The sequence below is a fragment of the Arvicola amphibius genome, chromosome 1 (assembly GCF_903992535.2).
Source record: "Arvicola amphibius chromosome 1, mArvAmp1.2, whole genome shotgun sequence".
NCBI classification, from domain to species: Eukaryota; Metazoa; Chordata; class Mammalia; order Rodentia; family Cricetidae; genus Arvicola; species Arvicola amphibius.
The window spans coordinates 125,422,792-125,526,856 of record NC_052047.1 but is presented as its reverse complement, the minus strand read 5'-3'; the positions used below and the strand labels follow the sequence as shown (position 1 = coordinate 125,526,856).

The 104,065-nt window shown below is 45.4% G+C and overlaps 1 protein-coding gene across 7 annotated transcripts; it reads left to right on the top strand.

Annotated features, from left to right (window-relative positions):
* Nucleotides 1-6,354: 6,354 nt before the first annotated feature.
* Nucleotides 6,355-99,206, top strand: Arhgap17 (Rho GTPase activating protein 17). 7 transcript variants are annotated; one of them, XR_005284646.1, is made up of 22 exons: nt 6,355-6,498; nt 49,279-49,318; nt 53,221-53,325; nt 56,847-56,920; nt 58,530-58,641; nt 58,859-58,935; nt 60,891-61,002; nt 63,531-63,599; nt 63,756-63,837; nt 69,063-69,190; nt 71,399-71,510; nt 72,178-72,259; nt 74,294-74,374; nt 76,726-76,839; nt 80,862-80,953; nt 82,121-82,277; nt 83,784-84,017; nt 86,613-86,782; nt 91,531-92,004; nt 93,061-93,108; nt 94,977-95,025; nt 98,405-98,542. XR_005284646.1 is itself a non-coding variant. In XM_038322438.1 (21 exons), exons 1-20 carry the CDS (start codon nt 6,446-6,448, stop codon nt 94,982-94,984), a joined length of 2,376 nt encoding a protein of 791 aa, XP_038178366.1. In that variant the 5' UTR covers nt 6,355-6,445; the 3' UTR covers nt 94,985-95,025; nt 98,405-98,542. The 7 variants fall into 7 exon arrangements, 6 of the variants coding, with proteins under 6 accessions (XP_038178366.1, XP_038178358.1, XP_038178338.1 ...); XM_038322438.1 differs by lacking the exon at nt 93,061-93,108; XM_038322430.1 differs by lacking the exon at nt 94,977-95,025 and having other exon boundaries at nt 98,405-98,511.
* Nucleotides 99,207-104,065: the final 4,859 nt, after the last annotated feature.

The following is a 104,065-nucleotide window of genomic DNA, read 5'->3' as shown; positions in this document are numbered from 1 at the left end:
CAGAACATTCATGCAGCCAGAGGAAAACAAACATGCAGTTGCCACCTTCATCATACACCCGACAGTTCCTAACCAAGGGGATAAGAGAACATTTTTTCTGCCCAGAGGCTGGTTAACAACAGCATCCAGATACCCTAAAACCTCCCCAGATTGTTCAGATTCCACAACAGAACAAAACAGGACAATGATTGGCCTGAGTTTCAGATGCACATTGGTCATCAATACTTGTTTTTATTTTGTTTTCAATTAGGAAATTTTTATTTTGTTTAGTTTCTCTATGTAACAGTCCTGGCTGTCCTAGAACTCACTTTGTAGAACAGGCTGGCCTCGAATTCACAGAGATCTGACTGACTTTGCCTCCCGAGTGCTGAGATTAAAGGCCTGTGTCACCAACGCCTGGCTTTCAGTTCGGGAATTTGTTGATGGTCACAGACTGGGCTCCTGCCTAGGGACTATCACGTCTACTTTGGACTTGCTCCCACTTGGGGGGCTATCCCAGGTTAGTGACCATTGATTTGTGGCAGCCATGGTCTCAGGCTCCCTACACTCCTATGTCTTGGAGCTTCCTCCTGATGCCCAGACCTGAGTCTGGGTCTCCCAGGAGTCTTGCTGGGCCCTCCAAAATTGTGGCGTTTGAACCACCATGGACAGACTCTAACAGATAAAACTTCTTTCAATTTAAAAAACAAAAAGACAAGCTTATTTTAATAGCAACTTTGCAACAACAGTCTCCTTTGACAATCTGATAGCTGCTACAAAGGTGAGGACAGGGCTGGAGTTTTTAAAGGCACTGTGGGGGATTTTCTGACCATGAGGCATTATATACTTTTGTTTTGTTTTATTTATTTTTTTTTTCTGAGCAAGCAGTGGTCAAATGAGATTACAGAAGCAGAATGAGCATCTGGTTAGTATTTTAGGATAACAATTATACAATAAGGGGGATGGGGAACACTTTGTGAAATGAGCCAGGTGATTCTGAGATCAGCATCCTCTTTAGATTGCTGTTAAGACTCAACTGCTGACAGGGTTGACCTTAGGGTCATGGTCCAGACATCTGGTGGTTAATAATCCTTGGGTTAAGAATAAGGTCCTGTTGACTCCTAGGTTTTTCTTTTATAGATAGTAACAGTTTAAAATTCAATTTGAAACGGAGGTAGTTTTTAATCATTAGAGTATAATTTGCTTTCATCTTTAACAAGTGGTAAAAGTGTTTTAAAATATACTCTTTATGATATACATATGATAAGCAAACTCTTAATTTGCATACCTACTTTATACACTGGAGGTGGCATAAAAACTCCTCAGGTGAGGTTTGCAAGCAGAATAAGTTCTAGGAGTCCTGCTCTAAAGGTTCCTCATGTCTCTCTAAGCTCACAGGCCACCCAGTGCTGAGCCCTGGCCTAGGTGTGAGCACACGAGCTAATGAAGAACTTTCACCTTTAAATCTCCCAGCAGGCAATTAGTCAAGTCACCTAACTCAAGCTGATTTAGGAGCCTTATTTTGTTTCTGGTTGTTGCTCATGAGCCACACATTCTCTTCATTTGCAAGTAGAGTTTCCAACTTGATCAATGGAATGATTGTTCTTTTCTTCCTTTTACATTAGTTTCTATATCCAGATATTGGACTTTTTGTCTTTGAAAAGCATCAAAATCTGTTTGAATCCGTCTTTTTCCTGCAGTCAATTTTTAATCTTTCTACTGTGTTTTAAAAATTACATTTTTTTGTTTGTTTGAGACGGGGTCTCATGTAGCCCAGACTGGTCTCCAACTCTGTATATAGCAAAAAATAACTTTGGAGTCCCAACCCTTCTCTTTCTGCCTTCCAATTGCTGAATTACAGGCATGTATCGCCATAGCCAATGTGCACAGCGCCAAGGACCGAACCCAGAGCCCCATGTGAGCTAGACAAGCATTCTACCAGCTGACTACATTCCCGGCTGTGCTTCTTGAATCTTCTCTGAAAACAGCTGGCTATAGGAGAGACAGTTATTCACATGCTGGCTTTTAAACTAACCCCTGCCCTTCTCTTCAAAGATTGGCGCAGGCATCTTACACTGCTTTTTATATTCGGTAATGTTTACCGACGTTTGCTTCCTCCTTGCGCGACTCTTTCTAACATTTGATTGGCACACCATGGCTTGTAGTTCCATGACAGCATCTAGCACTTTAGGGTTAGGCACAGGGTCACTCCACTTTGTCGTTCCCTGAGGTGTTGTTCCACTTTTTGCAGGTAGTTGTTTCAGTTGTGAATGCAAGGCATTTGTTTTTCTCCTATGCTTTGCTATAACTTTTGTTTCCTTAGGAGTATTTATTGAATTCCTCTGTAAGCTCCGAGCCTCTCTTAGGCTTTTCAGATGTCCCCTCTTTTCCACTGCATCGTTTTGCTCTATAGTGTAAGTCTGTACTGTCAAAGGTCTCTATTTAAACTTTGTTTCTTTTGCACAGAGATGAGTTCTTCCTATGTCAAACCCTATGTGTAATTTTCTATAGGGCATAATAGTTTATTTAAGACTTGAACTGTGTCTTCAAGTTCTTCAGTTTTGGGGTTTGGCTCTTCTTTTGTTTGTAGGTAGATCAGTAAAAATTTTTAGGTGTGCGTGCATGAGTGTGTGTGTGTGTGTGTGTGTGTGTGTGTGTGTGTGCGCGCATGCGCCACAGTATGCACTTGAAGGTCAGAGAACAACTTGCTGCAGTCAGTTCTCTGCTTCTACCATGTTGGTTTCAGGGATAGAATTCAGTTTGTGAGGTTTGACAGCAAGCATCTTTTTAAAAAATATTTATTTATTTATTATATATATAATATTCTGTCTGTGTGTATGTCTGCAGGCCAGAAGAGGGCACCAGACCTCCTTACAGATGGTTATGAGCCACCATGTGGTTGTCAGGAATTGAACTCAGGACCTTTGGAAGAGCAGGCAATGCTCTTAATCACTGAGCCATCTCTCCAGCCCCGACAGCAAGCATATTTACTTGATGAGTTATCCATCCTGCCCTAGACCAATGTTTAGCAGTCTGAGGTTTAAAGATCAGTGACTTCAATTTCTGAACCACTTGGTTGAAAGATGATCTCTACCTCTTCTGTCTTTGGTTCACAGTCACTGAGGTTTCTAGATGCCTGTGATTGATGATTAAATTTGGTCATTGACAATACCCTGGCTTCTGTTCTGTTTATGTTCATTTGTTGTCTTGTTATTTTGGTAGGCTCCATTTTTCACCTAATCGCTTTCCCTTCTATTCTAGGAGTCTGACCAACATACCTTAAAGGTTAGCTTCAGACTCATGTCTTAAAACTTCATCTGTCGTGCCAGGCACATGCTTTTAATCCTAGCACGTAGGAGGCAGAGGCAGAACCTCTGGGTTCAAGGCCAGCCTGGTTACATAGTGAGTTCCAGGACAGCCTGGGCTATATAGAGAAACTGTCTTGAAAAATCAAAACCAAATGAACAAACAAACACAAGAAAAAAGCAACTTCATCCGTCAATGTTATGACCAAACTGACATTAAAAACCATGTCATCCACTTGTAAAGCTAATGCATGATAGGTATCACAATGTTGTGGGATATTTTGATCGCACGCCTGAGACTGACAATAAAGTTTACTTTGAATCAGAGGGTGGAGCTTGCTACTAGTCCAGCAAAATTAGCCATAGAGGTTTTGGAGGACTGAGGACATATAGAGAGACACAGCAAGTAGTAGGGAAGGGTTTAGAAAGATTCTCAGTCCTTTTGGATTGAGGAAGGGGAGAGGAGGTCACTGGTAGTTTCTCTGCCATTTCTCTGATCAATCAGGTTTTTACCCCATATCTGAATCTTGAGGTTTTTTTTTTTAAAAAAAAATACTTATTTATTTGTTATGTATGCAATATTCTATCTGTGTGTATGCCTGCAGGCCAGAAGAGGGCACCAGACCTTCTTACAGATGGTTGTGAGCCACCATATGGTTGCTGGGAATTGAACTCAGGACCTTTGGAAGAGCAGGCAATGCTCTTAACCTCTGAGCCATCTCTCCAGCCCGTGTTTTTGTCTTTTAAAGAAAGAATAAAGCAACCGTTCACCACACCTGGAAGAAGGCTGTCCAGAGGTCCCTGATATAATGAGAGCATCTGTTTTTTATTGTTGTTTTACTTTGCAGCCAGGCTGACCTGGAATTTGTGATCTTCCCGTCTCAGCTTCCTGAGTAGCTGCGATTTCAGGCCTGTGTCACCAAAGTCTAGTTTTGTGGTAGCATCTGAACGTAGTGACTCAATGGCTGACTCACGTTTGGCAAATGATCTAGAAGCCCCACCGGGTCTTGCTTTAATAAGTCTTGTTGGGTAGGGTGGCACAAGCCTGTAATTCTAGCATTTGGCAGGTGGAGGCAAGAGGTTCGAAATTTTAAGGCCATCCTCAGCTGCATGAGACTCCTTCTCAAGAAGCAAAACCTTATTTCAACTCTTTCTGTTGTAACTAATGTTGATGACTTGCAGTTTGTTACCTGACTCAAGGCTCCATGCTGGAGTTGTGATCGCTTCCTTCCTTCCTTCCTTCCTTCCTTCCTTCCTTCCTTCCTTCCTTCCTTCCTTCCTTTTTTTCGAGACAGGGTTTCTCTGTGTAACAGTTCTAGCTGTCCTAGAACTCACTCTGTAGACCAGGCTGGCCTCGAACTTACTGAGATCCACCTGTCTCTGCCTCCCAAGTGCTGGGATTAATGGCATGTGCCACAATCGCCTGGCCTTTGCTACAGATGTTTAAAGTTCTTGATCTCCCCCTTTATTAGAGTTACTTTGCTCTCCATTGTGAGCAAATGCTGGACAAGATACAATCTGAGGGTGGAAAGGTTTAGTCTGGCTTCCAGTTGGAAGGATGTCGGCCATGATGAGGAAGGAATAGGAGTATGATTCTGCTTGTAGGCCACTCACCCCCATGGTCAGAGACAGCAGAAGGCATTGACATTCTCGGTTCAGCTAGCTTTCTCCTTTCCAGGCAGCTTGAGGCCACAGATCATGGAACGCTGTGGCCCACATTTTGAGTGGATTTTCCCATCTCAATTAACCTTATGTAGATAATTCTTCACAGACATGGGCAGATATTTGTTTCTAAGGTGATTCTAGATCCTGCTGACATTTTAAAACATCACAAAGCTTGTGAAGGAAGCCATAGCCCACTGGATGCAGGAAATATTGTCTACACGGAGCAAGGGCAGCAGAGCAAGGAGAACAAGGCTGTAGGTCATAAAATGCACCTGGTTCAGTTGGAGCAAATGATCTTGCCTCACTTTGCCTGTGGGGCTATGGTCATTTAAGGCAGTAGGGACTCAGTGACTTGTGAGTGCAGAGCGAAGGCCAGTCTCCTTTGGCTGTGGTCCTAAGTGTGTATACTCTATGGCTGGCCCTTATCTGAATGATCTTACTCTTTTAGCCTTTCCCGTGGACCAGTGAGCAACTCCTGAAAAGAGTCGCAGGACTCCATGACACACTCTCTCCCGATACTTTGCCCTTTGAGCAGTACAGAGGACAAGGGGTGCTGGTGTTGAGGGCCTGGAGCTCCTCGCAGGGCTTCTTTCGCTCCGTTTGATATAGCTCGGCTCGCTCCTGCTCTGCTAGGATATACCCTGGTCTGATCCACCGCTCTAGGTTCTACTCAGCTCAGCTTAACTTCACTTAGTTCGGTTCTGCTCTCCCTCTCTTGACTCGACCACACTCAATTAGGAACACACCTTCTATTCGGCTTGGCTTGGCCCAGCTCCTCTCTTTCTAGGCTGGCTCGGCTCGCGGGTCCGGCTGGGCAAGGCTCCAGCTCTCTGTGTTCCGCCTTGAGCGACCAGGCCCGGATCTACTGGGCTCACCCGAGTTCTAGCTGACCCCTCTAGAGTAAGTACCCAAGCTAGGCTCCGCTTGGCTTTTAACGCTGGGCCCTAGCTAAGAATGGCCAGCATACAGGGTCCCCCGCGGGTCTAGGCTCCGCCCTTCTTGGTTGAGCCAAGCTCGTCTATCCCCGATTGGCTCAACTTCACCCCACTCCGCTCGACGATTAGTTCAGCTCCACCCCTAAGTTCGCCTAGCTTCCCTAGATCTTGCTCCGCCAGACTTCTCTGGTTTCAGCCGGGTTCTGACCGGCACAGCTCGACTCCTCCTCTGATTTCGGACCTGTTCGGCTTGGCCCCACCCATCTCCTCTGGGCCTCACGGGTCCCCGCCCTGATTGGCTTAGCTCCACCCATCTCGGACCAGTTCGCACCTGCTCGACTCCACCCCTCTAGTTTCGGCCTTGTTCGGCTCGGCTCGGCTCCACTCGGTCGGTCGAACAGAAGGGGCGGGCGGCCGAGCTGGAAGTGACGCGGCGAGGGCGGGGCCGAACTGTAGGCTCCGTCGCCGCCTCCCGGGCCGGGAAGCGATGTAGGAACCGCCAGACAGTCCCTAGCTCTCCCCGGCCAGAGCCCCGCGGCCTGCCGCCGTAGCGCCGCCGCCATGAAGAAGCAATTCAACCGCATGAAGCAGCTGGCCAACCAGACTGTCGGCAGGCGAGTGCGCGGGGCGCGCCGGCGGGGGGCGCGCGGGGGGCGGGCCGGTCCTGCGCGCGAGAAGCCGGGGAACGGGGAGAACCGGGCGCGGCCCGGCCTGGGCCAACCGGGCGGGGGTCTGCGCCAAGCTGCGGCTTGGGCGCTGCCCATTGTCCTGCCCAGAGAAACATCGCCCTCGGGGGACCCCCGCGAGCCTTTACTCCCGTGTCCCCGCCAGCCCGAGCTCGCCGCCTACCGTGAAAACTCCGCAAACTTGTGTTCCTAACGCAGTGCCAGGCGCGCAGCTTTGGGGGCGGCGTTCCCAGGCTCTCCCCGCCGACCGGCTGTTGCAGCCTTCCTCCTCCCACAAGAGCTTGCTGGTCACAGGGACCTGAAGGGATGTTAGACCAGTGAAGTTCAGTCTCCCTGTGAAGGAGTCGAGAAGTGCGATCTCAAAATCCAGACTATTGGGAACTTGTTGCTAGTTCTTGACGTTCAGAAGTTTGGAAAGGCAAAAGGATGTCTTTTCTCATCTTGGATGTGGAAACAGATATTTTGTGTTTCTTTGATACTTGCAGGAGTGCTTGACAGGAAACACTGATTTTTTTTTTTTTTTTTTTAATGAAAGAATACAGGAGGGACTAAACATGGGTGGCTGTAGAACAGGAACGATGTGTGCGGTTTTTAGAGCTTCAGGAGGCTGTTGTCGTGTGCTGTGCTATCTGCAACAAATATTTCAAGGTCTTGCAGGGCGGACAGCCGTGCTGAACCAATTTGCTGTTTATTCTGCACGGAGATAGATGAATTTTTTCGTCGCTCTCGCTCTTTCCCTCCTCCCCTGACAGTTAAGGGGAGTTTGGTTTGGTTGAAGCACGTGAGAGACACTTCTTTTTTTATGTGTAGGAAAATACTTTTACTTCCTCTTGAGTTTTCTAAATTTGCTTTTTAGAATGTTTCGTTTCCCTCAACTTTCTGCTAAGTTTTGTTACGAAGTTTCAAAAAAAAAAAAAAATCCCCGTCTTGTAATTTTGGTATGCATTATCTTTTATCCAGAATCAGCTCCTGCCCCTTAAACCCACACATGTCTATTTTTCTGTTGCTTGTAGAATTAAAGAAAGAGGAAGATCAAGGCAAATAATCCTAATGGCTCAAACAAAAACATTATATAAAAAATAATAATTTATGTTTTGTACCCCTTTCTCAGCAGTACCATGGCAGAATCAAAACTTAGTGAATACCAAGATATATTTTTGTTAGATTGTTTTTATTTATTAATTAATTAATTTATTAGGTTTTGTATTGTGTGCGACAAGGGGTAACTGCTGTTTCTATGTAAAGTTCTGAGAGCTTTCTGTCTTTAAAGCTATTTAGAGTTCTGTGGACTCCTGCTTCCCCTTAGCCTCCCTTCCTACTTTTACATTCCAGCCGTGCCTACCCACTTTCAGTTTCCCTGAGAGCCCTTTAAGCATTATCCTCTTCCTGGACATCCCGGAAGCCGTTTTCCCCACATCTAGCTGATAGACATCTCTTACTGATTCTTCAGGTCTCTCGGCGCTGATAGTCTCTGTGCCCTGTGAAGATCCGTGATGCCCCAGATGGGCACCGTCATGATACTGTGCACTACCTGCTTTTCTATAATCAAACTGCGGCCTTACCTGCTTGCGTCGCCTGTTGGACTGAGCACCCTGAGTGTCTTTCCTGTGTGTCTTTGATTCCCAAGACTTGTGACCCTTATCCCATGACAGATGGCCTGTCAAAATGGTTAATTCCAGGAGTCTGGCTCTTGACTACATTGCCTGGTGCTATGGGATTAAGTATGGGAAAATGTGAACAGGATAGAGTGGTGGTGATTCATACTGGGACAGTATTTCTGGCCCTGACCTTTGACTCTGTTTAAAAATCTTTATTGCCAGATGCCAGTGGAAGCTGCGGCTGTTGCCGAGCTGTAAGGGTGTGGCAGCTGTGAGACTCAACGTCGGAACATCTGTTTTTACTGGGGAGAAAACCTGTTGCTCTCTTGCTGTCGATTTCCTAGGCCGATCTCTCTCTCTCTCTCTCTCTCTCTCTCTCTCTCTCTCTCTCTCTCTCTCTCTCTCTCTCTCTCTCTCTCTCTCTCTCTGTGTGTGTGTGTGTGTGTTCCTGTTTAACCCTATGGGGTAGAAAAAAATGGGAGGACAGAGCTGAGAATTATTATTGAATGGAGCCAGATGGTTGATAGGCACCGGAAGCAGACATGGGTGTAATTTAGTTAAAAGATCAATGCTTCTCTAGCACAGATTTCTCCCAGCTGTGATCTGTATAGAGAAGGAATTTATATATGTGAATGCCCACTGTTAGTTTGTAGAGTTCTAGGTGGCACCTTGCAGTGCGTTATTCCTGTAGGATGGAATACTTGTAACTCCACCATGAAGTTTCATGGGACCAGCAGGTGGAGGATTAGTAATGCCTAGAAAGAATGAGCTGTCATGATGCAATTTGTGTACAGAGGATGGATGAGTCTATTGGCGATGTGAGCAAGGCTTATGATGTGGGTGTCCTAAAGAAGAGGAATGGGGAGGGTTGTTTTTACCCACCTGCTCTTTGGTGAGTCAGATATTCAGTGGACACTGAGACCTTACTGCACACCTTCATGCAACAGTAAAGAATCAGATAAATACAGGATTTCTGCCCTGGAGCTGCTCAGTAGATCTGTGGAGGAGATAGGCAAGCCCCACATAATTGTAAACATAAGATAAGCACTTTCAGGGGAGGGCAAGTACACAGAGGAGAACCTGTCTGCCGCTGGATGGAGGAAGCCACAAAAGCTGCACACAGAAGATGTGCAGGGCCTTTTGTCTCCTTCTACCTTCCAGTACTTCTCTCAGATTTTCTTGTAATGATTAGGTCTCTTCTGGTGATGAGAAAACACAATTCAAGGTGCCTGAGCAGGAAGGAAATCATTGACTTGTGAGCCAGAGTCTAGACAGCGCAGCTTTTGTTGAGACAGTCTCACTGCCTAGCCAGGAGTCCCAGTCCTCCTGCCCCAGCCACACCAGTGTTGGATTTGGTAGCATCCAGGAAGGCTTACTCTTTAGATAGGCTGGGTTCACAGACTTCCATTATCCTCAGCACAAGTCTCAGAGGAAAAGAATACTTTGTGACTGTGACCAAAGCCCCGGGATTGGCTCTCTTTCTGGGTCACATGCCTTTCCTGGGAAATGGAATGGATTTAACCCCACCCAAACAGAGTGTAGGAGTGCTGATTCCCCAAGGTAAACTGGGGTGCTGTTACAAGCAGAAGGAGAACGGGCAGACCCTGATTAGGCAAGCAAGAAAAACCCCACAGGGCTTTTTCAGTCTTGGGTGGAAATGGAGAGGCATTCTCTCTGGAAAACTCTTAGCTTCAGCTAATCTCGTGGAGGCGGATGGTGGCGGCGGGGGGAGAACGCTGTCTAGAGCCGAGGAGGCTGTCCCGGAGGATGAGAAGTATAAAGTGAGGAGATGCATGTGTCAAGAGAGGAACTGGAGGGATGTAGCTAGGAGTACGTCCCTGGCAGAGTCTGCCCCACGTCTCCGAGTGCTCTCATTGCTAAGTCAAGGTTACAAACCCAGGCGTCTCAAGGGCCTGAAAGGCAAATTCTGATTATGGGGACTCTGGGAATGTGGGTCCCAACTTCTGGAGTTCTCAGGAAGATGCTGGAAATGTAGACTTTGGTGACCATTAGATGGCATTTAACTCAAGTTAAACAAGCACTGTGACACGACACGACACAAAACTGAGATCAGTGGCTCCGTGCTGGCAGCTGCTTATCTCAGAGACCTGGGAGCTACCACTTCTTGGTTCCTTCTTTACCCGATACCATGGCATCGTTGGTCCTCTGACTTTGTTGGGGAGCTCGTTTTCTTTTAGTAATTATTTCAGCTTTCTACAGCGTGTTTTTTACCAAGGGCTGTGCCCCGCCACCTGGCCTGGTTCTCACCCACAGCGCCTACCATTTATATTTTATGAAGGAGGACAAATGACTTGCTGGGTTGGCACCGCAACTAAGTGACCCATGCAGAACATGGTGTTGGGCTTCTGCCCCTGCAGCCCGTGTCCTTCTGACCACAGAACTCAGGCTGCCCTTTCACCGGGAAGGGTGTTATGTTTATGAACAGACATCTTAAACATCTTTTATGATCGTTGAGCCAATGCCCTTCTCATAAGGAGCTTCCCTGAATTCTTCCAGCAGCCCTGGAGTGATGTTGTTCATTCTTGATTTAACAATAAAGAAACCAGAGATCAAAGAGGTCATGAAGCTGGTCTATGACAGAGTTGCGGCTCCAAACTGGATTTGTAATGTTAAAGCGGACATGCGTGGTGCTTCATTCATCTTCAGAGCTGCCTCTATCAGATCTGGGAAGCTGTGCGCGATGCTGCTGTAACTCAGTGGCTCTCGACCTGAGGCTGTGTTTCCTCAGGGGACCCTGGGCCTAGCTGGAGGCTTTTAGAGGCTTTGCTGAGGGCAAGAGCTCTGCCACTGAGCCATATTTCAGCCTTCTTGATTGTTATGACTTGGGTAGGTGGGGCCAGTGTTGCTGCTGGCATCTTTTGCTGGCATCTGGTGGGTTGAGGCCACAATTCCTGAACAGTACCAACAGCAAGGAATTGTACAGTACCAGCTGCATTGGTGCAGAGGTTTAGAAACCTGATTTAGTCCTCTTCAGTGTTCTGGGTAGATGAGTGGTCGCAGCCCAAGGTGGCAGACTATCAGCTTGAGGGTCATAGATGCATTCTGTTCACTTTATTCAGTGCTTATTTAAATTGTTAACTTTAAAGATTTAGTGCTTTTCCTCTGAAAAATATGGATCTCATGCTTCTTCTAGAAGAATCTTGGAAATTCTGTCAGTATCAAATATCCCTGTCTAGTACAGGTCCTGGAGCAAGCTGCAGCTTTCACATTGGGGTGGGCATCTACTCCCTGTGTGTGCAGCCCGTAGCTGGTGGGCTTTACCTCTTTATAGTCCTTGCCGACCTCTTCCTCATCATTGAGATCTAAGGAGCCTCTCCAGGAGCAGAGGCAGCTGTCTGTTACAGCAGCCTGAATCACTTTAGCCAGAAGACATTGCTACCTGCAGATCTCACAGTGGTCCCCGGCACCGGGTTGATAAAACTTCTCTGCGAGGCAGCACTTCCTGTGCGTGTCTCTCTCACACCAGCTGTTTGCTTTGCCTGCCATAGCATCTGCTCCTCACTAATTAACGGCTTCTTTCCTCTCCTTGGGTTTCACTTTACCTCTCCCCCAGAGATCTCTGAACAGGGTACCCAAGGAAAGCTAGGTACCAAGCCCAGTGGCTTCCACCCAGCCTCCGATACAGCAGGAGTGGGGAAAAGATCCACATCTGGGTATCTTCTTTGTTGGATCATCTGAGGTCGCCTTGGGTGGGTTGCAGGTTGAGGAATTCTAGAATACTAAACAGCCTATTTACAGGTGTATGACAATCCATCTCCCTCTGGGGAGTCAGGGGAGTTAAAAACAGCCACAGAAGGATGTGGTCACCTAGCATCAGCTTTATTTATGACGACAACATGGGACTCATGAATCACCGCATGACAGAAGTTCCTGGTGCTGGGCACCACCCTGCATGGTTTGCAGTTGTAATGGAGGGTGCACCATGCCGACTATGGAATACTTTGTATGTATCATTCTGTTTCTAAATGTAGGTGGATACTATGGTAACCAAGTAAAAATCCACTGAAACAAATTATTTCATTCCATCTACTTGGCATCTGATTTCCTGAAGGCCTAAGGACCCATGGTTCCAGATGTGAAACCCTTGAGGCCTTTGTTTTTGTTTAGACAAAAGGGTCTTGCTCTATAGGCCAGCGTGGCTTTGAACTCCTGATTGTCCTACCTCAGCCTCCTAAGTGCTGTGATGACAGGCATGCCTTCTTGTCACCTTCAGACAAGTTTCAGAATTCAGAACTTTTCAGGCCCTGGAGTAATGTGCATATATGCTGGTATTATAGATAACCAACCACCAGCTGAGTCTTGAGTAACAGCTTCAAACCCATCCTGTTTCTGTAGCAAAACGTGTACATATAATTACTCCAAATGACATAGAAAAATGTAGTTGCCCATGGAAGCTTCTTGTCATCACAGGTCAAGTTTATAGTCAGTGGATTTCAAGTATGCCTGATAAATTTCAAATTTATCAAAGGATTGTGGCTCTACTCTAGTTATAGTAATGTACCTATATGAATGACTGGAAGTCTTTCATTTCAAATAGTGCTTTCCTTACTTCAAGAGATCAGGAACTACAATTAATAGTGTATGAGCAGGGATTACAAACTCAAGTGCCTTGGCAGATAAAGAAATGGAGTGGGAGGTGTGTTTGAGAACAGGGAATGGTGGGGGCTATTGAACACTTATCAATTTAAAGAGGGGGTTACTTTTTACCTTCAGCCAATTGTTGCCTCGGTAAACGTACATACATCTCCCTTTTTAAAAGAGAGGGACAGACATTTATTTTGTAAGTGTGAGTGCCCGTGCATATATATATGTGCACCACATATATGCAGGAGCCTTCAGAGGTCAGAGAAGGCACCAGATCCCCTGGAACTGGAGTTACAAATGGCTGTGAGCTACCATGTGGGTACTGAAAACTAAACCCAGGTCCTCTGCAAGAACAGCAGGTGGTTTTACCTATCCTGAGCTGTCTCTCCAGCCCCCTCACATCTCCCATTTTCAATGATGCACCAGAATGCTGATTTTTCTGTAAAGTTTTATGATACCTAAGTGTCAGCAACTGAAAAGAAAAAAACTCTATCCATGTGAAGCCAAAGAAGACATATCTGCAAACTTTATCTGGCTTTGGACTGTCTGCTTTGACCTCTAGCTTAGAGACTGATACTTGTGGCATGAAAAGTTGTCTGGTGGTAGTAGTTAGGTACTTCTTAAGATGTAGATGGATAATTTGTTAGTCATATTTTTTTACATATATGTTACTTTTATATGAAATACCTTCTAAGAAGAAGAAAACAAAAAATGTTGGTAGGTATTTTATTTTAGAACTGTCTTATTGTCTAGCCAGTTGGATAGTTTCCTTTTAATCTACCAGTTGGACTTAAAGTTATTTACCTTAGAGAAGGTAATGAAAGACTACCTTAAAAAGAGAAACCCTTGGAGCTGGAGAGAGGGCTCGGACCTTAAGAGTACTTGCTGCTCTTCCAGAGGACTGGGTTCCTAGCACCAAAAGGTCTGCTCACAGCTGTCTGTAACTCTGGTCCACGGGATTCAGTATCCCCTTCTGGCCTGGGCACTGCATACACCTGCTGTACATATATACATAATACATACATACATACTACATGTAGGCAAAGCACTCATAAACATAATAAATCTTTAAAAATGAGAAGCCTTAAAAAAAAGAATGAGTTAAGAAAGGTTGTGTTATGCTATTTCTCCATTTCCAAAAGCATGATGGTTCTAGCAAACACTGCACACTCCTTGTATATTTGTCACTGGGTACCTTTAGTATTGGTCTAGGATGCTCAGGTTTCATAACATGCTATAGTGTTTGCATATAGCCATTGCTATTGTTCTGTGTATTTTAAATCATCTCTGGATTACTTAGTATAATTAATGCATTATAAATACTATATAAATGTTATGCTGTATATTTTAGGGAAGAATGGTAAAGGAAAAATCTGTTGAGGACGAAAGTAATTTTCCCCGAAGTATTTCATGCCCAGGTTGGTTGAATCCATACATGGGAATACAGAGGAAAGCCAATTATAGTGGCACCAGGAAGCACTGTTGGTCGCTTCGCCTCCCAAACCATTCCCTGGGTGACCTCAGTCCCATAACTCTCACTTCTTGGTTGATGGTTTGCAGTTTTTTGTTTGTTTGTTTGTTTGTTATTCAGGACAGGGTTTCTCTGTAGCTTTGGAGCCTGTCCTGGAACTAGCTCTTGTAGACCAGGCTGCCTTTGAACTCACAGAGATCCGCCTGCCTCTGCCTCCCAAGGGCTGGGATTAAAGGTGTGTGCCACCACCACCTGACTGATGGTTTGTAGTTTTAAGGTCTGGTCCTGGCTTCACTCCACTCCCAGGTGATACTGCCATCTTCGTCTTGAACATCTGGTTAAATGTGCTGCAGAAATTGAACTCATCATGATCTTCATCTTAAATTTTCATTTTCTTAACTTTCCTACACGATGGATCACCAGACTTGCCTACAGGCTGAATCTAATCCATCCTGTTTTGTCAAAGGAGGCTTTTTGCAACAAGCACAGTCATACACTACAATAGTAGGGTTGAGTCATTAGAATGGTGACCTGGTTGGCCCATAGAACCCAGAGAGTTTACAGTGAGTTTGCTGGGCTGGGCATGCAGCTCACCAGTGAGTGCTTCTGTGGCATATGTGAAGCCCAGAGTTCTGTCCCCATTGACCATAAAACAGAACAAAAAATTTTCTTCCTTCCGCAAGGACACAAATGCCATCACAGCCCCCAGCCGTTCTGCAAGTCCTGTTTCTCTCCTACATTTTACATCCTGCTGTCACTGTCATGAGCTTCCTATTCTTTTTTTTTTTTTTTTTTTTTTTTTTGTGGTTTTAGTTTTTTGAAACAGGGTTTCTCTTTGTAGCCCTGGCTGGCCTGGAACTGGCTCTGTAGACCAGGCTGGACTTGAACTTTGCCTGCCTCTGCCTCCCAAGTGCTGGTATCAAAGTTATTACATACCCCCCCACCCCCCGCGCCACCCCTCAGCTTCCTATTCTGATCCTTTCACGTGGTTTCTGTTCTTCATGGACATCCTTCCCGTCACCTTAGTCAGCTCTCATTTTTCTCCTGAACTGAAGATTGTCTTCCAACTAGTTTTGCTGCTGAAGGGAGTGCAGCAGTAAATTGTGTGGAGCAACGTGCTCTGGACTAGTTTGCAGCTAAGACAAATTCCAGAAGATAGAACAGATCTGTGGAAAGCTTCTGTGTCAGACGAGGAACTGTGTTGAGTGGGTAGCTCCGAATTGCTGCACGTGAAAGGAGAGCATGTTTGCTGTGGAAACAGTGTCCGATCTCTTTCAGTTAGTGGGAAAGGCTGGGAATTCTGGGCCACACCCTTTCAGTGATTCCTGGTTTGGGTTTCCCTATTACTGGATATTGACTGCTGAAGAAGTTTCTCTTTTCTACTCCCTTCCCACAGTTTTTCTTTTTAGCGTCTGCCTTATCAGAGATGCTTTGTCTAGCCATCCGTTTGGTTTCTCCTTTAATATTTCATCAGCTTTTCTTCTCGAGTTTCTCCTCTGTCATACAAGTCAGTCAAAGAGTGCTTCATAAATGCTTTAAATCATAAGTCACAGGACAAGTCAAGAGGGACTCAGGTGAACACAAATATTTATATCAACGCATGTTGAGAGATGCAGGGAGGGTCTTCCAGCTACCTGTCACTTGGCAGTGTAAACATTTAGAAGTCCACCAGCTTGGATTTCACATGGTCATTGGATACTTGCAGATGTATGGGCTGGAGTGGCTGATTGAAACCAAACCTAGCCATACCTGGGGGAATACACTGGAGTATTTCACTCGCTGCATAAGGGGGTCTAGGATTGAGGATGTTGGGCATAGCACAGGGATCTCTGACATGTGGCTGGAGGGGCACGTGTTCAGTTAGGGTCTCTCTGGACACAGAAGCCTGGGCATCATGGTGACAGACTCATGGAGATAGTAGGTGACAACAGAATTGCAACAGGTCAGACATAAACTTAGGGGACCTGGCCCTGAATATTCTGTCCTTTAACGTCTTCTGCTTATAAACCAGAAAGACAGCTGTGTCTGCTTCTTAGCACTTGTTTTATGGTCGCTTGGGTAGAGAATGGCAGTTGGCGTGCACTGACAGTCAGTGTAGAGTGTAGCTTCCTTCTTGAAGCTTTCAGAAACATTAGAATTGCTGAGTCCTTAAAAAAAAAAAAAAAAAAAAACCTGCTATTAACTGATTACGTCTTTCCTCCCAAGAGAAATTTGGTTGCTCATTGAAATTCTGTTGTGTTGTTATTATATTTATTGTAGTGCACTTTTAATTTTCTGTACTTGTTTCTTTTTTAAAAAAGATCTTTGATAATTTCATACATGTATATAATGGATTTCACTTAGCACCCAGCCCCTACTTTCATAGCTTTTGTATGTGACCCACTGAACTTAATCATGATTGCTTGCATGAGCAAGAAAGAATGATAACCCCCTCCACTAACAGCCATTGACTGCCCGCAGTGCTTCATGGTGAATAGGGCCTCACATGTCATGCATGATGGTGATTGCCCAGCTTTCAGCAGGTTTATACCTCTCTTCAGACAATGGTAAGACCCTCACTGTGTTCGTAGCTTGTGACTTTTTGTAGCCTGTCATTAATTTCCTTTTCCAATTTGAAGAGATCATGGTTTGCAGACTAGTGCAATCAGATTTGGGGGCCCTTTTGTGTTGCAGCTAAGAAAGTAAAGATGAGCCGGGCAGTGGTGGTGCACTCCTTTAATCCCAGCACTTGGGAGGCAGAGGCAGGCGGATCTCTGTGAGTTCGAGACCAGCCTGGTCTACAAGAGCTAGCTCCAGGACAGGCTCTAAAGCTGCAGAGAAACCCTGTCTCGAAAAACCAAAAAAAAAAAAAAAAAAAAAGAAAAAGAAAAGAAAAAGAAAGAAAGAAAGTGAAGATGATGCTTTTGGGCTTGAAGTCTGGGAGCAGGTATGGCTAGGAAACTGGCACTAGGCTGACAGGTGAGGACAAGCAGACCTAAGGCGACAGCACCTCAGACTGACGGGGAAACAGTGCTACAGTGTTAAAGCTGCAGAGCAAGGACAGGGAGAGGTGAGGACAGCGAGGCACAGCTGCTCCTTGCTGACACAGGCTACTGGGTGACTCTTCACCTGTGTGTTGTGTGTCTAGTACTCCTCTTTCTTATGTGTTCTTTGGGTCTTCTGCTGGCCCTCCTTGTTCCCACTGCTTCGGGATCAGCAGGTGTGTGAGCTCCAGTCCCGCTCTGTCTCAGAGACTGGTGGTCATAATCTGCTGTACTGATAGTTCCGCACTGTCTCAGGGACTGGTGGTCATAATCTGCTGTACTGATTTTTAATCGGGATTTTAGCCAGTCCTTTTCATATGATCATTTTCAGTTTTGTGTCTTTTCTAGCTTCTAGGGAATTTAAAATTCTGATTGTTTGGAGATTCATTCATTAAAATATTAATTGGGCTAGGTGTGGTAGTGGTACATGCCAGAATCCCAGGACGCAGGACGCAGAAACAGGAGAATGGTGACTTCCTGGCAGCCTGAGCTAGTGACAACTTGTCTGAAAAATAAAATAAATAAACCAATAGTAGTATTTATTGGGTACCTACTTTGTGTGAAGCCCTAAGTTGTTGTTGGTGGTCAAAGACTAGACCCTAATTTATTTTGATACCAAAATAAATTAATTTATTTACCAGAAATGTGTGGTTTAGTAATCTGGGCTGAAAGCCTCAGGAAGACTTGGTAAAGGCAGAAGATCTACCTGGGGTCATAGGGAGACTGGGCATGGCACTCTTTTCATGTATACAGACTTTTATGTGCTTTCCAGATGTTTTATTTTTTCATTCTCTCTCTCTCTCTCTCTCTCTCTCTCTCTCTCTCTCTCTCTCTCTCTCTGTGTGTGTGTGTGTGTGTGTGTGTGTTTGTTGAGACTGGGCTTCTCTGTGTAATCACCCAGGCTGTCCTGGAACTCGCTCTGTAGGCCTCAAATTCACAGAGACCCACCTGCCTCTGCCTCCTGCATGCTGGAATTAAAGGCATGTGCCACCATCTCCACTGCCAGGTATTTTCTTGAGGATCTAACTACTTTTATTGGTTAACGTAGGTGATATTAATGTGCTATGTGTATTTGACTGTTAGAACTGATAATTTTATTGTGTCTTTGGTTTACTAGTATATATGTCATCTGTGCTTTCTATTTTCTTCTGTTCTTTTCATTCTTCCTCCATCTTTTCCTGTCTTCTCTCCTCTCCTCCTTTTGGGAACAGAGTTGCTGCTCCTGTCCCTGTGTGATCCTATTGCCTTATCCTTCAGAGTAGTTGAGGCCGTAGAACATACCATTGTGGACTGGCTTTTTCCTATTATTTCTTTGGATGGTTTCTTTTCTATCCTTTACTTAATTGTTCAGGCTCCAAGATATGTGTTGCTGTATCTTTATTTGTATTGTTGTTGTGTGGAAGGTCTTTGAGTCTATTCCTACCTGGCTTTGCAGAAAGAAGCATAAGGAGTACTTCAATCCTGTCTTACTTAGGGATTCTATTGCTGCAGTGAAACACCATGACCAAAGCAAGTTGGGGAGGAAAGGGTTTATTTGGCTTAGACTTCCATGTTGTAGTCCGTCATTGACAGAAGCCAGAACAGGAACTCAAAACAGGGCAGGATCTTGGAGGCAGGAGCTGATGTAGAGGCCACGGAGGGGAGCTGCTTACTGGCTTGCTCCTCATGGTTTGCTCAGTCTACTTTCTTATAGACTCCAGAATCCTGGTGTGGCACCACTCACAATTGGTTGGGCCCTCTCCCATCAGTCACTAATAAAGAAAATGCCTCAGACTTGCCTGCAGACCAATCTTTTTTTTAAAATTATTTTTTAAAAGAAGATGTACTTATTATATGTACAATGTTCTGCCTGCATGTATGCCTGCACAACAGAAGAGCACACCAGATCTCATTAGAGATGGTTGTGAGCCACCATGTTCTTGCTGGGAACCGAACTCAAGACCTCTGGAAGAGCAGCCAGTGCTCTTTTTTTTTTTTTTTTTTGAGACAGGGTTTCTCTAGCTTTGGAGCCTGTTCTGGAACTAGCTCTTGTAGACCATGCTGGCCTCAAACTCACAGAGATCCGCCTGCCTCTACCTTCTGAGAGCTGGGATTAAAGGCATACGCTACCACCGCCCTATAGCCCAATCTTATAGAGGCATTTTTTAGATGATGTTCCCTCCTCTCAGATGACTAGCTTGTACCAAGTTGACATAAAACTCTCCAGCACCAATCCTACTGAAATGCAAGTGTTATAATCTGAGTTACTTGTGAAGTCTGTAAGCATCGTTCCCCTAAGACACAGCGTGCAGTGTGTCTCCCTATTTGAGTCCAACTGTAAGGCTGGCAGGTGAGTATTTTTGCTGAAGAAAGCAAACGTGTTCCTTAATGATACTTTCAGAGCCAGTTGGGGAAGGGGAAGCCCAACATGTTGACCAGTCAGATCATACTGGACTGTGGTATTCTTTTTTTAAAAAAATATTTATTTATTATGTATAATATGTTCTGTCTGTGTGTATGCCTGAAGGTCAGAAGAGGGCACCAGACCTCATTACAAATGGTTGTGAGCCACCATGTGGTTGCTGGGAATTGAACTCAGGACCTTTGGAAGAGCAGGCAATCCTCTTAACCACTGAGCCATCTCTCCAGCCCTGGACTGTGGTATTCTTATGGGTAAATCTGAGAATGAACATAGCAGATATTGCTTCTCAAATGTTGCCTGCATTTGGAGGGGCTCAGATGAACTGAAGAAAAGGGCCAATATAGTCTAGTGCTGAGGCAGGTGAAAGTGGGGTTTGTAAACTAGGAGAGAGAGCATCCTTTATGAGGGTGACTGGATCTCTGCCCTCAGAAGAGTGGAAATGGTAGTGTGCCCTGGGAAGGAGGCCCCAGCTGGGCTGACAGGTTTGCTTCTCACTTTTTGACATTTTTGGTTTTTGGACTTACTCTCTCACGTCCCAGGTGATCTCTCTCGTCCAGCTCTTTCCAGGAACTATTCCTTGATGGAGACTTGGAATATGTGTTTCTAATAAGAAGGTAGAGGCTGACTCTGTATTCCATTTACTTGTGTGTGGGGGGGGGGGGTCGGAGTGGGAGGCAGTGTCTCACTGTATAGCCCAGGCTGGACTGGGATTGACACATAGCCCAGGCTGGCCTAGCCCAGAACTCCTGGCAGCCCTTCTGCTTCAGCCTTCCAAATGTTTGGATGGCAGCCATACACCACTGTAGTCAGCTGTGAACTGTGCATTTCTTCTCATAGTCGCATGGGCCGAGTCCATTTTACATGGGCCCACTTGTTCTGTCTGTCTGGCAGGATGCTGAGTTTTTACTAGTCTGACTATGCAGAAAACCAGTGAACTTCAGACAAGGAACTGGAAGATGAGCAATGGTAAAACACTTGCAATGGATTATTGGTGGTAGTGTGTCAGTGTTGCTTTTAAAGAAGTAGTTAGCAAGTCACAAGGCAATAGACTTAATTGTAGGCTCTGACTGCTAGGGCATCCTTTAATAGAGGCCTTGCTGAAGATTTTAGGTAGAGGTTGTAACAGTTCTCAGGTCCGAACTCCTTCCACTCTCCAAGAGGAGCTGTCTGTAATTTCACAGGCTCCAGAAGTATCAAGGCCGTGGACAAGAGCTTTAAGGCAAGCTACCCCCCACCTTCCAGTCTGGCAGCTCAGCAAACCCAGCAGTTCTCGAAGAAGCTCAGCCAGAGCTCGTGTTGTGGCCGTTCTCTGGAGAGATGCCATAGCAGCGTTCACTTCCATGTGGGTCTCTGCTCTTTCACTAGTTCCTAGAACACTTGCTCGCATGTTAGACGTGAGCTCCCCCCCCCAAGCAAAAGTGTTCCCTCTGGGAGGAGAATTCCTAGTCATCAAGTCATTTCCCGTCGGCTTTCTTCAGGCGAGCTGCCTGAGGTGCTTTAAAGATCTGGCTGTGGTGTGCAGTGAGCGTGCTGAACTTGAGCCGAGGACATGAGGTGCCCCCATGCCGATCTTCAGCCTGCCAGCACATCCTCTCTCTCCCTCCTTCCCTTAGCCCTCTTCACCTCGCCTTCCCCCTTTTCTTCCCTTCCACTCTCTCTTTCCCTGCCCTGCCCCTCTCTTCCTCTCACCTTGGCCTGGTCTCTTCTGCTGTGCTTCAGGGGCTCCTGACGTCACGGTGGAATGAGCCCTGGTGTTTAAGACATGCGTTTGTGATAAAGCGGTATCACAAGACAGTGAGGAAATGGCATGAGACAACGGGTTAGCATTGGTTGGGGACCAGTCAGGTTAGATTTCACCTCACCATTGTATGCCAAAGTAAACCCCAAATGGATCAAGAGTTTTACACAGTGCCTGGGTGTTGCAAGGAGAGCAGGCCCTTGTTCTGTCCTGGCCGCCCAGCTAGCTTACACCGGAAATAACCACACAGAAACTGTATTCATTAAATCACTGCTTGGCCCATTAGCTCTAGTTTCTTATTGGCTAATTCTTACATCTTAATTTAACGCATTTCTATTAATCTGTGTATCGCCACGTGACTGTGGCTTACTGGCAAGATTCTAACCAGTGTCGGTCTCAGGCAGGAGATCCATGGCGTCTCTCACTCTGCCCTTCTTCCCAGCATTCAGTTCTGTCTTCTCCATGCCTACCTAAGTTCTCCCCTATCAAAAGGCCAAGTCAGTTTCTTTATTCAACCAATGAAAGCAACACATAAACAGAAGGACCTCCTACACCACCTGGGAGCAGTTCAGTGTTTGAGAACCTGCCTAACATGCTTGAAGCTCTTAGTTCAATGCCCAGTTTAAGAGAAAAACATCATTAAAAAATTAATAGCAATAAATGCAGTTTATCATAGGAAGTAAAGTACTTTGTGATTTGGTATAAAAGTGCAGAGAAAGAACAATAGATAATTGCATATTTAAGCAATTAAATTTTGGGTAGAGCACTTCTAGGTGCTCAAGGCCTTAGGTTTGGTTCTTAGCACAACAAAATAAGTCACTTTGTCTGTTGTGGTATCATAATGCTCTGTTGAATGCTATTTGGCAAAAACAGTAGCCATAATTGATGGCTAATATCCTAATGTATAAAGCTTTCAATTTAAAAAACACTAGCCCAGTGAGCCAATAAACAGAACGTTCATAGCTGCGTACAGATAACTAAGAGTGGAGGAAATTCTCTTTTTTTCTCTCTTCTTTTTGTTGTTTGTGTCGTTGAGATGGGGCTTTGCTCGGGGTGGCCCGAAGCATGACTAATCTAGGCTGACCTCAAATTCACAGTGCTGTGTCCTCCTGTCTCCTGAGTGCTGGGATTAAAGGCGTGGCCACCATGCCTGCTGTGACTTTTCAGAAATTCAAAGCTTCGAGACTCAGTTTTTCGCCTGTAAAATTGGCCAAGTTCAAGATAACGGTATGCTGCTGTCACCAGAGGGCAAGAGCCTGTGCCATACACTGTTGGTGGGAATGTCAGTGTAATTTACACCACTTCTAGAAGCTCCCCTCTGATCCTTTGTCTGCTCTGATCACAATCTGTCCCTTCTTGGAGTCCCCTTGCGAGGCAGTTCCCTCTGAGCTTCTTGTATGTCCTTAGTCAGTTGTGCCCTTTCCCTTTGAACTCCACTGTCAAAACTCCATGCAGCTGGCCTTTCTCCTCACCTCTTCTGCAAAGTGTTTGCCTTTGGCTTCTCTCTTGTATCTGGGATGTGGGTTGTAGTCCAGAAAGGCAGTCTAATTGTGCAGGTTGGTGCCGACAACCCACCTCCAGCTCCACTGGGCTGTGGTGCCGCCTTCCCATCCTTGCCTCCTTTCCAGTCCGTTTTCCCGAGTGCCTTTGGCAGACTTTCACTTTTCTCACTGCTGCTCCACCCTACCCCAGACACACCCACTCCCCCTGGATTGCCTTCCCAATTTCCAGAGAAAACTGGAGATACTACTATCAGCCTTAGGGTCGAGTTGACCAGACTCTGTTCTTGTCATTTAGCAGGTATGTCTTCATCCTCCCGCCTCCTGAGGTCCTGACTCCCTTCCTCTTCTGCCCTTTCTTCTACAGAACTCTGTCTGCTCAGTTGATAACAGTTTCCCTCCCTTCTTGTCAGTGCCCATCTTGTCATCTGGTACCCATTTGGCTTATTTCTGTATCCACAAGACCCAGCAAATACTATCTTAACGAATGAGTCCCAAACCAATTGACCTCGAGCTCACAGAGATCTACCTGCCCACCACCTGGCTTTTTTATTTGTTTTTATTGTATATGTATGGGTGTTTTGCCTGCATGTTTGTCTTTGTACTACATGTGTGTCTGTTGCTGACGGAGGCCAGAAGAGAGCATCAGATCTCCTAGAAATGGAGTTACAGATGGTTGTGAGCTGCCCTATGGATATTGGGAACTGAACCCAGGTCCTCTGGAATATCAGTCAGTGCTCTTAACTTCTGAGCCATCTCTCCAGCCCCCAAATGAAATCTTTAAGTCAGTTTTTGTAGAAACTAGAGTTTTGTAGAAAAGGAGTGATAGCAATACTAATTTTGGATAAATACAGGAAAAAGTAATTGGAAATGGGTTTTGTGGGGGTTGGAGTGCTTCTCCTCTTCCTGTGCACTGTCCATTCCTCTCAGCCTCACACCCACATGCCTTCTTGTCCTCAACTCTCCTGCCGACTGTCACTCAACCTTGCTTTCTAAACAACTCTCTCCTGGCACCTTCCCTTCCTTCTGCAGGGAGTCTCTCTGTTCCCTGCTGTGGATCTTCCTGGTATGCCTGAGGCTCTGTCACAGCAAACTCCTGAAATACACAGTTACTCCCAGTGCCCACAGGGTGCTGCACCTCTGGCCCAGGTGCCTCTGAACCCCCTGGACGTGCCTGCTGGCCTGCCATCTGCAGGTCCCCGGAACTCAGCGTTTCCAGAGCTGATCTTACCCCACCCCATCAGATCTTTCAGATACTTCCTTAGAATGAAGACTGCTTTTTTTCCAGCAGGCATTCAGTAGATGCTGTTGGTGGTTGTGGGAGGCTTCTGCTTCCCACTTTCGGAAGCCTGCTCATGGCCATTGGGACAGTTCCTGCTCAATCCGTGGTTGTACCAGTTTCCTGTTCCCTCTGCAGGATGGCTGACTATTTGTATGGGCCCCTCCTTCTCACCCGAGTCCCATCTTCTTACGGCCTTCGGTATTTTCTTCTTTGCCTCTGTTTTAGTCATGGTTACTATTACTGTGATGAAAAACCATGACCAAAGCAGCCTGGAGAGGAAACAATTTATTCAGCTTCTGCTTCCACATCATAGTTCATTATCAAAGGAAGTCGGGACAGGAACTCAACAGGGCAGAGACCTGGAGGCAGAGGCCATGGAGGGGTGTTACTTACTGGCTTGTTTAGTGCTCTTACAGAACCCAGGACCACCAGCCTAGGGGTGGCTCCACCCACATAGACTAGACCCTCCCACCCCAATCACTAATTAAGAAAATGCCCTACAGGCTTGCATGCAGCCTGATAGATTTGTTTTGTTTTGGAGACCAGGTCTTGCTGTGTAACTCTGGCTGTCCTGGAACTCACAGATATCCGCTTGCCTCTGACTCCCAGGTACTGGGATTAAAGGCGTGCACAACTATTCCCAGCTCTGTAGTCTGATCCTTTGGAGACATTTTCTCAGTTGAGGTTCCCTCCTCTCAGATGACCCTAGCTTTTATCAAGTTGACATAAAACTCTTCAACAAAGCCTCCAATATGTGATCCCCATCACATCTTTCACACAACTGCCTGGAGGAACTTTCTGGAAAAACAGCTATAATGATGATAGCTAATACTTACTAGATTTTTGCTAGGTATCAGTACTGTTCCAAATATTAGTCATGTACCAACTTGTTTTAGACTCAACAAGTCCTGGGAAATGACTGCTGTTACTCTTTTTAGTGGTAAGACAGGAGCAGAGGTCACAGACCTGGCCCAGAGTTTGGAGCCATAGCTACTTTATGTTGCAACAAAAACAGTTTGTTATATGCTTTCTAGGACATAGGCACTTTGACTATGTATTAATTTGAATCTTTCAATTCTATAAGATATTCTTCCTAGCTTCATTTTGTAATAAGCACAGGCGCAGAGATACCAAGTAATTTGCTCATGGTTGCTCAGGTCTTAGGTGGTGGTTGAACTTGGCTGCAGGCTTATTGGACATATTCCCCAACCGTAAAGAGCCAGTACATTTCTAGGGGGCCAGGGGAGCTTCCAGATACACTTATGGGGATGTTTTAGGTTCCATCTTCAGAGTTCTGAAGGAGATGTAAGAGTGCGACGGCTGGTGGGAAGGAAAGCTCCTGCTTAGCGTGACCAAGGACCAGAGCTACACCAGAGCATTTGAAGATGTCCTCATGATTGCCAGAGAAAACTAGTATCCCCTTTGTACAGCATCCAGATAACTCATGCAGGAACGCTACATTTTCCCAGTAATCCTGGAGGTCAAGCACTCTGTCTCCTGCCCCCCACCCCCCTCATTAATTGACTTCACAGATTGATTTTGTTTTGAGACAGGGTCTCTCTATGTAGCCCTGGCTGGCCTGGAACTCACTATGTAGACCATGCTGGCCTCAAACTCATAGAAATCCACCTGCCTCTGTCTCCCAAGAGTTGGGATTAAAGGCGTGTAGTATATCACCACACCCAGCTATAAATTTATTTTTGACAAAGTTTTAGGCAAGTGATGACCACAATAGCACGCTGCTGCTGTACAGTACATTGGTGTGTTGTCTATCAGTACATCTCAAACCCAGTGAGGAAGGAACCTAGAACATTGGTGAACATGTGGTTTCAACCTTCCTCATGCTGCGACCCTTTAACAGTTCCTCATGTTGTAGTGACCCCCCCCCTACCATGGAATTATTTTATTGCTACTTCATAACTGTAATTGTGCTACTGTTATGGATTGTGATATAAATGTCTGTGTTTTCTGGTGATTTTGGGCAACTACTGAGCTGTTTAACTATGGAAGGCGTTGTGGCCCACTGGTTGAGAACCATTACATTAGTTTAAGATGATTGACTGAACCTCTTTATTTTTTTTCTCCCCTGTTAAAATCCATTAAATGTCAGACTTTTTTTTTTTAAGTTCTAGGGGAAAAATAGGTAGTGGAAGCTATTTAGCAAGTCCCAGGTGTTCCTATTAAGAAGTGGGTCACTGGGCAGGGAAATCAAGTACAGTTTGTTCACTCATTCTTTGTCCAGATCCGTACAGTAGGACATTAGACATACTTCAAAAATGCCATTGTACCCAGCCTTTAACAAAAAGTGGGCAACTAAACAGAATGCAAAATAACAACTAACCCACTCTTACCTGCTCAGAAGAGGAAATCGAGTGTGGACCGAAAGTAAAGCGAGTGATTTATATCCTTTCGTTTCCCAGGATCCAGGGCTCTCCCCAACAGCCAGGCTGCTACAGTTACCTCGACACACAGACACACCTCCTCTCTGAATATGGTCTGCTGAGGGCAGTTTTGGCCCCCTTTCCTCCCAGGGATGTTTGGGAATATCTGCAAGCATTCTTTCTGTAACAACTGTGGGGGAAGGAGAGAATAGAACACATTGTCACTCATTTCTCTGTGGGTAGAGGCCAGGATGCTATGAAGTATTTCACAGTGCTCAGGTCAGCCCCCACAGGAAGGAATTACCTAGATCAAAATGTCAGCAGTGTCAGGTTTGAGAAATACTAAAATTCTAAAGAGCCTACCTGGTTAGCAGCCCAAGCTTCTCTATCTCCCAAGACCTCAGAGACCAGAGGAGTTCAAGTCTTGAGAGTTGAAACTCGGTAATCTTTTAAAAGCCATACTGTGCTGAAACTCTTCTGGAAAGTAGATAAGGTCTTTAAACTGATTATTGCTTGACTATCTGCTTGCAAAGTGGGCCTGAAAGTACGATAGCGAGAGTGCCGGCCTGAGCAGGAGTTCGCTTTAGACTGCCCTTCCTTCCCTCCCACGCTGAGCTTTCTGTCCGGGTGGGCGTCTGCACGCAGCCTCTGCAGCCAGGCTGTGCTTTACGAGCTCTTTGCCGTCCTTTCCCGCCCACAGCAGTCCTGTCAGTTCGCTCTTCCTAGCCCCTCCCTTCATCTGCCTTTCCCTCCCCACTCCAGGGGTGCACAGGGGCTCCTGGAGATGGCCTTTTGGCCTTTGTCTCTTTACATACAGCATTTTTCTCCAGGTCCCCAGGATGCTATTCTGTTGTCCCTTGGTCTTGGTGTTTCTGCAAATCAGCCATCATTCCTTTTCTGTTCCCTGTATGTTCTTCCTCTTTCTGTTCCCTGTATGTCCTTCCCCCTTCTGTCTGCTTTGAAGATTTACACAACAGTTTTTATAATACTGACATTTTTTTCTTTTTATTTATTCAACTTGGGGGTTTCTGGTCTTGTAACATGAGGTCCTGCTTGTTGGTGTTTCTGTCCTGCCCGGTTCCCACAGTCGTTGGGTCCCAAGGAAAATCACGCAGATGTCTACATAAGTTATAAACTGATTGACCCATTAGCTCAGGCTTTTTATTAACTCATAACTTATATTAGCCCGTCATTCTAGTATATGTTAGCCACATGGCTCAGTACCTTTTTCAGTGGGGCAGGTCACATCTTGCTTCTTTCATGTCTGGACAGGACTGAGGAGGAATGGGCTTCCTTCTTCCCAGAATTCTCCTGTTCTCCTTGACCCACTTCTACTTCTTGTTTGGTTGTCCCGCCTATACTTCCTGCCTGGCTACTGGCCAATCAGTGTTTATTTAAAAACATAATTGACAGAATATAGACAATTGTCCTGCACCATGGTCTTGTTGAATCTTTAGGTTAATGTCCTTTGTTGTTTTTTTTAAAAAAACTGTCCACTCATGTCTTATGGCTGTATTTGGGTGGGTGGGGGTGTCAGAAGAGGTATCAGGGGTCCTCTGTCACTCTCTACCTATCCATTTGAAGCAGGGTCTCTCCCTGAACTTGGCCTTGTGCTTCCTTTGCTAGGTGGAAGTCATCAAGCCCCAGCAATCCTCCTTTGCTCCCCCTCAGAGTTAGGGTTACAATTCTAGATGGGATACCTAGCTTATGTGGGTTCTGGCCCCTGAACCCCACTCCTCATGGGTGTGCAGCAGATGTTCTAGCTGCTGTGTCATCTCTCCAGCCTTCCCTAGTTTATTTTAGAACATCCTCAGATGTCGACTCTACAGATGCTTCTTCTGTCTCTGCGCCCTCATTTCCCTACCTAGAACTCATGACGTAAGCAATAGACTTGATTTTGCCTTGTAGATCCTGGACACTTTGTTCTAATTTTTTCTCCCTGTGTTTTTGACAGAAGAATTCCTGTACATTTCCAGATTGCTCATCTGTTCATGTGTTTTGTTCACCTTTTTACTAACCCCTTTCATATGTCTATCATATATTTTTTTAAAGTTCCTGTATGATAATTTCAGCCCATACCTTTGCTGTCTCTGAGTCCAGTTCTGTTGACTGTCACACTGCCTTCTGGGTTGGTCCCCCTCCCATAGTTGTTTGTGACCATATTCTAGCTGCGTATGGAAAGTAAGAATGGCATGCCCCTTCTAGGCGGTAATGTCTTAATTTAGCTTGCAGTGTTTGGGTTTTGCTTTGTTGTTGCTTTGCATAGTCTCCTTTGGGCAGTCTTGTTGCTCTGCTGTCTTCCCCAGAGCTTAGCAGGCCTGTGTCCATGCACTGAGAGCTCAGCCTACCCCCCCCCCTTGCAGGAGAGGATGGCTGCCTGCCCCTCACTTTAAGGTCCAGAGCCCCACAGTGTTCTCTCAGGTTTCCGACTGTTCTGCAGCAGGCTGTGCATCCTTTACCTCATTTGACCTTATGAACTGATGATGTATGTTAATGCCACCAGTTTCCCAGAGGTCTGTTGCAGCTACCCCTGTACAGGACAAGACCAGGATAATAGATTAGCAGCCCCATGCCCTTCAGCTTAGGTACTGTCAGTCTGCTTGTCCTAGCCATTGTTCACGTTTCCAACTCTCCCGTTAGATTAGACCTCGGGAGTCACTTCTTTCAGAAAACCTTTTTGATATCCGGGATCGGTGTTCAGGTTCCTCCTGTTTTCTAATTTTCTCTGCAAGTGGTTTTGATTTTTTATTTTTATTAACAGAGAATTGAACCTAGAGCCTGTGTATGCTAGGCAAGTACTCTGCCACTGTGCGACACCCACTGTTCTGCAGGTAAATTAACTTGTCTGTACCTGGGTGTCTCATCTGTGAACTGGGTATACTAATAGTGTTCCTTTCAAGGCTGTCCTGAGGCATAAAAGGTGAATCTATGAGATGGTTAAGATCATCGCTGCAGATGGCATCCAGTTTCAGAGCCCATTCGTGATACCTGGGCAAGTTACCTCTCTGTGCCTCAGTTTCCTTACCGATAGAGTGGGAGTAATAATACTTACATCACAGAGTTATTTTGAGATTATTTCCTACAGAGCAACTCAGTCACATGGAGCCCACAATAATGAGTCCAGTGAGTGTCCAGGGTGCCACGAGCTTCCCTGTTGGAGTGCTCATTGCCTAGAAGAAACTGCTCATTTTCCTCGACAGTCTCGCTCTGTTAGGACAGGGCCGTATCTCTTACTCATGATGGATCATGGAGGGGAACTGAACAAATGCTTATTCAATGACTGAATCACGAGAGGGTTGTGGTGAGTGTGCTCGATAGCAGCTGGGGTTGGATTCAGCACTGCTGCACAGCCCCACCCAGCTTCCATTAAGTTATTCCGTGGATCCTTCTGAGAAAAAATAAACAAACAAATACATGTTTGAAATGAGTTTTCTATTTTGAATGTCTACAACATTTCTCATCCTCCAAGTGCTCCCTGAACTTTTGAAAAATCAAGTCAAGATTTATAGTATTCCACACCCAGAATTTCCCTGTCCTCCCTCCAGAGCAGTCTCACCCGGATTTTCCAAGTGAACAGATTTTCCTTTCATTTTGTGAGCATGCCCAACTTGGAACCTTCTGGGCTACCTCTGTGACTGTGGTCTTTGTAGAAACCCAGATGAGCTCAGTTATTCAGGTTCCCAGTGCCGCTCACATCTGGAAGATCTACGTAGAGATGGTCCTGCATTTTCAAAACAGGTTTGGATATTCTCTTTTTGGCTATTTAATTGTAGCCTCTTCTAGGCTGTGTGAGAATGATCATGCACATAGAATAAAATGAGGACCAGAAGGTGAAGGCATGTATTTTCAGATCATATGCTTAGTTCGTGGTTGCCAGCAGGATCTGTCATGAAAATAGAAGAGGAACCCAACTTTGTGTGACACCGAAGTCCCTTTTTTTTTCTGAGGCTCAGGCTGGTCACACGGTGTGATTCTAGCCATGTCTGCCTCAGAAAGTAAGGATTGGGCTATAAATGTTCTTATCATTTTATTAGTGTACTGAGTGTTCTCATAAAAGATGATAATGTACAAATGTCGCATGTTAAGTTATTAAACTTTTCTGTGGTGCTGGGGTAGATATGAGGACCTTGTATGTGCTAACCACATGTTCTACCATCCTGAGACCTTCCAGAATGTTAATGTTGGCAGTCTAGTTTTAAGTTTCTCTTAATAGAAATTCTAGGTTTGGGTGGGGTGTGTGGCTTTATGATGAGATAGAGAGTCTCATATCTCAGGTTGGCCTTGAACTTCTGATGTTCCCACCTATTCCTCCCACATCGTGTGATTACTAGCCTGCACCAACTCACCTGGTTTATGTAGTGCGTATAACAGTGGTTCTCAAACTTCCTAATGCTGCAACCCTTTCATATAGTTCCTCATGTTCTGCTGACCTGCAACCATAAAATTAGTTTCATTGCTACTTCGTAACTATAGGTTTGCTACTGTTATATATAATAATGTAGATATCTGTGTTTTCTGATGGTCTTAGGCAACCCTTGTGAAAGGATTGTTTGACACCCTCCCCCCAAGGGTTTGTGACCCACACGATGACAACTTCTGGCTTAGACCCTCAAGTCCAGTGCTTTATGTGTATTAGGCAAGAACTCTGCCTGCTGAATTACACCCTTCGCCCAGGAATCCCAGTTCCCTAGTCTTTAGTCTATAGGTCCCATCCCGTCGCCCCTCCCCTTCTTTCTAAGGGTTTCTCTGGTGTGTAGTTTGCACCAGTGGTTTTGCTGTGCTAACTGGGCTGTTGAAATAAGTAGCTGCTTAGCTGTGCTCTTGAGTCTGCGATAGCTGCCGAGGCCTGAGTCAGCCTCTACCTCTGTTCTGTACACCACAGTCAGATCCCTTAGGGCTCCGCCCTGCTGAGTCTGACCCTTCCACGCCTTTCCCTAGCCCCATCTGAAGTCTGCATGAATTGCTTCGGAAGCCTGTCCTGGCCACACAGACCATTACTCTCCTGTGAATGAGGTTGTTCGTTGACATTTCTGTCTTTCTCTTGAACTTCTCAAGGGTGGGGACTGACTCACTTCAGTCGCTTTTTTCCCCCTCTTCAGTTCTTGACCTTTAGTGTATTCCATAAATACTGTGTGAATGAATGGCGATCTAAAATCTGAATGCTTTAGGGCAAGTTCATTCTGGGCCCTGTGCTTCCTGGAAGAAGCTGGCTCTGGCCCTGTGAATGCTCACCTGGGAACTGCTTCCTCCAGCCAGTGTTGCTCAGCAGCTTAAAATGTTGAGCCTTTAATGGAGGTTAGCACTGCCCCTCGAATCCTGTCTCTCCATGTCCTATTTCTTGTGTACCAGTGGTTCTCTGAAGGCTTCCATTCCACCGGTGTCATCATCACCACCATCCCTTTTTCTCCTTGAAAGCCGTTCTGCCCCGCCCTCTGTTAGAGTTGTCTTTTGTTACTGTGAGATGTTTGCACAGTACCTTCTTCCTGGGAGAAACTAGACTGGCTTGGTAACCTTTGAGTAACACGTGGTTTTTGTCTAAAGGGTGTTCAGATTTGTTGTACTTTTCTGTAGCTGACAATCCCATGATAAGACCAAGAATCATTGTAAATGAGATAAGTAATCAGAAAGATGGTTTTGGGGCTGGAGAGATAGCTCAGTGGTTAAGAGCACTGGCTGCTTTTCCAGAGGTCCCAAGATCAATTCCCAGCACTCACTTGGTGGCTCACAGTCATCCTTAACTTCAGTTCCAGGGGATCCAGTTCCTGTAACAGTTCTGCAGGCACCAGGCACACCCGTTGTTCACATATGTAATACATGCAGTCAAAATACCCACACACATAAAATACATGCATACAAAATAAAAGAGAAAGACAGTGTTTCTAAGTAACCAGTATGAAGGTATTTTATTTCTATCTTGGAGTCATGATGACTACCATTTTAACAGTGGAATGGACACTCACACAAAGTCAGGAGTATTTGAATCCACAGACCTAGTTCCTAGTTCCTGTCACATTCTAAATTCCTCTCCTTCCCTGAAATGAAACTCAGACTCTGGCATAGCCAGATTCTTATTGCTGAGTGACTTCCAGGAAGAAAAGAAGGCAAGAGTAGATCCAGCCGTGAGTCACACACTTGAGATGTCCTCCAGGCAGCTCTGAGCTGGGAAGAGTATGCTCTCCCCCAGTGTATGGGAGGCTTTTGGCTGGCTGTACCTGCAGCTGCTCACTGCTGGGTCCCACTGCTCTGTCCTCCTGACTCTGCCCTCCCCTGAGACTTCTGCTACAGTGTCTCCCTGTGCCAGCTGTGCTTGCAGACCAACACAGAGCTTTCTCTTTAAAGGAAAGGAGCGGAGGTGGAGGGCTGTAGAGAAGACACCTGACATTCACCTCTGGCCTCCACATGTGCTCAGAGTGCTGCACACAAGTGCATGTGTGTACATGTGTACATGTTTTCATGCCATAAACATTTAAAAGAGAAGGCAGGTAAGATCTGCTGCTAATTCCCAGTGGCTCTGTGTTGCATCCAGGCATGGGGATATTGAGCCACGGTTCCCTTAAGGACAGGTTCACACCTCAGAAGTGTAATGTGAGTTCATCTTTGTGGAATCATTATGGAGTATACTTCACATCTAGATATACCTGCTGTGTACCTGGGCTGTGTGGTGTGGCCTGTTCTTTTGTTACACGACATATAATATGAGATTAAATCAGTCCTAAGAGAACATGATCAGAGCAAGAGAATCAGTAAGCTTGAGGTATAGGAGGCTGCTGCCATAGTAAATGAAGAAGTACATTCTTTCCGTTTTTCTTTTTTTCCCCCTAGGGCAGGGTCTCTGTATTATGTAGCCCTGGCTATTGTAGAACTCACTCTATAGGCCAGACTGGCTTCAAACTCAGATCCACCTGCCTCTGCCTGAGTGCCAGGATTAAAGATTTGTACTACCATGTCTGGCTTCAGAAGTACTTTCTAAAATAACAATGAAAACGTAGGTGTGATGATTAGTTTTAATTATCAACTTGGCATAAGCTAGGGTCACCTAGGAAAAGACTCTCAATGAGGGATTGTGTGCATTGGGTTGACTGTGTGCCTGCCTATAGAGTGTTGTCTTAATTGGCGTGGGAAGACCCCACCCAGCGAGACCGCTCTGGGATACCTGGCTGTGTAAGAATGGAGAAGAGCCGAGTGCAGGCAAGCAAGTGAGCATGTGCATCCATTTCTTTCTGCTCTTGACTGTGTGTGTCATGTGATTAGCTGCCATGGATTCTCCTCAGTGATGGAGTTGTACACTGATATAAGCGTCTATCCTCCTCCCCTTGAGTTGCTTTTTGTCTGGGTATTTTACCACAGGTACAGCAGTGAAACTAGAACAGCAATAAATACATAAAGTGGTAGTCATCCTCCTTTATCAAGTGCTGTGCCCTGTCTTCCTGTGGTGGACACAAAGGTGTGTTGGCAGCAGCATCTCTACAGATCTGTGGGAAATGCTTCCACAGTGCTCTGTTCCTCTGTGATGGAGCTTTTAGTTGCGTCTTCTGGGACTGCTTCCCTATGCATGAGGTTGGTCCATCAGCGATGGTGGTGCCGTTAGAAGGCACACGGTTGCTATGGATCATAACAATTACTTGTTACACATGTCCAACTCAGTGAGTTCTAGCAAATTTCTCATCACCCTGAGTGTGATCCCTCAAGCCCCGTAGAGTGAAACGTGGTTACCATTCCTCCTAGCCAACCGCTCCTCCGCTTTACTGCCCTGTCATTGGCCTCTTCTGGCCATTTTCAGAGTGCCAGCAGTGGTAGCACCTCAGGTTAGGAGCTACTGGTTTTTCTCTTGATTTTTCATCACTATTCTCTGGGTCTGGAGTGGCTCACTAGAAACAGTAGGCTCCTCCTAGGGCTACCATTTACATCAGCTGTGTGCTAAAACTTTGTGAGCTGAGTTGGGAACTCTGTGGTCATCTATAACTTGATTTCTGTGGAAACTCACTTTCCAAAGTCAAGATACCAGCACCAAGTTAGCTTAGGGTGACTGCTGAACACGTAACTTGTGGTCTTTTGGCTGTGTGCGTGTGCACGCACAGCTGTGTTTGTGTCTGTGTGTAGACCCTAGAGCTCTCGCATCTCTTCTATACTAGGCAGTTGCTCAGCCACTGAGCCTCAGACTGCTGGAGACTTTGTGTGTGGTTCTCAGCTCCTTTGGGCCTCTTGTTGCCTTACGTAGCAATAAATAGGTCCCCTTTCTGTAACTTCTCCCATAGGCCATGGTACTCCGTGCTCTGTCTGCCTTGCAGTGTTTTGTGTGTTTCTTCCGTTTCTGACCTGCTAGAAGAAAAGTTGCAATCTGAAACTCCCTTCCAGGCCCAGGCAGGTGACACAAACCGCTGATGAAGCGGGCTAGGGAATGAGGCACTTGGGGAGTCCGCTAGGAGTCTCTTCTCCCAAGACAAAGGCAGAAGATTCCTTGAACCTTGTCGTAGGCAGTATGTTTTGGTGAAGCTTTGAGACTTAGGCCACGTGGTTAGAATAGGGCTGGCAAATAGATTCCATTTCATGTGCCAGAGGTGAAAAGGCCAGCAAGCAAACAGAAAGCTGCGGACACGCTCACATATGTGAGAGAACGATAAGATGTCACTGTTGGGCTTAGTCATTGGCTGAGATTCAAGTAATAGTCTGAAAAGATTAAGATCGATAAGGCTTTGTGTCTTTTAAAGTAAAAATAAATAGTTGTAGCTCCATTGTAGAGAAACTAAACAAACCCTATGCTTCGGCATTCAGAGTATAGAAATGTTAGCTCTCTTTGCCTGTGCCGTCTTTTACATACTTACTTTATGATCTTTCCCAGAAGAAGCACCTTTCCCCTTACATGTCATGCATGGGAGCTCCGTGCCCCCATGTGACCCTTTAGAGTTCTGTGAACTCAGGACTTTGAAACTACTTAGTGGAATGTGTAACAAATTGTTTGATGTATAAAGTATGAGAGGGGCTTTTATTTTTTAAAATCCAGTTAAGTAGATTGCAGATTCCTTTTTAGTGCTCAAGAAGACAGCAGAGCTTTCTTACCTGAAAGAAAATGGTAAGAACTTACCCAGCGCCTGCAGCTCTCTGGGATTTGGAATCAGGAGATGATAATGTTGCAAAACTTGAATTTCTAGGGATTGAAATCTACTTTTCTTTCTCCTCCTCCTCCTCCTCTTCCTCCTCCTCCTCCTCCCCCCCCTCCTCCCCCTCCTCCTCCTCCTCCTCTCCTCCCCCTCCTCCTCCTTTCCCCCCTCCTCCTCCTTCTCCTCCTCCTTCCACCCTCCTCCTCCTCCTCCTTCTTTTTGAGATAAGGTTTCTCCACGTAATAGCCCTAGCTGTCGTGGAACTAGCTCAAGTAGACCAGGCTGGACTCAAATTTGCAGAGAAACACCTGCCCTGCCTCTGCCTCCTGAGTGCTGGGAGGTTTGTGCCACCCCAGCCAGCTTGCAATGCACTTCTTATCTGTGAGGCTAGCCTCTGTGATTCACTGTCGATCGTGTGTGCTATGTGCAGCTGTGTAGAACACTGCGATTCCCTGGTCAGCTGTAGCTTCCCTTGTTCTTCACAGATACATTTATCCATTTCTGGGTAACTAGAATTAAAATCAGTTTATTAAAATTATTTCAACATTTCTGGCAGTGCTGGTACACACCTTTAATCCCAGCACTGAGGAGGTGGATCTTTGTAAGTTCAAGGTCAGCCTGGTCTACAAGAGCTAGTTCCAGGATAGGCTCCAAAGCTAGGGAGAAACCCTGTCTCAAAAACCCAATAAACAAACAAACAAACAAATAAATAAATTTAACAGTCAGTGGTAGTTTCTTGTCATTACTTATCAAAATGGATGTGTGGATAGGACAGTGATCTTACATATGAATATATAAGCCAAAGACAGCTGTGTGATCTCAGAGGCAATGAGATGGCATTGGTGTTTGGTATCAGTATTGGTACCCCATATTGGTATACTCGCTTACCTCTGTTAGCACATCAGGGTTGAAAATAGGAGCCTCTACTCTGAAAGAACCAATTTTGCGAAGTCTTGACAGTCAAATTCACCCATGTGTTATCTGTGGTTACTTTTGGCAGAGTTGAGCAACCAAAGCACAGTGTGGTCTGCAAGCCTGGAATATTTCTCTCTTGGTCTTTCCAGAAGAAAATTAGCTGAGCCCTTCTTTGTGTAGAGAGCTGTGCTTTTTTCAGTTGTGTCCTGAAGTTTGTTAGTGAACAGAGAGAAACGAGTGTACTGTCTCTGTGCCTAAAGGATCGGGGTGGGTATGAGGACAGACGTACCTCCTCATTCCATTTGTCACCACTGTATCCAACCCTGAGTTGTGTCTGCTTTGGGGCTGTGTTAGAATTTCAGCCACCACTGTGCACAGTAGTTAGTAGGCACATCTTGAATAAAATGCAGAGTATTGAGAAAGAAAATATAACTGAGACTAGCCCCATATACCAGTCCACAGAGTGATGCTAAGTAGCTAGCTTTCAGGGTCTTGGCAAGCCCGGTCAGAGTTGCTGGTATGGACCAGGTTGGCATGCACTCTCCGTAAATGCCCTGATAGTGGGTACCTGGAGCTCTGATGACACACTATCTCTGCTGCCAGGCCTCGCAGTGCTCCAGTAGACTTTATTTGTAGACTGTTTATTTATCCTAGCTTCATTTCTGTTGCAGTAATAAAACACCCTGACCAGAAGCAGCTTGATGGAGGAAAGGGTTTATATTGTTTGTAATTCCAGGTTCTGGTCCATCCTTGAGCAGAAGGCAAGCTGTGAGCTTAAGCAGAAGAACGTATTACATCCACAGTCAAGAGCAGAGGGGAGCAGCTGCCCCCATATTGTCTGCTTATTGCTGCTGCTTTTGCTGTAGGCGTGCTTTTCCCCCTTACCTTGTTCAGGATCCCCTGCCTAGGGAATGGTGCTCCCCACAATGGGCTGGTCTTTTTTTAATCAGTCAACAATGAAAACAATCACCCACAGACATGCCCACAAGCCAGCCTGATCTAGAGAATTCCTCAACGGAGGCTTTCTTCTAAGAGGATTGCAAGTAGTTGCAAGCCGTCACACACACACACACACACACACACACACACACACACACACACACACAATCACGCATGCTAACATTTGAACTGCAAGTGCTAGCAGACATTATTCCTCCTTTTTTAATTATTGAAAAATACCACTCAGCTTCTCTGACTGGCTTTGGCATGCAGATGTAGCTCGTTGAACCCTGTAATAAACAAACCACTATCTAAGGCTTGAGGATGAGGTACACTGGGTTTGAATTTGATTCTTTGACGCTAATGCTGTGGCCATAGGCAAGTTACTTCCAGAGCCTCACTTTGTTCATCGGAAATGGAGCAAGAACTGAGTGAGAGATCAGAGGTGGGGCAGTATATCCGGGCCTATGATACACCCAGCAAGCTTAGCTGTAATGTCTCAGCCACCAGTAGGGCTCTTAGAGGTGTCCTGCAGCCCTTGTAGGACCCTTTTGTGATACAGAGGTTGACACTCTGGACCTGTCTTAAATCACAGTCAAGTAGACTCCACAGAAAGGTGGAGGGCTTGGGAAACACTGCCTTACTTTCATTCAGTGATGATCTGTGTGTCTAAACAGATAGCACATGTAGGCATTTATGTGCTAGCTCATGAAAACAATGAGGTAGGGCTGAGGGTTCTGACCCATGAGAATGCTTCTCAGGTGTATCTGCCTGTTGGGACCTGTGTGGATGGGTGTCATAGATGCATGATTCCATATTTGTGTGAACGTGTCATTGAAATCAGATTCTTCAGCCCTGGCACTGTCCATATGTAGGATCTGGGATGGGCAAAAGGATGCTGTCTCTGCAGGTGTCAACACCGTAATCTCCAGAACCTGTGCATGTGTGGCTTTTGTAAGGGCAGAAGAGAGCCAAGACTGTATGTCTATGAGGAAGGGGCAATTACACTGGGTTTTCAGGTGGACCCGTTGTCATCATGAGGGTCTGTAACCATGGAAGAAGGAGGAGGTCACTGACAGTTCTGTGTAGGAGGCTGGGCTGGGAAGAAGAGCACTGAGTGCACATTGCATGTTGCTGGCATGAGCAGTCCAGGAAAGGGCCAAGGAATGTGGGTGGCTTCCAGGAGCTGGAAAGGGAAGGAAGTGGATTCTCCTCTGAGTGTCCAGAAAAGAGCCTGGCAGTGCTGACATCTGGATTTCTGCCCAGTGAGAGAGACCTGCTTTGAACTTTTGACCTCCAGAATTGCAAGATAATACATGTGTATTGTTTGAGCCACTCAGTTTGCAGCAGTCTGTTCCAGCAGCAGTGGAAAACTAAGGCAAATGCAAGCTGGTGAGTCTGCCCTGGTCCTCTGCTCTGGTTAGGAGACAGCAGCGTACTGGGATGATCGACTCATCTTTCACTCTGCAGACACCAGTTGCATCCTCCCTGCACCAGCTCAAACTAGATGTGCTCAGGGTGTTAGGTGGTAAGGGGACAACTACTTCTAGTTGGGTATCACTAGCTTAAATTTAGAGCAACACAGGGAAGCATAGATATACTTTTAATACAGTCAGGGCTGGCATTAAACTTGCTATTAGCTGAGGATGACTTTGAACTCCTGACCTCCAGCCTCCCCATTGTGAGCACTGAATTCAAGCCTACACTGCCCTGCTTGTTTCTTTCTTCCTAATTTTTAAATAAATTTACTTTGAGAAACAGTGTTCTAGTTGGGTTTTACTGGGGATGCAGTCCTCTACTCCATGTCTCCTCCTGTGTTCCAGTTGAATTCTGTACTCAGTGCATGGGAGGAGTGCTGGCTGCTCTCAGACACTGGTATGCTACAGTCTGGTCAGCAGTGCTCAGTGGTTGGAAGCTCACAGGTTACTTCGATGTGTGGACTTGGGGGTCTTTAAGAAGCCCGTGGTTCCCATGACAGATGTTCTAGGCTAGTGTTCTTGGCATTGCAGGAGGCAAGATGGCAGTTTATAACAGTAGTATTTGGTGTGTGGGTGTCACCATGACAGTAGCTTTGCCAGACATGAATGAGTCCATGGTTGCATGTGAGTATTGTCAAGCCAACTAGAAGTGTTTTATGCATGACTCTGGGAATTTTCTGGTTTTGTAAGTTGAACGCTTCAGTTTGGAAATAGTCATGTTTTCTCCTTGCCTAGAAAGTGGGCTGAATACAACTTACTGTTGGCCATAGCGGGAGGGCTGAGTTCCCAGACCTCGTCCCGGGACAGGGAAGCATGTGAAGGCACACACAACCCTGTTCTGAGGCCTCAAGAATTCCAGGAGAAATCTTAGGGCTTTAGAAATACTCCGAAAAAAATCCTGCCTGGGGAGAGTGTTTAGGGTGGGGTAGTAGTGGCTCAGCAGATCAGAGCTCTTGATGAACAACATGACCTTAGTTTGAATCCCCAACACCTACATTAAAGTCTGTAATTCCTGCAAGGGGACACAGAGACCGAGAGATTCCTGGATCTTAATTGCCACCCAAAACTGTGACCTCCAGGTTTAGTAAGAGACCCTGTCTGAAGAGAGTGATAGAAGACACCTAATGTCCTTTTCTGGCCTCCTTATACACACATTTGCACACATGCCTATAGCACACACACAAATTAAAAAAAAAAAGAAAAAGTACTCTGTGTGGAGTAAGCCGTGTGTGAATGCCTTGTGAGATGGCAGAGTGGCCTGCATAGGAAAAAACAAGCCCCAGAGTAGCATGGCGAGTGGGAAGTTCCTTCCTGAGTGTTATTGTTTCCAGTTACAGACAGGAAACTTTGGAGTGTGTTTTCAAGCACAGAACATTGGACACAAAGAGGCTCTCACTGTACAGAGTTGAAGTTAGTAGCAAGATGTGAGACTCAGCAAACATCTTGTACTATTGGCTTGTTTTGTAAAATTGTTTTCTTTATTCTCACCTTTAGATGTCTTAGTTCAATCCATTGTTCCCAATCTTTGTTCTAATAAGTTAAAAACAATGACAACCAGTCAGAATTAACACATTTCACATTTACCTTGTGAGAAAGCACTACAGTTAGTAAATATAATACATCTTAGGAAATCCTGCAGATTTTATAGCTAGTTTACTCCTTCCTGAGTGTACATTTTGGCCGATATTCTGAATGATTGCTAGCCTTTGCCCAGGTAAGAGTTTTACATCTCTGGTAAAGATAAATGCCTTCAAGCTGTTACTAAAAGCAGAACGGGGACTGCTAAGAATAGGAAGGGACCATCAAGGAAAGTCAGATGTGGTGTCTCACACCAGTGCTGAGGAGGTGGAGACCGCTGAGCAGCCTGGCAGAATTGGAGAGCTCTGGTCCAAAAAAGAACACGGAGGGCAAAGAAGACACCAGACCTCTACCTCTGCGCCATCCCCCATCTGGGTGAGGTTACAGTTTATTGATGAATTGTTTGCGTAATTTCAAAGCCCCGGGCCTGATCGTCAATGAGAGAGAGAAAGAGAGAGAGAGAGAGAGAGAGAGAGAGAGAGAGAGAGAGAGAGAGAGAGAGAGAGAGAGAGAGAGAGAGGAGCGCACTATGTAATTGTAAGAGAGAAAGGCTTGTCATCAAAAAGTAAAGGGTTCTTGAGAGTCTCTAGCTAGTAAGGAATTATAGCCATTTATTATCACAGCTATTTATATCTGTGTTTATAAACAAACTGCTATTCTCTGATTAGAGAACTATTGTAGACCACTCTTACTTCTGCTCTTCATCCTTCTAATACATGGTATAATTTTTGGCTATATTACTATTTGATCTTTAAGTTATTAGAGCTAATTGTTTGCAGCTCAGTGTAGTAATGTATTGTGACTGTCTTCCTAATGGGTCTTTCATTTTTAGCTTTTTTTAAGTTATTACTTGCTTTGTGTTTGTTTGCTTAATTTTATTTTGTTATTATATCACTGCTTATAAATTCATAAATCTTAAAAACCTAGATCTCTAAAATCTAATAAAGGTCAGTATGGTGTAGGAGGTCCTTCTGTTTATGTGTTGTTTTCCCTTGGTTGAATAAAGAAACTGCCTTGGCCTTTTGATAGGGAAGAACTTAGGAAGGCGGAGTAGACAGAACTGAATGCTGGAAAGAAGGGCAGAGTGGCAGAAGCCATGGATTTCTTGCCTGAGATGGATGTTGGTTAGAATCTTGCCAGTAAGCCACAGTCACGTGGTGATACACATTAATGGAGATAGGTTAACTAATGTGTAAGAGTTAGCCAATAAGAAGTTAGAGCTAATGGGCCAGGCAGTGTTTAAATGAATACAGTTTCTGTGTGATTATTTTGGGTGTAAACTAATGGGGTGTCCGGGACAAAACAAAAGGGCCCGCTCCCTGCAACATCAGTATGATAGTATACCTGCATAGTCCCAATGCTTAGGAGGTAGAGGCAGGACAACCAGAAGTTCAAGATCATACTTAACTGCATAATGAGGCCAGCCTGGGCTACATAGATTCTGTCTCCCCTCACCCCAAATCCAAGCAACCAGAAATTTTCAAAGCAATAATTTGACTTGTTTGTGGTGGTTGTATTATATTTGTTTTTCTGTTTTTGTATCTTCAGTACAAGGGTTTGAACCTAGGGCCTTGCACATGCCAGGCTTTATTTCTGAGCTGTACCCAGCCCTTATAGTTGATTTCAAGTCTACCCATAGGAGGTCACTGAACAAGGAATTGAAGAAAACCACATACAGTTAGTTAGTTCTCCTGGACCAGCTAAACCATCCTTCTAAGCTGCTTTTAGTGCCCACAGTGGGGTTATAGAGCATGCTTCCCTCTGCTTGTTATGTGTTAGGTGTTTTGTGAGATGACAGATTGGCTCTTCTCACTTTCATGCTCTTATTTAGAGTTGTGAGAATGCTTAGAGCCTTGGGACTAAGTGGCTTCAGGGTAGAGGTAGGTTCAGACTGGCGCTTACAGGTCCTGATGAGAGAGGAACAAGGAAAAAGTCCAGGATGATCTTTTACCAGAGGAGATGAGGCTGTAGGTAAGAGATGTGGAGGGATCTGGGTACTTCACATACTAGGGGGTCTCATGCCAGGTGCACTCCTTGAGACTGACCCCAGGCCTCGTTTTAAAGTACATGTTTGATCTCCCAGTCAGTGGGGCCCTGTTGCGCTTCCATGGCTGGTGTGATTACCAGTGTTGGCACTTCAGCAATGTCCAAGCCTCTCAAGCTGAGGCTAAGAGTTTTGGCTGTGGAACTCCTTCATGAAGATCAGAGCTCTACTTCTATTCATTGGGGCTTTGGCTCTCTCTCCAGCTTCTGCTCCTCTGGTGTAGGGAGACATCTGAATCAAGGCAGAGTTCTGGTGACCTGCAGAATCTGATAAGTGAGCCACTCCTCTAGGTATCTCTAGGTTACCCGGAACACTGTATCATACCTGATGCTAGAATCTTCTGTAGCCATGCCCATTGTGATACATGCCACTGTTCCAAGCGGAGGCCGGAGAGGCATTGATGCTTCTCTCCCTTGCTCACACGTGGGCCTGCTCTGAGCTGTGTTTTCAGGTCATTCTAATGATCTCCCCCACTTTCTGGACACAGCTTTTCCTTTTATATTGGGTCAAGGCTAAGATTATGTAGCCCAACATTCTGCCATAGTTTGTTAAAAAGTCTGCAAGGTGTGTGGTGCATGCTTTAGTCCCAGCATTTGGGAGGCAGAGGCAGGCAGAACTCTAAATTAGAGGCCAGCCTGGTGTACATAGTGACTTCTAAGCCAGTGTTACATAGTGATATCCAGTTTTGAAAGACAGGAGGGAGGGCCTCAGAATTCTAGTTCATTCAGGCCTCTTCTAAACTCCCCTAACTATTCAGAATTTTATTTTTCCTTGAAACTCTTCTTGTTTATTTTTACTGGAAATTTGGAAGGTATTGCAAACAGTTTCTCAAATCACTAGTTGAACCACAATTCCAAAAATAATACTTTTGACTCTAGTAATTTCAGGTTTTATATGTCAGTGAACAGCCCTGTGGATTGCAGAGAAGCATCCTCTGCTGGGACAAAACACTTGCCACTTGAGGAAAGGGTGGCTGGTGAGGTGGCTCTGTGGCTGAAGAGCCTGCCATGAGACTGTGAGGACCAGACTTCAGGTCCCCAGCCATCAGGGAAAAAAGCTAGTGAGTGAGGTAGCTGATGTGGCATCCTCAGGACAAGATTGCTTGCTGGATTAGCTGGATCCTTATGCTCTGGGTTCAAGTGGGAGACACTATTTAAAAGGTAGAGAACAGTTGAGGTGGGCACCAGGCATCAACTTCTGGCTTTTACATGAGTACCTACACACATGCATGTGCACCTGTGCACACGTGCTTCCACACACTTGGGAATAGCACGCACACACACACACACACACACACACACACACACACACATCTGTGTCAACAAAGGTAAGAAAGGTTTATTTTGGCTCATGGCTTCATAGTTTCAGCTCATGTTTGCTTGGCTCTCTCTGTTGCTTTGGGCCTATGATGGCACAGAATATTATGGGAATACAAGCAATATCTGACCACTGCATGGTATAAAAAAAAATGAGAGAGACAGGAAAAGGGCTGAGATCCCTACATCTTACCCAAGGGCATGCCCAGTGTCCTAAATTCTCCAGCTAGGCCCTATCTCCTAAAGAGTCATCCTCCTAATAATGGCAGCTAGCCTTTAGCAACTGGTTCTCTGGGCAGTTTTCTTCAGCTTTGGACTCCAACAACCTAAACATCCTTCTTCTGATAGCTGGCCACACCCCATTCTCTGTGAAGTTCAGTCCATCTAGTAGTTGCTCTGGGCACTGATGATGGAAGATACAAAATAATCCCACACTAATTCAGAATTACGTATAATAAAGGGTTATTTATTTAGGGGAGACTTACAGATCACTGTCCTAGATAATAGTCCTCTGCACAAACAGGGAACAGGAACAGAATCTGGCAGCTGGAAGTGAGAGCCAGAAGCAAGAGAGTTGCACACACTTCACAGCTGCCTTTATAGTATATGAAGCCATGCCCATATTGGCTGAAGGAGCAAAGGAGCTCCCACAGCACCTCCCCCTTTTGTTTAAATAAGAGAATTCCAAACCCAGTACAAAACTAGGTACACTAGGAACAGATATCAAGTATAAAGTTAGAATTACAACCAGCATAAACAATATTAAGCAAGGAACGTATGCTAAATGCTTTAATAAACATTCTATTCTAAGGAGTCTAAATCTTGTATTGGAAATGTCTTGGCTAGATCATAAGAGGATGGTAACTATGACTATCTAATCTTCAACCCCACTGAAGACATGAGAAGGGAGATAATATTACTTGAGTAGGCAGAAAGTGCAATCAAGCAGCTTCCAAAAGCAGAGACAACTGGCTGCCTGAGCAATAACCCAAAGTCTGATTTACAATGTTAAAGCAACCAACTTTGGCTAACCATTTTCAGAGGCAGGGAATTTTTCAAAACTGTGTTACCCTGTCTTGGCAAGATTTGACAACCTTTTTCTTGTTTCCTGCTTGTCCATTCCGGACATCGTGTAGTTTGTCAGTGATCGAGGAATGGGCAGTTTCTTGTCCAAAGGCCAGTTGTGCCAAGAAGACAAACTCCAAGTGGAGTGTCTTTGGTGCTCAACACTCTCTTGGGAATAGGTTGGTGTTGACAGGAGCAATTGTGTCTCACGGCAACAGAATTTAATATTTAAATGCCACATTCTACGGATCTTTGAAGTGGTTGAATGTTACCTATCTATGCAGAATACAATCTCTGTGTATCTAAAGAACCTAATTAGTCTGATTAAAAGTTTTACAAACATAAATGACTATTGACCTATAATACTTAATACCTGTATAACTTAAAGATTAAGGATTCATATCAGAATATTAAACAGTCTTTAAACAATTGTGCAGTAAGGAGGACAATGACATCAAAATGTAAACAATGTATAAATACTTTGATCAGAGGTAGAAATATATAATACAATATGATAAAAATATCCTAAATTGTGTCAATATACAAAATGTCTTAAACAGAGGTAGAAAGTGCATACAATATGACAAAATAACTTTGCATAGATGTACAAATATTGTAAACAGAAATAACAAACTATACCAGTGTAAATTGCCCATTTATAATAGCTCACAAGTATTCACTCTGTTACTCACTATTATTATCATCATCATCATTATTATTATTAGTGTGAATAAGTTTTACACTAAATTGCCTATTATCCCATTCAATCTTCTCTTTTTTTTTTTTTTTTTTTTAGTTTTTCAAGACAGGGTTTCTCTGCAGCTTTTTTAGAGCCTGTCCTGGACCTAGCACTTGTAGACCAGGCTGGCCTCGAACTCACAGAGATCCGCCTGCCTCTGCCTCCCGAGTGCTGGGATTAAAGGCGTGCGCCACCACCGCCCGGCTTTCTCTTTTTTTTTTTTTGAGATCTCTAGGCCTACATAATTTCCTCACCCCTAACCTTATGCAAGTAATAATCAACCCCTAAATGGTGTCTCTAACTGTGAAGACAAACTTTGTTGGGAGAGGGAATGTCGCTTTCTAGAATTACTTCCTACTATTATGGGAGCAATGTTTTTTTTTTTTTTTATGGGATCCTGTAAAAGTTAAATGATGATTAAGTTTCAAGATTGCTGTTTTGTATAATTACAAATGGTCTCTGAGTAGTCAGTAGGTTCTGTTTGTTTGTTTGTTTGTTTGTTTGTTGTGAAGTTCTTATTTGGAGTTCTGGCCAGAACGTTGTAAGAAGTTCTTATTTCCATAGCTGGTACCCAAAAACCGGTCTCATAGTAGCGCTATCAGCATCATGACGTCATATCAACTGTGTGGAATCATTGTTGTGGAGCCCCATCTTCTTCCTGGAAGCTTCAGAGATTACTGCAGGAAAATCTACTGTTCATTGTGGAAAACTTATTCTTATAGACATATATTCAACGAAAGATACAATATAAACAAAATGGGCATGGAGACAAGTAAAATATTTCCTTAAAAATGTATCTTCTTTCTGTCTCATACCAGATGGCTCCTCACATGAGACAGAAATTCTGAATTTTTCTTTTAACAACATGGTTGGATTTAGAGAAGGATAACCATTGTCCAACTCCAAAACCAACTCTTAATTTTAAGTAGACATGTATACGTGTCCACATAATCAAATTTTACCATGTAGATAATACAACATTATAAGGCAGATTTCTTTTTGCTTGTTGATATCTTTTTATCTTTAGGCATCTAGGTGTCCAACGTCTCTGCACTCGAATATTTTCCTGCAAAGACAAGAACAGAACCCTGCCCCAATCATGATGAGATTTTCTTACCACCTGTATGATTGTCACCTCTGTGGATAAAGCCGTCATTTCTTTTTCTTAAGAGGTTTCTCTTTTTTAAACTGAATCTTTATCAATTTTGATGGTATCCATAGCTTCTCTTCTCCTGTGGAAACAAGAGCAAAACATAGCACATCTCCTGGTTTCCATTGTGAGGTCAGCACATCCTTGAAATACACTGGCTGATTTAATTCAGAAGTTTTTTTTCTATTATTCAATGTCTCTGCTGCTGTTGTTCCTTTTTCATTAGCATTAAAAAAATTTAAGGTTAATAAAGCATTATGCAATCTATTTCTGGGGGTATTTTCCATCCCTTTCTATTTGTTTAACATATGTTTTATAGTTTGATTTGATCTTTCTATAACTGCCTGACCTGTAGGGTTGTTTGGTATACTTGTAATATGCTTTATATTATAATAAACAAAATCTAGTTCATTTTCTTAGACACATATATTGGACCATTGTCTGTCTTTATGCAGGAATACCCATGATGGCATGGCCATAACTTCTAATAAATGCGTGATTACTGAATCAGCCTTTTCCGAGCTCAAGACAGTTGCTCATTGAAAACCTGAATAAAATATATGGTATACATATTTTAATTTTCTAAATTCTGTAAAATGGAACACACCCATCTGCCAGATCTCATTCCTTTAAGTACCCTTTGGGTTACTCCCTGCAGGTAGTGGGGTTGGTTATAGAAAGAGCAAGTAGGACATCTCTTTATAATCTCCTTAGCTTGTTGTCATGTAATAGAAAACTCTTTCTTTAAACCTCTGCTATTGACATGATGTTTCTTATGAAATTCTGAGGCCTTCAGCACACTTCTAGTCAATAATCAATCAATTTCTGCATTACCTTGTACTAGAGGACCTGGCAAGCCCATATGGGATCAGATTTGTGTTGTGTGTATAGGACAGAGCCTATTCATGATTATATCTTGAACCTGTATGAACAGTGAAGTCAATTTTGTATCATCTGGTATAAATTCAGCAGTTTTAATATGCAAGACAACACTTTTGCATTTTGTGAATCAGTAACTATATCGAGAGGTTCTTTAAAATCCCTTAGTACCATGAGAATAGCATGTAATTCTGCCTTTTGGACAGAATTTTCCACCTTACTTAATTTTTCTGATTTTTAACCTGCCTTTCCTGATTTATTTGCAGCTGTATAAAATGTCTGGGCTCCAGTTATTGGTGCATTACGTACAATTCGGGGAAGAATCCAAGTAGTTCTCTTTGTAAGGTTAATTCTATCACTTTTGAGATATTGCTATTAATTTCTCCCAAAAAAATTAGCACAAGCTCTTTGCCAAGGTTCATTGTCTTTCAATAATTTTTTAATTTCATCAGCGGTAAAAGGAACTATAGTCTCTGCTGGGTCTATACCTGCTAGTTGACGAAGTCTCAATTTTTCTTTTATAATTAATTCAGAGACTTTCTCCACATAAGTTTTTAATTTTTTCCTTGGTGTATGTGGTAAACAGATTCTAAGATAATATCTTCACTCTGCATTAAAATTCCTGTAGGGGAAATTCTGGAAGGCAGTATGACTAGAATACAATTAAGATTTAGATTCACTCTATTTATATTTGCCTCCTGTAATTTTTCTTCAACTATCATTAATTCTTTTTCTGTTTTCAGCTGTTAATTCTCTGGGACTATTTAAGTCTTTGTCACCATCTAAGGTTTTGTTTAAATGAACTATTAGGTCAGGTGCTATCCCAACAGCTAGTCTAGACTGGAAATATCTCCTAACAATCTTTGAAAGCCATTAAGAGTCCATAATCGGTCTCTCCTAATTTGTGCCTTTTGTGTTCTAATTTTCTGTAAGCCTATTTTGTAACCTAGGTAATTGACAGAAGGAGCTCCCACAGCAGAGCCCTGCAAAGACAGTGCTGGGGAGGAACTTCCTTCCCCCCCGACATTAAAGAAAGGAGGATCATTTGCCACTGTGGTGTGTGAGGTCCACGCTTTAGAGATTCAGGACAGACTTCTCTCAGTGGGGCTGGCATGAAAACTTAGATTGATCATTTTAGTGCCTGAAGTTGAACCTTCAGAAGACAGTTCTCAAAGGAGATGGTTCTCAAAGCATGGCCTGTGTAGGCCTTTTATAATGCAGGATCGTACTCTGGACACACAGACTCAGTCTTGAATGCTGTGTGACCAACCCTGGAGAAAGGTTGTGAGTGAGACTCCCCACAGCAGGTCGAGGGCACTGCCCCACACCATGGCCTTCTGTTAGGATGCTGCTCGGTATGTTCATTTGTTTTCCTTTGGTTTTGCTTAAGTTGCCCTGTGATGTGAGTTTCCTCCTGCCTGTTTGGTTGGAAATCCCCAGTTACCCATTTTTAAGTTTCACAGGTTACTTTTCCTGCGCTTCTAATTCTGAATTTCATTTTTCCCATAGAGCTGAGAAAACAGAAGTCCTGAGTGAAGATCTGCTACAGGTAACAAAATACATTTTTTTCCTGACTGGATCACATCCCAGGTCAGTTGCATGCATGCATGTTGGGTGAGCGCTCTAGCTCAGAGCCACACCACTAGCTATTTTCGTTTATGAGACAAGGTCTCACTGCTTTGCCCAGGCTGGCCTCAAACTTACTCTGTAGCCCTTCCAGGCCTTGAACTGTCTGTCGGCCCTTCTACCGTAGCCTCCCATGAGGTCTACACCTCCAGGCCTGTCAAAATAAAGTTGTCTTAAAACAGTCTCTTTAAAGACATGAAATGAAAACAAATAGTAAGTCTAGGGCTGGCAGTGTGACTCTGGTAAAGCTCTTCCCTAGCATGCACAAGCCCTGGGTTCAAACCTAACAGAGGAGATAGTTAGAAGGGAGGACTTGGGGACTGGGGGTGACATAGACAAGGTGAGACTTGGCACTTGTGAGGCCTTTCACTTCCTCTTTCCTAGGTGGAACAGAATAACTGAATTAGCGTGGGGTTGAGTGGGGACAGAGAAGCGTGAGATGGGATGGTGAGAGGAGGGGATCTGAAACCCTCTGTCATCTTGGGAGTTCCTGCTCCTAAGCTCCAGGTTTGGGGATGGGACGGGGCCCGGTCAGTCCCCAGACACAGTGGCCTGACCACAAGCCCTGGGCAGGCTGGCACTCTGATCCCCTGCTGTGATGTTGTCCCTCATGGGACAGGTCCTGCCCACTGCTAGAGGCTCCATTGGCTCTAACCTAGAGCTCTAACCTACAGAGACTCTCCTGCTCCTGCTGCTTCTCCCCATCTCTGGGCTGCCCTGGTCTCAGGACTTAGGCTTGTATTGTTATGGCTAGATGTAGCATAACCAGCTGGAGGTCTGGGACACATTGTGTCATCAGCTCAGTCCTTCCTTCATTTTCCTGCCAGGATACTTTGGCCAGGGCCACTCTAGTCCATCTGTCAATATGTTTCCCTGTCTTTGGTCTGGAGAAGACACTGGGGCCTTTCTATGCTTCATCTCTGCTCGCATTGCCACCCATTACAGAAGGCTCAGGGAGAGTGAGCCTTGGCTGCATGGAGTCTTTGTTAAGCTGCTTGTCCTGCCTGCTTGCTTTGTGGTTCCTTAATTTACACAGCAGTCTGTCTACTCAAATGAGTCTCTGGCCCCAGCAGACTGTCATCCCTTCCTCAGTCAGAAAAGAGCTTCATCACAGCCTGCCAGACATTTCAAATTGTGTCAGCAGCCTGCAGGTATAATATAGTCATTTCGGTTTCCATGGACAGATTAATTCTAGATGTTCTCGTACAAAACAATGCAGCATTTGAAGTTAGCTTGTACGACATCCTGTAGATAGCATTCTTATTTATTTATTTATTTATTCATTTATAGTAAGCAGTGCTCTGCTACTGAGTCTCATGCCAGCCTCGTCTGCACTTTAAGTCCCCCTCTTGGTTACTCAGCGCCTTGAATGATACTAGTGCCGTGTGTAGAGTTCTTGTGCCGTGTTGTTTAGAGAACGGCAGTGAGAAGTGCACACATGGTCTTATGAAAACATTTTTGCTTTGAATGTTTTCTGGTCTGTAGTTGGCTAACTATAAGGATGTTAAACCATGGATGTGGAGGTCCGCTTGATTTGGGTTTTGGTGCTGGGGATTAGACCTAAAGCAGGCCAAGCCTATGTTCTCCCTCCAGTTTTTTTTTTTTTAAAATATTTATTTATTATGTATACAATATTCTGTGTGTATGCCTGCAGGCCAGAAGAGGGCAGCAGACCCCATTACAGATGGTTGTGAGCCACCATGTGGTTGCTGGGAATTGAACTCAGGACCTTTGGAAGAGCAGGCAATGCTCCTAACCTCTGAGCCATCTCTCCAGCCCCTCCCTCCAGTTTTTAAAGGCAGGGAGATTCTAGGTTCAAGGCCAGCCTCTGCCGTGTGTGTGTGTGTGTGTGTGTGTGTGTGTGTGTGTAGTGAGACCTTGTGTCAGAAAACAACACAAAAGATTTGTTAGAGAGTTACATTCTTGACATTTCTTAGTTCGGGGCACATATTTTAAATTCATTTTCTGACTTCCTAAAGTATTGTTTGTGTCAGCCAAGTCTTAGCTAGGTTTTCATGCCATCCGGCCCCAGTAATACACATTATCTCTTTTAATCCTTGAAGTTCTGAGATCAGAGAGCCAAGGCCTAATGGCGCTCAGAGGTAGCTGTTCATTGTTGTCTGTGGGGTGTGAAAGCTTTGCTCCCTCTGGACCACCCTGGTTTGGTAACACAAACTGTTCTTTGTTGTAAGTGCTACAGATGTTTTTCCTTTTTCTTTTCTGCTGTTTTTAACTTGAAGGGGGAAAAGTGGTTCCCAGTGCTAACTCCACTACCAGGTCTGCCTCCAGCTGGCCCTGTGGTCTAGGTTTGAGTTAGTCCCCCAGTGCCTCAGTTTCCACCAATCTCATCTCCGCCCCATGGGCTTACTGGGAGGACCAGTGAGAGAATGAACCAAATGGTGGGAAGTCCTGACACTGGAGCCTGAGAGAGGGGTTTGGTTTTGCTTTTTCTCTATTCCAGGCTACCAGGTATGTATTGCCAGCCTGCCTCTGAGGTAACACTGCCTTCTTCCCCCATCTCTCTCTGTCGGAGCTGCCTTTTGTTTTAGTAGCATGGTGTTGCCCCAGGAGGCTGTGGATCCCAGCAGGCAGAGACTGGACTGTATTCCCTGTTGCTTTTCTAAGACCAGGCACAGGAGGGTACTAGGTACTTGTCTACCATAGTCAAAAGTGGAGACCTTTCTGATCCTGTGGCAGCCACTGGACCAGGCACCTGGGGGAACCAGTGAACAAAACAGACAGGGTTCCTGTCCTCATGGAGCTGACGTGTGGTCAAAAGTGCCAGGATTTCAGTTATTTCATTTGCTCTTGTGGCAAATGGAGACTGCTAGTTGTCAGGTGCTCTGACCTGTGGCCACTTAGCGTGGGGAGGTGCTGTGGCACATGCTCCTGAGTGTCAGCTTGTCTGCAGGTCACAGCCCTGAAAGAGAGCATCTAGTGCCTGGTACTTGTGAGAAACAGCCACAGAGCAACTAGGGCTCAAATGTATTCTGCTTGAATTTGCTGATTTCTTGTTAGACTAGAAAGCGCCCCTGAGGGTTGCTCTGTCTCTTCATGAGTCATCAGAACACACATTTTTGGCATTCCTTCCTGTAACAAGCAGTCCTCTTTGCCATAAACAGCTATATCCCAGCAGTCTTATTTTGGGAGACTATTCAAGATGTGTGGGTCCCTGGGTCAGTATTTCTTACTGCTGGGTGTCCATTCTACTGTGGGGAGTCTTTAAAACAGAAACCAAAACCTACATGAAACCTAGTATGAAGGTTTTTGATACTGGTCTTGTTTCAGTTGTGCTGCATGGATTGTGGGTCTGCTGCTCCATGGGAAGACCCCATTGCCCGTGCTTCTGGTGTCCCTATTGACTTTCCCCATGTGACCCTAGATAGGGGTTTGAATGGACCGGAGCTTTCATGGTGTTCTAGCCAGTAAACTGACCGCCACTCTTGGCCTCATAGACATAGTCATGATTGTCTTCTTAACTGGAACAGGTTCAGCTTTGGAGGGTTCTAGAGCATTTCAATATAAGGAAGACAGCTCTTGCTTTCCTGGAGATATTGGCATCTTGAGGAGGGGAATGTTCCTTGCATCTGATAAGTAGAGACCAGAGATGCTGCTGAACACACCACAGTATACAGGACAGCCTCGTGAAACCCAGGACTTTCAAGTGTCAGCAGTAAGAACTGTGGTGTGAGTGAATAGGGGCTGTCTGTCAACACCCAAGAGCTGTGAAGTTTCACTGCAGTTTGCTTTTCCTACCTCTGTGCACACACCACACGTGGAAGAAGCTGGATTTTTCCTTAAGACCTTTTGTCTCTGCTTTGACAGATTGAGCGGCGCCTGGACACTGTGCGGTCAATGTGCCACCATTCGCATAAGCGTTTGCTAGCGTGCTTCCAGGGTCAGCACGGCACCGATGCCGAGAGGAGACATGTGAGTAGTAGATGCATCTTGGAGCCACATTAAAATGACAGTTGAGTGGTGCACCAGGAAGCTAGTGTGTCTGTTGCTTTGTTAGTCAGCAGACATCACAGAAGGAAGAGCTAGTCTGGAAACATCTGTGTCACCCTCCTTTTGTTTCCCACAGTTACTTACAGGGCATCTGACCATAAGGTTTTCCCAGCCTTGCACAATAGTTAGGATTCTGCAATTATGTAAATGGAGTGGACATTTGCATACACCTCTGGGTCCAGGAATGCTTGCTTTGGTCTGCCTCTCAGAGACAGACCGAGTCATTGCTTCTGTTCCCACTGCTCCTCTTCTAGCTTGGCTTCTGCTCCGCTGACCTTCCATCCTTGTCTCCGCCCTCCTGTAGCTGCCTTGCTAGTCAGCCCTGTGACTCTCGTTGTGGATATCTTTAAAATTCCTCAATCCTGCCTCATCCCTACCTGCTCCTTAAGGTGAGACCTGGTTATCCTGAACACCTTGAACTGAACTGTGCGGGCTGTCGTCCTGGTTCCCTTCTGAGCCACATTTCCTGCCTCCAGTTTTCACCCTTTCTAGTCAGGCTTCAGTCTGGTTATCAGAGTCAGCAAGGTGGGAAGATACTGAATACTCTGTGCTGCTGGCAGCGTACCTGGACACAAGGAGGGGTCCGAAAAACGAGTGGGACTTCTCGAGGGGCTCTGCTGGTTACCATTGCCTAGAATACAGTCAGACTCTTTGGCATGCCTTAAGCTCTTTGTATTCTAATTCCATTTTGCAGCTTCTTTGTCCCTTGCTTCCTTCATTCCCACTGCAGTCCAGCCACATAACACCAGCAACCCCTAAATATAGCACTGTCCTTTACACAGTCATGTCCTATTTGTTTCCGCTGTCTTCCCAACCGCCACACCTGGTCATTAAAAGCAAACAATTTTTATCAAATACCTAGTGTGTTTGAGTGCTAGAGATAAAACTGAACGAATGTGCTCATGGCCCAGCTGGGTGATGGATGCCACCACTGAGTAATTGTGAAACAACATAGTGAATAAAACGTGCATAGGATGCTATGGGAGGGCTGAGGACAGATAGCAAAGGAAGTAGTCAGTGCCTGGGCTGTAGAGAGGAGACTTACTGATAGCAGTGGGAACATGTCAGCAAGAGGAGCAAGGGCTTCATGCTAATGTCTGATGCCTTAGTTTTTTGTTTTTATATACAGCTTTAAGCAATTGTGCCAAGTGAAAGGCTCTGAGGAGAGTCAAGAGGGGTTGCCATGACAGTGATGAGGAAATAGGAGTCCTCAGGAGAGCACACGCTATGGCGAGGGACTCCACGAAACAGAGAGCTCCCAAGGGCATAGCAATGCTCCACCACATGGGAGGAGACAGAGGGTGGGAAGAGAGATGGAGAGCAGCTCTCAACTCTGTGAGCCCGGGCGGACATAGCAGAACTCATGAAGTGAGCCTTTAAGAGCGCTCAGCTGGCCTCTCTGTGTAGCTGCCATACACATCATCAACGGAGAGCTATTCAGTTCCTCCCCGATGACGGGAGAGCTGTTCACCCCTGGAAGCTGAGCCTTCTCTGTGGAGTTTCATTAGTAAGATGACTCGTTCAGCAGCATTTCCTTATGTGTTTCAGGAAACAGGATCATGGCTGTAGAGTCAGGAATCATGAATGGCACTTCTAAAATAGGTTCTTTATGATTTTTTTTTTCCCTCCTGGAGTTCTAGAATTGCATGAAGTCTGTCTCTTTTGATTACTATGTTTATCTTACATTTCATCTCTTTTTGAAAGGAGCTCACCCAAACCATGAATTATCCTTAGTCCTGCTCAGATCTTTCTGTTCTGAGAGCATGGCAGCTAGTGGTGGTCTCCTTATGGTTGCTGGGAATCAAACCCAGGTCATCTGGAAGAGCAGCAAGTGCTTTTAACTGCTGAGACATCTCTCCAGCCATGTGGATAAACCTGAATTCAGAACGTGCAAAAGAACATAAGTGAAGTTTGTCCCACCCCCTCCCTCCTCCAGAGCACCACTATTGGTACTTTCGTGGATGGCTGTCTAGAAGGACTCCCAAATGGCACAAGCCAGTGCATGCAGGCAACAGGCAATGTCTGGCCTCATGTCCTCTTCACTGGGAAGGCAGAGTGAGGTGGCTTTGCAGAATGCAAGCGCCATGTTGCTAGAAGCAGCCTCTGTTACTTTCCAGGCCTCTTCTCCGTGTGCTCTGAGATAATACCAGCTAGACTGGGGCTGTGTTGCTGATCAGTAGTGAGGTCTGCACTTCCGCCCTCTGGGAGGCACCAGGCTAGCCATTTCACCTCTGGGTCTGATTTCCCTGGTCAGATGATCCTGTTGCTGATAAATAATAGATCTCTGATAGGAAAATGATTGGCTTTGTGCTTAGAAACACCACAAAAATTGTTCAGCTATTTTTAGATATTTAAAGCTGAATTTTAGGATTATAGCCAAATCAAGACCCAGATTAAGAATGTTCTAGCTTAAGTTTTGAAGTTGAACATTTTATTGCATTTACTTGTGATGATATTTAGAGAGCAAGTTCTGTTCATAGAACACAATCTGAAACCCTGAAACTCTGCTACCTAGCTGATAGAGTGCTGGCTGGCCTGGCATGCATGAAACCCTGATTCAGTCCCCAGCACCAGACTGGGTGTGGCAGTTCTTACCTGTAATTCCAGCACTCTGGGATGTTGAGACAGAGGTATCAGAAGTTCAGAGTCATCCTTGGCTACTTAGTGAGTTCAAGGCCAGCTCAGGATACAGGAGACCCTGTTAACAAACAAGGGTCGGCAAGATGGCTCAGCTGGTAGAGGTGCTTGCCGTCACGCTAGGTGACTTGAGTTCGGTTCCAGAGGCCCACAGGGAGGAAGGAGAGAACTGACTCCACAAATTGTCCTCCGACTTCCACATTGGCATCCGTGCAGGTATACCGTCCCCCACACCACAAATGAATTATTTTTAATGATTTTTATTTTTAATTAAATTAAAATCTAAAATCCAAAATGTTTTGAAATCAAAACCTTTATGAGTACAGATTTTGGACCATTTCACATTTTAGATTTTCATGTTCAGGATATTCAATCAGTAAAGGCAGTGCACCTATTCCAAAGTCTAAAAATCTAAAACACTTGTGGTCCCAAGATTTCAGATAAGTAATACTTATCTGCACCTCTATGCACCTGATTAATTAGTAATGATAACAGCAGCAGCAACAGTAGCAGCTGCTGAGCGCCAGGTGAGCACACCCCTTATGCTCGCCACTCCCCATGTACTGGACACACACCACGTGCTGGCCATTCCCCATGTGGGAGGCACACTCCGTGTGCTGAACACACCCTGTGTGCCAGGACACCTGAGTTAATTTTGTCCAAGGACAGCCGCAGGCTGAGCTACAGGGACAACTCTTTCCTTCTGCAGATTTCCTGGAGGGCAGGGGCACCCAGAGTGACCTGAAGCAGACCAATGAGAATGGCTGTGAACAGCAGATAAAACCCACCTTATCTTTGCCTTCCAGAAAAAGCTTCCTCTGACGGCGCTCGCCCAGAACTTGCAGGAGGCTTCAGCCCAGCTAGAAGAGTCTCTTCTGGGGTAAGAGTGGTGCTCTGGAGAGCCCTTGCCCCAGAGTCTGGGGGAAGTGCACAGCTGCTGTGTCTGGCAGCCACCATAGGAATTGGGAGCACAGCAGTGGGGTCTCGTCCATCAGGGAAGCAGCACCCAGGGCTGGGGTGCTGGGGATGTCTTTCTCTATTAGGAGCTTGGATGGAATTGGGTAGAAAAGGAACCATGCACATGGAGTCAGGATGTGTTCCCCATGTTTATGCATGAACTTGTACACTTGCCCACGCCAGTGTAGGCTCTGAGTTAGTATTGACAAGCCCTTCTCGGTCCTTCAGAGTCACTGACTTTAAGTATGGCCATCAAAACACAGAAGGTGGTGGTTTCAAAAGAATGCATTTCCTGAATTATGTAGCTTATGTGGTAGTTGTTTTATCTTCAAAATGTTATGTCTAGTTTATTTTCTTTTTAACATATATTTATTTTTAATTGACACATATATAATTGTATACTTATGGTCTATGGTGGTATGATATATAATGATTTTATCTGGGTAATTGGAATGCTTATCACCACACATGTGTGCTCACGTACTTTGTGTATGTGTATGTTTAGAAAATTTTAAGATTTTTCTTCAAGATTTTTTAAATTAAAACCAGTGCATATCTCCGTCTTTGCTTCCTTGTGCTGATGTCATTTTCCTCACAGCAGTGATGCTGTGTACAAGCCCAGTCTGAATTCTCTCCAAGTATTAGTTCACTTAGCCTTCAAAACAACCTAGGAAGTAGGCAGTACTAATGCTTCCATTTTACAGATGAGAGATGCTGGCAGGAGAAAGGGCAGGGAGACGGCCTGAGACCACACAGCTGCAGAGTACAACGCCTGCATTCAAACTCTTCAGCTTGGCTGTGATACCACAGCCACCTCTCACCACACCACACCCTTTCTGTAGCCAAAAGAGCTCCGCTGGAGGGGCATGGTGCAGAAGACAGGCAGGAGGGAGGCATGAGCCAATGGAGTTATATATTTGCACATGTATTTGGGGTTATATCAGCTGTGTATTTAAGGAAAACAAAAAGGAAGCATGATGTTTGAGTAGCACCATGTTCTTGGCCCATTTAGTCAGCCACTTCTTCTGCAGTTGAGAACCTTGTTTTAGTGTGGTGCTGGGGATAAACCCACATCTATTCTTGGTAAACAGGAGACCCAGTTTTGGTGTTAACTCTAGAGGAAACATTGCTAAAGCCAGATGCAATAACAGACACACGTGGTGAGTGACCTTTTGCACATGTTAAAATTTTTCAGGGTGTTTTGAGAACACTGTTTTCACCTGACCTGACGTGAGAACCTGATTCTTTGAGCTGTGACTGCACTGTTCACACATTATCTCCCTATGAATTAAGTATGTGCCAGAGACAGTGCTTCCCTCCTCCCTTCAGCCCTCTGTTCTCAGGTCAGAACTGCATCAGTGAGCCACCCTTCAGTCTCAGTATTTTAGGTGATAGCCCACGTGCATACATTGTAATAGCTGCATTGGGTAGTGCCCTGCTATGTTCCTGTCATAGAGCAGAATGCAGTCACATGACCACTTGGTACCTGTTTAATGAGTGCATGGTTGTTGTTTGTTGTCTTGTCCCTAAAGGAAGATGCTGGAGACCTGTGGTGATGCTGAGAACCAGCTGGCTCTTGAGCTCTCCCAGCACGAAGTCTTTGTTGAGAAAGAGATAGTGGACCCTCTCTACGGCATAGCAGAGGTGGGTTCTTATGCTGCCCGGCCTGATAGGGATCAGATGGTAAATGCTTATTGTGGGCCTAGAATTTAAATCAGCAGCAGCTTTAATGTAGAACTCTTTGGGGAAATAAGGGAAGTTTGTGTCTTTGAAAAAAAAATCCATTGTAAATAAGTTTTTCTCTTTGAAGAATTCATCTAAAATCCCCAGGTGTATCTGTATGATCTGTTCTTCCTTCCAGGTGGAGATTCCCAACATCCAAAAGCAAAGGAAGCAGCTGGCTAGACTGGTGTTGGACTGGGATTCAGTCCGAGCGAGGTAAGGTGACGCTGTGAGATCAGTGCTGACGCAGCAGAATTCTGTCCTGTGATCAGCATTCAAGCCTGCAGAGTCAGTGGCCAGGACACAACCTGTGCGCACCTCCCTCCAAGTGTGAAAGTGGGGATAGTGTTAGAACATTCTAAACTAAGGCTCTTAATAGGAAAAGGGTTGGCGGCTGACACTCCAAGATCACAACTCTCAAGACATTGGAGATGAGAGATAATAGATCTGTGATCCGGACAGCTTACAAGGTCTTAAACCTCCATGATCAAGAAGGGAAGGACTCACGCACGGAACACTGTGAGTTCCTTGTGGCTCTGTACAGGGTTGAAGGCATCTCTGCCGGCAGTGCCTCGGGAGTAAGTAGCTGGCTGGAAGGGCCAGGATGGGGTTGATACAAGCACCCTCTGTTTCTGTGCAGAGGATTGTTTCACAGACAGACTGAGACCAGCACATGCTGGCTATATGATTTACTCCATGCCCTAGAGATAGCAGATGGCAGGACTAGTACTCTGATGGAGAGTTCTCCTGTGGCCTTGTCATGTATACATGTGTGTCTAGAACCCTGCAAGACAGCGAGATCAGGAGTATGCCCCCCTACAGATGTTTTTACTCAGGAGAAAGAATGTCTGTTGCTTAGTTAATTGCGATTGTGTGTGCCCTTCACTGTGCTTGGCTAAGCAAAACATAAGAGGTTTGTCTGTCAGGCCATCAACATCTCAAGCACATGTGCCCTAGGATATCCAACACAATTGATTCTCATGTCCATAGTCATACTTAGTTAACTGAAGTGGGTATCAGAGAAACTGCAGTGGATGAGTATTCCTTGTTTGCCTTTACTTGTTCCTGTGGCTCTGCTTACATGCTCTGCAAGCAGTTGTGCCTATCCCCTCCTTTTTTTTTTTTTTTTAAGTCTGGGACGTACTCTCACGTAGCTCTAGCTGTCCTGGAGCTCACTATGTATATCAGGCTGGCCATGAACTCAACATAGATCGGCCTGCCTCTGCTTCTGGGAGTGCTTGGGTTAAAGTATGTGCCACCATGCCTGGCATCTTGTCCCTTACTTTATTCCCTGTCTTAGTTCTGCAAGATAGACAGTATTTATCAGCTCCACCTAACAGACGAGACAACCTAGGCAGAGATTAGATGCCAGGTTACACAGCTACATGAGCTGGAACTGCTCTGCAAACAAGATGCCACACTCCAAATTCTGTGCTTTTCTCAAGCCCATCACTGACTGTTTTGCTTCTGTAGACATGAGAAGCTTTCTGTGCCTCATACTGGGGACAGGGAGTAGGTACAATATGGCATTCGCAGGACAGGGCAGCAGAATGGGAAACTTATAAAGTTGCTAGCGTAGGTTTTCATGCTGTGTGTGCATCCTATTGATGTTTAAATATTCAAGAAGACCAGACATATCTATATTCAGAGGGTCAAAGCATATTTGAAAACCAGAAATAATGTTACATACCCATTATTTGCATCTGCCCCTCTGCTATTCCTATGTGTATCTGAAATGCTTTCATAGCTACAGGCTTGATGTTCTAGCTTTTGCTGCTAAGAACAATCACAGGTCTCACATGGTCACAAGGTGCATCATACGGAGTCCTCAAGAGTAGGGACTTGTTCTTAGTATATAGGGAACATTCCAGATCAAACCAGAAGAGGGTGCTTCATGGCAAGGACTCAGTGATTGGGCCCTGCAGAAAAGAGGGGCCACAGATTGTGTTCCAGCAGCGGTGCTGTGAGACATAGGATATTCTTGGTTATGCCACCCCCAGCACCACAGGAGTCCTGCCTATGGAGAAGCCAGTGCCTGGTTTTGCCTGCTTCTGTTCTGGAGGCCACACCTAGGAAAGAAGAAGGCCTGCTGGAGTCTGCTTCCAGTACAGGGGAGTCAGCTAGGGAAAATTGCACTGCTTCTTCTCAATCTGGCTCTTCCTGTTTTGCAGGTGGAACCAAGCACACAAGTCTTCAGGAACCAACTTTCAGGGGCTTCCATCCAAAATAGACACCCTAAAGGAAGAGATGGATGAAGCTGGGAACAAAGTTGAACAGTGCAAGGTATGGGAGTCCCTTATCGGGGGAGACCTTCAGCCGCCTGATGTTTTCTGTAAATCATAGGCAAAAAGTCATGTCATAAATTCTTCAGTGTTCACCTAGTTCATATCAGAATACTATGAATGAAACCGTACCTCACAGAGTTGCACCACAATTTTTATGTTTATAAAGGATCATATTTAGCTTAGTAGGTAGAGTGCTGGCTTGGTATGCACAGAGCTCTGGGTTCAGTCCCAGAACCATACATACTGGGAGTAGTGGAGTAGTGATTCTAACACTTGAGAGGTAGAGGCAAGGGATCGGAAGCTCAGGGTTGTCTTTGGCTTCAAGCTTGAGACCAGCATAGGCTACTACATAAGACTCTAACTCAGGGAGAAAGAAACAAAAAAGAATACTAAAAAAATTCATATTCCAGCGAGACTGCTACGAGTGTGATATGTTTAGAGGGGCACGTGTCCAAACCAGTAGAGAAAGGCATTATCTCCGGGGTTCTGGGAAATGGGGGAGTGTCTCATAGGCATTGTTCTTTCTTAAACTCAGCCCAGCCCACAGACACTGCTCTGTTCTCTCCGTGTGCTGATGAGTGAACTTACTGTAATCGTCCCTCTGTTGGGATATAATTCTTTAGAAATACTGTCTTTGAGCAAACTGGGCATGGTGGCACACGCCTTTGATTCCGTCACACTGGAGGCAGAGGCAGGTGGATCTCTGAGTTTGAAGCCAGCCTGGTCTACATAGTGAGTTTCAGGACAGCTAAGCTACATAGTGAGGCCCTGTTTCAAAAAAGAAAAGATATGCTGTTGTTATGCGTGATGAGTATGTAGTTCCTCCTTAACTCACCAGGCTCCACGCTTAGCAATTTTCTGACCCTTGAGCCTACACAACTGCCACATTCCAGCGTGTTGGGCAGCAGAGGTTGTCCCCAGCTTTAGTTTCTGTTTAGCATTTGACTGTTCATTATTTTTCTTTCCTTTCCTTTCTGGTTAGGAGCAAGGCAAGGTCTCAGGAAATCTACTTTCTTGCTTTCTCATTTATTCTAAAGGGATATTTGTTGTTCTTAGTGTGCATTTCTGAATAAGAGAATCCTCATATAACTTTGTGCACCTTGTGGTAAAAGTAGAAGATAGTACATTAAAAAGCTCACTCAAGCTGGCATGCACAGGCCTTTAATCCCAGCACTTGGGAGGCAGAGGTAGGAGGATCTCTGTGCATTTGAGACCAGCCTCAAACTGGTCCACAAGAGTTAGTTCCAGGACAGCTAGGGCTGTTACACAGAGAAACCGTGTCTCGAAAACCAAAACAAAACAAAGCTCACTCAAGCTCTATGTATCGTTTTCTAATATTTGAGTTTCCTATATACATGTAGACCGTCTATAGACACATGTTTGAAACATTAGAAATGTATATTCAAATGCTAAATCTGTCTTTTATAGTTCTGTCCTGATGGTATAAGCCTGTAATCTGAGCTACTTGAGAGGCTAAGACAAAAGGATTAGAAGTTCAGGGCCAGCCTGGGCTTCAGAAAGTACTCAGGGTTAACTAGGGCTTCTGTGACACTGTCTAAAAATAAAAGGCAGAAATCGGGCTCAGTGATAGAGAACTTACCTAGAATGTACAAGGCCTGAGATTCAGTCCAGTGCTGTAAGGTAATTAAAAATAATAGCAATTTTCACATAACGATTATTTACATTAGTTCACATATTAAAAAGTGTCGCTACAGAGTGAAGATTTGCTTCCATTTCTCCTTCTCTTTGCCTGCAGCTGCTGCTGACAGAAAACTACTGCTTCTAGCACCCTGGGTTTTTCCATACACATTTTTATATTTATATAACAATAGAAGTATGACCTTTTCCCTCCTTTTTGTTACCCAGAGCCCAAATGGCAATAAATGCCAAATTATAGTCAATACTTTGATTTTCTAGACGGTGTACAGGCAAATATCTAGGTTTGTACAGTCTCGGACCCAAACCCCAAACATGGTACCACCCACTTTTAGGGTGGGTCTTCCTACTCCAACCTGATTAACAATCCTTCCGAGGCATTCCTTCAAGGGTGGGAAGTGGGTGGTGCTTGGACGCCTGTCCCTTAAAGGTTTCTGGATCCTGTCATGTTGACAATTAGCACTAACCCTTACATTCTGATTTTCTTCCATCCCAATCAAAAAAATTTTCTGTTCTTTTCTCTTTCTGTTTTGGTGTTTGTGTGGTGATAGGTGGGTGGGTTTGGAGAAGTCTCCTTGCCTTCCATTCTCTCTGAGGCAGGCTCTGGTCACCACTGTGTACCCAAGCTAGTTGGCCCACAAGCTTCCAGAGACTGTCCTGTGGGCACCATCTTACTGCAGGAGTAGCCGACTCCGAGTTGCGTACATAGTGCCAGCTGTACTCAGGTCCCCACCCATGGGAGGCAGGTGCAGCAACTCGGTCAGTAGACATTTCACCTGGGGCTGCTCACGTCCCCTTGATGTAAGAAATCCAGAGGGCGTTGTCGTGTGCCCGTTTCTTTACTGATGTTAGTGACACATCTCTACCCAGGATCAACTGGCAGCAGATATGTACAACTTCATGGCCAAAGAAGGGGAGTACGGCAGATTCTTTGTAACGGTAAGTACCTTCCTTCCACCGAACGTTAACACGTTATAAAAATCGAATGATTTAAGGGTTATGGAAAGAGTTGATTTTCAGTTTTGCTCAACCATTGTGTCTGTGTCCATCCAATGCTAACGTTACTTTTGTTTTTGAATGTGGGTCTGTTCTCAGTTATTAGAAGCCCAAGCAGATTACCATAGAAAAGCATTAGCAGTCTTAGAAAAGGCCCTTCCCGAAATGCGCGCCCATCAAGGTAATGTAACCTGCGTGTCCGCTGATGCCTCCTCTCGCCCCCACCTCTGTTCTTCTTCACCCTGCCTCTGCATGCCTTTCCTTGAAATGAGCCTCTGCCTAGCATTTCCCAGCGTAATTTCATTCTTGCTGCATTCTCTAATTTCTTCCAAACCCTAATTAACACACTAACGGAGCATTGCACTTTCCAACACCTTCCATTGAAGATAAGCAGCCTCTCTGCTACTTGAACAGGTTTGCAAACCTCTGCCATCTAATTATCCTTTCCCAGCGGTTATCTGTTCCATAGGGAGCATCCATCCCTTTTAGAAAATGTAGTCCAGATTTTTCAAGGAAGAATTTGACAAGCCAGCCCTTAATGCCACATCAGTCACTGTAATCAAATCACAAGGCCATGGCTGCCTCTTTCTAACCTTCAGTAGAAAGATTCTTTCTTCTATTTCTTGCTCTCTTACCAGCTCTGATATTTTGTCTGCTCTGCTGAAGCATGTAACTGTTTTGTCTAGCAGTGTGTTGAACTCTCCCCTGGTATGTAGTTTTAAGTTGGGTATGTAAAGCCTCCCCCCAATCTCAGTTCTTGCTGTTTATTTCTCACTGATTTACCTTAGAATAGTTATCAGCAGATGTGGGCAGTTGTTGAGGCAGAAATTATTCTGTTATCTTTGGGTTTCTGTATTTGTCTCTTGGTGTCCATGAGGGAATTGGTTCTCTAGAACAAAAGTCTCAGACTTCCAAGTCCCTTATGTAAAGCAGCATAGTGTTTACAAACACCCTCCACACACACCCTGTATTTTTCAATTTCCAGATGACTTACAATGTCTATTATGATAATGCAGGGCTACATAAAAATAGCATTGTTTGAGAAATAATGACAAGAAAACGAAAGTCCCTACATACTTGGTTCAGATCAGCCTTTTCCAGTGTCTTTTTCTTTCTTTCTTTTCTCTCTTTTTCCCTTGTAGTACTAGGATAGAACCAACGGTCATACACATACGAGGCGAGTGCCCTGTGCCCACAGTCTTTCCAGAGGCTTTTGGTCTGAAGTTGTTGACTTTGTTAGTTCACAGTTACAGAGAGCTGACTCTTGTTTTGTTTGGTACATAGAGCTGACATTTGGACTGTACATCCAAATGGCCTGTGGAGCCATTGAGCTGGTACTGCAAGGGTATCTGGCCAGGTGCTGAGGTGGGCAAATGTGTGGTGTTCACAAATGTGTGGGCGGCTGGTCCCCTAGAGAATGCCATGTGTTCACCTAAGTTTCAGGAAGCCCTGATGAGTTACTCTGTGGATGCTTTACACTGTGGAGTCAGAGCTCCTCTAGCCTGACTGCGGGCATAGGGTCTGGAGCAGTGCCGTGTGCGGTGCAGTGTGTCTCAGTGCCTGGCCATTCTTTTCAGGACAGAGTGTTGAGAGCATTGTTTGTAAGATGTCCACTGCTGGATGGGCCCTGCATGGGACAAGATGTAGGTGTCATTCTGGCCTTTGAATGGTGAAAACTCAGTGGGGAAGAGTTGAATATTAACATAAGCAAGAAGGCTGGATTTCTTAGTCATCCCTGTTCAGTGTTCTTCCTCAGAGAAATAATACAGAAAGTCAGGGGAGCGAAGGGGAGCTCAGGACAGAAGAGCTTGGAAGGCTGGACTGTGACAGGCATCGCTGTAAAGAGACGTGCTGTCTTTCCCGGGTCACTCGCTCGCCTCTGCCTGCCTTTGTACCTACCTTTCTTTTCTTCAGTGGCCTTCTCTCAGAAAGACTCAGCATATCTTTAGGAGAAAAAAAAATCATGCAGTGGGAACTTTCTGTCCCCAAACCCGGAGAACTCCGATATCCACCTTGCTGTTCACCTTCCTACTCATAAACCTTTGCAGTTTGGTTTCTGTGCCCACTCTACCATTAAAAGAAATTACAGTTCCCCAAGGAGCAGCAACCTTTCCCCCAAATCTTGGTGTTTGACACAGCCCAGGTGAGCACTGAGGACATCCTTCTGGTCTCACTCTTCCTTCCCGGTTAGGATTCCATGTGCCTTTGATTCTGTACCACCCAGCAGTCAGCCTTTTCTGAGTCCATTCCCATTCTTTTGCTCTTCCTCTCCTCCCTCATCCGGTTTCTCTTTCTAGACATTTTGCATCTTGACAGCCCCCTCCCGCCCCACTGCACCGTAAGCATCAGTTAGTTCCCTTGGATCTGTGCTCCTTTGCCTTTGACCGTAGACAGCACCCAAGACCTCCTGCTCAGCTGTTTTTCCCTCCTTGTCTTCTCTTACTGCCCTTTTTCACACTCTGCAACTGTGAAACCTGAGAGCCATCACTCTGTCCCCTTGCCTACCTATGACTGGGTTCTGGGTAGTTGGCACCGAGCTCCACCTTCCTTCTGTCCCACCAGCCCCCTGCACTTTCATTTCCTTGTCCCTTAGTGCTGTTCCCAGCCAGCTCCCTTGCGTGTGCTTGTCTGCTTCTTGATGCCCATCAGTCCCTGCCTCACTCACGTCCTTTGAGGAGCCTTCTCTAACCACTGCAGCCAGCACTGAGTACTTTGTCTCTGAATTGCTGTCACATTGATGGTCTACACCAGAAGTCGCAAACAGCTATAGCTCATTCCAATTTATTTAAAAAATTAGTTGCCACCATTGAAAGACCAGACACTTTTTGAAGTCCTGGCCTCAGGCTTCTCGTTAACATTTCAAAGATCTCAGAACAGCATGCTTTCCACTGTGGAGACCTCCATCCAGCTCTCAGAGTGGCTGCAGCCACAGCCTCTCCAGCCTGGCCCACAGACAACTGCGTTTGCGACCCTCGTCTATACCATTGATCGCCTCGTCTTAGCATTATGTCCTGTCTGTTTAATGTCTGTTACATGTTTATGTGTCTGTCTTATGTGTCCTTCATAGTCCAGTTGCTCTTACTGTGAAAGTGTGTGTTGGGGGGGGGGGGGCCATAAGAATTTTGTGTGCCTGCTGCAGTACTTGACACATAGTAGGCCTGTTGTTTGAAGGCCAACTCTTGAACTGGAACTTGCCTTTGGAATTGTGTCTAGGTCAGAAGTTCTCATTTGTTCCCTCTGCTGTTGACACTCCACAGTGGGTGGTGAGCCATCCTCTGCTAGTGTTGACTACAGCATTCTAAGAGAGGACCGAGTGTGGCCATCTCTCAGTGATACGGAGGTCGCAGTTCTTGTCTTCTCAACGGAGAGTGAGTGGACAGACAGGAAAAGCTTAAGCAGAAGTTTATGTGGCAGGACAGGCACTCCAAAGAGAGATTGCAGTGGGCCGCCGCAAAGGCAGGAGGCAGCACAGTGGGCCTTGTGTCATTGGTTTTAAAGTTTTTATAAATATTTATGAGGTAGGTGTATATTTATGGGAAAAGATGGCCCTTTCTCATCCCAAATCATGGTGGATTGGATCTCCCTTTTATGGTTCTTTTTCTGATGCTCTGGACAAGTTCACCGAGGGGCAGAGATGCAGAGCCTTTGTAGGTGCACGTGTATGGGGAAGTAGTGTTCTGTGTAGCAGTCATGAGCCTTGAGCAGCTTCGAGGACATTCACTCCAGGGCATTCTGACTGACGGGAGACACAGCCACCAAAATGCTGCTGCAGTTCTCTTGGTTGCCTCCTACCTAACTCCCTTTTGAGATTGTTCAAGGTTTGTGATTGAACTCATGACTCTTAGTTAAGACATTTTGCTCTTTTAAAAGTTGAGATTTTTAGTTTGAGGGCCGGGACCATAATTTTACAATAGACTACAGAGACAGGAAGCAGGACTTAGGCAAGGCGTTGGGCTCCTTCCTCCCAGCTTATGTCTTCTGTTTGACATTAGTGTCTAGGGTTGGACATGTTGTAGGGGTGATGATAGGTATCATATGCAAAACTTCCAAGTGCCTCTCATGTATCCACTAAGAAAATGTTCTCATGACCATTTTGAGCATGGTTGACCACCAATGCTTTAAGTAAAAGGGACAGAGTAGTCTAGATAAGATCTAGACTTCTAGACAACTGTCATAGATCTCTGTCTTGTGACTGGTCCAGACACTTTTATCTGTTAGAAAAGTCCCCGGGACAGGGCTAGCACATGGCCAAAGGTGAGAAGCTGAGAGTGGCGTATACTTGGCCTGTGTTTTCATTCGCTGTCTTCTGTCTCCACCCCTTTTTCTCATCTTTCCTCACTTCCTCTTGCTGTCATTTTAAACTTCCAATCATTTCTTAGGCCTGTGCATCTGTGGTGTTTTGTTTTCTCCCTTCCTCTCTGTATAGGTGGAAGGAGCCCATCCCACGCGTGGAGGGGAGGGAAATGTCCCTGGACAGCCCTGTGTAGATCCAGCCCTCCAGTAGCAGGGTGGTGATGGAAGGGCCATCCATCAGAGGCTGGGCTGGGGAGAATGTACGTTCTTCCTTAGCTGCACAGGCTCATGTGCTGGTTTCTTCTTTGTTTCTGTGTGCTTTCCAGGCAGCGCTAGGCCTCTGCAGTGCCCACAGGAAGGCCAGGCCAAACAAGCACCTCATATTCTGATTTAGCATGTCCATGTTCCAAATTCTTCTATGACTGCTTCATCGTGCATGTTTCTGCTGAGCTGCCTCAGATCTGTAGTGCATGAAATAGGGCCTGTGACCCAAAAGTCATAAAACACTGATGCCACCACCATCAGCACAGCCTTTAGCCCAAGCTGCTTGGGAACCACGTACATCAAAGTTTTTCTCCTCAGAGGTTTCTAAACTAGACACAGGTTAGCAGACAGTATTGCATACCACAGTGTGTTTTCTACTTTGCCTCCCCCTTGACCTTTTTTGGTCTTGATAACAAACAAAAGCTCCTGTTTGGAATGCCAAGGATTGGCCTTTCACATGACGGAGTCTCTTGTCTTCTACCCATGAGGCCAGTCCTGCTTTGCATGTCAGTAAAGACAGTGTGCCCAGATGTAGCCTGTATTTTAATGCAAGGCCTTAAAGTATTGGCTCCACAAGTATTGACTGTATGTGGTACAGGTTCAAGGCCACCATCAGTATCTCCCCTGGGCAAGTCGTGCCATAGGGTGTGGTAGGAGCCTCTGTCCCCCAGTGATTGTCCTGGCCTGACACATGGGCTGTGCTCACTTACACTTACAAATGTCTAGGTGTTTCTCCTTTCCCCAAGCCCCAGCCACCAGTCTACAAAGGAGCCCTTTGGTACTATGGAAAGAAAATTCTCAGGGATTCATGAGGTGGTCAGAGGTCTTACCAGCTCTTTTCTGCTCTAGATAAGTGGGCAGAGAAGCCAGCCTTCGGTACACCCCTGGAGGAACACCTGAAGAGGAGTGGTCGTGAGATTGCTCTCCCTATTGAGGCCTGCGTCATGTTGTTGCTGGAGACTGGCATGAAAGAGGAGGTGAGAGGCACCCCAGATTCCACCTGCCAAATCATTTGACCCTTCTTCTGTCCACATCACTACCCCCCACCCCATGTACTTTATACTACAGCCAGTGTGGAGGTATAGACCAATTGGCTTTCAAACCTCTCTCCCCATGATCCCTATTTTTCAATGATTCATGCACCTTAATTTAATAAAGTGCGGCCTCACAGAACAGTGCACTCGTTCTGCTTGCAGTGCACTGCGACCTTTTGCCGTCCTGTCTCCTTTCAATCTCTGTTTATGGTTTGGGACAATGCTTTGGTGGCTGAGAACATCCATGACCTTTTGTTCACGACAGTCTTGCATTTTGTGTGCTGTGCAAAGGGTATACATATGTATTGCATTTTATGTGATCCATACCAAAAATACCTGCATGAACCAAGCAGGACAGCTCTTATTTCTCCCTGTACATAGAGGTAAACATGTAAGGAGTTCATGCCAGGGCAGAGCTAGATTCAAAATGTAAGATTCTTTGTCCTTTAAAGAATCTTTTGTAGCTGGGTGATGCTGGTACTTGCATTTAATTCCAGCATTTGGGAGGCAGAGGCAGCTGGATCTCTGACTTTGAGGCCAGCCTGGTCTACAGAGAGTCCCAGAACAGTCAAGGCTACACAGAGAAACCTGTCAGGGAAAAAAAAAAAAAAAAAAGATTTGTTTGTTGAAGTCTCACATGCAGAAGAACAGAGGCTCTATAGGTGAACTACTGTGAGTTTTCACAGATAAAACTTTGGTATTTAGTCCAACCCAAATTAAGAACATCCTGGAAGCTCTCATGTTGGCTTCTGGTATCTAACTTCAACTTTCAAAAGCCTCAGTCCATGCTTCTCAACTGGGCCTGCTTTTGTTCTCCAGCGACTCTTCTGATTGTCCTTGACACCCCCCACCACTTCCTTCTTGTTCCCAGTGAAGAATCTCTGGGTGTATGAAGTGTTGAGAAACCTGACAACTTACTGCTTAAGCACAAGCTTCCTAAATCCTGGTCCACTGTTCTTTATATACCTGCCTCTCTTGGTTTGTTCTCTATGTGTTCGTCCGTCCATCCTTCCTTCCGTCTGTCCTTCCTTCCGTCTGTCCTTCCTTCCTTCCTTCCTTCCTTCCTTCCTTCCTTCCTTCCTTCCTTCCTTTCTCCTTCCTTTCTCTTCCTTTCCTTTAAGTCACATTGAGGTTAGTGAAAGTGGCATGCAGTCTGGTCTGTTTTTACTGAGATGTCATTTTTGTAAAAATAACTAAATTTGTAAGATATAGTACTCAGTAGTCAATGCTGTGAGATATAAAAGCTTTTCCATAGATCGAGAACTATCATTAAGAAGGTCTGTGTACTGGTGAAGATCTTTTCCCATTCTGTAGGTTGCCGTTTTGTCTTGTTGACTATGTCCTTTGCTTTACAGAAGCTCCCACTTATTGTTTTTCTCAGTGTTTGTGCTACTGGGGTTCTATTTAGGAAGTGGTCTCCTGTGCCAGTGCACAAACTTGAAATTTGCAGGCAAATGGATGGATCTAGAAAACATCATATTGAGTGAGGTAACCCAGACTCAGAAAGACAATTATCATATGTACTCACTTGTAAGTGGTCTTTAAACATAAAGCAAAGGGCTGGAGAGATGACTCAGTGGTTAAGAGCATTGCCTGCTCTTCCAAAGGTCCTGAGTTCAATTCCCAGCAACCACATGGTGGCTCACAACCATCTGCAATGAGGTCTGGTGCCCTCTTCTGGCCTTCAGGCATACACACAGACAGAATATTGTATTAATAAATAGATAGATAGATAGATAGATAGATAGATAGATAGATAGATAGATAGATAGATAGAGCAAAGAAAACTAGCCTACAAATCACAATCCCAGAGAACCTAGACAGCAATGAGGACCCTAAGAGAGACATGTGGATCTAATCTACATGGGAAGTAGAAAAAGGCAAGATCTCCTGAGTAAATTGGGAGCATGGGGACCATGGGAGAGGGCTAAAGGGGAGGGGAGCAGAGAAAATGTATAGCACAATAAAATCAATTTAAAAAAAAAGAAAGTTTGTTCTGCCTGTCACCATATGCTGGGCACACACCACACTCTTCATTCCTTGGAATGGTGTTGTAAGATGGGCACTGTGGCTGCTCTCACAAGCAAGCTGAAGATCCCCAGGGTGAGATTCTGCTCTGACTTGATGCTGGTGGCTTTTTATTGTCTTTAGGGCCTTTTTCGGATTGGGGCTGGAGCCTCTAAGCTAAAGAAGTTGAAAGCTGCTCTAGACTGCTCCACATCTCACCTGGATGAATTCTATTCAGACCCCCATGCTGTAGCAGGTAAACTCCAAGGACTGTCTGCAAACCTAGCTGTCTTTAGTGGGAACAAGTTCTAGCTCAGATCGCCAGCAGAAAGAACAGCTGTCATTTGAGGAGTGGTTGACCAGGTCACTAATGGAGTCTCCTAACCTGCACTGTGTGTGCACGTGTATACACCTTTTCTCTTCTTTCTGGCTTCTCTTCTCCCCCTCACTCCCTGTTAAGCAAAGGTGAAGAAGGTAGCTGTGACAAACACGGCACTCTTGTTTAGAATGCCAAGGATTGTCCTTTCACATGATGGAGTCTCTTTCTTGTCTTCTACCCATGAGGCCAGCCCTGCTTTTGTGGCTAAATTTCTTTTCAGTAAAGACATTGTGCTCAGATGTAGCTTTTATTTATTTTGAAGATATATTTCTTCCTTCCTGTCACACCCATGACCTACGTTTGCCTGGAGAAATTTTGTATGTTAATAGAATTACCTTAAAGTGAATTTTATTTTCCATTGCTCTCTTGGTGTATTTTTTACAAAGAACTGAATTTCTTTTGCAAGGCTTTATTGTATAAGCACTGCTGCCAGATCATGATTTGTTCTGTGCATCTTGGAAGACTGTATGTGGGATATTTTTCATTTGCAGAACAATGCAGCTTTGGCCCCTACTGCATGCTCAGAATGTGTTCATGGTTTTAGGTGCTTTGAAGTCCTATTTGCGGGAATTACCTGAGCCCTTGATGACTTTCAATCTGTATGAAGAATGGACACAAGTTGCAAGGTAAGTTTAAAATGTTGTTTTAAAAGTTCAAAGCAATGATGAAATACTGTGCCCCGTTTGTAAGTCCTTGTACTCTCAGGATTCACGGGACAATGAAATACATGCATAAGGATGTGTTCCTGTTCTACCCGCATCCAGAGGGAACATACTCAGTTTTGCTACTATAAAGAGCTCATGAACTAGTATTGCTTCACCACATTAATGAAGTAGCTGGTCTCAAACCCCTCTGCAACTGGGGTCATGCATTATAGGGTAACTGTGCTACTGGCTGCTTGCAGGTTCAGCTCTTCGGCATTAGATTAAGACCCTTACTTGCAGTAACAGTGTTTTTCTCAGTGTCTACTGTGTGCTAAGCTTTGCGGTACTGCCTCCTGCCATTCTTAATAAGCTTCGAGCATCCAGAATAGGCACATATTCTTCTTTATTGTACAGATACAGGAACTGGGAATTGTCAGAGCGGGCATCCAGATGGAGACCTCTCTGCCCCAAAGTTTTCACCCATTCTTTGATCTTGTCTTCCACCCTCAGCTTAGCCTGCCTAGTAACAGGACAGTGTATTTCAGATGCTGTCAGCTTCTCCTTGGCCAACCGGGTGATCTTGTTACTTTTCACTTCCTCTCTGGATTGTCTGATTCTTCAGTCCCGAGGAAGGACCAACTAGTTTCACCCCCACCTCTGCCCTTCCCGCTTCTGCTCACCCTGTCACTTTCCTTCCTAGCTGACCATGATTAGATAGAGCCATCATGGTGATCACTATGTTGCTTCTCAGGGATCTGTAATCACTGTGGACTAAGAGACTTTCTCCCTGGTAGGTGGTGAGGTTTTAAGTTCAAGGACAAGTTCTCACTCTGTCTTTTGACTGAGTTAAATGAGTCAGCAGTCAGCAGTCAGCATTAATAGGGTTTCTTGTATTGGGTAGTCTCCTCACCTCAACTCTCCTCTAGGTTCCTAGACTCCAAAATTCTTCCTTAAGGAGGAGGCGTCTGTCTGCTGGGAGATAGATGCTATAGTAGAAAAATATTGGAAAAAGCCATCCTGGTGGCTTGGTAACTGGCCTCTAAAGTATAATCAGGTGACTTCCTGTACTGTAACTCATCAGCACTGTGGCTACCTGCTGCACTCTCTAGAGGACAGAGTTGTGACTTTGTAGGTTCTTTTCTTCCCATCTCGTGTTTATGGAAGTTTCTGCGTCAAAGCTGTGTAGAACCAGAGCTCTTAAAACTGTTCCACACAGGAATTAGCCCCAGCCTGGAGCTTTGGAGCAGAGTTGACACCAAGAAAGATCAGAGGTCTGGGCTCCTGGGAGCTTGGCTGTTGTTCTGTGCCAGGCTGCCTTTATGTTAAGGAACGCTAGGCTTCATAATGCTGCTAATTAATACGCCCATTCTTAGAATTTTCAGTGGTAGGTGTCTGCTTGTGCCAAGGTTGGGGCATGGTGATATCACAGGATTCTGCCTCTAGCCTTAATATCGTTCAACAGAATCAACATTCTTCCCTTGTCCTGCAAAACTTGGTGAGATAAAGTACCTGTTCCTAGTCTAATAGTGTGGAACTGGGATTTGACCCCAAAATTATTTATTTCCCAGATCAGTGCTATCTTGCAGTTTTGAAAACAGAGCCAAGCTTCACTTGATAAAGAACATGCATTAGTTTCCTGCTATAAGAAATATGTGACATAATCAGCTTAAAGGAGGGCAGGTTTATTATGGTTCTTGGGGTCATAGGTTCAGTTCCTGTTGCTTCAGACTTGTGGCTACACCGTACATTATGGTGGTAGAAGCATGTCCGCCTCATGCTGGCCAGTAGACACACGGTAGGGACTAGAGTTCTAAGACCTCCCTCTAGCATCAAGTCTTCAAACTGTACCCTACCTCAGGAAGGTTCCAGCATCTCCTGCTAGCACCACAGACTGTCAACCAAGCCTTTAGCACAGGCACCTCTGAGAGGCATTGCAGATCTGAGCTATAATAACACATTAATATGGGGATCAATGGTGTGTGCTTTTATCAATTCTTGTGTACATTTCTTTCCTAGTGTGCAGGATCAAGACAAAAAACTTCAGTATTTATGGACGACGTGTCAGAAGCTGCCACCACAAAACTTTATTAACTTTAGGTATGTGTTTGAGTTTGCTGTGTGCTAAGCATCATAATCAAAAGCTGCCTGGGGTGGGAAAGGGTTTGTCTTTAAGGTTACAATCCATCATTGAGGGAAGCCAAGGCAGGACTCTGGCGGGAACCTGGAGGCACAAATGAAGGCGAGACTGTGGCAGACACTGTGTTATTCTTACTCCCAGCCTTACTCTTTAGCGGTCACGTAGCCTTGGTCAACCTACCCAAGGATGGCACTGTCTGCAGTAGGCTGAGCCCGCCTACATCAGTCATTAATCAAGAGAAAGCACCACAGACATGCCCACAGGCCAGTCCGGTAGATGCTTTCCCTCAGTTATTACCTCTTCCCAGGTATGTCAAGTTGACATCAAATTAGCCTTCAGAGTGTATATGATTCTATAAATGAAGGTGCAGAGACCCTGGAGTGGATATGTTTCTTCCGAGATGACCCTACATCAAGCATGCTTGGCATATTTAGAAGGCTTTGAAAAATAATACGGAGCTGCTGGGATGGGGTGGGTGTGCTTGGTGTACTGGTGATGCTGATATGTAAATGGTCTGATCGTTTGGACACTGCAGCTGTTAGCAGAAACACTGCTATGAGAAGCTTCAGTGGGCTGTATATTGTATTTGGAGCCTAAGCTGTCCCTTATGTAAATTCACAGTTAATCAGTAGTTACTGTTTCTGTGCCCTTTCATATGCTCAAGTCACTGTACAGTGGAGATTATATTTCAGTATGTTATTAAATAATGTCTTTAAGAAAACTTCCCATGGGCAAACTTCTGGGACTGCTGTTCTCCCTTGGACTTCTATAACCTGGAAGAGGTGTGGAGGAAGGGTAGCCCCAGGGAATTTCCAGTTAAAATCAAGCCAAAGGTCCAGCAAGATGGCTCATTGGGTAAAGGCACTTGCTGTTGAGCCCAACAAGATGAGTTCCTGGGACCCACGAGAAAGAGGGAGAGAACTGACTCTGAAGGATGTGTCCTTCTGTCCTCTCCTTGTCTTTCCCCACTTCTCTCTGATACACACACAGGAATAAATGTATAAATTTGTTTATACATTAATAAATAAATTTGTTTAAAATTCATTTTGCAGGTGATTTGTGTGAAATGCTACCTGACTTGAGCTTGGTTTTGGTCTTTATCTCAGCTATATCTGATACTCCCTCTCCGCATTTGAAGGATTGGCTTTGCCTTGTGAGCAAAGATAGTTACTGCTAGTATCTGTAACATCCCTAGTTGATAAAGTGTAATATACCTTGTCCGAATGCAAATAATGGAGATCTATTTAGTGCGATGTGGCAACTTAGTTACAGTCCTTAGCATGTTGGTGTCTGATCTTTTGGTTTCTTTCCTTTTCTCCATAACCTTTGCTTTTTTTTTTTTTTTAAATAATGAAGGGCATTTTGATGGTCCCAAGTTCAAAAAGATACACATTGAACAATCTCTTGTCCATAGCCACCTAGTTCTTCTGAGATACAGAATCTACAGTTTCTTCAGTATCTTTCCACTCTACAAGAGCCTCTGTGTGTGTGCGTGTGTTTGTATGCGTGCATGCATGTGTGTGCCCATGTGCAAGTACATTCATAATACATATTTTTTCTCTCATTGCCCACTTTTTGAAAATAACATTTTCTTGTTTGAGAATTTCATATACGTATACAGTGAATTGTGGTTATACCCACCCCATTCCTACCTCCATCTTCCCCTGAACCCACTTTTTGTTTTAGCCTGGATGATAGTGTACATGATGTACATAATCTCTCCTTTGCCTACTTTGCTTCAGATCTTTGCTTAATCTGTCCTTGACAGTTTTTGATATCACTACGTGATTTTTGTGTTTGCATTGTACTCTACTATAGATCAAGGCAGCCTGAACTTTATCTAACCTGTTTTCATTGATGGACAGCTTGGTTGTTCATAATGGCTCATTTTTATAATGTTATTTTATAACAGCATATGAAGTAATTGGATATTTTCATAATTAAAATAAGGGTTTTCAAATACAGTTTCTGTTTTAAAACTACTTTTTATTAAGCATATATTAAGCCCACTATTAATCATGGTATAATTCATGTAGGGGTAAAGGAAAGATTATAAAGGAAACACAAATTAGAAATAGATACAGTTAAATCGATGTGATGATGTTGGACCTGTTTTCTCCCTTGGAGCCTTCAATAACCTGTTTTGAATAAAGTACACGAGAAGTGTGAGCAGCACTGTCCATGAGCCGGGTCCCAGTTTAGCAACAGCCTGTAGTAAACACCTGAGCCATCTGTGCCAAACCCTAGGCAGGCAGGGAGGGATACTCACAGTGTTTCGGTGATGCTACTGCCCTTCTGTTTTCTCTCCTAGGTATTTAATCAAGTTTCTTGCAAAGCTTGCCCAGACCAGTGATGTTAATAAAATGACTCCTAGCAACATTGCCATTGTGCTGGGCCCTAACCTGTTGTGGGCCAAACAAGAAGGGTAAGTGATTCTTCTTCACCTCATGCCTAAGCTTCTCCTTCCTGGCAATTAGCATGGGTAGCAGTAGAGTTCAAGAGACACACTCAGACAGTAGGTGACTTCAGGGTGTTCCAAAGTTGACTTTTCATCCAGCTGATGTTTTAAGGACACGGCTGTGAACTCGGTGTTGTCTCTGTGCAGCAGAGACAGAGGAAACGTTGTCCCTGCCCTAAGAGAGTGTCCACTCCTGAGCAGTTAAACAGCCCATGTGGTGAAAAGCTAGACACACATCCGTGTGCATGCAGTACAAGGGGGACAGACCTGTGCCCCAAGCCCTTAAGTGTCTGTAGCTGTGCCTGAGAATTAACTGACATAAAACAAATTGACAGAAGAAACAGGAAGTGCTGCTATAGCTGAGCAGTGTGGTAGTTGTGAGCATGTGGCGAGGTGGATTTAGGCTGGACAGTTGAGTGTAGAAACGTGCTAGGAAGATATGGATTGGCCCAACAGTTTATGTGTACAGATTAGCCCTGTCAGCCTGTCATGGGTGGCAAGAATGTTTCTTTTCTTCAGTGTGGGGAAGGTGTTTTTCACGATGTTATCTCGGGCTCTCGGAAAGGAAAAGAAAGCCAGAGCTCCCTCTAGCATCTGCTTTTTCCACATGCTTTAACCTCAGAATACCCCTGTACCTCAGGGGCATCCTGTTCTGCCCCTTCACGCTGGCAGTATAGGTGAACTGCTGTGGCAGACTGAGGAGGCTGGCAAGCACCCGCCTGGGAGCAGCACGTGTTCACCTTAGTGAAGGAATAGTTTCCTGCCCCTGGCACTGAGATCAGGGAAAGCCCCGTAGGCAGGCAGAGCATGGTGTCTGCCCTTTGAGGATGGTCTTGGGTAACTGGAAAATGCCTCAGATCAGAGGCAGGCTATGAAGGGCCTGTGCGTGCTGCTGGCTTGTTCGGAACTTTCTTTCCTGGGTCCTTTGGGAATTGTCAAGGTTCCTGCTGTGTTTTAATCTAAAATGTTCCTCATGGGCTCATTTTAAACATTTATTTCCCACTCATGGCACTGTTTTGTGGGGGTGCAGAGCTGTTGAGAAATGGGGCATGCCTAGTGGAGGTAGGTCTCTAGGGGTTGCCTTTGAAGATGATGCCTGGCCTGGTTCCTGCCTGCTGGTTCTCCTCCATATGAGCATCCTCCACATAAGCAGTTCTGACTGCCATGACAGTTCTTTCACGTTGGTATAATGGGAACCATGGGCCAAAACAAACCTCTGCTTCCTTAAGCCCTTCTGTCACAGCAGTGTGGAAGTAACTGATAGGATCCTAAGCAGAGCCACTTCACAGGGCTACATTTAGGAAGCTTTTGCTGGCATTGAGCAGTGTGGGTTAAGTAGAAGAGGTGGGCACAAGCAATCAGCTGGAGAGCAGGTTGTCATCTGCAGGTGGTCTTTGTCCTCACACATCATCTTGTGCAGTTCCCAGACTATTTCAGATCCATAGATGAGGATGCTGAGTCTGAGGAGAGCCAATCTTTTGCCCAGGCAGTGGTGGGGTTCAGACACTGGTCAGAGTCTTTGTCCTTACCCGTCACTGCATCGTTGCTGCTGGCCTGCTTTGCAAAGACACAGTTCAAATCAGTCATCCCCTTGCTCATGTATGCCCAGTCTTGTTTCAAAAAGTAGTTGTCAGCATACAGTGTAATAAAGCAAAACTACAAATAAGTAGGAAGTCAGGCTAAATGCAGAGATCATAGAGCAGATAAACCCCGACCAAAAACACCAACATAGAAAGTGTTGTAGGTGTTTAACTGTGAGGGCAAGAAGAATGTTCAAAGGAAAAAACAAACTTCAAAAAACAGTGTGGCTCAGTTGGTTAAAAGTCAGTACATTTAACAATAATAGACACACTTTCTAACACCTAGAAACTTGTCAGGAAATGCCATAAACAAAGGCTAGGAAGGAGCTCCAAAGTTCTGCGAAAGGCCTGAAAGGAAGTTTTGCGAATAATCAGCAGAGTCTCTTTAAAAAGGATCACTGGGGGCTGGTAAGATGGCTCAGTGGTTAAGAGCACTGACTGCTCCTCCAGAGGACCCGGGTTCAATTCCCAGCACCCACACGGCAGCTTGCAGCTGTCTGTAGCTCCAATTCAGGAGAATCTGACATCATTATACCAATGCGCATGAAATAAAGTTAAATAAAGTGTTTTTTGAAAAAATAAATAAATAATAAAAAGGATCACTGGAATAGAATACACATGGACAGTCTCCCAGTCTGGTGAGGCACTTGGGCATGAAAGCTGATCAGAATCCTCAGTGAGGAAGGGGAAAGGATAATTTGCCAGCAGACCTTGCATTGTGCTGCAATTGCTTGTTAGACAATGGGTGACATACTGTCTGATAGGGACTGAGGTTAAAGTGACAAGACAGGAGAGGTTGGTTTGAGGCAGTCAGACCTGAGAATCAGTTTCTAGGAATCCAGTTTCGATTCCTAAATCAGGCCCCTGTGACTCAGACATTATGGTAACAGTTACCTGAGAGAACAGCTTAAAAGTAGGAAGGGTTTATTTAGGCTCCTCGTCTCAGGTATCAGCTGCTTCCATGCCTGTGAGCATCTGACAAGGCAGAAAGTGTCACCTACTTCGCACTGGCCAGGATTCAGAGAACCAGAGAGAAAAGGACCAGAAGTCTTTAAAGGCACTGTTGATAAAATTCCTTCCTCGAGGTGTAAAGCAGCGTCTGTCTCTTCTCCTGATGTCCCAGCAACAAACCGAGGCTTGGTTCTGCCACAGTGCATTCTGGGGAACCAGTGAATTATAGTTTAGGCTTCCTTACAGAACCTCGGTCCAGTGATTACTTATAGGGGTGTGGGCACTCCTGCCCCAACTGGCTGCATCTGGAAAGCCGTACTGAACAGAGATGAGGGCTTCCCTCATAGCCATATAGGTGGAGCTCCTACACTGGCCTTCTTCAGCCTGTATAATACTCCACAGCCCACCCCACCCCAGGGCACTTGGTCAAGTAGGTCCAGGTGGGTCAAGAGCAGCTGGATACTCAGGTGAGTATCTCATGCCTTGATCTACCCTGTGCAGGGGTGTACACCATCAACATACCCTGCTGGGTTGATCTTTTGCCAGGGTGGGGGCAGCTGAACTCACCTAGATGTATGTTGCTTGACTCAGAAGATAGTGACTCATGACACATACACCCCAGTGACCAGCTCCCTCCATGCCTCAACTCCTCATAATGCCATCAAATTATGAATCCATCAATTAGGTCAGAGCCCTTATTTCCCAGTCCCTCTCCAAGATTGAATCCACTACTTAGAAACCAAGCAGTAAACACTTGGGGACACTTTATGTCTAAACTATAACAGCTCCATAACATATGAAAATCAGTTCAGGTCTTTTGAGAGAGAACCTAAGGCTTTGTGGGTGTATTGTAACCGCCAGGCACATTGCAAGTGGCTTGCTTTGATAGTGTTTTGCTTAAGGATGTTTGGTGACAGTGATAGTGACTGTATTTTTTTTTTCTTGAGCCCTAGTAGCAAACCCTTTCAGCATCTGGACTATCATCTTGAACCAGACCATATATATATATATGTATGTTGCCCTGCCATGAGAAGGCAGGGGCTATGAGGATACTTAGAATCCATGTGCTTGGTGTCATCATGGGCAGTAATAGTTTGGGATGATCTTGGGTCTGCCTATCAGGTGTGCGTGCTACTGTTGCGGTGTGGAAATGCAAGCCCTCTTCCAGTCAGTTTCAAACCCAGCTTTGATGAATCTTTAATTCTTGATGTCACTGCCCTGGTGCCTGCCCATTGGACACGGCGGTGGTTACCACTCTGCTAGGGAAGGATTGATAGCAGTTGGATAAGTTTTCCTCTTGGGCCATTACAGACAAACTCATAGGATAGGGCCTGTGGGTTTAAATTTTGTATCTGTGTGTAAGTATTTTATCCATCAGCAATCTTTGAGATGCCCTGGCAGCCTGCAGAAATGAGACTGCCACGGTGGAGAATTTTAATTGTGTAAACTTCCTTGCAGAACACTGGCTGAAATAGCAGCTGCCACATCTGTCCACGTGGTCGCGGTGATTGAACCTATCATCCAGCATGCAGATTGGTTCTTCCCTGGAGGTAATCATGGTTCCAGACTCATTGATTGCTGGAGCTATATGACAGTAGTATACTACATTTTTAAAAAGAAGAAAACCTGTTGATGATTATGGTTTCACTTTCTCACACTGCTTTGGATTTTATTCATGTACATTTACATTTTGATATAATGGTAATTATACTATTTTCTGTTTCCTTTAACTTCACTAAAACATTCACACAGTATATATTAAATGCTTATTTGTTGCTATGATTGCATACTGTCTTCTCTGAAGGAACCTGGATTCCCTGAGAAGGCAGCCACATAGATAAAATAAACTTAAAACATATAGCAAATTAGGTTATTGGAGAGAGAAAGGTTTGACAAACTCGGATGCTGGGAAAAGGGAACCAGGATCTGTTTTCAGGGGTGATGCTGACTGCCCATAGGTCCTTCCCTGAGAACAGGGTTTCTTGACTCTACCTGCATAGTTGTTTGGTTTGTGCAAAGATACAAAGTAAAGCAGGCAAGGCTAGGGCTGATTGGACCTAGTTTGTGAAGTCAGAGAACAACATTTTCATTCTGTAGCTGGTCAGTTTTCCAGTTTCTCTTGTTGCAATCCTGGGATCCACAGAGGTTCCCGTGGCTTCCTCTTCAGGGACTGGTTGCATATGTGTTGAGTCCACATGTCCCGGTCCTGCTTTTCTCAGTGCAGCCCAGCTGCCCAGTCCACTACAGTGTAAGCTCCTGATGCCAGGGCTGGGCTCAGTTCTTCTCGTCTGTCTTCCTGTCCTCATTGCAGTTACTTAGCGAAGATGAGTAGGAGACTGAAGATCGGCATGCTGCCTGGGATTTCCTTCAAGAAAGAAAAAATAAAAAATAAAAAATAAATGCCATAGACAGTGAGCATTTGAGATGCTTTTCATTCCTATTTTATATTAAAATACTGCTCTGTCACTTTTTAAATTATTCAGTAAGTTTTCCATGGTCCTTGTTTCTTTCTGAATTCTCGGATTTCTCTTAAGAGCAGTAGAAGTGTGTGCTCAGCTGGCCTTTCTTGGCTTGCCTCCTGCTGGGGTCAGGATCTGTTTTTCAGATCAGAGTGCTTGAGCTGCCCTTGTGGAATATGGAGGCTGTCATTCCACTGGGATGTTGGAGAGCTTCCCCTTTGTGCCAAGTCTCTCATTTATTTATCTCTCTTATGACAGAGATAGAATTCAATGTATCAGAAGCATTTGTTCCTCTTGCTACCCCAAATTCTAATCACTCAACCCACACTGGAAATGACTCTGACTCGGGGACTCTGGAGAGGAAGCGACCTGCCAGCATGGCAGTGATGGAAGGGGACTTGGTGAAGAAGGAGAGGTACGTATGGTCACTTCCGCAGAAGTAGTAGGTATCATGTAGGAGGACCCATGTATCTCGTGCTGGCTTACTGACCCCCTGTGTAATCCTGCCTTACAAAGTCTAGATAATTCAGAAACCACACTGTCAGTCTCTGCAGGCGTTAATCTGACCACAAAGTGTGTATGGGGTGTGAGGGAGGGGGTAGATTGTTAACGTCCATGCCTTGTGCATCAGACTTTATTTGATGCCCTATGTGCCCCACAGTGGAATGGCATCACACACATTAAATCCACCAGTGTATTTGAGTGTTAGGAAACAAGAGAAAAGAAACATAATAACACGTGTGGATTTTGGCTGAGCATCATATAAGGATAACCACATTTCCCAGTGAGCTGTGAAGAAGTATATTTTTGACATTACTTGGCCTTGCTTTATTTGCTAACTGCTGAATCTAACATTGAGCTGGAGAAGCCCCAGAATTTGACAGTTCTAGAGGGGCAAAATGTATGTTTTAAACGTAGAGGCAGTATCTTTCCGTCGTATTGTCTGTGGACAATTCATGAGATGTTCAGTGCTAATTGAGAGCATGTATGATTCTCGCCTTAGAGAGCAACTTATAGCAGCTCCCCATAAGAGCTGTGCTAAGCAGCACGCTGTCTTCATCCAGGGTCGTCAGCTGAGTCTCACAGTGGCCTTCTCTTATTCAAGACAGCTTTACTTCCCTGGTCTCTCTCTGAAATCAATCCACCATCATCCTGTATAATTGAGTTCTGACACCTGAGCACCATTCAGCGCCTTACCGTTGTTCCCTGGTGGCAGATAGTCCCCAATTTCGAGTTTCGGCATTACAAGACTCACTAGCCATGACACGCCATTCTCAGCCGTCTGCTTTGTATATTCTCCAGTAAACAGCAGTTAATGGAGTCCCGTATCTTTTACTTTTCCAAACTTTATAAAAAAAAAAAAAAAGATTTTGAAGTCTATGCATTAATGGTCTTGAATGAAGAGTGTCTTCCTTCTGCCCCATCCTCCAGATGCCACCCTCCCAAAAGTAACTTATTTTTTCCAGCCATACATAGCTCTCAGCTGTTTCCTCATGTGTACACGTGAATGTTTCTGTATCCCATGCAAGCTGAGAAGCAGTGTGGTGTGTTCTTGCCAGCACTGGTATGCTTCTAGGCTTGGCTTCCACCTCTTTCCCACACTCAGGTTTGAGGTGGGAATCAGGTAGTAGGGGAATTGACACAGAACATCGTGTTACTCCACATGTGGCCTGCCTGTTTGCTCTCAGCTGCACACACCAACCTGATCAGTGTGAGGTGCTGGCTTTGCTGAGGCTTAAAGCCAGATCCAAGCACTCACTTTGGTAATTGGGATGACCACTGATACAACCTTGCCACCTAACTGCATGCTGGGGAATGTGGGCGGCCGTCCCATTTGTGGTTTTAACCTGTGCGGACCAGCGGGCTTCCGTCTCTTTAGTTGGCTTGCGTGGTGTGCTGACTATTTCTTCTCTCTGTGTAGCTTTGGTGTGAAGCTTATGGACTTCCAGGCTCATCGGCGGGGTGGCACTCTAAATAGAAAGCATATATCCCCTGCTTTCCAGCCACCACTCCCGCCCACAGATGGCAACACCTTGGCTCCAGCAGGTCCAGAGCCCTCTTCTCAGAGCTCTAGGGCTGACAGCAGCTCAGGGGGTGGGCCTGTCCCCTCTTCTGCGGGCATATTGGAGCAGGGGCTGAGCCCAGGTGACAGCAGGTAAGGAGCCCACTTCTGCTGGCAGTCAAGGCTAGATGCCCCTGCCTTCTTCCAGGTGGCAGTCTTTGGCATGGTAGCCATGCCCAGAGAATGAATCAGATTTGCTTTCATGCCTTTGGTTAGAGGGGAGAAAAGACTGCAAATTGCTTGTTTGCTTTTCTCTTTTCAGAGAAAAGCAATACTTGTTTGTGTGCTCTGGTGCTGCAGAGTAGAGACTAACAGGCGTCTAACGGTGTGCTCAGCTGTCGGTGTCCACATGCGCTCTGCCTGTTGTCACTCAGGGTGCTAGCTAAGAAGCATTTGGAAGCAGTGAGCTAGCTGAGTCACAGTGTTTTTGGCATTTGTCATCCATTCTCGCATTCAGTAATTACATTCAGTTGCACAGATTCACCAAGTAGCTGCTGTTGCGCTGGGCTGCCAGCACACTGGGTGACTAAGGGTTCCTCCACCACTCTGGGCTTTCAGTTGTACAGGGAGCTGACACATGGGTTCACGGAAGAAAATAAAGTGCCATGTCTCCTTAAAAGGCCTGTTCAGTCACTTGAACTTTTGACAAGCCACTTGGAGTTGGGCTTCACAGTAAATCACTTTTAAGAGGAGATGCCTTCAGATTGGAGATCTTCATTCTGCTGGTGTTATTCAGTTCTCCATGCCGATCAGGCAGAGGCCACAGTTTTCCCTGGTTCAGAACTGATAGCTGGCTGTGTAGAAGATGAGCCATGCCAGAGAGTGCTAACATTTTAATTGTCACTGTTTTTGTCCTCGTCTTTGGCCAGCCACACAGTGCCAAATGATCATATGTAAGGTGAAATGAGTATGCACAAACCAAAACCACTTATCCTTGCATAGTTTACCACACTCGGAGAACCTCTCATTGCATCTTTTGATTGAGGGAAGTGAAGTTGTTGATAAGATAGGAATATACCTGGTCCTGGTGGTGCAGCCCATAATCCCAGTTCCTTGGGTGGCAGAAGGATCACAAGTTCAAGGCCAGTCTAGATAATGGTGAGACCTTGTCTCAAACATGGCAGACAGTGCCAGAGAGAAACAGAAGCACAGGATAGGACTCTTATTCTCTTACCATAGCTGGACCCAGTGCTTCTGTGCATTCCTGAGTCCTCCATTCCCATAATCTAGGGAAGTTCATCTCTCAGTCGAGAAATCTGAAGCTTTGCCCTTGGCCAGCTCTATGTATGTGCTGTAGATGCCGGGCTGGCTTGTTCATGACCCCTCCTCCATACATGGCTTGGCTTTAGGGAAATATTTTTTTTTTATCAGAAAGAGGGTATAAGCAAATGCACACATCTTCATTTCCTCGTGACATTGTTTGCTTAGCTGAAGCTAAAGAAGAACGTAGCTAGCCTTCACTGCAGGGGGAGTGGAGTGCCAGCCATCAGTCTCCTCTTTGTTTCCTATGCTGAGATATTTTTCTGCATTCTTCACATCTGCCCTTTGGTGACCTTGACAAAATGACTGTAATATTTGGTATAGAAAATTGTGAACCAGGAAGTAGGAAGCCCGAATTGACCCTTCCCCTGTTGCTGTCAGCTTTAGGCCGAGTCATCGAGCAGCTTCTCAGAATTTCTCTTCTCTCAATCCAGACCATGTTACTTAAGCCCTTCTTAACCAGAGTGTCACTTTGTACAACAGCTAACAAAAATCCCCAAGCCTTATTTCTTAAAATAGCGCCCAGTTTAAGTACATGCAAAACAGAACTTGAGGTTTCCTGTGGGTGGTCTGAAGTGACTGGCCTTAATTTCTGTGGCAGAGTAGCTGAAACATAGTCTATTGCAGGGAATCTCAAATGTCTAGTCTCTGAGTAATTATCAGCTTACTAGCCCAGTACAAGCTATTTAAATTTTCAAATAACCATCTTCCTGGGTTCTGGTATCCACAGATCCAGCTAATTGTGGTTCAGATAATTTTTTAAAAAACTATTTCTATAGGGCTGGAGAGATGACCCAGTGGTTAAAATTACTTGGTGCTCTTTCAAATGACCAGAGTTGAGGTCTCAGCACCCACAGGCTTGCAACCACCTGTAACTCTAGTCTTCTAGCTTCTCCGAGCACCTGTATGTGTGTGTGTGCGCGCGCGCACACACGCACGCGCGCACACACACACACCTTTTTTTTTCTTTAGTTTTTGTTTTTCGAGACAGGGTTTCTCTGTGTTGCTTTGGAGCCTGTCCTGGAACTTGCTCTGTAGACCAGGTTGGCCTCAAACTCTCAGAGATCCACCTGTCTCTGCCTCCTGCGTGCTGGGATTAAAGGTCTGAACCACTACCACCCAGCTCACACAATCTTAAAAACAAAGAAACCACTGTATCGAACACTTTGTTTGCCATTCTCCAGACATTGCCGTAGCTCTTCTACTTTATTGCTTATTATGAGAATTGACTTAAGGTACACAGAAAGGTACTGACAGGTCCTAATGCCTTTTTACATACAGGGCTTGAGCATCCTTGAATTTGGGTATCTGTAGGAAGTCCTGGGACTTCCCACCCCAAACCCCGTACCAAGGAACAACTATTCTATGGAGTGCTTAGCTGTTCGATCAGAGAATGCCTGAGATCTAACTTCACCTTTACCCTCTCAGCCCTCCAAAACCCAAAGATGCTGCATCTGCAGCTGTCCCTGCACCAGGAAGAAACAACAACCAGGCTACCACGGGCCCAAGCCAGGTCCAGGCAGGTGGCGGCTCCCATCAGCTCTCGGCAGCCACACCACACAGTGCAGCTGGTCCCAGTCCTCACACTGTGCGGCGAGGTGAGTGACCTGCACTCCTTGTGCTTGGGAGGGTGGAAGAACTTCCTGTAATTACTCCAAAGAGTCGGTTATGAAAGCCCTGAGAAATCTATTTCATGACTGTTACCAAATAACAAGCAGGAAAATCAGTCGTTAAAGAGGGAAACAATGGAAGAGACTGAAGAAAATAGAGAAAGGAAATACAGGAACGCTAAAGCTTAACAGCAGGAAGAGGGCTCTGCAGTCACTCCTGGCTCTCTAGGGGCTGGGGTCCCAAGTCTTGCTGTGATTGGGAGCCACTGCAGCCTCTCTGCTTCCAAGCTTTGTGAACTGGAGCTTCAGGGCACAGGGTTTTCTGGTTTTGGAGTAACATGATCTAAACACTTTCCATCTGACTCCTTTCCTTCCTCAACCCAGCAGCCAGGGCCATTGCTTTCTAACACAAAGGAGCTGTGTCACCAAATCCCATCTCTGCTACAAGCACAAGTCATTCTGTCATGCTGCTCTTTGGTTTCTCTGGGGATATTTGTCAGAGCGTTTTTCTTTCTTCTTTAATCCTCCCAAGCCCCTGGTCACAGTGCACACGTTGAGGTCAAAAGACAGCCTTGAGTGTTGGGCCTCACCTTCCTCCTTTTTTGAAACAGGGTCTCTTGTTTTTCCACTGTGTATGCTGTGCCAGCAGCATGGGAGCTTGTGGGGGGTCTCTTGTCTCCACTGGAGCCATGGCATCCTAGGTATGCTCCTGTGCCTGGCTCTACATGGGCTCTGGTCCTCACATTTGCACAGCCACTGCTTTACCTGCCTGAGGCATTGTCCTGGCTACCAAGCATTTGTCTTAATGAATTTTTAAGTCTTGTTTATTATTCTCTCCAAGATCTTAGCGAGCTCAGGTCTTCCCTGTCTGTGCACCTCAGCATCCTGTCCTTATGTGTGCCTGCCACAGAGATGGCACTCAGAAGCTCATGTGGTCATAGACTAGAAGACCTGGAACTGACTCTCTCCATTCCCGAGTCACTCACTGTTCTAGTGCTGTTAGGAGACACCATGATCAAGTCAACCCTTATAGATGAAAGCATTTCATTGAGGGCTTGCTTACAGTTTCAGTAGTCCATGAATTCATGGCAGGAAGCAGGCGGGCCTGGTGCTGGAGCTTTACATCTTGATCTACAAGCAATAGATACATAGAGATACATACACTGGGCCTGGGGTGGGCTTTGAGTTTAAAGAGCCCACCTCCAATGACACACCTCCTCTACCAAGGCCACACCTCCTAATCTTTCAAACAGTTCTACTAACTGGTGACTGAGCATTCAAACACATGGGCCTGTAGGAACCTTTTTTCATTCAAAACACCACAATTCCTGACGCTGAACCTTTGTTGATATCTGGAGCTGGTTTTGGTTGTCTCAAAAGGAAAGAGGTTACACCTGTTTAGGGGACAAAGGCCATGGATGCTACTAAGCAACCATAGTGTGCAGTCTTCTGAAGTAATGTGCAGCCCATCTGTTAGTAGTGCTGAAGTGGAGGAACCATAGTCTGGAGAGGAGCAAGTTCCAGAAGAGATGTGCCAGGGAAGCCACACCCTTGCTCCAGATCAAGCTAGTTAAATTCCCTGTTGAGTTCCCTAGCAGTGCTTACTAGAGTGTAAAAGATCCGCACCTTACAGGGTCTTATAATGTGGATACCAAGAGACAGGGAATTTATCATAGCAAGGGGCACATTGTGAAGCATATTTCTGAGGGGTGTGTGTGTGTGTGTGTGTGTGTGTGTGTGTGTGTGTGTGTTTACATCTCCCTGAAATTAAGACTGGGGAAAGACAGTTCTTTACCATTGGAAACACTTCAGGTAGGAGGGATGAGGAGAGTTTAGACATGATACAGCAGGGAAGTCACACCTCGGGGCTGCCAGGATAACTGGGTGTTAGGACTGAGACTATCTGACTTATAAAGGGAAGAGATTTCTTTGGGTTTTTAGTCCTGGAGGCTGGGAAATCCAAGGATAACATGATGTCAGTCTCTGCTCAGCATATGGTGAGGGCATTGTGCAAAGCAGAAGGGAAGGGGCTTCCTACTATATCCAGGAGAACTAAAAATACGAGGAGTGGTGAGATATAGGAGGATCAAAAGTGGAGGAGCGTTACAAGTATTAGATTCATTGTTGGTCTCACTGTGTAGCCCAGGCTAGCCTCACACAGCCTAAGCACTCCAGCCTCAGCTTTCTGGGTACTGGAATTGCAGATTTTTGCCACTCTCCCTCCCCTGTGGCATTGTGTATCTATGCTCTTTCTAAAGCACTCCACAAATGTTAATGTACATTAATGCATCTTTCAGGCAGGAAGGCAAGCTCAGTACTGGTATGGCTACAGGCCCCCACTTCATCCTTATGCTACCTGTCCTAGACTGCTGTCCTTTTCATCTGTCCTGCTTACGGTCTTCCCTACCTGAGCTCAGCTGTAGCTCTGCTTTCAGAGAGTTGGCTCCACAACACCCAGGCCTACCCACAGGACACCTACTCCTCATCATGCTAGCATCTCCACCATGGTCCCAGATAAGAGCCTGTTTTCTCTAGCCCTTTCTTGGGTCCTGCTACCCTCTTCTCAGGCTTCCTGTTCTGAGTCTCCTGCGCTGTAAATGTCAGGTGTGAATTTCTCTTCAGTGTGAGTTTACAGTTAGTACTGCTTAGATCAGGAAACCAAACTTTTTTTTCTTCTTCTCATTGCTTTCATCAAACAGAGTGTAACTGATTCCAGAGAACTTTTCCTTTATAAACTGAGTGGTTGTTTCTGTGGGGAAAGGTCTTCTGAATTGCTGGGCTCAGAGTTCTAGGCTAGTTTAGCAGAACGGGCACCACTGGATTCTGGACCCTGTAAATAGGAAGAGAAGCTGTGTGAGAAAGAAGAAAAAGAATCCAGGGAGGTCGCAGGACATAGGTATGATCTATTCCATCATTTATTAGGTATGTGATTGCTTAGAAAATAACCAGCCTGTCCTGGGCTTCCTTTCTCCACTCTGGGCCAGTCCCACAGTGAGCTCCTGAGGTGGCATGCAGTGTGTGCAAGCCTGGTGTGCAGCTGAGTGGACCAGTCCCACAGTGAGCCCCAGGGATAGGCATGCAGTGTGTGCAAGCCTGGTGTGCAGCTGAGTGGGCACCGCTTTCTTCTGTCCTCTGGTTCCTTCTCCCTTTCTCAGGGTTGTCTGTGTGACTTCAGGAGAAACATGTCCAGGGTTCTCTGCCCCTCCATCTTCTCCTTCCACAGTCTGTTCAGATCTCAACTGGTCTCAGAGTAGGAATTTGTTTCAGCTCATGTTAGAGAAACAGCTGCAGGCTTATTTCTAATTAATTCTATCTAGAAAGTGTCTGGAATTGGTAGAATTTCCATGAGTAAAAGCCAGTCAGGTGAGGCTGTAGCCCAGCGGTAGAATGAGTGCCCATCATGGAGGCCCTAGAGTCAATCCCCAGCAGCCACCCTCCTCACGCCTACCTTGGGCAGAGTTCTGAGTGGGGTGGACTGCCTCTCTGTTCTTCCCTCCTGGGTTTGTTTCCACACTGAAGTCTTGAGGGGACTCTGGAAGAAGGGCCCACATTTGCTGTTCTGTATGGGTGTGTGTTCTGTATGGGTGTGTGTTCTGTATGGTGTGTGTTCTGTATGGTGTGTGTTCTGTATGGTGTGTGTTCTGTATGGGTGTGTGTTCTGTATGGTGTGTGTTCTGTATGGGTGTGTGTTCTGTATGGTGTGTGTTCTGTATGGGTGTGTGTTCTGTATGGGTGTGTGTTCTGTATGGTGTGTGTTCTGTATGGTGTGTGTTCTGTATGGGTGTGTGTTCTGTATGGTGTGTGTTCTGTATGGGTGTGTGTTCTGTATGGTGTGTGTTCTGTATGGTGTGTTCTGTATGGTGTGTGTTCTGTATGGTGTGTGTTCTGTATGGTGTGTGTTCTGTATGGGTGTGTGTTCTGTATGGGTGTGTGTTCTGTATGGTGTGTGTTCTGTATGGGTGTGTGTTCTGTATGGGTGTGTGTTCTGTATGGTGTGTGTTCTGTATGGGTGTGTGTTCTGTATGGTGTGTGTTCTGTATGGGTGTGTGTTCTGTATGGTGTGTGCTCTGTATGGTGTGTGCTCTGTATGGGTGTGTGCTCTGTATGGTGTGTGTTCTGTATGGGTGTGTGTTCTGTATGGTGTGTGTTCTGTATGGGTGTGTGTTCTGTATGGGTGTGTGTTCTGTATGGGTGTGTGTTCTGTATGTGTGTGTGTTCTGTATGGTGTGTGTTCTGTATGTGTGTGTGTTCTGTATGGTGTGTGGCTCTGCTGTACTCAGTTTGTTTTCTTCTTTTGAACTGGTAAAGTGACAGGTCACTGAAGGCCTGCATATCATGTGCTTAGCTTTTTGGACTGGTTTAAGTTTACAGAGTTGTGTTCCCTCTTGCTCTTGGCCCTGTTACCCCCACAGTTGCCATCCAGCCTCAGACTGCATTTGTCACAACTGAGACACCCATGACAGCAGTCATTAATTCCACACTGGGTTCAAATTTTCTATTTTTTCCTAGTGGCCATCTTCCATACCAGTTCCCGCCCAAGAGACTTCCCTGGCACAAGAGTCCAGTTCGGTTTTTACTTGGGTTTCCATAGCTGTTTGTCAGATGTTCTTGGGGGTGGACTGGTCTAGGGTTTGGGGCTTGCACAGCAGAACCCCTCTTGATGCATGGGGGAAGGCATGAGGTCCTGCTGAGCCGCATCCTCCCCTTACTGATCCTCTCTTCACTCTTCTGTGCAGCTGTGAAGAAACCTGCCCCGGCACCCCCCAAACCAGGAAACCCACCTCCTGGCCACCCTGGTGGTCAGAGCTCTCCAGGCCCAGGCACCTCCCCAAAGCCAAGCACTCGCAGCCCATCGCCACCCTCACAGCAGGCACAGGGCATGCGCCGCTGCTCCAGCAGTCTGCCTCCCATCCAGGCGCCCAACCACCCGCCACCGCAGCCCCCAACACAGCCCCGGCTGGGCGAGCAAGGACCAGAGCCGGGCCCCACGCCACCGCAGACCCCCACACCACCCAGCACCCCACCCTTGGCCAAGCAGAATCCCTCGCACAGCGAGACTACACAACTGCATGGAACCCTCCCAAGGCCGCGGCCGGTACCCAAGCCCCGCAACCGGCCTAGCGTGCCGCCACCCCCACACCCTCCAGGTGCCCACGCAGGGGATGGCAGCCTTGTGCCCGCAGCACCCACCGCCTCCAGAATCGTCACTGGTGAGTAGCAAGGGATGCAGTGTTCCCTCAGGCTTCCCTTGATGGCAGTCATTCCCAAACCAGGTGCATGTCACATATGCTGGGAGCGCAGTCACACCTGCACTGTCAAGCCTTTTATGGCTGTTTTCATGCCAAGACAGCAGAGATGGACACCAATGACACAGATCATAAAGCCTGTAGTTTTCTTCTAGGTGTAAGATTATCTTCATTCACATTCTGGAAAGTGTAAAGCATTTAAGTCCAAGTAGAAGGTATTGTAGGACATACGCGTGGAGTTCTTAAGTGAATTCCTTCCTGGTGGTCCATCCTTGAAGATGGGAGGATCGGGAGCCTCATTTACAAAGCAAGTTCCAGGTCATCCTGGGCTTAACTACTTTTCTAAAAGTAAAAAATACACGTACTAAGTGCAGAATTTCAGAAGTGGGTGTAGTAGAAAGCACTATATATGCTAAATCAGATGCTCCGGGAAGGCAGATCTCCCAAGCAGACCCACACTAGCCTCAAATGGCTTGGTAGGGATGAGTGGAGATTTTCACATCACCCTCTTGGATCTGCCCTGGGCATGGAGTTGATTGTACAGATTGTAGTGCTACTTTGAGGGATGTTTTTATAGATATCCTACAAAACATGATTGTTTTATTTTATTATATCAAGAATATTGCTATTCCAGGTACTGGATTTTGCTTTTTAGTTTGAAAAGATATGGGTTCTTTAGTGTTTTAATGGTCATTTGAACTGTGCAGCATTTCTTAACAGCAGCTTGCTTTTAATCTCAGCAGCCTAGCTGTGGGCTGTCCTGTATGGAACCATGCTAGTAGAAGCCACTGGACTGTACCTCTGGTGCTTCAGCCGTCACAAGTGGACTTCTCAATAGATGATGACCCAACACTGCACCCAAAATAATGAGTTAACTAACTACAGAAAGATCTTTTCCAGGAGTATAATGCATAGTTTAACATATGTTATCAATAGTTAATAACTGTTCCTATGACAGCAGGATGTTTATTTGATTAGCACAAAGCCACATTGGTTTGTTTGCTGTTTGTTTCCCACTAGATGCCCTTCCCAGTGCCCTCACAGGTGGGGAAGGTTTCCAGAACTAAGGTCTGTAACCCCTCAGCAGCTTGAACTGCAGCTGCAAGCGCTCCTGCTTAGCCATGTTCTGTGTGTGTGCTTTTGACTTTGTGCTCAGGGTGGCCATGCTGTAGCCGTCAGTCAGCCATCCATTCTGTGGCATAGAGTTATGCCTTTTGTCCCATCAGAAGCACTTTTGGCTTTGGTTTGCCCCAAATCTAAGAGGTAGCTGTCCCTAGGCTGAGATCTCAGTTTGAAACCCTCAGTAAGATGCTGTGTTGTTCCATTTTTCGTTTGGGTTAGCCTCTCCCAGTGCTCCGCTCTTCTCAGTACCATTTCACCTGTCACTGGCCTATCATCGCCCAACAAAGAGGGCCAGGGAACCATCACACAGAAAATTGTGCGTCCCTGTGTTTTGTGCTTTAATTTTTAATTTTGTATCTTAAATGCAAGGTAACTGCATGGAGCTTCTTAATTGGTGTCTAAAATTCTCAGCCCCCTCCAAACTTCCCCAGATAATCCTCCCCTGAACTCCCTTAAGTCCCTTTGCATTCCAGCGTGCTTACATTTTGCTTTCCTAAGCTGTATGGACATTTAAAACAACGAGACTCATCTGAACATACCTTTGGGCACATATTGGGCTAGCAGAAGACTCCTGTATGGTACAGTTGCTTTAATCAGAGCCCTTAGCCTTTTGCAGGACATATACTGAGTGTTCGCAGCTTAGTTCAAGTTGAAACGATGGAGGAGAATACAAGCATCCGTCTGCTTTTCTCCGGGCCTGGAATAGAACAGTAGTTGAGTGATTAAACTAAAAGGCCGAGCATTTTTTTGTTTTGTTTTGGTTTTTTGGTTTTTTTGTTTTGTTTTGTTTTTGTTTTCTGAGACAGGGTTACTTTGGAGCCTGTCCTGGAACTAGCTCTTGTAGACCAGGCTGACCTCGAACTCACAGAGATCTGCCTGCCTCTGCCTCCCGAGTGCTGGGATTAAAGGTGTGCACCACCACCGCCCGGCTTAGGCTGAGCCTTTTAACACTTTAATACTTATGACACCAAAATTTTACTCAAACCTGTCCTTTTATCTAGACTAGAACGAAGACTGCAAACCAGAATTATGCCTTCCCTGTAATACCATAGTCACTTGTGATGTTTTATGACAACAGATTTTTTCCCTATATATCGATGACATAGTTACCATCATCGATACCACATCCAAGAATCGAACTCTAAACCTTGGGCAGAGCAGTAGGAGCTCTTAACCTCTGAGCTGTTCCAACGGCTGTTCCAACAGACTGTTTTAATTGATTTATCATTCACTATACTTTATAGTTAGATACGTGAAATTTTACATTTTAAAATTATCTAAGATGCTACCGATTTGTTTTAATCTTTACTGTAAATTTTCTTAGCACAGGAAATACATGGCCTCTGTAATTCCCTTTGTATTATTATAGCATTAACATAAAGTTAATCTTAACATCCACTGGCCTGCCCTTGGAAATGTACAGAAGACCAGCATTTGGAATTTAGGAATCCCCTAGCATCGATCATTTTGTTAGTGACTTCCTGGATATAGCTTATGATTTTCAAGGAAAAGGAAAGAGTAGCACAGTCTGTTATGACATGCTTTAGCTTGGAGAACTTTGGAAAGATTCCTGAGAACATCTCACCCATTGAATTATTTAATTATAAAGAGCTGGGTAAGGCTTAAGGGACTAAGGTGAATGCCAAGCTGACTTAATAGTCCACTCCCCTCTCCAAAGTTCACGGCTCTGGAAAGCTCTGGATAAGGGAAGGATTCTCAGTCATTCTAAATGTCAAAATCTCACTGTAACTCTGCAAAGCAGGAGGATTTTAGCTAAGAGTATTCTAATTCAAACGTTTTATTAAATAATTTAGATGTATGACCTGCCATATTCAGTAAGAACTGAAATTGGAATGTTTAATGGTAAGGAAAAGGCAACTGATTGGCCAAAGCATTTTTGCTACTTTATGATCATATTTGTGCACTAATGGCTGTCACTAACCAGTCACCCTAACCCTGCCTGCCTGCATCCCTACTAATAGTGCATGCACTAAGGAGGGCTGGCCTTATCTGTGCTTGCTGTCCATTGTTCTAAGTACTAAATGTGTTCACAGACTTGCAACAGGTGGTCCCTGGGCTGGCCTCATGACTCTTCATTTGCATCCTTTCCTCCGCCCAGCAGGCTTGAGAGGTAGTAGACAGCGTGTGCTGTAGCATCGGAGACATTCTTGGGAAGGCACAAGTGGTAAAGGAATTAAATTAGATGGATTAAGAAAGGTTCCAACAGTCCATAATAGGCAGCGGGTGAGCGAATGGTAGTTATCTATTGTCATGTCACATGCCAGCCTAGGCCTGCTAGGACCCAGAGAGGCAGAGGTTAGGGGTGCCACTTGTTCAGATCTTCATTTATTATAGCTGCGGAGGTCTGCATATCGCCTGCCTTTTAAAGGTGCCTTATTTTGTTTTCTGAAGACATCGTGGTCCGTGATCTCATTTGCCTTGTGTGGATTTTACCCCAGCATTTTGATTTTCCTTTACATCCCATGTCATTGTCCACATAGTAACATAGTATTCGCTATTTCACCAGCTACGTGTGCTGTTATGACTGTAGCTAAGCATTTGCTGGGCTTCTACTTGTAGACGGCATATTCATGAGAAGTCAGCTATTGAGTGAGAGTGAGGGGTAATCTCCCCTTTGACTAGAACAGCGGTTCTCCACCTGTGAGTCACAACCCCTAGACAACCATCAGAGAACAGAGATTTACATTACAACTCATAACAGTAGCAAAATTACAGTTAGGAAGCATCAACAAAACAATTTTATGGTTGGGGATCACCACAACATGGGAACGGTATTAAAGGATCGCAGCATCAGGAAGGCTGAGAACCACTGGGCTGGAGTAGCGAGAAACTGACTCTTACTCACAGACAGAGCTTGGTAAGGGACAGAAGGACCCAGGATGTCAGAACCGAGGACAGAGAGCCTGGGCAGTGGCAGTGGTGTCTGATGTTTCACTTTGCATTGTGTTGCTTTCCGGGGTGTGTTTGGATCTGATACTTGTACGAGTCATTATCAAAATAGCATTTTTGAAGACAAGAGTTACAACCTAAAGCACATAATCAAAATTATTTGAGTGAAAATTCTTCTAGATCATACCCAAAATTGTAGCATGCCAGTCCTGCCCACTGGAGGGCCTGTCTCCCAAATAAAAATATTCATTCAGCAAAGAATGGGTTCCATTTGTAGGGGCCCCAAGTTCATTACACTGTCTTCACTGTGCCTTGGGGCCAAGGCCTGTTACCTGATGCTCTTTTCTGGATTTCTTGTTATTTATTAAATTATCTGTAATATGAACATAACTCCAACCAACAACTTTATAGACCAAGCTATATACCGAAAGCATATAAATTCATACCTAGAGATGTGTAGAAGCATTAAAAGAGAAGAAAAGAAGACTGTGGATAGCTTCTAAAGTAACCCTTTTCTTTGCTGCAATGAACTGAGTGTTCAAGACTTCAGCCATTATCTCCTCAGATAGTGTCTTCTCCTTCAGGACCCTCATGGAGGTAGCGCAGTCCTTGGGGAGGTAGAGAAGTGTAATGTCCAGAGAGCCCAGACATGCTGGCTTTGCTTCATGTCTGATTGATGCTGGCTTGTCACCTTGATAAAGTGGTGCCCCTGGGCACCTCCCTCTGACTAATGGTTGAGGAAAAAAGAGCCCATTTGTTCTCTAGAAAGGGTTCATAGCTGGCACACAAGTAGAGATACTGACAAGCAGAAATCTGGTTAGTATGTCTTTGCATTGTGCATGCTCCACCAGCTCATGCCTGTTCCTTAGTCTTTGTGAACTCTCTGGACTGGCAGTGCCATCCGTGGTAGGATAACGGGGGAAGAGACTGAATTTGCAATGGTTTTCTTGTTTGCTGCTGCCTTTGAGTCATGGCTACCTCTCTGCCTGAGGCTGTGAAAAGGGAGGGTTGGAAAGATGTTTGCACCAGCCCACTATCTATCTGCCCATCAGCTACCCAGCTATAAGATTCATAGTGTCTGCTTTGTGCCAGTCATGGCTATAAGGCACTGAACGAGACAGATCTGCCCTTGCCGGGGGTGAGCCACAGGTCTGTGACATTCCTGATTCTGTTCATGCACACTGCTGCTGCTCTATCTCTGAACCAGGAGGTTCAACCTGTTCCGTTGGTTTTCTAGTTACTGTAAAACCTGAACTGTCTGAAATGGCACTGAATACCCGGGGCCTTCAACTCCTCAGCACCTCCATAATCTAGGCATTTCCCCCAGTTATGGTGCAAGGACAGGTCTCTTAATCCTGGAGTCTGAGAGAAAAGGGATATACCCCTAGGAGAAAGAAGACCATAGCTCAAAACTACAGGGACAGAGGCAAGGAGGGGCTTTCAGGGAAGGGACAGAAACCAGTCTCCTGGCTTACCTATAGGTTTCATCAAGGCCATGTCTATCTCATTCACTATTACTATGTCCTCAGCAAGCAGATCAGGACCCAGCAGGTGGTAGTCTGGAAGAGAGCTGCGGTGAGCGAAGGGGTCTTGTGAGCATGGAAGGGGAGGAGCAGTAGCTTAAGGAATGTATATTTGCCATCTGACTGAAAGAATTTTGCGTCAGCTTAAGAAGACATGGAAAGATTTCAGTGTATTAGCATTAGAAGAAAGTAATTAGAGATTTGGTGGTCTGATTTAGTTGTCAGCTTGGTATGTGTGCCCCATGGGGGACACTTAACAGTGCCTGGAGACATTTCAGGTTGTCACTCTGGGGGGTCAGTAGTCCGTATGCCACCAGCATCTGGTGGGTAAAAGCCAGGACTTCTCAGCTTTCTACAGTGCCCACGATAGTCCTGCAATTCAGAACGGCTCAGTCTAGCTTTGACTCAGTAGAGGTTGAGGTCACAGTTTTATCCCCAGAAGGAAACCCTCGTAGCCTCAGAAGTTAGTTCTCACCAGGGTGTTCTTCTGCAACTTAGAGGTTGTCAGGAACCCACAGTCAGTCACTAGAGATCTAGGTGAGAGTGGAATTTCCTTTGCTCAAAGCAAGCATATTTCAAGGGTCGCATCTCTGAGGGCTGCCCAGGCTCTCAGGAGTACCAGTGGACTGTAGTAGGAATTGTGTCCAGGCTCTCAAGGGCTTCACTTCTCGTGGCTCCTGAACCTCTAGAAAGGGACTGTATTTGTATGTGGGCTGACTCAAACCTTCCAGCCTCTCTTCTCAGTGCCTTTGGGGGGCATCTTGGACCTTACCCTCACTGATACCGTGTTTCTTCATGTTTTTGTCCAGACACCAATTCTAAGGTTTCAGAATCACTTCGCAGCGTCTTTCCTGAAATACATTCAGACTTGGCAAGCAAAGAAGTGCCTGGCCACATTCTGCTGGACATTGACAATGACACAGAAAGTACCGCATTGTGAAGAAAGCCACTTGCCAGCCTTTGGCCCTCCATCCTGTGAGCGGAACTGGGTCAGGCAAGCCTCTGTCCCTACAGACAAAACAGTGAAAGCTTTCAGTGGGAGAAGGAAAGTCTGACCACGCAGGACTCGACTCCCACGGCCCGACGAGAAGGTAAAGGGCCAGTACTCAAAGCTGAATGACCTGTGTCGTGAAGAAGTTGGATTGTTTTATATAGGACGAAAATCATGCCAAAAATGATAGAACAAAGAAATACCTACAGTGGAACGAGTATTACCGCTGAGAAATGCATGGGAAGCCCTTGCCCACGCTGTTGACACAGACAGCAACTTGGAATGACTAAGAAGAGACTTACTTATCTATTTAATAAAACACATTAATTATGCAAGTTGCCTACTTCCTGCTACTCAGACTTTGGTTGTCACATGCCAGAGGAAGCTTCCGTTCCTTCAGACTTGCTGCAGAATCATTTTGTATTAAATACAGTCTGTGTCTCCTCCCATCCCCAGAACCTGGAGCATTGATGGCAACTGCTGGCTCTGTTGCCTCATCAAACTGGATGTGAGTCGTGCCTTGTGGATTGCCAGAATATGGAGAGAAATATACTGTTCTTTTTTAAAAAACAAAACAAAACAATATAATTGCTACTTGATAAAGACCGAATGTTATTCTAGTTTCATGTTTAATTTGAATTAAATATATTCTGTGGTTTATATAAAAACTTGCTAATTCTTGGAGGCAAATTCTGGCGTGTGTGTGTGTGTGTGTAATTGGAAAGAATAGAAATGCTAGCCTGCTGTTTTCAGCACTGGAGAGGAGAGAGCTATAGGTTTGAGGCCAGCCTGGGTTATATAGCAAGACTGGGGTGGGGGTAGGGAACCAGGTGTGGTAGTACATACCTGTTTCCCAGTATTTGGGAGATACTGGCAGAAGGATCAGATGTTCAAGGTCATTTGTCCTCAACTACAGAATGATTTGTAGCCCAGAAAGCACTACATGAGACCCTGTCTCCGAAAGGTGAAAGAAAGATTAGAGACAGAAACCACATTGGTGGGAAAGACTGACAAGTGGGAGACCCAGCTGCCTGGTTGTTCCTTAGCAACCTCCCATGGTTAGACTGCTTTGGGGTCGCACAGTCTTAATGTCTCTTTCTGGTCTGTCCAGACTGTCTTAGACTCAGAGAAGCTGACTCCCAATGACTTCTAGGGCTTGCGTGTGCATCAGGAACTGTGACTTCATGGGGATTCTCTTTCCCAGTAACCTGAATGTCCTCCTGCCCGTCTAAGAGTAAGACCCCTGAGAAAAGCAGAATGTGAGGCTGTCAGTGCAGACATTTGTTCTTATTATTGGGGACCCACAAAGGGTGGCTTTCTCGGTAACACAGAGGGGCAGACACTGACAGAGTTAGATGCCTGAAACTGCATATTGAGATATCTGTGACCACCTCTGGCTTAGAAGACACTGTGACTGGGCATAGTATCTGCCTGCTTGGAATCCAGGCACTCAAGAGATTGAAGCAAGAGCATCATGGGTTTAGGCCAATATGAGCTGCAAGCATCCCACAAAATAAACAAAAAAATACACCCGTCTGTGTATATAGTGTCATTATCTCGACACCCACACACATCTAAGCAAGAACAGTCAAATACTTCTCTTCCCTCAAAGTTCCCTGATGGAGGAGTGTCTATGTGCTACTTTCATTATTAATAAAGATACTGCCTTGGCCTTTTAAGAGAACAGAAAATTAGGTAGGCGGAGTAGACAGAACAGAATGCTGGGTAGCAGGAGTGGGGAGGCGCTTCAGGCAGTCGCCATAGTGAGTCACCATGCTTCTCCTCTCCGAGATGGATGCAGGTTAAGATCTCTCCTGGTAAGCCACACCTCATGGTGCTACACAGATTACTAAATATGGGTTAATCCAGATGTGAGTAAGAGGCTGATACTAATGGGCCCGGCAGTGTTTTAAAAGAATACAGTTTCCGTGTAATTATTTTGGGCAAAGCTAGCCGGGTGGCGGGACACAGCCCGCCATTCCTTCTACAGATTGGCGAGTTCCCTCCACCCCCAAAACACTTTAAATTGCTGTATTTGTTGATTACACTGAATATATGCACCTAGAAACATTTTCCCCACCTTTTCAATTCCTGTCTGGGGACTGGAGAGAGGACTCAGCAGTTAAGAGCATTTGTTCCTCTAGCTGAGAACGCAGGTTTGATTTCCGGCACCCACGTGAGGGTTCACAACTGTAACTCCAGCTCCAGGGGATCCAGTGCCCTCTTCTGACCTCCATGAATATCAGACACTCACGTGGTGCATATATATAAATACAGACAAAGCACACAAAAGAGAAAATAAATCTTGTAAAAAATAAGTTGAAGTCTATGTCTGCTAAAGGCTCCCGCGTCTTCCCTTGCCTTTTCGTTTTCTTACAGAACTGGCCAAGCCTGTGGGGCGTGTCTGCAGGTTGTACTTAGCACTGCCCCCTCTTCCAGGGAGAACCCTATGTGAGCAGTGCCAGCGGAATTCTGAAGATCACCTCACTGCAGTGCTGCAGCCGTCACTCTGGAGAGAGAGCGGGGCCGGGAACGAGGATGGTTTCTACTAGTTCTTCCTACCTGTGGCTCATGCCTCGAGTGGTTCAACGACGCCTCACACCCTCATTGTTTACGTGTCTTAAGTCTTGGCTGCCCAGGCCTCAGGATAAAAATGAAAATTTGATTCTACATATGTCAGAAAAAAAATACCAAACCGAAGCTACTGCCATCCTCACTGAGGTCCAGGCACCTAGTGACTCAGCTCAGGCTTCAGGGTCACACCCAAGGCTCTCCAGATGCAGACCCAAGCATGGCACCTGGTTCCTCTGGCCTTCTTCATTGTAGGGACTTGCACCGCCTCCTTTAGGGGAGCTGCTTGTGCCCCTTTATGACGTTGCATGTGGCAGAGTGCTTTACCCCGTCTGTCCAGAGAAGCCTCATCTTAATACATGGTGGCATCTCTGGCAATACAGAAAAAATGATGGCCTCCAGAAAGATGCTTCTGGAATCCGTCTTTCAGATGGTTTCCCTCTTCTGCAGTTTCCTCAAGAGCTTGGGCCGTGTGCTCAGAGTGCTCTGTGCCACACATCACACTAGGGTCACAGACCCTTTTGTCTCCCCACTCCTGAGTGCCCACTAGGCCTTCTGGAAGGAGCCTGCTCTTGATCCCGCTCATGAAGGCCACCGAATGTCAGAGGTGTTGTACATTGTGGTCACTCAAGAGTAGAGGTGATTATACTGATCTGGTTCCCTGGTGGGAACGGATCTCTCTTCTTGGGGCTCCATCTCCCAGTGAGAGCTCATCTGAAGATAGTAAGACAAAGCTGCTTCCGGTTGCTTGTCTGCGGTCTGCCTTCAGGCTTCCTTCCATGTTGTAGCTCCTCCAGCCTCTTCGAGATTCTGCTGTTTCATCCCTGTATGTTAGAGTCCACGCGGGCTCTCAGACTCAGTCTTTACTAGCTGATGCTTCTAGATCAGCTGCTTCCACCTCTATCGCGTAACATTGGAGCTAGGAAGGAAGAGAAGTATGCCTCAGGGTGAAGCCACTGGCCCTGGGCAGCCAGTGAGACTGTCCACACTCCAGTGGCTGTACCTCCCGGGCCACTGTGGATTTGCACAGCTGTGCGCATTCATGAGCCTCTTATCCAGAAGGCAGGGTCATCTCTCGTGGCACACCAATTAGAATCTCTAGATGACAATCGGTAGCTAACCATGCACGCCAGAGAAAACCTGCCTGGAAGGAAGAAATCTTCCATTGTACTGGGAGGCAGGTACAAAAGCTGAAGGGGTTTTCCGAGAGTCTCCACATGTCCTTGGGACTGTTTTATATTTTTTTGTACTATGTCCTCACGGTAAATCACTTTGTTTGTTTCTGTTTTCCATAAAGTTGGCTGAGTTTGTTTCTACAACAGCCAGCCAAATGCCTCCTACTCGCTAGTCTGAAGAAGGTGGCTGCTTCTCATCAGCAGGCCATGGCCTGCCCACCCCACACAGCCATGGGGCAAGTGCCCACTCTTCCACTCCCCGCTCCCCATCTCTCCACCCTTTGCCTTCACACCTCACGCCTGTCAGTGATGGCTCTCTGACAGAGGACCACACACGTCCTAGCTCCTGAGGGTCAGGGGCTAGGGAAAGCTCAGCTGGGACCCCTGCGCCAGGTCTCACAAGGCTGTGGTGAAGGGTCAGGTAGGAGCTGTGATTTCATCTGGAGGCCGTACCTGAGAAGGAAGATTTCCCCACCCCCAGTCAGGATGTCAAACTTTATTTCTTCGCATTTCTGGCCACAAGTCTGAGGTCCTGACTTCTTTCTGGCCATCATTTGCAGGTGGCAGTTTCTGGAGGCTGAAGCAGTTCCTCAGCTTGTTTTACATTAGCTCAGCGGCTGCTTCATCAACCGAGCCAGGAAGTCGCCGTAGTGAGTCAGCTGACAAGACTGTCGTCGTCGTCTTTTTTTTTTTTAATTTGGAATTATTTATTTTATGAGTATGAGTGTTTTGCCTACTTGTTTTGCTATATGTGTGCCTGGTGCCCACAGGGGTCAGAAGAGAGTTTTGAATCCCCTGGAACTGGAGTTACAGATGTGAGCCACCATGTGGGTTCTGGGAACCAAAACTGGGCCTTCCACACGCACGGGTTCTCTTAACTGCTGGGCCATCTCTCCAGCTCTGTGTGTGTGTGTGTGTGTGTGTGTGTATGTGCGCGTGTGTGTGCGTGTGTGTGTGTGTGTGTGTGCGCGCGTGCGTGTGCGCGTGCAGGTGTGTGTGGTGTGTGTGTGCAGGTGAGTGTGGGTGTGTGGTATGTATGTGCAGGTATGTGGTGTGTGTGTGTGCAGGTGAGTGTGTGTGTGCAGGTGTGTGTGGTGTGTGTGTGCAGGTGAGTGTGTGTGTGTGCAGGTGAGTGTGGACATGAAGACCAGAGGACAGCTAACATTCCTCAGGATGAGTCCATCTTGTTTATTAAGACAAGGTCTCACATTGGTCCGAAACTCTCTGAAAAGGTTAGGCTGGCTGGTAGTGAGCTTGTCTTACCCCCCTAGAGCTAGGATTATAAGTGTTTACACCATGCCTCATCTTTAATTCAGGTTCTGGGGCTCAAACTGAGGTCAAGCACTAGACAAGCTAAGCTGTCTCTTCAGCCCAAGACAGCCATGTGTAATGCAATCATTACACATAAGACAGAATGGTGACATCCCATATTCTGTAGTTTACATGCAAGTCACGGGTTCTTCCCCCAGGCAAAGGAAGGGAACAAGGCAGGAAAGGACCTCTGAACGTCAGTTCCACCTGCCAGCGCATTAAAGGTCACCACAAATGACACACGAGGCTGTATTTGATAAGGGGGTGCTTCGTCAAGCTTGTTTCCATCCTTTCTACCTAAATCTAAGCTCATTCTTTGTGCACAGATTATAGATGAGAAAAGAGAGAGCTCATTCAAGTGGGTGACCATGAAGAAGGGGTGGCTGTGAGGAGGGCTAGGGAGATGAGGCTGGAGTGTCAGG

What these genes read in the sequence shown, in the direction of transcription:
- Arhgap17 (XM_038322410.1), top strand. Translation starts at nt 6,446, where the DNA reads ATGAAGAAGCAATTCAACCGCATGAAGCAGCTGGCCAACCAGACTGTC. An exon ending in CTCTCTACGGCATAGCAGAG is followed by an intron (nt 58,642 to 58,858) that starts GTGGGTTCTTAT and finishes TCTTCCTTCCAG; the next exon opens with GTGGAGATTCCCAACATCCA. An exon ending in CGAAATGCGCGCCCATCAAG is followed by an intron (nt 63,838 to 69,062) that starts GTAATGTAACCT and finishes TTTCTGCTCTAG; the next exon opens with ATAAGTGGGCAGAGAAGCCA.